Source organism: Paramormyrops kingsleyae, chromosome 24 (genome assembly GCF_048594095.1).
Source record: "Paramormyrops kingsleyae isolate MSU_618 chromosome 24, PKINGS_0.4, whole genome shotgun sequence".
NCBI lineage: Eukaryota > Metazoa > Chordata > Actinopteri > Osteoglossiformes > Mormyridae > Paramormyrops > Paramormyrops kingsleyae.
In genome coordinates, this window is record NC_132820.1 from 9700339 (window position 1) to 9814611 (window position 114273).

Below are 114273 nucleotides of genomic sequence, written 5' to 3' on the forward strand. Positions count from 1 at the left end.
ATGCACTATATAATACCTATATACGTAGAACACAGAGTGACCAGAACATGCAGGGGTTTCCACAACAATCTCAAGGCTCCAAACCGTCCCTCACAACTGATACAGGACAATTTTGTCATCATTGCATTTTATTTTTTGTGAGGAGGGTGGATCAGTTTTCAATCCATACCTCCAGTGTCACCCTCTGAACTTATTAATCAAAGGGCAGCTACGGAACCTATGACCTTTTCCTTGGCTCTGCCCTCTAGTGGTGGGGCAGGTTTCCTGCACCAGTACCAACAGTCATACCCGAAGGCACAGAACTCTTTGTTCATTTCAAAGCACTTGAATACTCTTTAAATGATCGTACCTAATATCTGAACTCTTTCGTCTCAGCACATTGGACATCCTTGTGGCACCAAGGATGTTTTGGTAAATATTTCCTCTCATGATTAACTTTCTTATAAACTGACTTGATTGTTGGATCGTATTCTATATGCTGTGCAAACAGCAAGACACAAGATTACCTCATTGGTACAGCTGAGTGTTTCATCTTGCCTGTAAGACACAGTGGAATTTGCCTATTTAATGAATGAATTAGAAAACCAAAATTCTATATAAATTACCTTCCAACTCAATGGATACCAACCGTAATCCTGCTTAAAAAAAAACCACACATAATCCCACATAACTCCAAAAATTTAATTCTGTGGACGCCTCAAGTAAAGGAAAATGGCTCTACGGGTTGCCTTTAGTTACCAAAATCCCTCCCACACCAGACAGAGATGAAAGGTGAGAGGGAATTTGGACTGAGGAAATCATGAACCATCACAAAAAAAAAAGAAAAAAAAAATCACCGGCAAATAATTAAATGCAAACCGGTAAAACGAAAGCCTGAATGATATCCGTGCTTTTATTTAATAAGAGGCCATATCTGAGTTTTTCAAAAGAGGACAGACAAATGGACGCGACTTCTCGCCTGCCCTCCCTTTTGCCGAGATGAGTTCATAGCCCATGGGCATTCGCCATTTAAAAAGAGAACTGAATTCTCAAACTTTGCAGAAGTCGTACGGCGGGGGAGCCGGCGACAGAGGAAGGACAGCGAGAGGTGAGGCAGACACACTGTGCTGGCTGAAGGCTGCCGTAGGGGCTGCTCGCTCTATCGGCACGGCGCTGACTTCTCTGCCCGTGAGAGAAATGAGGTTGTTTATTAATCGTGGCAGTACTGATGCAGAGCTGCCTCAGGATCCAAGGCCGATGTGCTGGGGAAGTACAAGTTGAGGCTGTGGGAGGGGGGGGCATGTAAGATTCTATTTCCTTTTCAGGCTTGCTCTAGCTAAGGGAAAACTATTTCTTTTCTCTCTCTCTCTCTCTCTCTCGTTCTCCCTCGCTCTCTCTCCCTGCGAGTAGGGTGTCCGCAAATCATATGCAGACTTTTCGTATCGAGTGTCACTCGCGAGAGGCATTCCTCACCGCGTGCGTTTTTCACGAGGACCGATGCACGGCGGTCGTCTGCGCGGACGCCTGATGCCGGGATCTGCGGGGACCTCGGCGGGAATATGGCCCACACGGTAAAAGCCCCGCTGAGAAGGTCCTTCAGCGAGCATGTGAAGAACTCCACCAACAGGGCCTGGGACGTGTTCTGGAAGAGCGCGCGGGAGAAGAGGCTATCAGGTGAGCTGGTGACACTTTCTTAAGGCCGTGACACTTTGCCATGTCCTGGTCACCCTGGTTACTGGTGATCACTTTCGCCACACTGGGGATTCTGCATCTGTAGCTGTTGCGTTTCCATGATCTGTTTACAAATGCAGTGGAAAGCTTTGGACTGTTCCAAAAAGAGCATGCAACAGTGTTTAGTTTCAGATTTTCTTCCAAACTTAAATGATGTCAGGATTTTCGTAATTCGACGTTGAATTTTTCTGAATGACGATAATATATATTCTTTCTGTCAAGGAACTCAACTCAGTGGATTAAATACGGATGGTGAATTTGGATTTTGGTCTCTCTGCAGGTTGTTTCCAGCTAGTTCGTTGTGTAGTGCGATGACATCGCACTCGTTCAGAGTCCGCGTACGGGCGAGCCAGCGAATGACGTCCCGTCATCGCTAGAATGCACTAGAATGCGAGCCCAAGGCGCTCATGCCAAGTTGTGAGTTTGACAGCGGCAGTTAAAGGCCTAGGGGGTGACCTCGCTGACAGCTGTGTGGTCCTGGTAGGAGTGAAAAATAAGCGTCACTTTAAAGCTAATGAAAAAATATGAACTCAACACTACTTCAGTATTTACAGTTCCGCTGAGTTACACACAGCTAAGGCAGGGGGGGTGGGGGTCGAGCTTTTTAGGGGGGGCAAAACCAGGAAGTGGAGTCTTGCCAGCAGTAACAGGAAACTGATGTCCCAGAGCAGCAGGGGGGTCAGGGGGGGGGGGGCAAGACACGAAGAGGCACAGGGTAGTATCTCCCTTAAGCATTTCATCTGCACCTCTTTCTGACCCTCTCTGCAGCTTCCCATAGCTAATTTTCGACTGGGAGGAGTTTACTGGCCAGCATACATCAGGAACCTGTCTCAATATTTACTCCCAGGCCGAGAGTTGGCGTATCTGGGGCCGAATCTGGCCCCGGGACCGAACAGACGTCCAAAGCACGTCATCGGCCTGGATTGGTATATAAAACTGCGGCAGATTTCCCAGCAGTCCTGAACCCTACGGGAGATGGGAGAGGAGCCTCGCATGCTAAAATAATATCAATCAAGCTGGCGGTGTGGAGTCTGTAGCTGATAGCTAACATTCAAATAGACTTATATAGCTTAGGTGGTGGATTTAAGCTAATGTTTGACAAACTTAGATGCACAGACTGATTATGGTCTTTAGGAATGTGAGAGGAAGACTCTGAGATCCTGAGCCCAGATCAGCTCAAATCTCTCAGTGCGTGAAATCAAGGAGTCTGAGGGGGGTCTCTCAGCGTGATCGACACTGACGCACATCCTCGGACGCTAGTGTGGCAGGGGGACATAGCCCAGGTGGGGGGAGGGGGCTTTAAAGCTGGCCTCTGAGTTTTTTTTTTTTCGTTTTTACAACGCGCAGGGAGACTCCCATCGCTGGTTTCAATTTTCCCTCCCGGATCGCCTGCATTCTGGTGGTATTACCTCATCCCGGGTACTGGGCAGTGTGTTCCTCCATGCCTGTCATTGCTTAAGTGCATTTCACTCTGGTGGGGGGGCGTGCGGGGTGGGGGGGGTGTATTCTGGGGGGAAAAAAGGCCAGCAGAGCCCCATGCTGATTAGGGGGAGAAGCACTACCAGATGCCGTGTTCGGGATCGGCGTGAAAGAAAGCGGGAAGCGGGCTCGGATTACAAAGATTTTCTTGGCTGTCACGGCAGCGAGGGGCGATGTTACGAAAACCCGGCCCCCTCAGGGACAGAGTCCCACCATGTTTATACACACCCCACAAAATGAAGAAAATTAGATTTCATATTCTGCAGAATTAGCTAAGAATTCAGGAAGCCTGCCTTTAATCCCATTTAGCTGCACGATCCACTAAAATGTCCCAAAACACTGACTAAACACATCGTTAAACAAACACATTATTTTGGTGAAAACATCCCCAACCACAAGCCAAGCCATCCATCTAAATGGCATCCATACACAGGTACACAGTGGCATGAAATAGTGCCCCCCCCCCCCCAGGACTATGGTGTGACATAAAACAGCTGTGACAGGAGTACTTCACAGGACTTAATGTGCAAAAACACAGGACAGTGCAAATATGGCAGGGTAGTGGACACAGGACTTTATGTACATAGTGCAATGTGTATGTAAGTGTAACTGAATAAATAGATAAATATTAAGTTAAAGTGACCAGTGCCAGACCGGGGGGGTATTCTCAAGATAGGGGCTAAGATGGGCAGGTTTTTCAAGTATGTAGTGTCCTCACTTAGATAATTATCCGTTCCCCAAATTAAACTTTAAGGAGTCATCAAACACTCATGGGAGTTTTACTTATACAAAAATGTTCTGAGTGCAGAAGGAAAAATGATTGGTTAAGAGATATAACCAATCAGATTTTATAGGAGGAGAGTCCAAGCAACCAGAGGAGGCAGGACCAACCAATCAGGGTCACGGTCAACCCAGTTGGCTGGGAGCTGTTTTTGGAAAGTTTATAAAATATTCCCTAAATGAGATTCACATCTTTAAGGACCTCCTAGTATACAGATCCAACCAATCAGATGTCTTGGACCCTCCTCCTCTATTTGCCTGGACCCATCTGATTGGGCAGAAGGAAAAATGATTGATTCCGAGAGATCCCAAAGAACATTTTTGTGTAAGTAAAACTCTCACGAGCCTGTAATACATTTTCCTCATTAGCAGCCTCCCTTGAACATTACACCGTCTGCACTGCCGCTGCACCGGAGTTAAAGTTCTCTCAGGAACAGGCAGGAATTCTATGATCTATGATCATTCGATGCACAGAAAAGTTGCGTTTGTTTTTCGGGCTGAAGCATCCCGGGGCAGGTGACAGGGTGAAGGACTACGGCTGTGCCAAGAGCTCCAGGCCTCAAATAGACAACCTACTACTCAACGCTGGATCATAAAGCAAACCGGCGTCCCTGTAATCATCTGCAAACGCGTCCCAGGAGGGAATTAATCCCCCCAACTCAAAGAACTATCGCTAACTAATAAAACCAGGCCCATTGCCATATTGCCACACTCACATCTCCCATCCAACACACATCACTCACCGAAACACCCCCAGCCGATCCTATATAAGCTTAATGAAGCAATTAGCCTAAATGGGGCCAGCTGGGTTTCGTTAATGGGTTACCGTGGGTACGGGGCCGGTGATTGCTTACCGTGGAAATGCAAAGGAGCCTCTATTGTCAGCCATTGCTGTGCCTGATGCCGGAGCCCGATTCCAAGAACGTTCTCGTTAAAAGATGCATATTGAACGGCCAACTTACATCGCGTGCTAGACTGTTAATTATAAAGCACCGTTTTCCTTTTTCTTTGTGGATTCGCTCGACCAACATTTGAGTCCTTTTTGGCAGTAATAATTAACCCACTAAAGTGTAACTGAATTTTGACAGGAGGGATATGAAAACTACGGGACATTTAGTGAGAATTGGTTTATGTATTAGAACTTCTCTGAGTATCTTGCTTAGTGGCTGCAGCTTCCCTGACTTATAAAGCGAGACATTAGCCTCGTCTGAGAAGCCGACGTCAAGGTGACGCCCCCCCACCCCCCATGCAGTTACTCTCCCATTGTGTGTCCCGCTTCCGCATTTGAACCTGCCACTTCATTATACTTCCACATTATTCATGCTGCTGTGAGGTTCTCCAATCTCGGGTAAAAATAGCACTGGCTCGTGTTATAATATGTTGATATACAATATAGAAAATATTGCTGTTACCCAGTGCTGGACAAGGGTTTGGAAGGAGACGGCTGTCAGGTGACTTCCTGCAGCATACGGCATAAGGCAGGGGTAACGATAATAATAAGAATAAGAATAATCTTTATTTATGTAGCACTTTTTAGACAGAAAATGCAGCCCAAAGTGGTTCACATATATGACTGTAAAATGTCAAAAAATAAGCAAAATAAAATAATTCAGGGCCGTCCCCCGGGGGGGGTGAAGCTGGTATGTTTGGCCGGGCCCTGCATTGGAGGGGACCTGAGGGGATTCCATGCCCCCCGCTGTTCTGAGGGCAGAATGAAAATTTATTGGTTCAGAGAGATAACCAGTGAGATTGTAGAGGAAGTGGGTCCAAGCAACCAGAGGAGGCGGGATAACCAATCAGATGTCCTCTAGTTGCTTGGACACTCTACAACCTGATTGGTTATCTCTCTGAACCAATAAATTTTCATCCTGCCATTTTTGTGTGAGTAAAACTCCCACGAGCTATGGGACCTACCTCATTATGCCAGATGTTTGATCTGCTGGGGTAACTGTAGTACGCTGTGTGCTGTGTCAGCAGCAGCGATATCTGCCGGAGATGAGTTGTTGGGTATTAAAGCCATTTAACAGCTGTCCTCAGATGAAATGCGCTCTTAAACGTGCCGGGGATGGATGAACGCTTCTCCATCGGAATCACCTAACCTGTGAGGTTTCGCGAGCGGGTTGCAGGACATGAGGTGATCACGGGTCAGGCGTGTCTGCCATCAGCAGGCCTGTAATCAGCACCGAGCGTGTGCTGCCTTTATTTCCCGACCCCCGGTAATCCGAGCACACAGAGCAGTGAAGAGCAGCACGGCGCCGATGTCCTTCCAGTCTGGGAACGTCGGGATACACGCAGGGGTTGAACTCACATAGATACAATGCCAGTTTAATCTCCGCCTCCCACATGCGTTTCTAATGTAATTTTATGGTCTGTCACGCTGGGGAGGGCGCGACCCCCGCCCCCCTCATCCCATCGGCATCCAGATCTCACGCCTATATTTCAGCAAAGCCCCCTCAAACAGCGTGTTTATGAAATGTACTAAAAATCACATACCTAAAACCATTTTCACATTCCTGGTGCCTCTAAGTAGACCCACCCGCTAGGGAACTGGGCAATGAGAAACGGTTCTGTCACCTCCACCCTAAAAAAGGGGTTTGAACCCAAAAAAAACACTTAAAAAAATGTCCTTTCTTTAAAAGCATTACCTTTCTGATAGAACGCTGGATGGACTGGAGACATTTTTGTCTCTCATCTCCCAGCTTAATATACCGGTAGATTTATTACAGACATTTAAATAATTCAGAAGTTCTGATCTTTTCATGTGAACTGGCAGAAACCGGGGCTTGTGACATTCGCCCATTTCAGATATGGGTGTGGGGCTGCAATCCTCCAGTGCACGTGTATCAGGTGGAATACGGTAGATTTCAATCCTTTCATTGTCATTACTGATAATTATGAATTCGGCAGACATCCAGAGCAATTCGTACAGTAATATGGTTAAATGTCGCGGTGGGGCAGCCTATACACACTTCTTATGGCTGCCTATGTTCGCTCGGTGGTAGTAAATTATGCATCCTTCCTCTTAGACAAACCTTATTTCATTCCAGAAGGGCCACCCCGACTAGCTTCCAGAAAGGTCTGAGTTCACTATTACCTCTTTACTCCAGCCAAATGCCGGCAATGTATCGCTTTGGGACTCTAAAGAGGAAGATAATTGGAATCTGTCCTCCCCCCTCCCCATCCAGTTCGGCGTCGCACTATTAACGTGTTTCTCTGCCATTACTAACAAAACAAGCAGCTCGTAACAATGGAAACACTAATATGCATCTTACGATTTGTATGCGATACATGTTCAGCCCTGTCGATACAGAGACAACTTCTTCTGGAGCTCAGATATAGATTAGTTTTATACAGTGTAGATAGTTGTCCAACGCCTGGCAAATTGCCTATGTTAGCTGCTCGTGGTTTTACCTCAGATAATAATATTGTACCATAAAATATTAATTGGTTGTATCAAGGGGGCAAATTGAGTTCACGCCTCATTGTGTTATTTGACAAACAGTGCTTTGAGGTGGAAAAAAAAGGGAAAATCCGTTCCTCTTCTAACGGCACGGATTGACCGGGCCGGGAGCCAATCCCAGGCAGCACATAACCGGGGTAAACCAAGGATGGGATGCCGGTCCAACTCAGGTCACGCACAGCAAGAGATTTAGGCACTCCAGTTGGCCTAAGGAACTGCTGCAAGAGGATCTGTCTGCAGAACACTGGGGGATCTCCACTAGGGGGTCTTCACTGAGAAGCCAGAAATCACATGACCTCCACAGCAAGGCCCGGATGTGATGTCATGCAAACTTCAGGAGCGGAGGCGGTACCACTGCTAGGAGACTCAAAATCACATGACCTCCACAATACCGCTGGATATGACGTTAATTCGACATCAGGTACTGACTTTAATCATCTCTTTTAAAATATATATTTGCTTTTTCAGTTATATTAGTGCAATATCGGGAACGATATATAATAATCTCATTTAAATCTACGAGAAAGGACATTAATGGTCTAGTTCAAATTTGCTATTTTGGTGTGAAATTCTCACATCTACACAGTTTAATAATTATGAAAAATATCCGTCTTCATAATTTTAAAGCAAACATGTGCTCAGCCTACTGAGTTCTCTTAGCATCATGACCGGGTCAGATGTGTAGGTCATATGATTGCTGGCCCCACGGTGGAGATCCTGCTAGTGGATTCACCCAATGTTCTGAAGCCAGATCCTCAACTACTGCTAATCACTGAAGCACCGCGGCTTCAGGCCCAGGGCTCTCCATCACCGTTCAAAATTCATAAGCTTTATTGTCATTTCTGCAAGTACAATGACGTACTTGCTTGTGTACCTCCCTGCACACCAAAATGATAAAGAACAATAAACAGCAAATAACAGAGTAGCAAGAATGACAACGTACATACAATATACATACAATGTATAATACACATACAATATATAATATACAATGGGACAGGTTACTAGTACTTTAGCAACCAAGTAGCTAGTGAGTGACCAGCTGCGATGAGTAGTACGAATTGTATCGTATGGTAGGTGTCCTCTTTAGTACTTCGCAATGTTTCATTAAAATCGGTGCCTTCCAAGACGGAAATGTATCATAACACCACTGATTACACAACAGTGGGTTGTCAAGTGAGGCAGGCGGCCGAAGCTGTCAGGCGATTGTGAACATTCCACGTGACTCATTCCAAAATCCACAGGGTTCTGCCCAGAAAACAACTGTGAATCTGCGTCGTTCCTTCTTCTCAGACCTTCTCGTGCCCTCGGAAGCCTTGGCCTTCGGCGGACAGAGCACCGAGTCTGACAGGAACCGCTGTCGAAGTCGAGGTGGGAGACGCCCCCGTCGTTTGGCTGACGGAAGCCGAATGCTTGGCTCACGCTGCTTTTTGTCATCAGCCTTCATCAAGACCGAGATGCCGGGAAGAGCGTAAATTACCTCAGATCCACGGACGGCAAGCTATCCACCGGCCTACTGTAATTACGGATTTACGCGCAGTCAATTAAGAAGACATCGGGAGGTCAGAGTACGGTGGTGACAGCATTTGCATTGTCAATAACCATATATAATTCCATTAATGGCCATTTATTGCCAAACAGCTTATTTATTCAGCAAAGGCGTTTATTTAAAGCGAAGGACGACAGAGATAGCTTAGTGTCACTCAGCATTCCTGGAGCAGCTGGGATTAAGGGCCTCGCTCAAGGGTCCAACAGTGATATGATATGGAATTTGAGCCCATGAGTTTCCGGACAGGAGCATAGGTTCTGCTGAGTCATACACCCACCCATGCTGGAAACCCATTGGCTCTCTGGATCGTTTAAAGAAACTTGGCATTAATGAACCGTTCGCTGCACCTCTGAAGTGCCTCGTCCTCCAGTATCGTGAGGTCATCAGGACCCCCAACTGGAAAACACAGGGACAGGCCTCCAGAAACTCCCTTTCCCCAACGCATGTTGGTGCACGATGAGTGTGCATGTAATTATCCAGTAATTACTGTAGTGCTACGCCTTTTCTGTAGGACCGTCTAACGTACACGCGCAGTCATCAGCATCACGCACATGCCATAAAGCTAGGTGTTAGCTATTATAAATTAACTGAATTTATGTAAACTCGGGTCACCTAATTAGCCCAGGACAAGGTGCAACAAGACCGTCATGACGTACTTAGACAAGCATCGCGTCGCCGTTACCCACGCGCGATCGCAGAGGTCGTTCATCAGCCTGACGTGAAGCGGCGAATCCCTCGTCGCAGGCCACGCTCTCTGGTGTAGCGACTCGTGGAACATTTACATTTACACATTTAGCAGATGCTTTCGTCCGACGTGACGTGCGATTCAGGCGGATAGCATACTACAAAGATGTGGCTGTCGAGCAGGCCTGAAGGCCTAAGTGCAGCTAGGCTGACCTTCCAGTGCATGATAAGCAGCACTGGAGCAGGAGCTACACACACAGCTACACAAAGCAATCAAAGTAAGAACCTAATTAGACTATTAAATGGCCTGAAATGCAACATTAAGAACATTTGGAGAACGTCAAGAGGCTTCAGGCTACTACAGGAATTCCTGGAATAGATGGGCCTTGAGGCAACATCGATGGACCACCTGCAAACCACACGCCGTTTCCCTTAAGCCAAAGATCACCCAACCAAGCTCGACGCCTTGCCAGCTCTGGAATACAAGCAGCCCCCCCCCCCCCATTCCAAAATATGCTCAAGCTAGCCCCTGCCCTCCTGCCTTGGTGCTGAGGACTTCAAAACGCAAAAACAAAGCAGCAACCAAAAAAAAAAAAGTTCTCACACAAATATTTACTCATCCACCAACGCAGGCAGGAATCCGCGGGCTTATTCTGCAGAATTAAGTGGTCGCTCTTCCATCCTTCCTTTTTAATTCTAGTCATGATCGCTCTCCAGCAGAATGAAATCCCTTCTTGACTACTTTTGTGGCCTATCTGCAGAGTGGGTTGATTAATGATGTGCTTTCTCACTGTCATGGTAACGTTTAGGTGCTCTCTGCCAAGATTTCCCGGCACCGAGCTCTTCTGTTATTCATAATCCTACTCAGGGACTTGATTCTTCCTCACCCAGCTTTTCCATTATAAGCTACAATTAACGCACAAGCTCACGGGTGCATGGATAATGTCACATGCGCGGAGTGACACACTCCTTCTTGTAGATTTATTTATTTAGTTGACACTCTCATCCAAAGTGGGGTACATTTTGGAGAAAGCAGGGTCAGAAAATACCTAAAGCGGTTGGGGGTCAAGGGTCTTGTTCAAGAGCCCAGCAGTGAAATCACTCTGCAGATCAGGGGTAGGCAACCCTGCCCCTTGCATGCCGGTACCCTGCAGGTTTTCCACCCTATCTGGTGGGTTACTATCTGCCTGAGATCAGGTGTGGATGGAGAACCTGCTGGTCACCGGCACTCCAGGATCAGGGATGCAAACTGCTGCTGCAGACCCTGGGATTCGAACTGGCACCCTGTAACAATGCATTATGTAATAACTCGCAGAATGTAGCTATTTAAATGATGATAATATTAACAATGATAATGATGATGGTAATAATAATAATAGGGTAATATTGCAATACAAAATTATAATGTAGTCTATAAATTTGTAACATTTTGTCAAGTTATTACACAATGCGGTATTATTACATAATGCATGGTTAGATGGTGTGTGACAACACATTATGTAAAAACATCGCATTATTACACGCTGCAGCATTATCATATAATGCGCCGTAACACACCCTTCTGATCACATGCACAGACTCCTATCTCATTTATTACTTATGGATTTAGAATGATGTAATGGTCTTATTTCACTCCTTGCCTGAAAGGAAGCCCCCCCCCCCATCTCTTTTGATTATGCCCGCCCATCGCCCTAGTCAGACTGCTCCCCAGCTGATTAAATCAAACTCTTCATTAGGGCTTTAGTCTCACACTTCTCTGCTTCACAGTGGCTGTGAGGCCAGCCTACAGATGGGCAATCTCTCCCGTAGGGTTACCCTAAACAGCTGCAGATCCGCCCGTCCCACCACCCTAAACAACTGTAAATTAACCTCTGTACACCCCGGTGAAGCTCTCGTGTTTTTTTCCCATTCACATCAATCACATGAATGTAGGGCAGAGCAAAGAGAGTGGCTCAGACTCCCGGCCCTCTTACGGCTGAAGCGTGAGCAGCGTTTGAGATTATCCAGAGCTGGGCTGAAGTATCTCCCCTTGTTCTATCAAGTGCTCACAGGTACCTCCTTGTCTGGGCCAGGAGAGGAGGCTCATCTTCCCAGCAAGCTGTCTGGGTAACTCAAGATTCAGGTTTTAGGGGTTGCTTGTGTTCAAAGAAACACAGTGAAAGTCTTATGCCAGGGTTGCAGGGAAGGGGACTGGTGCGTGGGGGCACTACAGGGCAGACAGCAGTGCGACACAGGACAGACAAGCAGCAAGATACAGGAAAGACAGCAGTGTGATACAGGACAGACAGCAATGCAATACACAACAGATGGTAGCGTGGTACAGCACAGAGAGCAATGTGATACAGGACAGACAGCAGGGAGATACAGGACAGACAGCAGGGAGATACAGGACAGACAGCAGCGTGATACAGGACAGACAGCAGTGTGATACAGGACAGACAGCAGTGTGATATAGGACAGACAGCAGCAAGATACAGGACAGACAGCAGTGTGATACAGGACAGACAGCAGGGAGATACAGGACAGACAGCAGCGTGATATAGGACAGACAGCAGCGTGATATAGGACAGACAGCAGCGTGATACAGGACAGACAGCAGCATGATACAGGACAGACAGCAGTGTGATATAGGACAGACAGCAGGGAGATACAGGACAGACAGCAGTGTGATATAGGACAGATAGCAGCGTGATACAGGACAGACAGCAGGGAGATACAGGACAGACAGCAGGGAGATACAGGACAGACAGCAGCGTGATACAGGACAGACAGCAGGGAGATACAGGACAGACAGCAGGGAGATACAGGACAGACAGCAGTGTGATATAGGACAGACAGGAGCGTGATATAGGACAGACAGCAGGGAGATACAGGACAGACAGCAGTGTGATATAGGACAGACAGCAGGGAGATACAGGACAGACAGCAGCGTGATACAGGAAACACAGCAATGTGATACAGGACAGACAGCAGCATGATACAGGACAGACAGCAGCATGATACAGGACAGACATCAGTGTGATATAGGACAGGCAGCAGTGTGATACAGGACAGACAGCAGCGTGATACAGGAAACACAGCAATGTGATACAGGACAGACAGCAGCATGATACAGGACAGACAGCAGTGTGATATAGGACAGGCAGCAGTGTGATACAAGACAGACAGCAGTGTGATACAGGAAACACAGCAATGTGATACAGGACAGACAGCAGCGAGATACAGGACAGACAGCAGTGTGATACAGGACAGACAGCAGTGTGATATAGGACAGGCAGAAGCAAGATTCAGAACAGAGATCAGTGCAATAAGAGACAAGACGGTAATATAAGAACAAGTGGACAATAAATATGAAATGCATAAGTCAATAAATAAGCAATAAATATGTGATGCAATGGGGATAAGGATGTGCAAATAAATACAAAAGTACTAAAGTTTTGATAATGTGCAGAGGTGGGATGTTAACAACATAGTGGGGGGAACAGACTCAGCTCGCTGCTTGTTTACTGACCTGATGCCTTGGGGATAGAAGCTGTTCACAAACCAACATACTGAGTGTAAAACCCCTCAGACACGCGTTTGCTAACGAGAGTAAATATTAAAGATACAAGCCAATAACCTGCAGCAAATAGGAGATATTGTAATCAGGACAGCTGGAGATCTCGCGACGGTTTCTCGTAAACGAAAGGCAACATGCTGATTAAACAAAGTGTGAGGTTACCCTCGATTTCTCAATATCAGAAATAAAAACAGGAAGTAGCCACGCTCTGCGGAGAAAGGGTAGAAGTGCAAATAGGCACCCTGACCACGTGGAGGACGGGCCTTCTTCTGCGAGCAGGCCTCGCAAGGCAAAGCCGTACGGTCTGGAATGTCATTAAAGATCAGGCCGTCGCATACCTCTGTGAAGATACTCCTTGCATCCAGCTAGATGGAAAAAAATAATACATTACATACTCATAAGGGCACATCTACGCTAAAAGACCATTAGGCGCTCTACAGACACTACAGATGAGTGTGTTGGCTACATGCTCTGGGGCTGTCTGCTTCATACGGCCTACCTCTACTCGTTAGGCTGTCTCAAAATAATGATTTATATGTCTGTAACCTGTTGGTCATCAGTGCCTATTAGAGGCATCTTGTGGATATCTTTGCGCTAACAGTGAAATATGCCCATTTTGTTCAATATTGTTCATTTTGTGACACTCTACCAAGCAGGGCTAATTAGTATCGAGCTAACTGATCTAATCAAATTCATCCTTAACTCTTCAAGGGAAAAAAATGTTATAATGATGTTTTTTTTTGTCAGGGTCAATAAAAAGGGAAAATCCACACTTCTCACCCTTAAATTCCTTCCTCTTTTTGTTCTGTTTGTCCACAAAAGCCATTTGGCTAGTTTATAAGGCAGATGTGATGAGAAGTGAAGCCTTCAAACTGCTCTCTGTAGCAAACTCATTCACTTCCCCTAGCAACAGAACATAAAAACACAGGCATTAAGCCACTTGTTGCAGATTCTCCGTGAAGCATGAATTAAGCCTCATATCACAGGGGCTTGACAGACAAATGCTCCACTATCCAGTCATTCCACTTCCCGAACACGCCTTCTCTGGTACAACACGGATCATTCCTGATTTTCTCCGCTATCTCTCTAAGGTTCAGTGGTCAGCCCATCCAGCTTTAAGACACACCGATTTTTATTTTTTTTATTGCTTTTGCTGAATTTCTTTCAGGTTCTCATGGTCCAAATCTTCTTGCTTGATTACAGACCTGTGAAAATATACCCAGGAAAAAAACAGGACACATTGTATTGAAATTCAGCTCTTTCTGCATCTTTGCCCAGTTCACATTGTTACCACCAGGGGGCGGTGAAAAATGCAGTATGTCACCAACAACCGCAGGTGACAAATTCAGTAAAACACCATTGTCTGAGTCAATATTTCACCTGCAAACACCAAAACATAAAAATTCATCTATAGCATTGCTAATGCAGAGATGCGTAGTTTTTCTGCGCACATAAAATTAAAATATTTACTTACATAAACTAATTGCTGAATAAGCTACATCATCCTCCACTGTATATGCCCAGACTGAGAAGTCCTGCAATGAATGGTATGTCAGTGGGAACCATTATTTTGTTATTGCAAACATGGGCACAGATGTGTGCAGCTGTTGAAGAAAAACATTTTAGCCAATGAACCACAAACGCAAAACCACACACCGTTGCCTCTTTCCACAAATATTTAACCTGTCACTAAACAATCCAGTCTTTAATTTCATGGTTGATTAGGCCTTGAGCAGCTGCGTAGAAAATTAAAACCAAATGCTGCATGAGAGGCGATCTTGCCGGTCACAGCGAACCAACGCGCGCTGTTCCGACAAAGCATCGCTCGGTCTGGAAGAACTGTTGACTAACAACATGGCACGCATCATCTAACACCTTGTTCTCACCAAGCTGAGCATTCTGCCAAATAGACCTGCAAACTGTGTGCTTATGTCCCATTCTGCATGAACACCTGTTTACACATAATTTAACCAGTCACCTCCTGGCATCAGAGGCTAGCTTGCTAAATTAACGAATGAGGCAGTGAACATAGTAGATTCCCAAATATTTGTTATTAAAAGTGTGTTGTTTTTTTTTTGGCTCCTCCACTGGGGCACCTCAGCAAACCGAACGGTCCTGCACTGCCAATGTGTTGAATTCCAAAACAGCAGATGGTCTGAGTCGGCATCCTGGATCTGCCGAGAGCCTGGCAGGGATTGGATGGCCGGCCCGCGGCTTGTAAAGACCTCCGTGTCGTTTCGCTGCTGCTGTCGATGTTCGACGCTTCCCAACTGCGGGGCCCCGAAGTCCCAAGTACTCTGAGGCACCTTCCGCCGAACAACCGGCCATGATAATCGGCTGCCGTAACTCAAGGGGACGTCTGCGCGGTCAGCCAAGACAACTCTTGGCCTTAAACAGGCGAGATAACACCTGTTTGTTTAGCTATATAAACAAAAAAAATGAGCTCAGCCTAGTGTTACCTTACTGAATAATAACTAACCTTCCGCACTACAGTCCTGATAAAATGTGATGGAAAGCAGAACGGAAGCGAGCACAGGCCAGTTTTAAGGCAGGAGAATGATCCCGGTGACTGTAAAACTAATTTCTCTACATAAAAAGCTAAAGGCTCCTCCACACACTTGTGCTCTCGAAGAACTTACAGCTGGCCAGTTGCACCTGCCCTCCCCATTTCAACAGTAGGTAGTTGGTTAAAAAGGCAACTCAGAGTTAGCTACACAACCCACCAGTTGGGTAGAAAGGCACGTGAATGGGTAAGGGGCGGGGACTTGAAGCCAGTCGGCACTGAGGTTCTCCATGAATCTTGGAGGGGTTATGACGCGCGTGGTAAAGCCTATCCTGATTGTTGAAGATCAGGATTCCACTCTCACCCCGTTCCTGGCAGTCTTTCCTCGTAATTTCGCGATAACGTAATTCCACTGTAGTTATTTCAACTCCGTTCACAGGCCATGTGCATTGATACATCTGTTTCCAAGAACTGTCGCTACACAGTCATTCCATTTGACTGTAGTCCCTTAAAAGAATGCAACGGATAAAACATCCAGAGACAAATGGGGTACCCGCTGTATTAACGGCGCGTCATTAGCTGCAGTTAAAGCGCTCTTTTCACAGCAACGGATAGACGAAGATAAAATGGCCGGATGGCAGATGTGCGGATGGATCGATGAGCTAATTCGGTTTACTAATGTTTGCTTCTTAAGACCACTCAAGGCCTCATAACAGATGGAATACCATTTCAATTAGATGTGAGCAATACTGCCCGGGATTGGAAATTGAACTTTCTCCTGAACTTTGACGATAAAATAGAAGTCGATAAAGTGTTCGGCTGCAATGGGAGGAACCAGTGCCAGAAAGCTATTCCGTGCCATTACCATGCAAATGACACTGTCACCTCCATAGCCCAAGTCATCGAGGCTGATAAATGGCTTCTCCACATTTACCCCACTTGACTACATTAGAATAAAAATGCTTTTGTCCTTCTGCTTATCAAGTCGTGGCACAAAAGCATATATATCCATACAGTACTTTTACTCGCATACTCTGGAAGAAAACTTATTTTTGAATTGCAAATAAACAACAATAACTTCATTTCCAGTCCTTCCTATCCATCTGTCCATCTTCTAACCAGACTGGGCCACAGGGTAATTGCTAATTAGCATAAATGAATTTTGTTTGATTATCCTCTGTTTGATGTAAACAAGGTTTGAGGCTTTAAGGCTCTTTAACTGTCATTCACTTCCTACAAAGCAGACAAGACAACACATGTAAGACAATAAATACAGTAGACAACCATAAATAAATACAAAAAAAGACACCGCTGTAGACAAACACTTAGCGCTGACACAAAAAGACATGTAGCGTTTATAGCCTGGGGACGCCGTGCCTTTAATTTTTCAGTTAATCCTGGATTTGTAAAAGCAGGAACATAACCCGACTGCATATGAGCTCTTTCCCTCTGTAGCTGTGCACTAAGGCCTTCAGTTGGTCAGTCTGGCAGGCCTCAGCAAGGCTTCAAACAAACAAAGGAAGAGTGTCCCAATCATGCCTTAGAAACAGGCAGAGTCTGAGCTCCGGGGGTGTTTTTATTGACCGCTCACCAGAGAGCGTGCAACCCATCGGTGATCGTTGCTTTCATTACCACGAGCGTGGCCGGGAAGCCGCTACATTCATCACCATGACAGTGGCAGTGCAGGCCTGTATGACGCCCTTTCATCTACGCCCTGGGTCAGGTTTGAGTTTCAGCCCTGAAAATGCAAAACTAACATTATGCCACCTGTTATATCACCCCAGAGAGGCTGTAGTCGGGAAAATATATATCTAAAATTACACTGATTTATTAAAATTACAAAACGCTGAGGAAATTATGGAGGACCCAGTAAACAAAAGAACACGTTAAAATTCTTCAGTAAAACCCGGCTGATTGAAATGGCTGACATGTTCACTCTGAAACTATAATTAACATTCATTTTCAGGATACTGTCCTTCTGTCATGCACATATAGCTAAACCCTTCCTGCCATCTGCCAGTTTTATTACATTGTTGTTGTTTTTTCCTGCACATTATACATTCAGTATAACTCAGACATTCTCCTTCAAGAATTTCTTTCTAACATTCCCCAGCAAAGACAACATTATTCCTCTTCAGCGACGCTTCAGTCAGCCGTATTCGGTAGCACCGCTCTGCCCTTTGACCCTCTTATCCTGAGGTATTTGGATCTCATCTGCCCCAGAACTAAAGAATTTTCCCAAAGCCAGGAGCTAGTTATCTTAAAGGAAGTAATCCTATAAACCGGGCAGCACCAGGACCCGGAAAAGTGTCACGCTTCAGCTTGGGGAACGAAGGCGAATTGCATAATGGGGAAATAGCGATTTCCAGATAAGCCCGCATAGGGTGCAGCATTTACCCTCTGCAGGGGCGGGTGGGAGAGGACAGCAGAGTGTCGAGGTGGAATCTTAGTGAGTCCCTCAAAGACATTCAAGGTCATTTGACAGTCTTGACTAAGTAAAATCCCTCTGAATTCCAGGGTCTGGTTTCCGCATTGAAATTAACCCTCTGCTTCCAGTTACAGATGGGGATAGGGTCCCATGGATTGAAATGGATTGAAAGCGTTGCTTGCTTTGGATAAAAGTGGTCATAGGCTCGCATCTGCTGAACTAGCCTTGCTGATGCTGTCTTAAGAGAGAAAGTCGTCCTTCTTGGTGTGTGTGTGTGTGTGTGTGTGTGTGTGTGTAACTGCGGCCTGGACGTTACAGCGTGTCTGAGAGCTTTTTAGCAACCTGCATTGGTACAGCAGGCAGGGAATAGCCAATAGTGGCAGCAGGGGGTCCCAGGAGGATGGTTAACCCAAAGTGCAACGTTCGGCTGTAAAAATGAAGCAAAACGACCTAAACCATCAACTAGATAGTTTAATAATCACGTTGTCATTATTATTCAGTACTACTTCATGCCAGCAGTGGAGAAACTTCCTAAGTGCAGGACGCAGCAGGAAGGACAGGCTTGTAGCAGAAATCATTAGCATATTTCCCATAATCCTCAGTAAATGTGGGAGTGCATTGGGACCACGGTGTCCAGCCACATCTGCTCTACTGTTACAGGACGGGGACAAGTGTCTCAGAGACACCCCAAAGAGAACGGAAAATCGGGGCTCATTGGCGCATCTGCTCCTGGGAAACTGGACAATTTAGCATCATCAATTAAAAATAAATAAATATGAAATTATGGGGGCGCACTCAGCAATTTTCTCTGAATTAAAAAAGTTCTTGTTCTCTTTCTCTCCTTGGGCGTCTTCTTGAAATACCTGCTGTTTGATTAAGGAAGTGCTCTGCTCAGCAGCACTAAAGATAAATGTCTGTGTTCATCCTTCCCGATGCTAAACGTCCCCAACAGATTAAAAAATCGTCCCTAATTACAGAGGCAGCGCTATATTTTTTCACACTTTGCATAAAATAATTGCACATTATGGGGAAAATTCTTGTCGAAATAGGCATTTTTTTAATACTAGAAGTTAATTATCATGTGACATTCCCAGCCAATTAGGAGGAGATCACATGAAGAATATTTGTATATGGAATACAAAATGTCAGCCGTGTCTGAGCGTTGCTGTGATGGGCGACCCGGCAGAATGGCCAGCAGTGGAAGTTAATGCACTTCTGCAGCGTTTGGATCAAGGGCCATTGTTTGCGCAGGACTTGCGGCTTGAGGCATTACGAGGACACGCATGAATTATTCCGATTATTACGATGCTTCGTAAAGCCAATCTGTGAAGACGGCGGTACCCCCGTCAACACCAGCGTCAATAGATAGACAGATCGACAAGAACTCCATCTCGCTCCATCTTATCGGCTCACGAACACGGGCGTCCGCAACCGTCTAGGAGAAAGACTCCAATCTCATTATTTACAGACGGCCAATCAGAAGACATCTGCTGTGTGCCGTTAGATGGACGTGATATTAAGCATGAGATGGCATGTCTTTTTTCAAGCGGCGCGTCCCTGGCGACACGCGTCTCCTCCCCGGTGACGAATGGGCCCCGCCGACGGTGACATTTGCCGGCGGAACCAACGAAAGCCCAGACTGTCGGATCAAAACAATTTGGGGGAGTCCTGCCGAAAACCCTTTGTTTGCCCATCTCCTGTTTATACCCTCATCCTTTAATGCCGTGATCTTTAGTAGGTAATGATTTTCGATATTTTTTAAAAACGTATGACATTTTCATCAAAAGTGCCTCACCTTACTGACTAGCAGGGAACCCTTGGGGAGACGAGAGAAAGCTATTGGCTTCCTGTCCTGTAGGTCTCTTTATCATCTGGCACCAAAAGCGGAACTAGAACCCTTTTATCAACATCCCCGAAACATTTGGGAAGGCCGTAAAATGACATACAAATCCTTTACATCCTTAAAGTTGTATGATCATTTCCTTCATGCGGGTTACATTTGTACAGACAGGCGGGAACACCGGCCCTTTAAATAACATGGTGACTGCAGCCCAGAAATCCCAAACGATCTTTTCAGGCCTGCTAGTAACTAGCTATGGAGCAAAGAGTGACACCCCCTCGCCCAGCACCGGAGGGCTTGCCTGCATCATAAGCAGCTGAGGACCTGGGGGGGGGGGGGCTCCATGAAGTGCCCGTCCAGAATTTCCTCGCCAACTTGCCCACACCAGAGGCTGTCCCCCATGGCAGCAGCCAAGAGCCAGAGGCAAAGTGTCTTTGATTTGGCTGCTTTTAAAGGGCGAGGGGAGTAGAAATCTGGGTGGGATGAGCGTGACGAGGGGGGAGAGGGGAGTGTGACGCTGGAACTCCTCCACCAGGACACAAGTCGAAAATCGAATATCAGCTTAACATATTAATAACCTCTGCACAACTAGACACACTGACTGGCCCGCACACCTAACTGACTTTAAATTAGGCCATACATCTGCATATTAATACCAGGCTAAACGTGTAATAATCATTGCCGAAAATAACATGTACAAGAATATATATAAGAACATTACTACTCTGAAGAATCTATTGGGAATTAAAGAATTAACATTTAGTCTTTAAGCCTGTCTGAAGATATCCAAGTCAGTACAGTGGTGATAGGTTATTAGCTGTAGATGGCACTGTGAAACTAGTGGGAAAGATTTTAATATTAAAACCTTGTATTAAAGTGGTGTTTAATTTGATTAACTTTTTCAATAGGATCTTTTGTACCTGGGAGTAAGAAATAAAAACTTGCTAGATGGTGCAAAAATCCTGTGTAATATCCATCCATCATTCCTCTCATCTTTTCTGCCCCGTACTGCTTCATTTTTTCCCCCCACTTCATTACTAAACAGGAAAGGATTCCGAATGTGTGCTGAAAATATGATGAAGCCAATCAGACAGGGTGTGGAATTTCCTACTGGGACATGTTGTCCATAAAAGGTCATTTTGCAGACTGTGCAGTTGGTGAGAACTTCCCCTAGACGTGGCAATTAATGAGTTACGCTGTCTCCTCGGAAGGCATCCAAACAGACAAGTAATCAAACTCCCAGATGATGAATGATGATACCATCCTACGTGATTCTGTGAGACTTGACGAGTCTTACACATTTCCTCAGAGGTTTCGCCGTAAGTAGTTTCGGTGAAGTTACACTGCCAGTGAAAAATCTGGACACACCTACTGAAAAATCATTTGTTTTTCAACAATAATGGCCCTCAGCACGTCTTGAGGTTATGTAAGTACTGTATTATCTTGTGAACAAAGAAAGAGATGGAGTTCTGCGGCAGATGACCTTGACCCCCCCCCCCCCCCCCCAACCTAAAACCTATAGAGCTGGTTTGGGGTGAGTTGGCTTAAAAAGTAAGAACAAAGTAGACAAGTTGTACCCAGAACTTGTGGAAATTCCTTCAGGACTGTTACATCTGGAAGCAGTTTCAAAGAATGCCAAGAGTCCGCAATGCCATCATCGAAGCAAATGCGGGCTGTTTTGAAGAGTCTAAAATTTTGAAATGTTGAACACTTCGCTTAGTCGTTACAGTATTTGATATGTATTACTTCACTGCATCAGAGCCTTTTACAATAAAGTAAATAACCGAGCTAAAATGGAGACAAATGAATAAAATGCAGGTGTGTCCCGACTTTTGACTGGTACTATATATGAAAAACAATACTGTTCTAACACTGCATTTTCATTACATTAGATAACCAGAACACCAATAACTTATACGATGAACACTACATTTGATTAGTTTTGTTTGAGGTGTATTATAGCAAGCTTAATCATATTTCATTCTATTTATTTGAGTTATTGAGGAGTAGATTTGTTGTACTTCTGGCTTCTTAAAGTTTCTATGTTAAGAAGTACTTCATAAAACTTGGATTTGGATTCTTATTAACTTAAAGCACTGTTGTTACAAGATATATGATGATATTTCTGTTGGGGTTGGGCTTTTCTGGTATACCTAATAAGGTTCTCATTGAACTTCTTCATATGATGGCTGCCATGAATCCTGGGAGGAAATGTAGCTTGAGATTGGAAAGTCATTCAGCAGCATGGGATGATGGCTCTGTGGGCGTGGCCTCATCGGGGGGGGGGGGGGGGCTCCAGGCTTCTACTACATTCTGTCACATTCACAGAGCTGCACGCACACACCATAGTTGGAGCCAAACCTGACTTCACCTGTCCTTCTCCACCACACCAAGGTTACTCATGTCTTATGTACCCTTTCAAACAAAACACAGGAAGCTGACTGCCAGTCGCCACTAATCCGTCGACTCCCAGTTTATTCAAAATGCTCACATTTTATTCAGCTCATCAAAATGTAAACAGTCTCATTCCCAACAGGAGTTCATATCTACGATGAGAAAATCTGCCGTTGTGATGTAATTATTGTAAAAGCGTTGCAATTATTACATCACAGGTCTTTGTACATAAACTAAATATGCTTATAATATGCTTAGCTGTTGGCTAATTTCAATAATTCTGTTATGGAAAGATGTCCGTCAACATCAGAGGGACAGTATCGCTTCGCACTGCTTCCGTTCGGCCTCAACACGGGGCCCCATTCCTATTGGCTCCCGCTGTTCTGGCTGATGCAGGTCTATTGGCTGGCAGTGGGGAGAGGGACACAGATGCTGCAAGGTTCATTGAAAAACAAATGAAGGGGTTCCACCAAGCACTCCCCCTGGGCCTGGCAACAAAGCAAACTGCAGTCCGAGGCATCATGCCCAGCAGACAACACACATTTAACCAGCCAGGTATGCATAGCAAGCATTCATGGCTGCATCATAAACATCTCCCCAGCACCTGCATGCACGTGTGACAGAGGGAAAGCACATCACTGTCAGTGTCTGGTGTAACTGTGTTATAAACATATTAATTTTCTATAATCATTGATTGCATTCATACCATGGTAATGTGCATTGTACAGTTGTAATTTACTGCACCGCACTGGCAGTGAGGTATTTTGTATGTAAGCAGTGTTATACCTGGGATTTTTGTCAGGATACAGAAAAATAGGAGATATAGGAGGTTGCCTTCATCCCTGGCTGTTTCATACATGTAAAGCAAAAGTGCTCAGCTGGTTGGTTGAAACAAAATGCTGGTCTGGATTTTTACTTTCCTGACTTGAACTATCCACCTCTGCTTTACATGAATGAACCTCTGATCCAAAGCTTATTTGTTTGCGTTTGTCTCTCATCGCTAAGTTCACTGCAGTTTATCAGACTGAAAATAATATCAATGAGACATTTTATTCATGGAGCAAATAAAATATATGTTTATCAGTGCTTATATTATGACTTGTATAGCTGAGTCTGTGTAAGAGTAGATAAATCTGCATCCCATTGCTTGCAGCTAGCAAATAAAAGCAGTGTTTGCGAATAAATATTTCTTGTATCTACAGGAGAAATGATATTTATCAGTTAGCCACATACTATAATTCAATTGATAGTGACTTGTCTACCTGCCAATTTTCAACTCACACACACGGCACACTCAATATATCATTCTTCACAATACTCTTATACACTTTAACTGGCTATTGGCAGTTGAAAGGTCACTCTGCTTCACCTTTAGAGTCTAGCGCATCCTCAGTCAACAAGAATAAATACAATCGGTTATGAGCATTAAAAACATTGACTTCGTTGTTCGAAATAAACAATGAGGTTGAGACGAGATAGTTGGTGGAATTCTGAGGTAAACATCCGTAAAGGGCAGCTGATTGGTGTGATCTCCGTGCTGACATTTCCTTTAGATTAGTGGCAGCATCCTGTCAGAATGTCATGCCACTCGTATCAGGGACCATTTCCCATCCAGTAGGAGGCGCTGTGACCCCTAGGCAATGTGCACTTACAGTATAACACCTTTCTCACAGTCTTGTTGCAGAAAGTATCAGGCTTGGAATTAGCATTTCAATAGTTATCTGAACTGAGAGAAATGCTTTGGTCAAACCATGTTGGCACGTGAGTGTATGATTTGTCATTAGCTCTGGAATTCCTATAACATGTCATTTATTTTTTCCTATACGTGGACAGGCTATTGAGGATTCTCCACTGCAATTAGCAATTAGACACAATTAAGATACAAATGTCTAGAAATATCTCGAAGGTCATCTCCTTCACTTGATACTGCATGGACCCAATTTGAAGAGGGTGATGTTGAGGGGCTCGAACCCCAAATTTCGCTGCACGGTGTACTGGTTGAATTGGGGCGGGCCTGTTTCGCAATGGAATTCCTGGGTGCCGGTTTCCCACAGATTCTGGAATTGGACCCCCACGTACACAAAGCACAATGCATTTCACGTTGCATATTTCAAATGCCCCAGGGGAGAGAGTGTAAGTGTGTGTGTGTGTGTGTGTGTGTGTGTGTGTGTGTATGGGAGGTTGAAGCCAATTCAAAAACAATTCCCTCATGTACATTCTTCTCTAGAATTCCCTCCATACAGTAAGGCAAATGCCTCAAATGGGGAATGATCTGTACTCGTCAGCTTGTTTAGGAGTTCGGGATTGTTGGCTCGCAGTCCGTCAAGCATGCACAGGGGTATACGCGCAGTTCTGGGATCAGATAACTTCCCATACAATCGGAAATGCCAGTCTTTAGAATAAGGGCTAGGCTGGTGAGTGATTGCACTGTCATACGGACACAAAAACACGCAGGAATTGGTAAACATCCAGCATTACCTCCCTGGAAGGAGCTTCTCTTTATCCCAGAGTCTTTCACACTAGAATCAAAGCGGGAGCCTGTAGCATTCAAGAAAGCTAATTGGGGTTGACGTCTATGGGTGTGATGTACACTACAAACACATTGCATTTACATTTAGCTACTTTGCAGACGCCATTTTGCTAAGTGACTTTCCATTTACACAGCTAGCTATTCTCCTTGAGCAGCTCTGGTTAAACACAAACACTTAGATTTCGTTTCTTAAATAGGGTGATCCATGTCACGGAGGATATACAAAGTCCGAAAACCTGTAAAGGCTCCTGTACTTGGCTAAAAAGTTCAGTTGTTCTTGTGCTTTGACTGGTTCGTTTCCTTGATTGAAAGACTCAACTGGCTATTTCACTTTAACGTCAGTCACATATGCCTGGTTACAGGAGACTGGCTAATCAACACACAGCAAGAACTCAGTGCTTAAGTGAAATCTAGGTCGTTTTAATTGAAAAAGAAGTTTACAAATCCTGTCATAGCTCAAAGTGTCCTCCCTGACATGGATGATCTGGTCACCCTATTCTTAACGGAATTCTTATAACAAAAACAACATTCAAAGGGTTGCATAAAACCAGTGGGAACAGCTCTGGAATCTGGCTAATTTGGAGAAAGAGATGTAAATAGCCCAGCAAACTGCTGTGTTCAGTCAGAGGGCAAGACGCCTGCGAGCCCGTGGGACGTGTCGTTCCGTTGCACTGCTGATGTCTGATCTCCAGGCTAGCTTTGCTCCTATTCCCCGGGCGCCTCAGTCCTCTTGAAGTGCCGCACAGTTAGCTGACAAATCCTGACGTGCCGAAACGCAGCCGAATAACAGGAACGCACGCTAAAGCGGCCTGTAATCACCCTAGAGGCCTCAGCGCAGTTCGTGAAAAATTTAACGGAGCTCCTGAGGTAAACACTGGCAGCTTGGGAGTCATCCTTTCTGATACAGTACAACTAGCCCATCTATCTATACATCCTGCCATAAATCACTTGAGGTCTATTCTCTATTATAAGAAATGGCAGAAGATTTGAAGCATGCTCAATTTTACATTTGTTTTATACCTATCAGGTCATATTACGCTCTTTAGAGATTTAAGCTTGGTTTTTGACTTTAAAGTGAACTTTAATAAAGCACTTCCAGCACATTTCAGTAAACCAGTAACTTGTGAGTGACAGTTTTTTAGCAAGGAGACCGCTCACTGTCTGTAAACATTATACAATTCATTTTTTCATACTTTTATGCATTTGTGTAGTGTGCATTAGTGACAGTTTAATCTTACATGAAGCAGAAAAGTAACTTTTTCGACAGGAGGAAAGCATAATGTGTAACCTTAAAAGATTATATAATCTTCTTAATCCCTTTTTTATATAACATAAAAGTAAATAGAAAGCAACCAGAGTTCTGGTTTGTCTTGTTCTGCTGCCATTTTCTACCTCATGACTTCATGAAGGAGGCGGACCAATCAGAACCAAGATATGAATCCCGCCATTGTAAGAAAACAAAGACAGGTAGGCTTGTGTATGTGTGGCAGACATCAAATCGACATGATTAAATGAGTGGAATGCTCGCTTTTTCTTTCCGTGTGGCACAGTTATTCCTGTCATTAAGTCTGAGTCACACCAAAGAGTTATGCCTGGATAGCATCCAGGCCTGTGTATCTGCAGACTGGATGTGTGAGGTCACTCTACTACCAAGAGGGCAGCATTGTGGGACGTACCATAAATTTCAACACTAGGGGTTTCCCCTCTCAGCGTTTTTACTCTAAGCTGTGCGTTTTTTGAGAAAAAGTTTACGGTCATTATAGGGAGATTTCTCAAAATAGCATACCCAAGTTTGCCAACATGGACGCTTGTTAGTTTTCAGGATAGGGGGGATTTCAAGAAACACCCCCCCTCCCTGTGAAGACAGGTTACAGGTGGTATGGTCCAGTACAGGGAGAAGGGGATGTTTCTGCATTGACTTCATTTAGATGCCAAATATGCTTAAGAAGACAAGTTTGGTGCTTTATTTTGAAAATAGACTTGATTTTTTTGGATACTATTTCCAATTTTTTAATTAATTAAAATCATTTTGATTTATTTTCTATGAAGTGCATGGTCTTGAGTGCTCTTGAGACGTAACTCCAATATAATGATTATAACAAGTAAGTAACAGGATTTTGTTGCTGTAGAATTTCAATCTACCTTTAGCATCAAAGCTGATTAAGTGCATTGGGTTTAATTAATATGCCAAACATTTCTAATAAAAATCTAAGATATTTTATTATAAAGTCGTTCATAACAAAAAAAAAAAGTTAACTTAAATGATTGATGATAATATAACAACGAAAGAAAATGAGGGTTTGAAATTATTAAGATGTTCAGTATAAGTTTGGGAACTTGAAAGAAACTTGTGTTCCTTCTAGAGGACATGAAACTACAATTTTTATTATTATTTATTTACTTTTATTAATAATAAAAGTGTTTATTATTATTATGTATTATTCACTGGATTATGTCTTGTGTTGAACATTAAATAGAGTTAGCCATGAAATCATAACTGTCTTAAAGTATGAGCTGGAATGTAAATTGTATTTGATGTATATTACTGCAGATGCTGTAATCCAATGGACAAACAAACACTTTAATGAGTTTGAAGATATTAGTGTTCCGCATAACAGCACGGATGTCTGTTCCACTGAGATTTACATACGGTAGCTTTAAAGACCTGACAGCGTGCTGATATGTGGCAAGATGGTACCCGATATCGTGGCTTCGGAGCACCTGAAAAGCTCAGAGTCAGTAGCGGCCAAAAATCTGCTGTCTTCATGTATGTCTGTCTTAATAGTGCGAACAAGTTGAAATGGGATTTACAGGCATATGAGCACTTGGAGGATGACTTAATCTGGCTTAGCTAGGTGCACCGTATGGCTGAACCTTGGCAGACGTTATAGCTGAGCATGATTTCAGGGTGCATGCAGCAGCTAAGGCTGAGGGGAGGTCGTTAGCAACCGCGGCTAAGAGCCCAGCATGCCAGTATTTGTGTATGTGATTTCAGGCCGCACGCTCATGCCAACTCTGGCTGGGGAAGAAATGAAACAGTTCCCCCAGGCTGGGCTCATTCCATATGGGATGTCGGATACCGACTGGGTGTAGCAGCATGGTTGGAAGGGGTCCCCGCAAGCTGTGTGGGTACACCCCCCCCCCCGACAACCCCCCCATTTTTCCCTCATGAGCAGCTGTGTCAGTCTCCAAGATGCAGTTTGAGGTTTAATGATGCAATTTGGCAGTGGCAGACCCTGCCGCTTAGGCTCACCATGATATACCACGAGATAATGTACCCCCACGTGTTTCACTGCAATGGGGGCCCTAATCAAAACTAAGCAGGAGAAGATGCAGACCGCCGTTTATTTCCTCTGGCCTTATTTCAGCCAAATTCAGTTCACGAGTCTGTGTTTGGCGTCATTTATAATAAATTCAGGTAGTCCGTGGAAGAGGTCATGTGGTCTGCCCACAGCCAATGATGGTCACATAATCAATGTGTCCCTCTTCATTCAGACCAATATTGGTAATCGTTGTATTAGTATGTTTTATTGAAAATACTTTCACGGCTAGATGCAACCTCAAAACTCGAAACTACACCTCCTTTCATAATCCGCGAGATGACATGCTCGCGTTAACAGCACAAAAGATTTTTGGGGGGTGGGGGGGCAGATCTGCCTGTAACCATTTCGCCGGCTCATTCTCCATGATTTCAAGGCGACCAATCCTGTAGTGAGTCTGTCACGCCTGCGCGTCTGCACACTGGCCCCCAGGGGCTAGCAAAACGGGCGCACACGGCTCACGCCGCACGTAGCACCCCTGGTCGAGCCACGCTCAGGGGGTCCGCCTCTCTCCCACATCCTCCATTCACTAAGGAGGGGCTGCGATAAACATGCCGCAGATCTGCTATCTCCCCGCCGGAGCCAAAGGCACGACTTCCTCTGGGGCGGCCTGGGGTGTTTTTAAAAGGAAGTGCCCTTCCCTGGCCGGCCAATCAAAATCCATGGCCCACAGATACACATCATTCTTACATAAGAACAGCAATCTGCTCCCAGCGATAAGAGCTTAATACCCCATTAGAGTAGTAACTACATTAATGTCCCATTTTTCAATGGTGCGCTACTCTCAAACTCGTACTCTGTTGATGTCTCACCCAAGCCACCTCCCATACTTGTGTAAACATACAGAAGCCCATCATTCACATCAAGGCCCAGGCACCCTCCCTAAAGAGAAGAACTGCAAAAGTAACGCACGAAGCCCACTCCGTGTTGTCCGAAAGCTCGTACAGTGAATAAGAGACGTGCTTGATTTCTTAGCTGCTGCAGCCCAGATGTTTAACGGGGAAATAGAAAAGCCACGCGGTGGACCAAAATGGCGTGCTTAGCGAAAGGGCGAGCGCATTCACATCTAATGGGACTTCAGCATGTGTCCTCCCCCTGCGTGAGTGCTCTGTGATGTGATGACTTGACGGGTACAAAAATAACCCTGTTTACATTTCTTAACCATCTGTTTCTGTGTTGCCGAGGCCCAGCTGACTTGCTCTGACCCCTGTCTGTCTATGGGAAAAGCTGAACTGGCCAGGCCTGGCGTTCTGTGGATCACCCGCCAATCCAAAAAAAAACAGAAAGCCCACCATCTGCCTTATGCAGTTTATTTAATCGGAATATTGCAAAGGGATAACTGGAACTGAGAAAAGCTGCGCTATAGATGAGCAGAGTCTTAGCTTCATACCTGGCCAGGGTTTGGCCGTTCGACTCCAGCCCTGAATCCATGTGTGGAGTTTGCATGTTCTCCAGTCCATCTCATACTCCCACCTTATGCGTCATAAGATTTGTTCCACAGCAAACCTGCCCTGGATAAGTGGCTATGATGGATGAAATATAGTAACATTGATTAAACATTGATGCTCATACCTCTCAACTGCTATACTGATGAGGTGTTGCAGATATGCAAAGCAAAATGCATCTACGCCATTTTATTCTGTATAAACTCTTACCACAGAAACATTTCCCAAGCCTGTTCTGTGTTTGCCATTTTGTTTACAGAGATTGAAGCGAAGGAGGCCTGTGATTGGCTCAGGGCAGCTGGTTTCCCCCAGTACGTGCAGCTGTTCAAAGGTAAATATTCATATCTACAACGAATCAATAAACTAAGTTCACTCTGAGAATCAGAGGCAAACAGTTGTTTGCTGCAAACTAACCTGCAGCGTTTTCTGTCAGATTGCAGATTCCCTATTGACACGGTCTGGGTGAAGAGCGACCATGAGTTCCTCGATGAGGACGCGATTGATTCTCTGTGCAGGTAAGGGGTCCCATCGGCAGCTGTTCCGCTAATTTACCTCTCATTCTTTCATGTAATCAAAAGACAGGAGCTGTTGCTGCAAGAAGGCTTATGGCCTAATTATTTGTTGTGCCATGCTAATACTTCCAGGAGGCTCGCCACTTTGAACAAGTGTGTTGAAATGAAGCTGGAGGTGAAGCGATCGAGGAGGAGGGTGAGTTAACCCAGAGGGTATGGCGCTAGAGAGAGTGCCGAAGAAGCAGTGTTGGGCTGTCAGGTTTTCTGGTCGTTTAGTTGAAATGAACAGTTGATATCTACTGCTGGCCTAGAGTGAAGACTCGGAAGAAGAGGAACCATGTGCCATTAGCAATAAGTGGTCGTTCGAGAGACAGAATGAGCACTGGTATCGCCAGGAAGGCCTGGACTTCCTGCCAGCCCCTCGTAGAACTTCAAAAGAGGCCCGGAATGAGGATCACAGCGAGAAGCAGGAGGCCTGCTCCGTGGACAGCTCCTGCAGCTCAGACAGTGATAGCCATGGACCGGGCCTGCCTGCCAATAAGCTGGGAGTGAGCCGGAGCACCTCCCACGATTCTTCCCATGGGTCGTCTCCGCACAAGCTCACGTCACTGGAGAGCTCATTCAGCGGGCCGCCATCGCCGAGTGAAACGTCCAGCTTCATCGGCGAGGAGTGCTTCCGAGATAAGCCTCCCCGAAACCGTGGGAAGAGCCTTCTGAGGAGGATGGAGAAGCTCAAGATCGGGGGTAACACCCTCAGAACCAAGTCCCGCCACAGACCCCGGCTGACGATTGGCGGACCAGTGCCACTGGAAGGCTTCAACGAGGAGAAGCTCAGGCAGCTCCGCTGCGTGGACATCGCCACGCTCCAAGACAAACCAGAGAGCCAGCTGTCCTCCACAGCAACATCCAGCAGTGGCAGCAGCAGCAGTAGCCCATCTGAGAGCAACAGCACAATCAGTACCCCCAGCCCTGTCACCCGGATCCGTGGCCACCGTCGACGGGACGGACCCCCGAAACACGATTGCACCTGTGACCAGGGCATCACCCGAGAACAAGAGCAGAGGAATGAGAAAAACCAGCAAGGGGACCCGGTGTTCCGGATCTCCCAGGAACACAAGCCAGGCACCTTCCCCATGCCCATCAACCATGGTGCCGATAATACCTCCGTCAACTGGAGGACAGGTAGCTTCCACGGATACCGGGGCAGGCCGTGCCACAGCAACTCATCCGGTGAGCAGCCCTGCAGCCCACTGGCTGCACCTGACCACCGTGCCAGCGTCTACGACAATGTCCCGGGCGAGTCCGAGCACACTCACGGTACAGAGGAGGAGGATGATGAGGAGGAGGAGACAGAGGATGACGACGTCTTCTCTGCACTAGACAATGTTATGGAGCGCATCAACGGCCTCCAGCAGCTGGTGTCCACGTGGGCCGAGAAGCTTTCAGATGAGGGCGACCTGGACTCAGCTAATGACTCTGCATCTCCCTGCCCGTCCTCTCCAACAGACATACACCTGGAAATTAAGAAACATGGGCCAGTAGATCCCATAGAGTCAGAGGAAAATGCAGAGAACTTTGACAAAGAGACAGATGACTTGGAATCTGCGTACGCTGATTACTCAAGTGAGCAGACATCCCTCCAGCACAAAAGGTAAATGTGCTATGGTACCTAGAAGGAGTCCTTGTAGAAACAATGTTTTATTCACAAATGACAGAGGATGTTAGCGTGCTAACAAACCTTTAGAGGCTCAGAGTGACTGCTAAATTGTTTGCCTAACCTTGCGGATCTCTTGAACTTAACCTATCTGTAATGCAAGTTTTTGTTTAAGCAATTCAGGCTAATCGTTTCATCCTCTAGGGGAAATGTTTCCCAACCCGGTCCTTGTGGAGCCACAGACGGCCCACATCTTTGCTCCCTCCCAGCTCACTGCTCTAGGGTCTATTAGCCTCAGCTCATACCGGACCCCTAGCCAGACCACGACAATTTGTTTCATTGGTCTGCTGTCCAGTATTGTGCTATTCCCTGAGAGATGGGAGACAGCAAAAACATGGACTGGCTCAGGGGTCCCTGAGGACTGGCTTGAGAAACACTGATTTAAACTATTGGAAATATCAGTGGAATTCGTGAGTCACAGAAAGGAACAGAATATCCCAAAGTATGTGTTGTAAAAAAATAAGGGCTTATTCTGGAATGGTTAGAATGATAGGGGATTTGAGAACTTGGGATTTCCTCAGTAAGGGCCATGATCGCAGCTGTGGACCGAGGCAGACAGAGAGCGACTCCTTGGGCCATGACCGCGTAGATGAGTTTTTTGGTGCGACACCCAGCAGGTAGAAGGACCCTAACAAATCTGTGCCAAATTTATGTCTTAGGTGCCTTCACTGGTCCAGTGAGCAGAGTCTCCACCCAGAACTCTCCACATCAGTGGGGGTGGAGGGTCTGTCCGCCTCCCACGTCAACCTGCTACGGAAGATGTCTTTGCTCAAGCTCACCACCCTCATGGACAAATACTCTCCCGCCAGCAAGCAGGGCTGGAACTGGTGAGAGGGGGTTGGGTGGAACAGCCTAGCTTCTGGCAGCCTTTCAGTATGGGGGTGGGGGAGAGGGGGGGGGGGGTGGTCTCCCGAGACAGAATAGAGGATGTTATGAAATCAAAAAACAGAGCAGGGAGCCGTTTTCACAGGCAGGGAGAAAAAGAGCAGCCTTCAGCGGAAATGGCAGGGGAGATGATGTAGGGACCCTTATCCAACTGCGGACAAAAGCCTTCCAGCGAGTCCGCGAAGCGAGGTGGGTGTTTATAGCTAAGCTGATATTATGGGGAGACATCAGTGGCTGGCTTTATGGCCTGTGCTGGGGGGAGGGGATTAGGCCGTGAAAGCCTGGCTGCACCATAAAACAGACAGGCAATTAGGCATGGAAAGTGACCTGCTGCCACAAGCATTTTTTTGGCACCACGACCGGGTCCTGTAGTTCGGGGTGGGGGGGGGGGGAACAAACATCCATCAAGCACTGGGCTACTTCGAAATACCATATCAACATTTTTTAAACCGTTATTTTCCTTTTCCACTGCAGCCTGCATAACACGGTCTACCCATAATGGTCCGACATGACCGAGAAGTGCCAAGGTCTCACTGGAAATCAGTTGCCACTCATGTTAGCTGAATGCATTCCTTGTTGTTTATAATGACGTGTCGGGCCGCCGGCTCAAAACTCCAGCGTCCCTGTGGAATAATTATCGCCATGTTGGACATCATGCATTTCAGCCACAGACTGGGGCAAAAAGAAAAGAAAAATACATCTCCGAGAGCGAGCGGCCTGCAAAATTGACTTTCTGTGGGGAGCAATTGGGCTATTTGTTTTAGCAATCATTGAACTAACTACAAAAGAAATACAACTCCACTCCCTGTCCACATCTTCATTGATCGCTCGCTTCGGTATTCTGCTCCGTCCTCGTGCTCTGCGTCGTCTAATTTCAGTAAAGCAACGAGCCGTATGTGATGTAGTGAGAGCCTCGCCACAACTTGCTTCCCTAAATGAAAATAATCTGAAGCCCCAAAAATCTGGTTATTAACAGGCCGGGGAAAATCTCGATAGACAAGCGAGTCACATCGGATCATCCCTGGCACATTATTAAGCTATAGGAACGGGGTGAAAGTGGAGTTTTAACTGAACAGCCTAGCGCGATTTTCAGAATGGAAGCTTCGGGGCGAAATTGAAAAACTTCTGGATGGCGGTGTGATGGGAGAGAGGATGTGTCGCGTGAGGCTCTCGTGTCCTTTTCCGGGGGATTCGTTGATATCTCAGATCGGACGCCAGATCGTCGGCACAATATTCGCTGGATGTCAGCACACTTGATTCGGAGGAAAGATAATAGGAACAAGGGAGAGAAAATGGCTTTGAAGTTTCTGTGCCTCGAAATTTTAAGATAGAGACGGGGACTAATGGCTGCCCGCTTTTCAACATGTAAATGAGCAATTTTTTTAAGCTAACATTTAATTTAAAAGGTCCCTGAGGCCAAAAAAAACTGCCTCTTAACGAAGTGTTTGTGCTTTGATTTAGATTCAGTGGTTAAAGAGGGAAAAATAATATTCCCACAGTTATTTTCTTTCTACTTTCAGGACTGTCCCTAAGGTGATAAGAAAATCAAAGGCGACGGACCACAAGGAACGGAGGGTGTTCGGGGTGCCCCTGCTGGCGAGCGTGCAACGGGGTGGGGGCCCCCTCCCTTGGAGCATTCTCAAGGCCATGCAGTACCTGAGGACCCAGTGCCTCGACCAGGTGCCTTTCGCCCGGGTTTTCTCACTCGAGATTCTTGGGGAACCATTTTATCCTGAGAACGCGGTCGTCAGTGGAAAAATGATGTTTTCTGAAAGTTTGAGATTTCCCTGTCGAGCCCCGGAGCAAGTCCTTTAACCCCCATTTGTTCCCGGGACTGGCCGATACTGCTTTCTCAAAAAATTATGTGGCTTTATATAAAAGCACCTGCCCAATAAATAAAAGCTAAATGCAAATCGTATCTGGCCTTTCTTGTAACCATTATGGCACAAAGAGTCACTAACCCAACGAAGGCCACATTTCTCTGGCTTCATTTTCTCCTAAATCCGCTTTCCCCAGGTTGGTTTGTTCCGCAAGTCCGGAGTGAAGTCTCGGATCCAGTTCCTGCGGGAGATGGTGGAGGCAGACCCCGACGGCGTGAGCTACGAGGGCCAGTCCGCCTTCGACGTGGCGGACATGGTGAAGCAGTACTTCCGCGATCTCCCGGAGTCCATCTTCTCCAGCAAGCTCTGCGAGTCCTTCCTCCACATCTACCAGTGTAAGCGTGGAGAAGAGTCCAGGTGTCCCTTGCTAGATCTAACAAATGAATCTGATGTACTTCTTTGAGCCGGCGTCAAGCTCCTTTGCCTCTCGCACAAACAGATTTTCCCAAAGACCGACAGCTAGCCGCAACGCAGGCGGCCATCTTCCTCCTGCCGGATGAAAACAGGGAAGCCTTGCAGACTCTGCTCCTACTCCTCAGAGATGTAGTGGACTGGGTGGAGGAGAACCAGATGACCCCCACCAACATCGCTGTGTGTCTGGCTCCATCCCTGTTCCACCTTAACACTTTGAGGAGAGAGAATCCTACAAGCAGGTACCCAGGACTTAGTTATTATAGATTCTACATTTATTTGTCCAAAGTGACATATAAATGAGAAATGCTTGGGGTCAGTGAAGAAAGTCACCAATCATCCAACGATCCTGGAGCAGTTGGCCAATAGGGTCTTGCTCAAAGGCCCGGTTTTGATATAATAGCTCAGTCAGCCATGGGATTTGAACTCATTAGCCTTGCAGACATGATGACAGATACCACACCCATTGAGCGACACGACGCCACAGTTTGCGATAAAAGTTATTATAAATATGAATTACAGATACATAAACTTACATACTACCTAGTAAAGGTCACTCTTACATCGAACTTTTTGTATCTCATTACATATTTTACTGGTTTACATTAAATAAAATGTCAGCACCTTCTTCACAACAAAGAGGACCTTATCAAATAAAAAGTGAGTGAATTTCTTTCTAAGCTTTTGGGCATGGTTATTGGGTTAGCAGCTTATGTAAGGAAACAATTTTACATATGGCTTTAATTTCACACAGATAGTTTAATTTCACACAGGCAGAGATATTCTATCTATAATTAATTTCAGCTGGTTACAGAAAAACTGGAGTGAGTGGGGCGGGGGGGGAGGGGGGTGCTTCTTGACAGTGAGAATTTGTTCAATTTTTCAGAAGGTGTTCTTTGAACTTTGTTTTGAAGAGATAAAGAGTTCCGAGGGCCCAGGCTGGAGCCTCCTCTGGCTTCAAAGGCAGATCTATCCGAATGGCTTGGCCATGCCGTTTGTGGAACGTGCAAGCACTTATCTCCCCCGCTTCGTGTACCTTCACCAGGAGCGTCCTCTGATTCCCAAACGCCGGGCAGTGGCAGTACGATGAGGTCATGTGGAAGTGGACAGGGACACGTCGTATTCCGGCAAAGAGTACCCGCTAAAGCTTCCGGTTCACGGATAGAAAACAGTGTCAATCCAAAATGGAGGGGGTGCGGAGGGAGCAGAGGCAGGAAGTGACATCATATACACAAACATTTCCTCTGCATTGGTGGCATACTTGCAGATATAAATAGTGATTATTAATAGTTTTCATAATTACATAGACTTAATAGATTCGATATTTGTTACAGACAAGATTGTTTTAGCATTGGAGATATGTGACTCTTGCTATCATTTAATAGAGGTGAAAACAAACTGTCACACATCCTGTTTCAAGTTAGCATGTTATCCCGGTGTCAGCATGGCTAGATGTATCTGGATGGATGGATGGATGGATGGATGGATGGATGGGGTGCAGTGTATGGAATACATGCATGGGGGCTTGTCTGTGGATGACAGACGGGAAATGCAAAAACTGCATGGATCAATGGATGGAACTTCTGGATGGGTTTGCACTATTGTTGTACGTAAAGGGGGCAGTGTGTGGCTGAGTGGGTTAGGACACTGTACATTTGATCAGAGGGTTGTCAGTTCAAATCCCAGGGTTGGCAGAGTGACTTCATAGCTGGGTCCTGGAGCAAGGAGCTTCATCCCCAATTGCTGAAAAATGTAATAAATGGAACCTCTAGGTGTCGATACCAACAGAGGAGCAGCTTACGATCATTCTCATTTCTTGCGTTTTTTTCCCCCCACAGCAAGCTCAGTCACAGGAAATACAGTCTGGGTCGGCCAGACCAGAGGGACCTCAGCGAGAACCTGGCAGCCACGCAGGGTCTGGCACACATGATCTCGGAGTCACCACGCCTCTTCCAGGTACCAGGTGCCACCCAGCCAAGCACAACCATATACTGCAGAGCGTTTGACTTAATCCCTAGAATACGAGGCACTATATCTCATGTTCCAATGGATTGCTTATATTCTCTACCTTCTCCACAATACAGGTGCCAAAATGCTGGATGACACAGAATCAAGGCATGAGAGACGAGGACGGCGTACATCTGGACTGGGGCCTGAACTTCCCGGCCTTTTCCAGCGAGGAGGATGAGGACAAACGGGCCCAGCTGGACCTGTCCATCCAGAACGCGCTGAGGGAAGCCAGGGAGAGGTTCAGAAGCTGGACGCCGTGCTCGACCTCGGACCACGTGGACGTGGCTTTTAAAAAGGTGCGGATAGATCCTCCACCATTTCGTACCTGAAGGTAACTCCCCTGTAGGAGGACAAACAGACCATTAAAAACAAAGTGGTTTAAATTTAATACAACTAATTTCTGCACAACTGTATTTTTACCTAGTCTCCATGCCTGTGGGTTAACTGTGCTGTTTGGCTGAACAGAGCAGGAATTACAGGACAGCACAAGACCAGTCAGTTTCCTGTGTTGTACGCAGAGAGAGATACATATACACAGTATAGTGGGCGGGACCCAAAAAAATGAGGAACATAATTGGATTGGTCTGGGTTGGGGGCCCACAATCCCTAGCAGCCCCCCTGATAACGTGCAGCTTGGGTGTAGTTTTGGGAGGACATGGATGGGCGGGATGGGTGGGAGATGCAGCCTTTCATGCTCAGAGGCTGTTTGGTTATGTGCGAGTGGGGACCACTGGAGGTGCTGTACTCATCCCAGTCACCTATAGTATTTCACTGCTTTATGTGGCCCCCGAGGGTTAAATGTTGAATGTAATACTTGCTGCAACGGCCCTATTTTGTATAATTTCTAAAATAATATTATTAGGAGTGTAGATACATGACTAGGATTGTGTCATAGCCACTAAAGAGGGGCCGACCTTATAATTAGCCAATGATATGTATTGACTTGTGAGTGACAGAGGCGGGGCACTCTGTGGGCCAATCAGCTTTCAACACAGGCCATTGTACATACTCATGCCTGTTAATAAGCAAATGCAAACGTGCCATGCTGGCAGGTGAAGGACGGCCACGCCCTGCGGCTCTGGAAGGCCTCGGCGGAAGTGGATGCCCTCCCGGCTGAGGTCTCACAGCGGCTGCTCCGCCGACGCGAGCTCTGGGACAGGGATCTGCACAGCTCGCGGGTGGTGGAGGCACTGGGGACCAGCGCTGAGGTGTACCACTACGTCCAATATGGCGTGGGACGGCGGCCCCTACAAGAGCACCTGCTGCTCAGGTAAAACGTAGCCCAACGGGACTTAACGAGGCTCGTTAGTGCACAGCGGCTGCATGGCAACGGGTTAATTTCTCCGCGGTCACGGAATGACACAGTGGCGTGGGCGTCTGGAAGGCATCGCGCCGAACACAGCGCCTGCAAGCCAGCGGGAAGCGTCGGCAAAACCGGGCCCCCCCCGACAGCCTGTCACCGCAGAGAATATGGCGCCTTTAAGATAATTATCTCCACAGCACAATAAAACTGCAAACTGGCGACAGATGGCACTGACAGGCAGGAAATTTAATGGAACATGAAAAGATGTTCATGTGGACGGCGACGGTAGCTGGATGAGATGCTTTATGGGTTACATTGCGGCTCAGACATAAAGTTCTACATTTAGGAAAAGCTTTGTTGGGCATGTTCTCCATGGTAATAAACCACACGCGTGTCATGTGTGTCACAGCTGGTGACCCCCCCCCCCCCACCCTCATCTTTAATGAGCAGGGCATTACAAACCTTTCTAATTTCTGTCCCAGGACCTGGCACCACGAGTCCACCACGGGGACTTTCATCCTGGCCGCCGTTTCCACCGAGCGCCCGGACGTCCCCATCGATGCCGTGAGGGCCGAGGTGTTCAGCTGCGTCCACCTGCTGGAACCCGTGGGGGCCAAGAGGACACGGCTGACCCACGTTTGCCGAGAGGACACCCGGTGAGCAGAAGGGGCCGCCACGGCATTAGCCATTAGCCGTTAGCCTCATGAGAGAGAGCCCCTACAGCATTAGCCATCGGCTACACGAGTGGAGAAAGCCACCACGGCATTAGCTGTTAGCCTCATGAGCGGAGAGGGCCATCACGGTGTTAGCCATTAGCCTAATGATCGGAGAGGGCCACCAAGGGGTTAGCCATTAGCCACATTATCAGAGAGGGCCATCACAGTGTTAGCCATTAGCTTCATGAGCAGAGAGATCCACCATGGCATTAGCCATTAGCCTCATTATCGGAGAGGGCCACCATAGTGTTAGCCGTTAGCCTAATGAATGGATAGGGCCACCAAGAGGTTACCAATGCCGTTACCATTATCACCTAGAATATGTCCTGCAAACAACTCCACGCATAAAGCGTGATCCCCAACTTGTTCTGCGTGTTGATGAGGGTTTAGCTCCACAAAGATGTATGCACCTGCGATAAACAGGCATCCAGAATCACAGCAGCCATCTACTGAATGTCGGATGGATGGAGAATAGAATGAAGACCAGATCCCTCACTCTAGTAAAGCTGAAGCCGTTTCCTTTCTTTATTCATTTGGAACTTTCCTTGTCATAAGCATGAAAGGGAAGATTTATGGTGTTTTTGTTTTCTGACTTCAGTTGATTCTGGCTTATATGCTGAAGTACTGAGTAGTTTCTTATTTACATATAATGTTTTTTGTTTAGTTGGAAGTTATTATAAATGCGTTTTGGCTGCCCAAACAGGAGTATTTTACATGTGCTCAGCTGGGCTCACCGACTGTCCTTTTTCCGTTCACCGTTAAAGTGTCATTTCCTGTTACACATAGGGGGCGCTCGCCGGAATGGCACAACAAAGTGTGGGGACACCGGTTGTCGTCCGAGATTACGGCCATAAGGGACTCTTTCAAGGACGACTCAGCCAACACCAAGACATGAGCAAGGCCCCGACCCTCCCCAGTGCCGCCCCGACCCTCCCCAGTGCCGCCCCATCCCACCCCGTGTTCCCCACTTACGGATCTTCCCAGCGTATTTGCATGAAGAGAGAAAAATGGAAATTCAACGTTTTCCCAAGACCTGCAACTGAAGCTATTTATGTAACTTTTAAAGACAAGGTACAATTTTGCCTGTGGACAAAAATGGAGCCTTTTGGGGGCGCCAGAGGGCTTGCTGCTGGCAGAGGCTGAGTACCGACGTGTGTCACCCCATTTAAATTCCTCCTCCAAAGACCTTCTGCGGTGGTGCGTTGCCTTTAATGTCAGCTTCAAAAACGGCTCGCGTGAGTCCCTGCTGGGCCCTTTACATCCAAACTTACCTCTCTGAGGTCTTTACACCCGGGAAGGTCTTCGCACATGGCTTTAACAAAGGATACGTCCTAAAACAAAGCCAGCTCTTTTATGTAGCTGGAAGGTTCGTTTTGTATGATAGCACTCATAATGTAACACTTGATACATCTGCATTGGTAGGAACGTTCGGGAGCAGAATGCGTATGACTGGAAGGTTGTGTTTTCGAATCCCAAGGTCAGGAGAGCGATTTTTCAGTCGAGCCCCTGAGAAAGGCCCTTAAACCCCAATTGCTCCAGGGCCTATCTGACCCTGCTTCCTCAGAAATGTGCCACTGTGGATAAAAGCATCTGCCAAACAAATGTAGATATTCTACTTTGAGTTCTAAAACCTACCATTTCCTGTCTATCTTGATATGCCAAAACAAATGTGTTCCTCTGAACAAAATATTAATAAATTCATTTATATTTCTGTATATATATTTCAAAATGCAGTCTATTGTTATAAATGTCCTATTAAATGCCTTTTGAAGATAACTTAACAAATATATTAAAATACAATTAAGAGTTTTATTAAAATATTATACAGCAATCAGAAAGGTTTAACATTTTTTATATTAAAGATGTACTGAAAATTATGCTGCCTGGTTTGTCATTTTATAATCATCATCATAACCTTCTTGTTGCTTCAGACAAATGAAAAATGTCCATTGATCTCATGGCCATCTATGAATTAAAAAAATCCTGACCTCCGGTGGAAGATCAGACCTACACAAGCCATCAGAGCACTTCATTATCGATGCTGCAGGCTTCCAGCTACCGTCGCATAGCTCAGCTCAACACCTGACTGCCTAGTGCTTAACATAAAGGCCTTAACGCATCAACGCTCCAAATATTTGGCAAAGACAAACGGCCCATGACAAATCCACAGCTCATTTACAGGAGCTGGACTCCCTCAGTCGTGCCAGGACTCCACACTGCACACTACACTGCACAGGACCTACTCCTAAGGTATTTAGTGTAAATGCCAAAATGTGGCAGTCCCGAGGGGTGGGGGGGCTGGAAATGTTATTGACATTGTTAGACACAAATGTCCATGAACACACTACTTCAGTGATGTTTTGTTTTATGGTAGAATTACATAAAATTCTGCCCTCAGAGCCACGTCCGCACCAGGCTTAGAGGGTGGACACTTGTGACTTTTGTTCCAATACGTAGTGCCACGGTATTCGTGTGTGTGTGTGTGTGTGTGTGTCGAGTGTGGCTCAGTGGGTTGGAATAGTGTGTCTGTGCTCCGAAGGTCACCGGTCAAAATCCCGTGGCCAGCAGAGCGATTCTACCGTTGGACCCTTGAACAAGGCCCTTAAACACTAATTACTCCAGGGACAGGCTGACCCTCAAAAAGTACATTCGCTTTGGATAAAGCCATCTATTAAACAAACATAAAGTAACACACGGATATGAGTGATCAAGAGCAGGTACAAAGCTTTTTTTTATATAAATATGGCAAAATAACCATAATGATTTAAAAAATTATATTGTAGAAGACACACAAGGAAGGAAAACAAAAACAACTGTGAATCAGAGACCAGGGGAGAAATACGGAATGCTGGCATCTGTTCCTTAAACTGGATTCATCCTGACCACCAGATATGAGGTTTCAAATCTCCACCCTTGACGTAAACCCCTGAACACACACTAACTGCACCTCCCACTAAACTCTCTGTCTCCCAGTAACCGATCCACTCAGGTGAGCTCGTGTTGCCCAGGAGTCAGTGGATGAAAATGGGCCATTTGGCTCGGCCCGTCTTTCTGAAAACTGCCGTCACCCCTGGTGTTGACTGTGGCTCACCGTCCATGTCACCTAAACCAAAGAAGCGGAAATAAAAACCGCACCGAGCGAGACACTTGTACTCGGGGCAGCCAGTGGCTTAAATTCATTTGCAGGGCAGTCCCCCTTCTCCCCAATCTCTAATTTACTTCTCCAGACCAATAACAGCATCTCCCAGCCTGCAGTTAATCATGCATCGGTAAAATACGCAGTGGCCCGTTAAGTGACATTAATCTATTAATCATCCCGCTGATTGCCAGCCGAGACCTCTATTACTCACTGCCGGCCAGTTCACCCCGGAGTCCTTGGGTTTAAGCAAAGAGCAATCGATGAAAATAAAAACCCCCTTCACTCCCCCCTCATCCTCCACCACTTCTGAGTAACTGGGAGAAATGGTGGAGCAAACATGGCGACGCCCTGTGGTGTAAAGAGCAAACAAACAATCAAGCCGAAAGAAATTCTTTCACAAGACGAAATTTGGCCGAAGGCCGGAGTAACGACGGAATGCATCAAGGTTGAAATTCGGTTAAAATAATATTATCAATAAGTCAAGAACTTTCATCTTTAAAGGGCTTTTAAACTCCCTTCCACAGTCATGGGGAGCGGAAAGCTCCCCCAACTGACTCGCGTCAAGCCGAAATAAAGTCCGACGTAAAACGTAAAGGTCGTCTCAGCCGCGCTGCAAACCTGGAAAGAACCGTGACGTTTATATGGCGAATGAGGAGCGGGGAGTCAAGGTTTTCTTTTGTATTTATATATTTTTTTACAGCCAGTCCCATTTATTTGGTTTTTGACGGTAAGACACGAGGCGACCCGCAGGGGGGGTGGTCACATCCTCTGGACGGGCGTGAGCCCGAGTATGTCGAAGCCCTTGGCCATGACGGCAGCCGTGGCCTCACACAGCAGCATCCTCCACATGTTGACTTTGACGACCTCCCCTGGACAGAGGAACATGGAACGGGTCAACACACGGGACACCTGCAAAGCTGAGTTAACCAACCACTTAGGAGACGCTTCATCAGGTTACCACTTCATTGGCTTCCTTGGCTCATTAGCCAACCACAACGCAGCTAGTTAATTCTTCAAGGGTCTGATGTTATGACGCCAAGCCATTACCCCACACAGGGGGAGGACACTGTTCATTAACATTTTTAACGTTTAAACTCAAAGATTCCTTGTTGAAACCTTAACTGGTGTCATTAATCAATCAATCAATCATTACCTTGTTAACCTGAAAAACCAAAAGCATTAAACAGCATTCTCTCCCATTCCTAATTACACAGAAACACTCACAAACTGTAAGGGTAAAGTATCAAAGCCCACATGTAAGGCACCAAGCCCAAAAACCTGGAACAGTAACAGGTACTTCAGTATCACAATGAAATTTTATAGGCTTATAATACATTTAAGGCACTTAGTCGGCTTCTGTGTTTAACAGAACCAGTGATTCAACGCACGAGTGAGAAGTAGGGCATCTGGCCAAGACCCACGTTTTAGGCTGCGCTGTTTATTAAAACCCATACTGGAGACCCAACTTATGAAGAGTAATGCTTGTAAGCAAAGTAAATAAATAGCCAAGAGCATCAAACATGGCTGTACCTCATGGTAGAGCATAGCTGCCCTCGGCGGTGGTACAGTTACTGACTGTGCCTCATAGACCATGTTTTGCAGACATACGGACATCATTCCTTTTAAATAGGAAATGTGTAATATCGTAAATTATTCTGATTAAAAGCTTATTTAAGAACCTTCTGATGGTATTCAAGAATCACTGCAGTGTGTCTAATGAATCTGCAGGGTTCCTGGGCGATGTGCCGCATTCATGAAGGCGGATTCACTCCAGGGGAGTGCTGACGACTTGCGGAAAGCCTCCGACGCGTCCCTATGGGGACGAGACTGCCGTATGTCATCTTGTCGGTATATCGATAACTTTTAAACAGTCCGGGACGGGAATTGTTACACTGTCAGAAAGAAATACAGCCGTAGACATTGCCACTGCCAGTTCCCAGGACAAAAATCATCTCCAGAGATTACGCAACAGACGAGTACGGGATAGAGAACTGCCTGAAGGACAGTGAGTAAGTGAACAGTGTAAGACTCTAGCCTTGGGCTATAGCTGAACATGGCTGCAAGACCCCTGAGCAGTTCCGCTCAGGCCGTAGCAGTACTAAACGCACCTGTCTGCCGGTCCTTCTCCACGCAGTAACAGCTGTCGTAGAACTCCGTGAAGGTGGTGGCCAGCTCGTATAGGTAGTCGCACAACGTGTGCAGCAACAGGTCTTCCAGGATCTTGCGCAGGATCTCCGGGAAGCGCAGGATGCACTTGCCCAGCTTCCACTCCTTCTCGTGGTCCAGCAGCACCTGCGTGGTCTCCGCTGCCCGCCGAAGTGCCTCTTCGTCGATGTTGGCCAGGCGCGTGATGGACCTGGTTGGGCGGTAAGAGGAAAAAAGCCGTTAACTGCTAGCACTCATGGGTGATAGAGGCACTCGCAATATGGGGCAGGGAATCGACAAGGAGCTCGTAAAGGACGGTCTTCTCTCATATTTTCAGCCTTCCTGACACTCCCTCCACCCCTTACCTGAACCCCAGCCCAGGGGAGTCATCGACAGCCGAGATTCATGTGGGAAAACAGCGAGGAAACCTGCTGGGAGCGTTATTGACCAAGAGCAGGTCACTTGTCTGAGACCCGGTTTCAGACATCCCCCACGTTTGCACCCCCGCTGGAGCGATCGATGGCAGCTGGGCGCGGTTGTTTTCATGCCATGCCCAAATCGATGCAGATGCCGGGCGACTCACCTGATCCGGGTATAGGCGTACAGCAGGTATGCGGCCGTGTTGCCCCGGTCGTCCAGCATTTTGTCGAAGGAGAACACGTAGTCGTTGATGCGGTTGTGTGACAGGTCGGCATACTTGATGCAGCCGAAGGCCACCGATCGCTGCGCCTTCGTCAGCTCGTCGGGGGTCAGAACCTGCGGCAAACGAGTGTCACGCGCATGCAGGGGACAACCTCAGAAGGGACAAAATCCACCAGAGGCCCAGACAGAGGACATTATTCACCCCAAGCACGAAGCAGAAACCTCTAAACATCTCAAAGACACAAGAAACCAAGATTCAACAGACACCTTTCAAAATAACCCAAAATCTCCTCAAATCCCCCTTTTCCCTTCCTACCAGGGGGAAGATTACTACTGTCAGCTCTCTTTAGACTTATCATCTTTGCTTGCACCTTCACTGAAAGCCACCTTGACCACAACCTGGTCGTCCTTCTCCCGGGGTTTAAACCAGATAGCCACCACATTGCAGCCTGCCTGCTTCACCCTGGAGACCACCATAATTCTGACCTGGGCCCAAGGCCAGTGTAAACTACTCCCTGTGTTGACCCAGCTAAGAGCGGTAAGTCACCCAGCTTGTTTCACTCATAAGGTTCTGCCGTTTCGCTCTATTCATTAATCCTTATTGCCGGACTGGTTGTTTTTCTGACCCAGGTGACACGTGCCGGGGCTCCAACCAGCTGCAACACCACTGTTTGGAAGAAAGCAAGAAAACATTTAAGACTAAGCCTAAAAGTGGCTCCACGCGACAACACTAGTTAAAGTGATTATCCAGCGGGTAGCGGCGTGATTACACGCCCGCTAACTTTTCTGCATAATTTAATGCAACACGTGTAACTTCCAATATCCTTGACGATGACAGGCTTAGCGGGCCGAGCTTGCTGCCCCAGCTGCAAGCCTCTCTGCTCCGCCCTGGCGGCGAGCGAGATCTCGGGAAGAATCGAGGAAGGATGGTTTGGAGCTCCTGAGGAGGCTAAATCCCCGTCGGACGTCGGAGCCTCTGAACGAAAATGGCTTCAGGCGGCCCAGCTGCAAACAGCAGGCATTGATGAGATGTGGCCCCAACATAATCTACTCAATCTGCACCTCATGCGGATGGGGGGGGGGGGGGGGGGGCCAGCAGGAGAGCTTACCCCCGTTTTCCATACTTGCTGCCAAACTAACATATCACCATTATTCAGGGGATAATAGTTATTAATGAGCTCATTAAATCAGTTATACCAAATAAATCAGCTGTTACAAATAATATATACAAATATAATTATACAGAGCTCCAGACCAGACAAAATCTTCTGTCGGTGGATATTACGCTAATTACAAATTAGCTGTAAGCTATGGTTATTGACTGAAGAACATCACACAGTTGAAGAATCACTCAATTTTCGGGTCTTTCGCAGCACGGAACGTAAATAAGCATCGGACTGGAGACTGGCTGGGAAGTGGGCTTGTCTGAGAAAATGCTTCTGCAAAGTTCATTCTTATCCTCCTACGCAAAAGCAAATATCAAGCTTAAAGTCGGGCACAGAGCTGAAATACTGACCGCTGGACTCACTGAGATTGGGAGGATGGTCATTAACGCAAAACGGAAACAAACTAGGAGCGTGGAGAGACGCGAGAGTAAATATGGCGGACCGCCAATACCGAGCCCCGTCGCTATAGTAATCGCTTAGGACTCATGAGAGTTCATGACACGGTAGGCCAAACGAAGGCCTTCGTCTGCACACCCGCTCCTTCCGAGAGGTGCGTTTCGGTTTGGGTCTCGGCTAACGCTAATCTCCTTCCCGTGATCACTCTATTTGCTGAAGATTTTCAGGGTGCACCCATCACGCTGAATGAGAACGCACTCGGGGCGCTCCTGAATCTTTAAAACTGTATTTACAGCCAAATTAACATTTTAATTTTTCAAGTTCGTGTATAAATAATACCACTGTGAGCCATCTGCAGAAGCAGATTCCGTTGTTAAAAGCTATTACTCTATTCCTCTTCTCCTCCGTGGCTCTATTCTTCCTCGTTCCATGACATTCAAAGCTTGGGGCATCTAATGTGAAAAATGGTTGAGTCTAACATGGACGCCGGGCCAGTCAATCCAATAGCCAAGACAGGTGGCCACTAAGGGCACTATCTTCTGGCGGGGGGGGGGGGTGAATCAAGAAACCAACTTCACACTTTGCCTGAGACAGGAAGAGCCATCGCTACTGCATGGGCGAGTAGGACGTGTCGTTCACAGGCATCCCAAACCAACCTTGTCCCTCTCTTTCTCCTTCAGCTTGTCCATGGACCTCCTCAGGCCTTCATCCAGCAGGTCCATCAGCCTCACTGTGTCGCCAGACCGCGTCTTGAACTTCTTCCTGGAGGAAGAAGACCGTTAGCACGTTAGCACGTTAGCAAGGCGTGGGATGGGAGCCTCCTGGATGTCTGCATACTCACTTGTCCTCTCCCAGCACCACCCCGAAGCCAGCATGCTCCACCCGGGTCACCTTGGGGTCGTACCAGCCTATCATCTGGCCGGCAGCAAAGATGACCTGGAAGTGGCCCGCCTGAAAGGCAACACACACACTGTCTATCACCACAATAAGTCCTTTGTATAAGCTGATCTTCCTCACAGTCTTAACAATGCGAATAGACACATAAACACACAAAAGTAGCCAACGTCCCCCCTCCCCCAATCAGAATTATAAAGCTTAAATTATAAGGACAGGGTTGTTTTTTTCTGGTTTTTCATATCAATGACATTATGCAGTCTGGATTGTGTCACTGTGAAATTCACTCAATTACACAGAGGCTGTCCCAGCCAGATGGGTTATGGACTTTACCATCCCTGATGCACGTCCTCCAGAGAAAAGAAAAAAAAAAACACACAGTAAGAAGCTCTAATGATTTTTCACACTGCCGGCTCACTCAGCAAAGCCCAGTTACACCTCTGCTCCTAAATGTCAAGGAGGCGCGTTAAATCCACAACGATCTGCATTTCAGGAGGACGTGGGCCCCCCGAGTCCCTGCAGGCCGATCGTCACCTGGCCGCTGTCGGTGACGTAGATGATGATGTCAGCCTTCTCGCCGAACAGCCTCTGCTTCAAAGCCGCCAGGTCCGAGGTGTCGTAGGTGTACCCGCCGTCCGACTTCACCACCGTCAGGGGGATGGACTGACCCGGTGGGAACACAATCTTACGCCCTTCGTCGAGCTGCACCAGCCCTGCGGGCGAGAGGGGAGAGCCATTTCTTAAGCAACACTGCCCCCTGCTGGCCCCCCTTTGTAAATCAGGCTTATTCTAACACAAAAAGTCTTGAAGCGCTTGCTTGATTCCGTAAAAAACTGCTACTTATTTGGCTTTATAACAAAAACAATTACTTTATTTGGTCACAAAAATATATCACATTAGAAACAACCAGTAGTTTTAAGAAAAACATTAGCTTCAAGTAGTAAGAAACAAACCCAAATTACAGCTCTGAATGAGCGGTTCCGAGTTAAAAAGTTAAATCGACAAGCAGTCACATTGGGTGCTTTTTAATTAGTAACACCTTCGCAATAACATAAAACACCAAACATTTGTATCCCTTTGGGAGCCAATGACTACGATAGCAATTAACAGAACTAAATGAGTCAGTCAAAAAAAATTATGACACTTAAAAGGAAAATGTCTGTGCAGAAGATGTGTAGATGTTACACATCGCTTGTCAATGGGCTTTTGTTATGAGACCAATAAATTCGCAACATTGTTGCAGACCCACACTTCCCCAGACTTTCAGTGAGCGCTGTAATGCTTGATGTGTAACGGTTTCACATCAAAGAATTTGTGACTCAGTAGAGAGTAAATACCATGATAACCATGATAATATTACTGATAAACAAACCTCGCTCTTCAAATTCTTTGACTACATCTGTCATCCTATCCTGGTAATACGATTCCCCTCGCTCGATTATCTTAATGTCCAAACAGTCGTAGATCTTCTGAAATTCTGTGAAAGGGAGAGAGAATGATAAACTTAAAGGAAGAGAGTCACACTCTTACTTATACCAATAAGCTACGTGGCTTAAAACAAACTTGTGTGCATAAAGTGATACTGAGTCATCAGTTAATAACACTGGGGTAAAGCCCCCCCCCCCCCCCCCCGACCCCACCCAGCTGCTCACCCATCCTGGATACGTCGCAAATGAGGTTCCAGGCCTTGATGAACTCCGGCTCCTTGCTCTGCAGCCTCACCACACACTGATAAGCCTTCTTCTTGAATTCCTCATCCTCGTCGAATCGCTTCTTGGATTCCTGCGTGCAGGACAGGGGAATTAAAAACAAACAAACAAACAATATCACTATGGGTTCAACTCCAGGTCTCCCAGTAACACCCTGAACCCCTGTGGCTCTTCCTCTATGCCAGCACTAACTACCAATATATCCCAGCAAATATACACTGTTCACCAAAACACACTGCCGCTCACTACTCACTATCGCCCCCTAGTGAATACATGAATAACTCCTTGAATTAGTTCATTCTGAATATAGCCAGCACGGATTACGTTTCCGTACTTAGCTGGCCAGGGTTGGGTGGGGGGTGGTGTTCAGGATAAAGGCCACTCACTTTGTAGAAGGCCTGGAGGTCGCCGATGGGGGGGGACACCGTGAGGTAATTGGGGAACTTGTCCTGCAGGTGTGCGATGAGCATGCCGAACTGGGTCCCCCAGTCACCCACGTGGTTCAACCTGACACACAAAACAAACCATGTGACAATGAGCCCTTCTGTACACGCCTAGGCAGGAGTTTCACATCTGCTCCCAGCTTTTAGAGCTAACAATGGTTAAGGGACTGCACGTCTGAGGTTGTTGGTTCGAATCCTGGGGGCTCCTGTCATGCCCTCAGCTAAGATCCTGAACCTCAGTTTATTTAACGAAGTGTCCAGTGGCATAAGCCTATAAACTGCACAAATCAATACAAGCAGTCCCCGAGATAAAAACGTCTGAATTACGGACAACTTGCTATTACGAATGGAATACCATAAAGTCTATTATATTGAAAATTTGGGTTAAACACAATGGTTCGTGATAAGCACACAGAGGACTTTCTGATGCTCGTGAAAAAATAGCACAGCTTCAGCAGCTTGCCGACTTAAGGTACAATAATTAATGTAGTTACCTTCATTACTGTACAATAATAATTATTATTATCCAACAATTTTCTGAAACCGCTTCAGGGTCATGGGGGGTCCAAAACCTATCCCAAAGTCTACTGCCGCAAGGCAGGGAATAACCCTGGATGGGGCGCCAACCCATCGCAGGGCACATTCACACACCATTCACTCACCCACGCACACCTACCGTGGTGTAGGTGTGAGTGAATTTGGCAACTCCAATTAATCTCAGTATGTTTTTGAGCTGTGGACGGAAACCGGAGTACCCGGAGGAAACCCCACTATGACACAGGGAGAACGTGCAAACTCCATACACATGGAGCTGGGCCAGAGGCTTCTGGTCCCAGATGCGTGAGGCAACAGTGCTAACCACTGCGCACTGCTAACCACTGCGCACTGCTAACCACTGCGCACTGCTAACCACTGCGCACTGCTAACAACTGCGCACTGCTAACAACTGCGCAGCCTTTTATTATTATGCACTGTATTATTTTTCCAACCCATCGACAAATATGACTTAAAGATTTACTTATGGAGCCGATCTCGTGCATAACCCAGGGACTGCCTGTACTTAAGATGAAATTCAATGAGCCACTTTAATACTAGATAAACCGATCAAAAACATCAAATCTTTCTCATGTCTCTGTTCACAGTGTACTCCTCATAACAATATATTCTGGACCCTAAAAGTCATTTAAAGAGACCAACCAGTCTCATAAAGGATGTCATAGATCTTGCAGTCATATTGGGTATGACTTTGGGTAGACGGGAGCCAATCCTGACATACTGACCTCAAAACATCATACCCCAGGAACTCAAAGAGCCGACACATGCTGTCTCCAATGATGGTGGAGCGAAGGTGACCGACGTGCATCTCTTTAGCTATGTTGGGTGACGAGAAGTCCACCACCACCTAGGAACAGCACCCAAGGAGTCTTCCATCCATTAACCAAATCACATTGATCAGTAGTTGGTAACAGTTAAAGGAGGTTTACAGTACCCTCTTCCTGGACTGCAGCGGCGGAGGCTGGACGCCATTGATCAGCAGGTTTGTCAATAACTTTGACACAAAGGGCTTCTTGAGGTGAACGTTGATGAATCCTTCAATTAAAATGCATTTTCAGAATATTTTTTTAACCTTCCACTGGGCACAATTCCACAGTCAAGGTTCATATTTCTCTTAAGACTCCATACAAGTATCTATACAATTATAAGCAACAGATTAAAACAAACCTGGTCCAGCAATCTCTGTCTTCTGGATCATTTCATTGTCTGGAATGTTTTGAACAATTCTCTCGGCGATCTCCCTCGGGCTGACCTTCAGTCCCCTGGACTTCATCATCTGTACCAAGGCATCTCTGTTAACACCCATCCCAATCTTTCAAGCCAATCTTAATGTGTAAATATACTGTATATAGAATTGAGTTTATAAAAACAAGCAAATTCACAATAGATTTGGTAAGCAACATGTGGCCATATAAGATGGGCCATAATTAGCCAATGGTACGTTTTGGATCTGTCAGTGACAGAGGAGGGGGGCGCTCCAGCCAATCAGCTTTCAGTTGTGGTCATTGCCCCTGTGACCCCACCCATGTCACATTCCTCCAGCCCCTCTCCTAGCCCCGCCCACTCTGACCTGAGCCATAGCCATGGCACTGTTACACTGGTAATCCCCAAATTTGGCCTGCTGATTGGGTGTGACAGACAGCGGAGGGCTCTCCAGGTCTGGGTAGGCAGCTTGGATGGCGTCCCCAAAGATCTCCTGCAGACGCTGGTTGATGTTGGTCATGTTTTTGCTGCACTGGCTCCTCTCCTCCCGTAGGCTCTGCCCAATGTAACACACAGGTCAACCCATCATAACACTGTTCACACACCTCCCCAACACACCCTGATTCACTACCCACTTACAGAGCTAGATATTTAAATATGAGCATAAACATCTACAGCTGTGAATCAGTTTGTTACAGGCGGGTGCTTAAATGTATTAGGCTGAGCAGTGAGATTAAAGATGGAAGAATCATGCACTTTTTCCATCTAAACCCCAAACGATTCTAGATGGGGGGGGGGGGGGGTCAGTAGTGTCAGCCTGAGTGACAGCAAAGTCACGTGATCGCCACACGTCTCCCCCTCTAAGGGCCGAATGCCTGCGCATCCTGCCGTGAACAATGGTTTCGCTTTTCGGGGCGTCGGGAAAGCAGGTGAAGGTCTCCTACTCTCTTGAGGATATTCAGGCGATACTTCAGCTTCGCGTTTTCCTCCCTCAGCTCATCAAGCTGCGACGAGGTGACCAGAGCCTCCGGGTTCTTCAGTTTCTCTATTTCGTCCGACAGACATTTTATTTCCCTTTCCTGGGAAAACACGGACGTTGTATATAAAATCTAAAACTAGCTCACGGTCGTATAAGTACTTGCAAACTTCCATGCATAATGTTTGAATAGCCTACAGTCAGTCTATCAGCTTCTGCACGTAACTTACGCTTTAAAGGGAATAGGACATACATATTTCAGTACCATTTGTTTATGGATGAACAGTTTACTGTAAATAAAAAGACAACTTTCCAGTAAAGTTGCCTGTACAAAATCCTCATTAATATACATGTCTGTGTCCGCAAAGGCTATGAATATCGAATAATTTTCGCCAACTGAGATTAGTTTTACTGGCGACATCTTAACTTTAGAGGAAGAATGCGAGGGGACTGAGGGATTTTAACGCGTTGCATCAGCACATAGAAACACATGGAGCAGCAAGGCGTCGGGCACACGGAGCCGGCCCAGCTTTATCATCACCGGTAAAAATAAACCTACCTGTCTCTGGATCCGAGACGTGTACTCAGCCACCGGGTCTCCCATTTTCCTCTAAAATAACCGCACTTAGTTCTGCCACAAAGTGTAAAGAAGCGTCACCTGACCAGCCGCTTTACTTTCTCTTTCCCCTGAACCGGCCGTCAAGGAAACAGGAATAAAGAGGCGCAACCCGCACCTGCTGCCTCACTGATTATTTGTACCGCGCCCCCTGGAGGCAGGAGTACAAAATGTGTCACTGTACAAAATATGCTGGCTTCAAATGTACAATTCAAGAAAGATGTTTTACATTAAATTGTTTTGATTGCATTTAAATTAATTAATGAATTAATTAAATTATCGAATTATAATTGGCCACAGAATTGTAATGTCAAAGTCTGTGCCGATCCATGAGGGATGATCCGAGCCACAAGTCACCTTTACAATGAATCACGCAGGGCGCAATAAATGACGACACTTGCACACCAGATTGCGTTGAAGAAAAACTATGTATTTGTTGCGAAACTAGAAAAAAAAGTTATTGTGCTGATGAAGTATTTACAATGCTGGTCGACATAATCAGTATTAAAATTCACAGTTTTCAGAAGTTTCATACGGGAAAATAAACAGTAACACCCTATTCACAAAGTGCGGCGAAAAGAAGAAAGTGTATGTTACAGAAAAAAGAAAAATCACAATTCTAATTTGGTAGATTAAAAATCAAACAAAACGTGACTTGCCTTAACAAAACAAACATTAATTAAAATCCTACACGAAAACAAATTATCAGACACCAGGGGGGATTACATTGGTTTAACTGAATCCATGGCGTGTAATTTCTTAGTATGTATCTCTGCATCTTAACAGCCTAGTGTATTTCAGCATTAAATTGTGTGTAAAAAGCACCTAGTCAGTCAATTGCATATTTCCAAAAATCCGATTTAATCCAAACACTGAATATCTTAACATAAAACTTCCTTTATAAATTCCAGTTCCAGCACCAACTGAATAAAAAAAATAATCATTTTGCCAAAAGAACAGGTCAGATCTAAACAGACATAAACAGTGTGTTCTGCTGACGAGCGAAATAAGCGTTACTTGTATACCGCTCACTTTTCTGTTCTGCAAAACTAACCAGTTTGTCCTCTTAACATGCGCAAAATACATTGCCAGCAATTTCTCATGCCGAGGGAATGTTTGCGGTTAATTTGGTAATCGGTTTAATATGATAAAGCAGGATAAATTCTTTCATATTAATCACTTAAAGCTGGTGCGAAGGTGTCTTAGTCAATCGCATTCAAGACACATTTTATAAACTCGATCCTGGAAATGATGATGAACAAAAACTGAAGAAACAACTTCCTCCCCCTGCCCCCCGAACACTAACAGGCGTCTAAGGAAAACAACCCGATGTTGAAATCATGGGTAAAATAGCGATTACTATGGAGCCAACATCTCATTCACGACTTTTAAGTTTACCTTCATCAAAAACATTTTACACAACGGAGACTCGATACAGGAGACATACGGAGATTTACAGCAGGACCTTTAAACCTAAAATGGCCAGTATTTTAAGGACGAAATATGTAGTACATAAATCCAATTTCAAAAATAAAATAGAAACTTAACAATGGTTTCTTTGTGCATTTTTCCATTGGATCGGGAATCTTTACACTTCGAAATGCCTCGATTTTCCAGGTGCCAGCGCACGAGCCTTTAAGGTAAACAGCAGTTTCTGCACTGGATCCGTGCAAGACTCAAATCATGGGGCTTTTTAAAGGTAACAGTAAAAGACAATATACTGTGTTTGTCTATTTTGCATTTGAATCATATGGATTTATAACATCGGCACTGGTTCTATGACATCTTTCAGCGTTGTTATAATCATTCTGGAAATGTACAACCCATGTCAGTTTTTATTGATGTAAATCACCATAGAGACAGACGGCCACAGAAAGTCACTTAGAAACATAAAATGGGACACTGACAGCAAGATAATCAGCGTATTGTTAAAGGTGTACCTGTATTCTTAGTAAACATACTTGAAATGGGCCACATATATACACGAACACATTGACGGATGTCCTGTAGGTGTCGCTGCAAGAGTACAGACACACCCTACTTGGGAATAATGGGGGGAAAAAACAGACCCGGCGTTAGTCAATCAGCTACGAGAACATGGACGTAGGAAACCAGTTTCCTATAGGAACGGTGCCAGGAGACAAACACACGTCTGTGACAGAGGTTTAAAGAACGTGACGTGAACTGTGTTCCACACCAAGTCTTAATACCTGTGTACACAAACTTACATCTGCTGAACTCCAGTAAAATGTGCATTAGGCATGGAGTTCTTTCAAAACACTCCCGTCATGAACCGACCAGCAATAGTCTTTCTGGGTACTTTAACAACTTTAAATCAGTTTAATGGAAAACCAAAGGTAGGTCACAAACAGTATTAGAAATGTGCTGTTGTTTCCGGATCCTATAAAAAATAAAATTATAAAATATATATATATATACCAGTGAATCCTAATCATTCTCGTGCGTTAGAATTAAGTGCATTGGCTAAAATACTCGACCGCTGGTTATACACTTGTTTGAAGTCTACCAATGAAATGTTTCCACCATTATCCGCTTACAAAAAAAATACAAAATTGAGACACCAGGAAGATTCATTACATGAGCTTGTGACTGTCATGCATTATTAAATGTTTATCCATCGTTCCCCGTAGTTCAGACGTCCTAATTTAGCGTTTCAGTTTCAATCCCTGGCCCTTGATCCAGTTACATATTAAAATCATCAGAAACGCCGCCGATTATACGACACGGTAAAACATAAGTGCAACACGTTTAGCTAAGTCTACACATTGTTGTGTTTGTGAGGCTGTTGAGAGCTCTAATATCCAGATCCATTTTTTTACACTTGTCAAATTCACTTTGTGAGGACATATTATCTCGTTATCCGTGTCTTTCCTGAAAACACTGTTCTTCTCAGACTCCTTGGAAACCCTCGATCGTTGGGTTTATTACGTAGCCTATTAGATTTGGACTCCAGGGACCGCACTACAGTAACCTGAATCCTCATCGATCTCATAGCAAGAGGATCCATAGTGTCTAGTTTCCAGTTTTTGGTGTAACATTTTCTGGTTAACTCATTACACTTCATTCAAAAATAATATGCGGGTATTTAAATAGCTAAATATTCCTGGTACAGGGCAAATATTCCCTAAAAATATTGAATCACTTAAACAGATTCAAGATTCAGATCCAAAATAAGGTTTAGATTATATTTCAGGAATGACCTTGTGCATGACACAGAGTTTCGTTCTTTCACGGTTATAATTTACTTGCCCGAGTGCGTGAAGAATGTGGAGAAACGGACGTTTTCCGGATTACATCGGAGCCACTATTTCCAAGCTAGCTTTTAAAGTGCACGAGCGTCTCTATGTGTTACCTGAGAGTTAGCCACGCTAAGTGCTGCGCCTCCGTAATGCTACCAGCCCGACCGCGTGCACCGGTGCTGTTCCGGGGAGTTGTCTCTCTCGGCCGGCTAGTCCCCCCCCCCCCCAACCCGATCCCCAAATGACTCCACGTAGAGGAGTTCCAAAGCCTGGTCCTCCGCGTGCCAAAAGTACCTTGTACGTTCGTATTCACATCTTCGAAGGAAGAGTTTCCTTCCTGTTAAAAACAGCAACAGTTCGTACTTCCAATTCAAATCACTGCCTGTGAATATGCTAATACATAATATACCTAAAATAATACATTAATCAGTAACAGAAAAATAATGCTACAATGAGCAAAAAAAAAGGGCTCCAGTTGCTATCAATGACAAAACTATACAGATTATCAACTAAAAAAATCTACAGCCCAGTGTTTAAAAATGTGACGTTTTCCATATTTTTTTTTTTTTTAAACATTTCTTCATAACACCACCAGAAGTCAGTCTCATCTCCTTGGAAACAGCAGTTCAGACTTCAGAATACTTAAGACGTTCTAGACGTCGTCCGCCGGGAGATCAGGGATGTGGATCTTCGCTCGAGTGAAGAAAGCCATCTTCTCTCTTCATGACAGATTCACAGAGAGAATATGGTATCACAAGGCGGAACAGAGACGCCGGTGGCACTAATAGGCGCGCGACGGCAGTGTCAGGCTTTTGAAAGGCTTGTGGACCAGATCATAGGAAAGGACAAGTAGACACTATGGTTCTGCACACGCTGATACATTAGTGTGTAGAAGTCTCAGGTCACCAAAGAAAATTGTGTAAGGTGCTATTTATATGGCTAGTAGATTCAGGGGTGGTGACGGCCAAATGAAGCTTCATGAACCATTTGCTGTAATTTCTGACCCCACTAGATGGTGCTCTCTGTTCAAAACAGGGCTAAAAGCATGTCCCAAGAGCACCATCTAGTGAGGAAAAAAAATACAGCAAGTGGTTCGTGAAGCTTCATTTGGCCATTATAGGGGCATACCTAGAAATTCTGGGCCCCCTGACAAAATGTCATCTTGAACCCCTGTCTATAAAACTGAACATTTTCAGGAGCCCCCGTCATGTGCCTGGCCCCCGGAGTCAGCTTGATTCTCCTGCTGGAGGACATGGGGTGGGATCTCACCCCCTCTCTGACCTACAGTACCTGAAGGACTGTGTCTCAGGCACCTCCTTGCAACTCTGGCTGCGGATCTTGCTGACGTCCTTCACAGCTGTCCGCATCATCCTGTCCACCCTCTGCTCCTGCTGCTGCTCTTCCTGGGTCTGTGGGGAGGAAAACAGGCATGGGCCACTTCTCCTGGGTCCCGCGGGAGAGCAGAACCTCTGGCGCACACACACACGACCTTGGCGGCTCGTCCGCGGTAATTACTGGCTGAACCGTGGTATTTTTAATTGTTGCTTATCCATTTGTTTAAAGGTTAGTGGACGGGGGACTCCGTTCAGGGACCTGAACCAACAACACGTTGGGATTTAAAGCAACCACAGCTTGGTGCCACCTTGTCTATTGACATCAGCATCAGCGAGGGATTGTCATGAGGGCTTTCCTTTCATGCGGTCAGGAAAATCAGTCTCCATTTGCCACTCCGCGGCTTTGGCAGGACATCATGTACAAACACATCCAATAAACCGGATGCGACTGCTGGGTCAGACCGGACTTCAATGACCTGAATAAGTGAATCATTATATGATGGATAGATCTACTGACTGACCACTGATTGGAATTACAAGACTGGATAACAGATGACTTAACGCAGTGATAGCCACATTTAATTATCAGCTTTAAAATCAGTACAGTAGTTGAATCACATTTGTTAGTCATTCAGCAGATAATCTGGACTAGTTGTGAGTATGATCTGTCAAGGTGAGGTTTGGAATCCAGTGGATTAATGCAGAGATGGATGTTCGGTGATACACCGAACGAATGATCCCTCAACAAATAGACAGATGCTCTTGTTAACTATATCATTATATGGCGGATCTACTGACTGACCAATAGAATGATAAACAGACTGAAAAATAGATGACTTAACTGGAGAACTTGCTATAGTCAACCATCAGATAATCTGGACTAGTTGTGGTTTTGAAACTATTGGATAAATGGATGTAAGCATGTACCAATGCATGCATGCATGTATAGATAGCCAGCAGAGACATGCACGCATGCCTGTATGCAAGAATGCCTGGCAGATGGATGGATGGATGGATGGATGGATGGATGGAGATACTCTGAGAAAGAGCGATTCCTTGGTGAACAGATGGACAGATGGAGCTCATTCTCACCTGCTTCTCCACCTGCTTCAGCAGCAGCTGCAGACGCTCATCCTCCTGCACCCAGGCAGGCAGCCGACTGCAGCCACGCATGCGCGCGTCCTCCAGCTGCATGCTCAGCTGCCGCAGCACACGCAGCTCCTGACCCAGGCGGGAGTGGCGGGTCCGAGACGCCTGCAGGTCCAGTTCCAGGTCCAGGGAAGTGCGAAGCAGCCCATCCAAACCCTTCACCGGCAGGGGAGGCTGCATGGATGGATGGATGGACAGATAAGTGAACGGATGGGTAGATGGATGGGTGGATTGAAGGATAAAGGAATGATGGATGGATGGATGGACAGACAGGGACAGAGTGACAGCATAAGTGAATAAACGCATGGATGGATGAAGGCATGGATGGACAGACAGGGACAGAGTGACAACATAAGTGAATGACCGGATGGATGGATGGATGGATGGATGGATGGACAGACAGGGACAGAGCAACAGCATAAGTGAATGACCGGATGGATGGATGAATGCATGGATGGATGGATGGATGGATGGACAGAGTGACAGCATAAGTGAATGACCGGATGGATGGATGGATGAATGCATGGGTAGATGGATGATTGCAACCAGTGCATATACAGATGGGCAAATGAATACATGAATTAATAAACTAACGTGTTGATGGAAAGATAGTGGGGAAAGTAAAGACCTTCGACTGTCCTGTTATAATAAATAAAATTTCCACCGAACTCCTGCTGACTGATGAATTACGCGGCAGCGATCAGCATGTAATCGCACAGGCTGTCGCGGTGCAGGGCGTCCGTGGGATGGCCTACCTTCTTCAGCCGCACACTGCGCCTCTCCGCCGAGTTCCGGACGAAGGGGGACTTCTTGGACAGGGTGGAGCTGTCGCTGTCGCTGCGGTTAATCTGCGCGGGACGGGCGATACCGTCACAAATTCAGCAGACGTGTTCTTATTACCGAGACCGGAACGCGATGCGTTTTGCCATTTCTCCACACTCCAAATTTACATCATGGCGGCGATTCCGGAAAGAGGAGAGATTTCTGCTTTTCTTCGCCAACACAGAAAAGTAGGTCAGGAACCGCTCGCTAATTGGGTTGAATGGAGGGAATGGAAATTCCTCTAAGTCAGCAGACTGTGCGTGCGGTTCCGTGTGCGAGTGTGTGTGCGCTGCGCTGTACCCACCCTGCAGATGTACTGGCTCTGTGGCCCGGGGGAGAAGGTCTTCGAGCGGATGATCGTGTTCCCCCTCACGAAGGCGGCTTGCCGCGGTACCGCAAGTCGCCGCTCCTTGGGCCGCACCACCGAGGCCGAATTAAACAGACCCTCTGTACTCGTTTCCTTATTAACCTGTTATGTCAAAACACAAACCATCTCTGACCTAAATATCACCCATATCCACGGGTAATGATTATTAACACTGAAGAGATGCTACATGGAGAAGCTATAAGCTATAATCAACGAGTTTAACAGATCAAGCATCCGGATTGTATGTGCTGAAATGTATAACAGCAAAGTTAATGCCGTGTATCCTGCTGTCACTTATCGATTTATATTCCATTTGCATTTATTTAGCAGGGAAATTTTTGCGAAAGCAGGGTGACAGTTCCTGGAGCAATTGAGAGTTAGGGGCCTCGCTCACTGTGCTGACCCTGGGATTTGGACCAATGACCATCCAATCACAGGCCCAGCGTCCTACGATTCTCAGGATGCACAACACAGGACTTGGCTTATACAGTTTTTCTGTATTTACCCGTTCTGTCTTTGCTCCCGCCTGAAACTGGTTTGCCGCCTCCCCCTCTGCCTCCCATTGGCTGGATTCGGGGTATAGCTCCTCCTCTTCCTCCAGCAGCACCTCCTCATCCTGCTCCAGTCCTTCCTCTCCTTCGTCCACATCGCTCGTTTCTGGTTCCTCAAAAACATCGCCTTCCAGGGAGATGCCATGCCTGCATGGTGGACAAGCTCTCAGATTACGAGGTGAAAGCAGCTAGAAATGAGTACGGTGACCCGACAAGGACAAAATACCACAGGATGTTTTGAGAAGCAAAGGGCACACTGACCAGTTTAGCTTCAGCGAGCCCTCAACATTGTTCCAGGTTCCTTCTGTGGTGCTGGGCTCCGTGGCTGAGGGACAGCTCTGGAATATGGGGAGCTTTATTTCAGAAGTTTATTATTGAAACTACTAATTTATTTTAATAATAGCTTTCTCTATGTTCCAGACTATAAGCATTATAGCATTTGTGTCTGGTGTCAATATGGGCCTTGGGCCATTAACTTCCAGAATGAGGTTAGATGGAGTAGATAAATCTTGTGGCTTAAAGCTTCGCATTAGAATGGTCTGAGGAGTAGCAGGGGTGAAAAAGTCCCTTCTTACCCTCCCCTCCCCGACGGCAAACTCCGTCTCCTGGTGCTTGGTGTCGATCTCTGCCAGGTAACTGTAGTTGAGAAGGTTGTACCACTTTGTGGCGAGTTCCCCAGAGCTGCTGATTTCAGCCAAACTTATCTGAGCCCCAGCCTGACAAGAAGTAAAGAGGACACGGTCAACCACGGCTCGGTTAGCTCATGACCGGAAACAGGCCACGCTGACCTTGTTAGCTAGCTCTGGACTAGTTTCTTGAACTGAAGACTATCAAAGATTTTCAGTAGTGTGTTAAGCAGAAGCTGAGACGGGTGCGTTGGGGAGTGTAAAATTCATTAGTCAACTCAGACCGTTACACGTAACATTGAAAGTCGACAGATCGTCTCTATAGAGTCCACGGTGACACACCCTGATGCCACTGACTACCAGATAATTACTAGATACTAGACAGTTTCTCTGGTGGTGGGGGTGGGGGGCGGTTTTGCGTTGCTAAAGGCAGCCAATCAGGGGAGCGGCGCTCACCAGGCACTCCTCCCTGCCGGATGTGTTCATGAAGCAGACGTCAACGCGTAGCGTCTTCTGCCTCAAAGCACCATGGGAGCCCTGCACACTGAACACTTCGTTCAGCTCCGCCGCATCCTGCGGCTGCACCCCCCGGGTGCGGAAGAGGCACCTGGTGGTCTCCGAGCAGGGCAGCACGGCCACGCGGACGTACCTGGGCAGAGGTTTGCGGAATCATCACCCGAGGCACCATGCAGGAGGAGCTTCCATAGGAAACACAACAATAGCAACAGTACTGCACAAATAAAGGGTTAAATGATTCCTTGGATATGAAAAGCCACAGTGTAAGAGAGGAAAACAAACTTGTAACCACTGCTAATTAAGTTGGGAAGCATATATTTTTATGTTGACTGAGCCATCAGTTTTACTCATTAGGTTACAATTATCAGGTAAGGATATCAATAATGGAGCCCTAAGTGCCACTCCACCTGCTGGCCAATTAATAAATATTTCTCATTATATTAAACAGAATTAATTAAGCATGATTTATTGTAATCTGTCACCCCCCCCCACACACACACACACACACACACACACACCAGTAACATGAAAGAGGGCCCAAAGCTCACATGTTGCATTCGGCCGGCGGAGCCAGGGCCCCGCAGTTGGCCAGCTGCATGACGGCCACCGTGAAGCTCCGCTCTTTCGCCTCATACCTAAGGCCCAGCCTGACCTGTGCTGAGCCCGGGTGTCCTGCCTCATCGTAGGTGGGCAGCTCGACCAGATGGCCGGGCCTGGGAGAGAGAGAGGAGTGTCATTTAGCGACACACACACACACACAAACACACACACCCTGAGGCAGTCATGCTGGCTCAGGTTCTGCTCCTGTTTACACAAACAACACGCTTAACAACATGCTGGGCCAAGAATTTTCCAGAACCACCTCAGATGTTCTATTGCACAGCATCAGGTTACCATATTCACACATAAATTTAAATAATGAGAATTTCTCTAATGGAAATAAATAGTTGTAAATAATATGGGGTCAATGTTTCTGTTACGACTGTACGGTTTGATCTTTTTCGGGGGGGAGCTTTGATATGAATGAGTCTGGCTAATTCAGCCCCGCCCTCCGCTGACGTACCTCTTCTCGGTTGGCTCGTAAACGCCACTGTCCCCTGCCACCGATTCGTCAGAGACGGCGGACGACACGCCGGCGTTCCTCAGCCCGGCCATGCCCCCCCTTGTCTGCGTAACTGAATCTGAAGATGGAGTAGAAGATGGGGGGTAGGAACACAATGTCCTGTCAGCGTGCTCATGTCGTCGGAGGAGTCGGGTTTCGGGGGGAGGGGTCACATTAACCCGACCCGCCTTCCGGCTGCCTCTGCATCTCTATGCTAAATTATCCACTCATGGGGAACCGGCCATGAGGACGTTGCAGAAGGTGGCTCTCGTCGTCCCATGTGACCGCGGCGGCCATCTTTGGCCACCGTCTTTAAGGCGGCATTGTGAAACTTTATACTCTGCCGGAGCACCTGTTAGTCCCAGGGCTGCGGTTACCTGAAACACTCCAGCTCTGTACTCAGTATAATTATATCACAGACACATTCACAGCATTCAGGAATGTGTCGGACGCAAAAGGCGCCACCAGGATTCCCAGAAGTAAAATGAAAGATAGGAAACCCAGCCAACGATATATGTTAGTTTGTTTACGCTCCACTCAAACTATCAATATAATGTGACAGGTCAAATACTTCGTGTTACATTGTGCATTTGGATGCTCAATGGAAAGAGACTGTGTACGAAACAAATAGATGCTGGTAAAAGGCTAGGCAATGTAAAAGGTCACCTGGTCACATGGGAGAGTAGCCAGGTCACATGGTTCAAAGAGAAAGTAGCCAGATGACACGGTTTGCAAAATGTCTGCTCTACCTTTAGAGGTCTCAGCACCAGCAGCTGCCACGTCCCGCTTGGCCCCGGCGGGGCGCTGGCGCGAAGCGTCCCCATCGTCAGTTCCCAGGGCAAGCTCCGTCAGCCGGCTCTGTAACTCGGTGTCCAGACCGGTCCCAGCTAGGCCCAGGAAGGCGTCCCCAGACAGGAAGCTGGAGTCAGCGACCAGCGGGGAGCAGGGGGGCGACAGCGAGGACAGCGAGGACCGGGGAGAGAGCGAGCCTGAGGAGCGCGGCGTCTCCGACAGCCGGAGGGCCTGCAGCCGCTGGGCTCCGCCACCGCCTCCGCCTGCCGCCCCCACCACCTCGTTCTCATGGATGGTGGGGATGGAACTGGATGGTCGGTACCCTCCGGCCACACTGTCCTGCAGAAGAGTGTCCAGCTTCTGCCGGAGGTCTGGGTCCCCCAGCTCGGGCGGGTCCAGGTAGAGGTCAGTCAGGCTGGGTGACGACGACCCCAGACTGGAGGCAGCCAGAGAGCCCCGACTAGACGTCAAGGAGCCCCGGCTGCTGCCGGAGGAGCAGGAGAGCGTGCTGGCAGACAGGCTGCAGGCAAAGACATGAAGAACGAGACTTCAGCACCAGGGCACTTCATTCCAGCTTCCTATATCTATTTCCGTCTGAGCAGCGAACCCCAGCCCCCCCCCCCCCTTTTGCCTTCCAAAACCTCGACTGCACTTCCCTCAGAAACAGACTAATTAAAGCACCGCGCCTCGTTAGCAACGGCACAGGGGAAATGCAGTCGGGTCTTTGATGTTCATCGTTCGAGAAAACGGGAACATCAAGCATTCAGAATGGAATCAGAAGGCGGGCCAGTATCACCGGTCTGTCTTATTTGAAGTACGTTGACGTATCCGATTGCCCTTTTGATAACTTTCAAAGGAAACACGCCGACTTAGTAGACAAAAACCCATCCCACTTACACTATATTTACATCATCCTATAACTAGGGACGGTGTTGTCCTCCACGTAATGGGAGTCTTGTGAAAGGAGTGCTAAACGTCCATAGATACCGAGACGTGAAGCCATGAACTGTCAAGGTTGCTCAAACAAACATGTCAAAGCAGGCTGGTGGTTTCAGACAGGGAGGAATTTGGGATCTTTGCCAAAACATAATGGGATGGTCTGACCTGGGGCGTCCCTGTGACGTTCGGCTGGACCGGGCTGCACCGCTACAAGGTCAATAAGCACAGGCTGTCTCATGGACACGGCAACATCGAATGACAAAATGGGAGGAATCCAGAACAGCCAAGGGCTCCTCCAGCACAGCTTGCACGCAATTGACCACAAAAGCCAACATTAGAGCCATCTGAGCAGTGCAAGGCAAGGGGAGACCCTTTAACACGTCTATGACTGGAAGCTCATCGAGCTCACGTTAAATTTGGTGGAACATAGCCTTTCAGCCACTTGCTGAGTAGACCTTCCTCGTGACACGTCCTCTCAACATCAATACCTCCAAGCCAAAAGGATCTCCAGGTTTCCTCTCAACAGACTCTTTCATCACTTGCGTCTACTTATGACCAACCAAGGACAGGCGCCATAGCAACACCCATAGCTATTCCCCAGACATTCTTCACCGTTAGGAGACTTTCAGGCCAACGCCAACAGAACTCACCGACCTCACCTTTTCAGCTGGCTATGTAGGGAAGAGGCAACCCGAACCATTTCTTCCAGCTCTCGGACTAGTTTGTTTCTCCGGGAGTGTAACCGTAACCTGACGGGAAGAACGAGAGAGAAGAGCGAAAGTCATGTGCCGCACTTCAGAGAGACATTATGCACAGGATTCCGCCTGGCTTGTTTACATGTTTACACGGCATCCTGCCCTCAGAGGTGGGATGTAATAACAGAGCTTTTCTTTAGATATTATTATTTTTTTTTTAATGACAGTGAGGCAGAATAGAAAGAGGCATCCTTTGTGGGCAACCTAGATCCCCACTTTCAGGAGGTCGGGTTACAGAAGGCAGGTAGATGCAGGGGGTGCGGAGAACAAGGGCCCTATTTATCAGCGGGGGACCGCCGAGCCCTGACTGGCATCCGCACAAGGGAAACCTGAGCCATGGAAGCAGGTGTCTGCGCAAAGGCAGCGAAGCAAGCAGCCCACCACCGATCCCAGCCCGCCTACGGAAAAAAAGCTGACGTCTCTTCAGACCAGAGCTCACTTGCACCAGCCCCGTATCTCATGCTTACATTGTCTAAGTTGGGGTTCTGACTGATACCAATCAGGGAACAGGTTATTCCTGGGAACATCACAGATTGAAATCCCAAGAGGTCAAGGAAGACAACGAACATCAGACTGCATGCAGCCCTGACACCAGCTATGATCTTTAACCAGCTCAAGCATATTAGACGGCTAATTAAGCAGTTAAAGTGGGTTTTTTTTTGTCTTGTTCAATTCCACTACCTGTTTATATATTCAACCACGAACCATTTTAAGGTTTGTCAACAGGATCACCACTAGGGACCCAGATTAGCACCCTGCTAGCTTCAAGTTAATACTCTTTACAGGTAAGCTAACCTTGCAAGGGGGGACAGGTAGCTGAGTGGCTGAGCACGGTAGCCCAGGGAGGTACTTAACCTGAAACGAATCAGCACAACTTCCAGCTGCCCTGCCTAAGCTATACAATATTAAAATCTCTTAGTTCTGTTACCTAAGAAAAGTGAGTAGAAGACAGGTGGCTAGATAGTTCTGTTAATTAATGTGTCGGTCCACAAGGGGGCAGTAATAGTCATCTGACGCTGACCTCTCAGTTAGGGCCTTGCTCTGGCTGTCCCGGGCCACCTGCAGATCCTGCTCCAGCCTCTTCTTCTCCGTCTCTATCTTCTCGGCATCTCCCGGGACCCGCTTCCTGGGCTTGGCGTACTCCAGCTCCCTCAAGAGCTCCTCCTTCTCGTTGATTAGGATCAGCCGATCCCGCTCCGGGTCCAGGAGACCTGGCCACGCCTCGCTGTCCAGCTTGGCGATCTGCACCTCGATGTTGGCAATCCTGCAGACACGTCGGCGCGATCAGAGTGACTCACTCAACGCGGCAAGGTGCCCCGAGACCTGCGACCGCGGCTCGCCACCAAAATAAGTCAACCAGCGGTCAACGTCAGGCGCCCACAGGTTTTATCATGGGGTCGTCCAGAAGCTGGGAAAGTTTACCGTCTCTTGGCCTCTTCATACTTCAGACTCAGACGAACTTTCTCTGCCAGCGTGTTGCTGCTGTTCATAGCAAACTGGAGGGAACCAACAGATTAAATCTCTCAGGGTCAAGTGCTCCTTTTTAACCCAGTGAGTATACAACAAAATGTAAATTAAAGAAAAAAAAAATCACATTATTTGAATGTCATAAATTTAAATGTACCTTTTAGTAATATTAAGAAAATGTCACTAAATGCAGCACCACTCAACCCAAGACATAAATGGTTGCTTTGGGTGCCAACGTAGCAACCCAACTTCAGAAGGGGCGACAGTGGTGAAGCCTACCAGTACTAACCAAATCCCAGAAGAGAAACTACAGATGGAAAACCCTGTAGAGACCCAGCCCAACTGATCTCAATGCACAGTGAGTCCCCTGATTACTCTCATGTGGTGGTCGCTCACCTCTGCAGGCAGGTCGGTCTGGGATTCGGCATCCGAGTAAAGACGGGGGATGGAGAGGTTGGAGTCGGCCAAGGAGCTACTGGCCCACAAGTCCATCTGGGACCCCGAGTCGAACAGGAAGCCATCCTTCAGAACAGCCAGTTTCTGCATGAAAAGTCAAATCGAGAAATGAACAAAGTTTCACTTAAGGTAAATCAACTATCTATCATGCCCCAGACAGGAGCATTCTGGAAGCCAGCTGAAATACCGTACTGGTGAGATGCCAGTTTCCACAGGGAAAAAACAAAATGTAAGCAAAACGCAAATTGGTAGCTGGTTGGCCGGCAGGGTGTGAGAGCTACACTCTTAGCACGCCCCCTTGTGGCAGGAGGCCTGAAAACTGCACCTACCATCAAGATGCAGGAGACAAGCTTCAGTACAACACTTGGGATAATAAGACAGCAGATTATTTCAGTAGCTTAAAGAAATAAGTGATTTTAGATGCGTATTTTTAGGATTTTTCGACCCGAAGGCATGGAGAGTTGCTTGCTCATGTGGAATTATGAAAATGCACTACATGTGGGCCCGGCGGGGATGGGCTGTCTCCCGTGCGTCACATGACCACGCTCGCACCGCGGCGCCGTTTACCTCCTGAGCCCCCTTGTGCTCTTCACGAGAGCGAAGGAGAAACACATGCAAGTATCACTATCGGGGGGAGGGAGAATGATTAAACAGATGCATTCCCATAATTCAGTGGGGCACATCCACCTCCTCTCACCGCATGGAACCAGGTCACCGGGTTCCCAGTACTGCCCTCCAGCAGCATCTGAGCTGGGCCAATCTGCTGGCATCTGCGCGGCGTTCGGACGGGATCCCGTCAGCCGCAGGGGGGCGGGGCCTGTCTGCATCACCTTGGAGACGACATGCTGGGTGCTGAGGCAGCAGCTGGCTGACCTCTCACATCCTCTCACGCCATGGCGACTGTTGTCTAGGACGGATTCTGCCCCCCCTCCCCCACGCGCCCACAAGCAGGCACACGGTTCTCGCACCTCTTGCCCCCCCCCTCGCCTCCCCCAAGGCAACCCACCTGCATCAGCTCCCGTTTCTCCTTCTCGCCTGCGCTGATGGCGTCTTTGATGGACTTCACCTCGCTCAGAATGGCCTGGGCCTCGTGCAGCTTGTAGCCATAGGGGGCGCTGGACACCTTGTGGTCAATCCTGTCGAGGAGGGGAAGGTGCGAGGAGCGAAATGAGGGGGGGGGGGGGGTCGACAGGATATGAGTGTGCCGGCTGAACGGAGGCTGCTGTGCGGGAGGGGGGGTGGGGCAAACACACCAAAACCTGACGGCGGCTGCGGCTGCGGAAGGTGACTCATGGATTAGCCGCGAGCGACTCCGGCTCGGCCGGTCCGACCGCATTCCTCGCCGCGAGCTGAGGGTAGAGCCACGGGGGCGGCGGCAGCGAGGCCCTGGCTGAACACTGAAGCCCTGAACACGCCGGCTCTTATCATAATCCGCGGACCTCTGTCCTAACACTTTGCCGCTAATCCTGACACTAGGGTGGGCACTAGTGGTTAGCTTAACCCGCGTTCTCTTCCCACAGCGCCTAAAATGTCAGGATGCGGCTCCCAGAGATGGTAAGACGTCAAGGATGACACCTCTAGAGAGACGGGTAGAAGGAAACGGGAACCAAACAGGGAACCAAACGAGACAAATACGATTCTGTTTTGAGCCGAGGGCAGGCGAGGACATGTCGCGGAGGGCCCCGCGGGCTTCTTCCTTTCGGACACACTTACTCTCGGAGCGTCTCGAAACCCTGTTCCTTATAACGCAGCTCTTGCTTCATAAAGGCGAGATCCCGCTTCAGCTTATTTACCTAAAAAGTGAGAAATGAAGATACGGGGTTAGTCCACAGGATTGGGTTTACAAAAATAGATGAGACCGATCGACCACATCCGGCCCGAGTCTTTGGACAGAGTTCAGCAAGCGCTGAGCCATCGTGGTCCTGCAGCGCCGTGTTTTGCCCCGAAATACGGAATTAAGCCCGACGATCACCCCCCCAATTCGCAGAAACGATGGGCCGGCCCTATCGCCGGCTCAGCCAAACGTTCCAGCCAAACAGCAACTACGCGAAACAATCGGCAAGACTTTCAGCCCACTTTCCGAGAGGGACTTTCTAACCTGCGAGGCTAATGACGAACATTGCATATGAGGAGGCAAAGGTGCGAGCATCTGGCTTGGAGGCTTTGTGTCTCATCACATCATTACATATTTAATTACATTTTATTTATTTTAGCAGATGCTAAAAACGACATGCAGAAAGCAAGGTCAGCCAGAGCCTGAAGAAAGTGGGAGTTAAGGGTCTCGCTCAAGGGCGTGAAATCACTCACTCAACCCTAAGATTCGAACCCGTGAACTTGCCATCACAGACTGAAGACTCCATGTGGCCAAACCTTAACCCACTGAGCCATGTACCACTGAATGGTGACAAGCCCTTTGTGGAAGCAGAGTCTGGGGGGGGGGGGGTCCTTTACCCGGCTAATTTCTACACAGATGCACTGTGGGAAATGATGGCATTCCAGACAAGAAATCAACTAATTAACTTTGTTGTTTTTGTCATGCAGCAGAACTCACCCGGCTCTTGGCGGTCACGATCTCTGCCTTGAGTATCTCTGGGTCATACTTGCTGCTGGACGAGGACCTGGAGTTCACTGCGGGAGATGGAGACAGACGCACGATTCATTTCATGTTTAAGGCGCCGGCGGCTTCCTGCTCCGCCGGGCCACACGATCCTCCGGCATCTCAGCCTCGAATAGAGATGAGAGGGGATGCGCTTATCGTGCAGGATTTTCTTCAGGATTCCCCCCCCCCCCCACAAGCCGGCGGTCTTACAGCTGCTCTGGGAGGCGGACCTGCCCCGCCACACATCGCTCAGCTGCCGGTACTCTTGCTGGGCCAGCTGGAGGCGCTGTTCCTTGACCTGGCATGTCTCCCGCTGTGTGGTCAGCGCCTGCTGCGCAACCCCCAGGTACTCCCTGAGCATGCGCTCCTGCTCCCGCTGCCACTGCACACGGGGGTCCTCCACCTGCGTGCGCTCTGGGGGCGTCACAAACCGCTCGTTACTGCCCAGCAGCCCCCAAACCCACGTATCAGGGGGCTTAAAGGGACACCAGACCGTTTCAGTTTTTCTCAAACTTTACGGATTTTCTCTTCTTGTGGACACGACAGGAGCTTCCTGCCAGGACCTGGAACGTTACAGCTTCACATCTGCTCTCAAACCCCTCGGTTACCTCATTTGAATTTTAATCTATCATTATTCTGTAATATAAAAACAAATCGGGCACACTCCAGCCTTCACTGTTTAAAGCTTTATTGTGCTTTTTTCCATTAAGGGCACGATAAAGTTATTCTCTCAAACCACACTTAATTACGTCAATCGCACCTGAATGTTCACAGAGCCAATATTTGGTTGATAATTCAGCTTTTATATCATACCTAACTAACACCAAAACAGACTTGATTCTTATACAGAATTTTACTTTCCCCAATATTACAAATATTACAACCAAAGCAGAAAACTCACAAAAGAGGAAACCATTAAGGACTGCAGAGCATTTTAGGGTTGAGGATAAATTCAGCACTTACTGGTGTTATGATCCACATAGTAGGGGCCGATGTGGGGGTCAAAGGCCTCCTCCCAGCCGATGGGGAGCTCATCCCCGATGCAGTCAGCAAACGTCAAAGGCTTGGTCTGCCTGGGGGGGGGGGGGGAGGAGACAGAACATTCTGGGAACTCCTTTAATGGGACCTAAAGCTCCGGCATTAAAACGGCGCGTCCATCTCGCGGGGTTTCACCTTTGACCGCTGCAAAGCCAAGTGGGAGTGTTCATGGGCAACTAATTTCTGCACAGATGCATTGTGGGAAATGGCCTTGGCTTGCCAGACAGAAAATCTGCCAATTGATTTAGTTCAGTTTTGTTACGTATCAGCCTTTGCAATCGCCGCAGCGGCATGTCTGGCCACAACGGGAACGCGGCACTGCACCAGACCGCCGGCGCAGGAGACCGGGCCCTGCCATTCCTGGGGCCTCTACGACTCCGGTGCCAGAACGTTTCTGAGGCAACCCTGCTGCCGCCGTCCAAGACCAGAGTCCAGGAACACAAGAAACCCAAAGGGTGACCCCCCCCCCCCACTGAGACCCCAGCAGAACAATAAAACAAAACAGACAGACCTTTCTCACTAAAGGGCTCATTCACCACAAATATGAAGATATACTCTGTTTGCCGGAATGTTACTCAGTGTTGCTCGATTTCTCCGATCACTCTTCCGCTTTTCTGATTAAACAAACTGCAGTATCTTTTGATTTCGCCGTTTGCCGGCCTCTCAGCTATTATCAGCAGAACTTGCATATATACCTTCACGGACTCTGGTTCCCATTTGCAGGGAACGAAGTTCCGCAGCACAGCCCCAGATAGCGGACCATGGGAGATGTTTTCTAGACATAGCGACCTTTAGTTTGACAGGCATATATCTGTCAACAGCCATCAGCTGTTAATGACAAGGAACGCGGGTGAAAGCTTAACGGCGAAGAGTCATAATGGTTTTCCGCAGTCGGCTAAATGACAAAAAAAAAAAAATGCAATAAACATATACTTCGAGTGCTAATATTATATTTAGCACTCGATATACTTTATATGTGTCTTATATAAGATTAATTATGTGCAGTATAATGGAAATATGGTATACAGCAGTATTTTAAAATATTGGAAACAAAATTAACCAAGGTGGGTGGGGGGGGAGGTGGTGGTGGTGCTGAATTTGCTGAATTATATTATGGGGAAACCCTCCTCCCCCCATTCCAGCAAATTATATCAAGATTTTATCATAAGATTTCAAAATGCTGAAATAATGCTTTTCAAAATACTGTCAAAATACCACAGTAAGGCAGCGCAATGTCTGGACAGTGTTCCAGTATGAAAAATTAGATACTGCCCAAGATTAGATTAGATTACACATCTTTATTGATCCCGGGGGGACATCAGTTACCAATGGTAACAAAATGAGGACAGTCGGAGGGGCAGAAAAACCCCCCCACAGTGTGGCTGAATCTCAGACGGGAGACGTCATAAACAATGTGAGGAAGACCACTGTGGGCCATCTGAGTCCCAGCATAGGGAAGGGGACACGGCCGCAGAGGGGATCTTTCAGATGAGATGCCAAACAGAGACTCTTAGTCACCGCTGTCGTGAAAGGGCTAATCACTCATCAAACGAACCAGGGTGTTAACTTTCTTAGAAACTGTCTAATTATCCCAATGTGTGTGCAGGGTAATAATGCTTACCGTCATTAACAAACCCTAGAGCATTGATTACTCTGGGAAAACAACATTGAAGTTCTTCCAGTAAAACAATCTATCATAATTACTATAACTATTTAAGAGAAAACACGACCGACTAAATTATTATGCATTATGAAGAATTCATGTCGATAATGTTTTTAATGCTAATTTCAGCAAATTGTTTTATATATTGCGAATTAAGCTATTACCCCAGAATGATTCAGGAGTGGATTTTTTCTTATTTAAAACACCAACTATTCTGTGACCACCTGGATGCATTCTGGTTCTTAAGATTACGTTCATTGCCTTCACCCCCAACAAAGCAGCATGTAGGCTTGGTTCTTGAAGGCCACAGGTCCACCTCAGGTTCTGCTCACCCTTAACTGACATGTTGAAGAGCTTACCTGGACAATATGTCACATGACATGGTGCTTCTGGTAACTATCCAGCACTAATTATAAAGGTGTTAGAACCAATAATGGTATTCACTGGCAGGTTTAGCTGTCAGCAATCCTAAATACCACCACTATTTAAAATTACATAATGATATATAAAGGATGATGTGAACAATGTCTGACCTGCAGTGGTCCAGATACCAGTTTTTAACATCATTTTCAACGGGTCACAGGTAGTAAATGGACCACCGGAGAACATTCGCTGCAACACCCGCCGTGTTCCGACCACATGACGACGTGGGCCCGGTCAATTTTTAATGGCCACCTGTAACCTGATCGGTGCCACATCCAAAAACCTCTATTGCCAGGGATGGGGGCTACGGTTTGTTATTTTTCTGCTCACGGGTTTTTGAAGGAAAGGAATTTTAACCAGTTCACTTTTCGGTGTATGAATAATGGAAAAACCAGAGGAGAGAGCATCAACCCATTCCTGAATTTAAAACTGTGACAGAGATTGGACAGGGCGTATGATTTCCTCTTCATGGCGCAACCCTCCACCCTCCCAGGGAAACTCTATTTCTAAGTCTCCAAAATAATAATTCAGAGTCCTGATGTGGCAGGCCTCATCCTACTGCTCACTCCTTTAGAGAGGGTAGGACAAATCAGACTTAAATGTAGTAAAAGAGCTCCACTGCATCTAGCACGTAAGCAAGTCTTGCTGTAAAGTCAAGGATTAGTGGAATGTTTTGTGGCCCATTATATGACAGTAATGTGATTACACGATTGTCTTCTTCGTCACACCTGCTTATTATGAAAAAGATTCGCCATTTGGGGTTATCCTGCCCGACAAAGCGTTCTATACGCACTTCCACGAAAGTGCACAGCTCCTGGCTAAATCGACAGTTTATATTCGTGTGCAAAGCAACGGTGAGTCCGGGTGTGAGGCACGAGCAAACATCACACGGGGCTCGTGTCACACGCACGGGGCGAATTCCTCGAGTGTTTCAGGCGGCGCGGGCCTCGCCTCTCATCAACGCTCAAGGTCCAACAATGAAAGGAGGCTTCACCCCCACCGCGAGGAACGGTACGGTTATATCTGAAAGATAGCATTCCATTTCCCTGACGGGATTCCTGCTCGGTGCGTCACGCCGGGCAAAGTCAACAAAGGCCGCCGTTGGAGCGGCCGAACGCGGCAGCGGCGTGCTTGGCCACCGCATCACGCTAAGCTCCGAGTTCCTGTTACGGGCAGGATATAGGTTAGCCCTAATCTGGCATTCTTCACATACCGCGCTTACTGGGTTGGAGAGCCAGAGTGGATAATATACTTAGCGTACGGGAGATCAAATTCAAATTCATTATTTACGCACGCCGACAAAATTAAAGGAACAGTGAGCGCAGGCTTCTCCACCAGAATGCAGAAATCTACACTAAAACGGGAGTTAGAAACGGTTATCTAACCAAATCATACAAATTGTGTCTGGGGACTTTAGGATGCAAATTGTTTTACATTTTCAAACAGTACTACCTTCACCCGCAAAGCAAGCTTAATCGCTATGATTTAAAAAAAACCAGTTTAATTGGATTTTTACTAAATGAGTGATTAAACTTTCAAAATATAATCAGCATACTCCTATTATAATAAAACAATTTCTTCAGCTGTGATTGGACAGGGTTTTTTTCCACCCCGTGTCCTTGTGTTTTGCTTTACATTACATAACAGATGCCCCTAAAGCAGGTCATCTAAAATACTACATTTTCAGCAGCCATGTTCATAATCAAAACGGATCATGAAGCCGAGAATTAATTTTCCCTTAACAATACAGTAATCCATTTTTATGCGATTATAGTTTATGGGTCATTTAAATAGCTAAACTGCTTCACGCTAACACTCACAGGGGGATTAGAGTATAACTGTTTAAAACTTTTCAAACATGCTGTACACGCACAAGGCAGGGAAGCTAATGCCGGTAAGTGGTGTTTGTTAGGTGGGAATCTTCCCACCTTAGGGAACGGCAGACGAAACGGGGATTCATTAAGATACAGCACTACAGGTAATCTTTGTTACCTATCAACTGTTGCTTGGCAATAGAAGGGGGGGGGGGGGGGTGAGACGCTACTGGGATGTAAATCCATTGACTGTTCAGGGTTAGTCCTTGTCTTGTAATCGAATACGGCTTTTTTTTCCCCACAGGTGAGGCGATGAGGTCCCAACCGCTCGCAGCTGGCTCCGCAATCCAGCCACGCGTACCGCCGCAACCGCTTGCTTGGTGTTTTCAATAGAATAAAATAACACATCAGAGGCCCTACAGCTCGGGACACGATTTAATGAAACACGTGTTCCACACACACGCTCCTATCTTTCTCCGCATTCGCTTTCCTAAGGTCTTGTAATACACTAGCTCCGACCTCACCGGAAAACAAGGGGAAAATATATGCAATATATTTCATTTCGACTCTTTAGCTAGGATGTAGCCTATAACCTCATGTTTGTATGTATGCATGTGTGTGAGAGACCATAATGGCACGTAGAGACAAAAAAAGAATGAGTATCATTGCAGTTCTCTTACTCATACTTAATGTCTGTCTTTATTTTCGCAAGGAATTTTATTTTAAACCACAGAACCAGGATCGAAATATTTCCCGATACGAACTATCAAGCAGATTTTTTTTCATCTTGAGGTTCCGGGATGTGACTACCTCTATTTTTTAACTGCTGCAACACTGTGTCTCAGTAGACGTAAACATCTACAGATGTTTCAGAATAACGACAGTTTTATTTGAGATTTGATACAAGTAAAAATGGGGGTCTGTGTATCAACTCACTGCCGCTAAATGCAGCGCATTACAGTCCGTTTATAATTTACTCATAAAGTCAGATGCCTGGAATAATTACAGGGAAATATGCTGTATACGATCATTGTTCCCTTTGACATACTTTCAGCATGACTGTTTTTTACAGCTTGAATAAAGGGAACAGGATCAACTTCTTTAAAGCTGAGATTCTCTAAATAAAACGTACAGTTTCTCCATCACACGTGGACGCTTTAGTTACCAGCGAATATAATTCCATGGTTATACGTTTGAATTTTATATCACACATTAAGCAGCTACTTATTAAACTGATTTACAAAGCAGGTTCAATGTTAATTTAGTGACATAACCGGAATTTCAGATCCAACCCAATCGTATGTCACATGGATGGGAAAACACCGCTGTATTTTTTAATCAGACGAGTACCGTACCTGTCCCTCGGGTCAATCCAGCTTGTAGTATGATTGACGTGATCAATGTAATACACTTTCCCATCAAAATCACGGGCTTCTTCCCAACCCTCTGGCAATGGTAACTCCTTCCTTGGCATGTCAGGCAAGTCCCCATGTAATGAAAGTCTTCTAAGGGCTATTATGGTTGAATGGCGTGCAATTTGGTATCCCTATAATAACTATGAGGTCCTTTAAAAATCTTTACGTTATGCGTGCCATCAACACCGGATCCGTTTCCTTTTAACTCGATACTTCATGTTTCGGTCACCATCCACGTTTCCAGCGTCGGTTTCCCTAATGTGGTTAAGAAATGTGGCAGTTTACGTGTAACGAGCAACATTTTTTGGAAAATCTTTGTGATTTCGCTACATCGTGTGCTTCTCGGCTACTCGTCGGGTCTGCAGCGGCTATTGCCATTCATAACACACCGGCAACAAGTTAACGATCGTGCTGCGGGGCTCCGGAGCGGCGTGCTGGAGAGGGCGATCCGGGTTCCGAAGCGTCTCTGTTGGCATTCTTCATTCAGCCGCGGCGCTCGTTTATCCTCAATGCGGCGATCCTCGAATCCAGTCGCCGTGCTGCTTCGGAGGAGAAGAAAAAACTTGGATTTTCAACTTTCTAAGCGGGATGGACGTATTGCTTCTGAGCTGATTAACACATGACCTGCAAAAAAAAATAAAATCTACGATCCCATTCCCACGGCGCAGGTCTCCGATGCCCGTACCGGCAGTTGCAGCATTTCCCTTCAAAGCGAAAACGGCTTTTCTTAAATATTTTAAAACCCTCTTTTAGTTTTCGTCCACAGCGGCCACCATGTTTAACCAGCAGAAGCTCCCTATTCCTGTTCTTTTCAATAAGAAAATTTGTCTAACTTCTTTTCAGTACGCACCATTTGCATCCATGGTTCCGAAACGGTATATTTCCGTTAATTCTCCAAGAAATCCATTAAGTTGGTTGTTTTATTTGTACAACGCGTCCCTTTTCTTAAAGGGGCAATATCTCCCTCCCAGTGTACTGGTTGTTTCGGTCGTGATGCTGTTGGTTGAATTACGTCATCCAGGTGATTACCGTATTTCTCGTAACAAACGCCTTTATTGTAATAACTTTAAAACTGGGCAGTTAAAGTTTTGGTAGGTTATTTTTCACGTGACTCGCGGAAACACAAAGTCTTGTTCACCGAATGCAATTGTTTTTTTAAGATTATTAATGCTTTTAACACATGTCAAACATTTAATTTTAATATACATGCTCAGAAAACCTTGAGCATAATATTAATGACTTTAAGTATTTTACATTCACATCAACCACTCAGGCGGTGTTTTAGGATTTAAAAAAGACTAACTTAAAGGATTTTTACATAAGCGTAGGCTATATAAACCTAGGGACGGTCGCCAGTTTATGGCACAGAATGAACCCAGAAAGCAACTGAATGTGAGGCAACTGTATGGTGTCGTCGCGTAAGACGAATCACTCACAGTTACTGACAGGTATCTACCGTTAAACTTTCGACTTTTTTTCTCGGAAGTTTATTTCGACTGTAATCTCAACATTATACATACATACATTACACACACACACCTACACACACGCCCTAATAATCTTCCTTGGGTTTTTTGGGAAAGTCTCATTAAGACGCTTAGTTATAGTTTATTTTAATATAAAGGCCTTCCCTCTACAGCTGCAAAAAGTGCCAAATAACTAACTAAATAAACAAACAAAAATATAAATAAATAAATAAATACTAGGACGAAATATATGAACCCGACTTATTTTTTAAAAAGCGACATTTTTTTAACTATACCGAAAATAATAAATTCTTACTATATTCTACGTAAGCAACATCTTTATAGCTAATTATATTGCTGTGTTTATATACCTCTTTACAGAGACATTTGTCACTATGCTATCACGTGGTCTGTCAGGCCACTTTATTCTCGTGCTGCCAGACGAAAAAGGCTTCCTCTTTATTTTTATATAGTTCCTTTCCGTCGCTGTCAAGGTTGCTTCAAGTCAGGCTCACACAACTGAAAAAACATTACATCTTGGAGATATAAACATCTGGTTATAGTTTCCGGCCAAACACTCTCCTAGTTTACCCAAACATGTCAGAATTACTATTGATATAGGCCTAGTTCTTTTCCAAAAGACCTCAATTGACATTTTTCTTGCAGTTCAGTCATTTCTACAGTATAGAAATAATATACTATATAACATTGCAGAATAAGCTGCTTTAGTTTAAAGACATGATTTGTATAATATTCATGTTTAATAATTAGCAGCACCGTAATGATGTGATATGATGATATGATGTGGTATGATTCTACAAAACGAATCCCTTTAATGGTAATTTATTGTCATACAATTCATTTAATGAATCTAAATACAACATTCAGTAGCTTTCCTTGGTTAGGCCTTACTAGAAGTATTGATCTGTTTCACACCCGTTCTGCTAAGTATCTTGCTCTTTTTTGCGCTATTTAAAGCTAACAGTGTTTAAGTAATTTGTTGAGTATTTTATAGAACTGATGCTCTACCCCGTTAAATACTGATGACATATAGTTGCATATTTATCACTATACTTTATCCTTTACTCGCTGGAAGTTGGTTTATTATCCTCTAGCTTTGGTTGGTATAAAGGGCATGTTTTGGTAGTTTTTAAAATAATGTCTACATATTTACGGTAACGTTCCAGTTCTTTTTCAAACACTGTAACCAGGGGCGGATGAGGGATCTCAAAGCAGCGGTGGGACGAAAAGGGGGTCCCCCTCTATTTACCAAGGGCCCCCTGCCGTGATGGGCCCGGGGGTAAACGTCCCTCCGCACACCCCCGCCTCCTCCGCTATACTGACTGTAACCTTGTACCATGTGACAAAAAAACATTAATAGTTCCTCATTATACCTAACAACCAAAAGCTACCACTTTCAGAATAGTACACAACATTTCGTTACAAGTTACTGGGTATGTAGAGTATCGTTTTGAAGACGGTAAAGATAAGAGGAAGACGCTTCAGTTGTAAATGTTAATATCTGATGTTGGAAAAGGAAGAACAAGGCATGCATATCACTGCAGTAAAAAAAATCGGAATCGAAACACGGAATAAAATAAGCACCTTGAACAATATTACTAACGCGATATACAAAAGAAGGGTTAAAATGCACACTTTCCTTTTTCAACGTGATTAAATTTCAACTCGTGTCTGCAGGCTAGTGTCTGTAACGCCCTGGTGGCGTCAGCCACAGCACCGGCGACATAAACTGGGCGGGGAGGCGCAGGACTGCCGTCCCATCGCAAGCTTACTAAGGGCCGGTCATATGAAACGGCTGTGCCTCACGGATACTGAGATCAGAACCGTGTCGGTTCGGCGTTCCAGCGGACACACATGGTTCTGCTCCGCCACATATCCATTGCTTTAACCGCCGCGGTGGCCGCTCTAGGATCGGCGCTGTTCATCGCCTGGAGTTACTTCTACAGAAGGCGAATATGGTCACCTGAGATGGACTACTGCGTGTTCAAAGAGGTGAGGTCTTATCTCTGCTCTTCAAGCCTTTCCTTCGAAACGCTTCAACTTCGTATAAATGTAATTTTTAACGTTGCGATCCATGCCTAAGTTAATGTCAGATGGTGCAGGTTGCTGCAAGTGAAAAGTCTAGACGTGGCCATAACTTGCGATGGGGAAGTACACTCCATTTTGCAAGACTGCGTGTAGGGTAAACATTTTCAAAGTGGCTGTTTTAACGCCAGCTGTCATGCACCGCGAAGCGAAACAACGGCTAGAAAAATACACCTGCCGAGTATTAATTAATATACCCGAATGAGCGGGGAAAGAGTGAGTTTATTTTGCATGGTATCTACGCAATCATGCAAATGCCGCAAAATCTCCGCTCCCAAATTTAAATTCTGCAGTATGTGTAAAAACACAGTATATAAGAAATCATATACAAAGCATATTTAATTATTGGGTACTGAGCAAAAATGGAGTGGATAACTGAAGGTTTGTACTGAGTATCCTACTGTAATTTACAATTTTCATATCGCATGTAATATGACTTTGAGCATATCCGTTTTCCTGTTTGTATGAGCAAAATCAATGGTCAGACTTTGAACTATTACCAGCTGTAGGTTTTTTCATAATCTGCGGTCTGCTTAACGTATGACCTCCTTGTGAATCCAAACTCACGTGCAGCACTGTTAGAGATAATCGATTTAATAAAGCACGCCAATACCATCACCTTTCTCTCCGACCAAACAAATAAGCACGGAATATGATTTTGTAGCTTCCATGTGGGCGCTTAAACACGATTGTTTCAGTGGATATTGACCACCCCTTTTACTTACTGTAAGACATTAAATCAGTGTGCTCCTTTTCAAATGGGAACATAACATTCTGCTTCTCTGCCTCCTACAGTAACAAAAGGGCCACTTTCACACGTTGAAAAGCAGTCAGCCTAAAAAGAGCCAAGTAGGATTTAATCACCTTTGTTCACCCTTATTATTCTAAAAATGAACACAAATTAAATCTGCAGTCTTGAAAAGAATAGATCCTTTGTTTTCTCCTGGATCCAAGGTAGGAATCCCGCACCCCTCGCTTTCTGTGTAGGTAATGTTAGGGTTTATCTTTGTTAAGGATGAACAGTGTAATAACCTTACTGTACCTTAGCTTGTCAAATAAGTCAAAGTCCTTGTCTGTATACATAGGACGTATTAATTTTCTTTAATTATCACCACTCTGCTTTAAGTAAGTAACCGAAATCAATAGAAGTGATACTTTCCCACAAACATTCGTTTCATTGATGTTTTCATTCAGAGAAGTCGGTTTGTTTTCTGTCCGTCATGGGACTGAAACCTAAACCTAAACTGCCTAGTCAGGTCCCGCTCTTTTCCCTACTGATCGCCAGTACAAGCAGTGATTCCGCCGAGGAGCGCAGCTGGTGCTTGTCGGCCAACAAAAAACCCGCTCAGAGTTTCACGAATCTTCACACGTGTGGCCAACAGGAGCAGGAGAAGGAGCAGCGCAATGAAAAGCAGGTGCTTGTCCTGGGCCTGGACGGAGCCGGCAAAAGCAGGGTTCTGCAGGTGCTCAACGGGACGAGGGGCACGAGGGGCTGCCGCCCCACCAGAGGCTTCAACTTCATGAGCATCAGCACTCCGGGGTGCCAGCTGGACTTCCTGGAGAGTGAGTGCTGTGCCCATGACTGCTTATGGTTAATCCTGGCTGGTTGGCAGATTCCAGTCTTTGAAAACCACTCATCAAACAAATGGTTACTGGTAAACCTGCAGACCATTAACGTAGGTTAAGCATCCTTCTTAGGGACTTTGATCACTAAATTACCTAGTATAAAGATACCATTACACCGAAGACAGAAATTTATAGGAGCAATCACTATACTTTTTGTGCGATTGGTTCATATACCAAACTATTTCTTTTTCTTTTGGCAACTGTCAACTTTAATTGAGAAATCGTGAGTGAGAGCGTCCCCTAGTCATCTTCCAGATAATTCCGAATAATGAAAATGTCGATAATGGCACCTCTGATAAATTCATAATCCATTAAATGAATAATTAAATGGGAAAAAATGACAAAAACTAAAATGACTAATGACAAACATTTCTTCAAATGCAGTATTTAATAAAATCTAGAAGGGTCTTTTGGCACAAAGTGTTTTTAATCTGATGTCGACGGAACCTTTTCGCTGAAGTATTGCTTCGCGACTTAATTCATACCCCTCCTGCGCCAGTTGGTGGTGGTGAAGACCTGCGGATGTACTGGACAGAGTACCTGAGGAAAACCCATATCTTGGTGTATGTGGTCGACTCCTCTGACCGCCAGCGCCTCCCACTGGCGAAAGAGGAACTGCACAGGCTGCTGCAGGCTGACAAGCAGCTCCCTGTGGTGGTGCTGGGGAACAAACAGGTAAATATTGGTGGCTTGGTAGGTGACATGTAGCTAGATTTCATACTACAATGCAGTGGGGGCGGGGGGAGGGGGTGGGTTCATTATAAAAGATTTTAAGTTTGAGTAGCAGTTTCAGAAAGCTGCAGAAATATTGCTTGGAATAAAGCAGTTTTAGTCGTCAGCAGCCACAGATCATTTACAGCTGTGGAAAAATTGAGAGACCACTCTATATTTTTAAACAAATCTGCATTTTGAAATCCTGGTTTAATCCTGGTTCTGTTGGCAGAAGGCTACACTGAGCAGCAGGCTGCTTCCAGGTTCAAAATTTCAAAGACAGCAGTACACAAGAATAATGTGAAGCAGGAGACACTGGGAACGACCAAAAACCAGCCAGATTGAGGGCTGAAGTGACTTTCTGATGCCCGAGATAACCATCAACTTATCCGACAGTTTCTCATGAATCGGAGGATGACCTCAAGTGACCTTCGATAGGAATGGGAAACATTAAGTGCAGGTGTGAAGTGCACTGCTAGGACAGTTCATAACAGGGTCCTAGAAGCAGGAATGAAGACCCATAAAGCAAGAAAGAATCCCTTCATTAACATTATTCAGAGATGCAGAGCCATAAATTGAGAAATGAGTGAAACAAAAAAAATGTTCTGTGGTCTCTTAATTATTTCCATGGCTGTAGGTTTCTGTGTTCCTACCTCAGCCCTTACAAGTATTCTTTGAGTACATATTTATTTAATAACTGTCAGCTGAATACCAGCAACCAATGAAAATGTGGAAAAGACTTGGGTCTTGGGGTCACTCACCTATCTCGTGCTGTTCTCTCAGGACAAGCCCGGCGCCGTTAGCGTCTCGGAGCTCCACGACGCGCTCTCCCTGGGAACAATCAGGGACGAGAGGAAGGTCTTCCTGCTGACTGCACAGCTGGGCTCTGAGGACCCGAGTGAGTCGGGTGGGCTGCGGGCCTTCCAGGACCTGCTGCTGCAGCTGGCTTGACCCGGGGCCCCATCTGAGCAGCCGGTTGGGTAGGAGGAAGAAAGTAAACCCTGAGCATGTCAATTCAGCTCCATCCATCGAGAGTATGAACCCATTCTGCTCCACCAATCAGAATCTGGGTCAATTCTGCTCCACCAATCAGAATATCAGTCAATTCTATGCCACCAATTAGAATATGGGCCAATTCTGCTCCACCAATTAGAATATGGGCCAATTAAGCTCCACCTATCTGAATATAGACCAGTTCTGGTCCACCAATCAGAATATGGGCCAGTTAAGCTTCACCTATCAGAATATGGATCAGTTAACCTCCACCTATCAAAATAGGCGCTAATTCAGCTCCACCAATGAAATAATGGTGCCAGAACTTCACTTCTTACAGGTGATTTGGTATAAACCTGTCTGAAGGGTTCATGAGCCCAATATCAAAGTAAAGCACAAATCTGTTGTGGCGTACGCGTTTTGTACATCGCCTAGGCCAGAAAATGAAATTAATCCAAGGCGATGGGTACAGTTAACACTCCTATTTCTTCTAAACATTTAGTGATCGAGGTAATTCTGTGAAACCAGAGATTAGGCTTCTGCCGTGCCAAGGATGACGTCCAATGATAACCGGAAAATACTTGGATAATTACAAAGCTATCTCTGATGTAGAAACGGTCAAAAATGTCAGCATTTCGAAGTCAACGTGGATCTTCCCTCTTTCGATACAATTATTGTGCAAATACCACTCACTTACTGGAAGTTCCGTCCAACACAAGAACTTAAGCTGTGGCCTCAGCCAAATACGCTGTGGTCAAACAAATCATGTTTACACACCATGTATATGAAGGTTGATAATTGCTTTGATTTGTGAATAGGTTAATAAGTTAACAGTTTTGGTGGCAGGAGGAACACCTTCAAAAAGATTATTTTAAAATGGCTCATTCGCACAAGTCACTGGATTTTTATTTTATTGCTATCTCGTGTTTAATTTAGCTTGTGCCACATATGCCACTTATACTGCAGAATTTTTAAAGCATGCTTGTTCCGCCATTAACAGTGTGATGTGGCACTCAGTGTTTTTTATAGTTAAGTAGCTGCAAGCAGTAGAAGTGGAATTACCGCAAATAAGACGCAAATGTTTCACGCACAAAGTGCACTAAACGGGAATGTGGCAACGGCCATTTTTTGCACATGACCTCCATATATAGAAGGCCAAAAGTACAAGGTATTTTTCAATTCAAATAGCTATTTATTTATGAGCGTGACATATATTTTTTTTTCCCACTCATGCTGCTATACCTGTAATTGCACCATAATGGGCTGGGTAGTACTACCTAAACATCACAAAAGTATTCTTGAAAACCTTTTTAAAAACATGTAGCATAGCATTTTAGCTCCTGGCAAACCTTAATAGCATGCATATTTAAGTGTGTAAATAAAGGTGATAGAGACATTAATGCAGTGGTTCTCAGTCCTGTTCCTGGTGCCCCGCCTCCCTTGCCGGAATGTTTTCATTCCAGCCCTGCCTTAATCAGGCTTATATGGTCCTTTATAGGCCAACATTTCTGGCAGGGAGCGTGGGAGGGAGGATTGACAACTACTGCAGTAATGGAATCAGTTGCTGGAAAAACGTTACTAATATTCAACTTCGAATTGCACAGAAAATCCAAGCCTGCCAGAGACCCAGCTGCTCTGCTGCTATTGCTAACTGTTATGACCGATACTGATCGTCAAAAGTTTTCCTGCCTTTCAAATCGAGAAGCTAGTGATTGTACTTGTTCTGCATGGTCCTATTGCCCAGCCCTCTTCCGAAAACACTCCTACCATGTGACTGATTGTACAATACTTTAAACCAAGCTGTGAGGAAATGAGTAACTATTACAAGAGTACTGGCGTATTTATTCATTGTGAAAATTAACAGGATGCATTCTCATTAAGCATATATACATATTTCTCATGTAGGACACAAAGACAAAATGTAGATCTGTCATATTCTGGTTTTAAATGGTGCTGTGTTTGTCAAATTAATGATTATACAGAGTATATGAAAGTCCTTTTAGCTTGATTCAAATAAAAATGTTTGGGGCACAAAGCACTGACTCATCTTTTACATACAATTAAACCAGATAGTTTCAAAATTAAGGTATTCTCATTGTGTATACTTAAGATTCAAAACCGCCATCAAAGGCTTGGATATGCCAGTTTTTCCCACACTCATAAACACTAACGGCTTAATTATAGAATTCTGTTGACACTGGTCACCTCCCATGCAGAAATCCCATATCTATTTTGTGTCCATTTGTTCAGTCTTCAACAATTCCAGAAAGGCAGCATATTCTTCTGGGTGACACTGCTTGTACAGCTCTATTTTCCTTTTTATTTGTTTTGGTGTATCCTGGTAGTAGTTCTTTTCATCTCTGGCCATAGCCTGGGAAGAACAAGTGACATAAGCAAGCCCAAGAGTTACAGTTATTGTGTTTCAAATGTAACACCAAAATGAGAGCACATGTAGATCTTCTACCCACCTTATAATCCTCCTTGTGTTCTCGGATCATGTGCTGCACATACTCGATCATGTCTGTGGACACTGTCCTCGTGTCCTGCTTTGGCAATTTTGCCTGAGCTTCCATTTCTTGCGGGAAGGCAAACAAAAAGTTAGATAATACAAGTGTGCTTGTGGTAAATTACAACTCAGTATGAACACTGGAACAAAATAGCCATACCTTTGATCACGTACGGTTTCCTCACAATTTGGGCGACTTCGTCTACGTCCATCCCAGATGCCTACGGAATTTAACAAGGTCCTTTTTAACACAAGCCACGATTTACTATCAGAGTTATATACATGAATGTATCAGTATTATTACCTTGTAATACAATAATGCTTCTGATATAGCCAATTTAGGTTAATAATTGAATAATATAGATTTGCCGTGAGAGTCTGAAAGCGTGTCACGAAAGATACGTGAGAGCTGGCAACCCTGTTTGCTGCAAACCTTGTTCTTCCGGAGAGGCACAGCGACGTTGGGGTCGAAAGCCAGACCCATGTCGCTCAGGTTCTTGGCGACGGTCGAATGCTCATTCCACGCATTTCTCATCTGTGAGCTTCAGGATGTGCACAAACCAAGATCTCGATTATGGCTCTGGCCCCATCCGACAAGCCCAAATACACGTTGCCATCAGATGTAATCACTATTTACTAAATATTAGATAATTAGTGCTGACTCGTTACATACATCAAACCGCGCACAACACATACAGAGCTACTCAAACATGACCGGAAAAACAAACTATTCTCAGGATGTAATCGTAACTCACCATGCTATTCTCGGAGCCATCTTTTTCTTAACCTTCCGCTTGAGTTTTTTCCTATCTTTGTTATAATCGAACTTCTTTTTCCTACCAGCCTTCTTAGCCTTCGGCATTGTGGTCTTAGTTAGATAGCTAACAACTGGTTCTCCACATGGAAGTTAGCGAACGTACAACGTGCAGCACCACGTGACCGCTAGTGGCACACACTGTTCTGCGCATGCGGAGAACACATCTTATCATAACTTTTCCATCTATCAAAAATGTGCAAAGGCGGTAAAGGATCCACGAGCTTTACATTTCCCTCATAATGTGTTCCTATCAGGAGTAATTTCTCGACGACTTTGGCATTTCACGAGAATTATATTTTTTCATTTGTCTCCTATTCACGCACGTTGAAACATGGTCAGTCCAAGAATATAAAAGAAGAAATAAATTTAACACGTAGTGTAAAATATTATTTACACGATAAAAGGTTGAAATAGCGTTAAAATATATTAAACGTGTATTTTCCACAGTTGCCACCAGATGGCACTGCACACCGAAAAACGCAGGCACATAATTTCCGAACGTGATAATAGCACGTTCACAACAATCGTCAACAATATTTTCCCTTTAAATTTAATAACATCCATAACTAGAAATGTGTTCGGTATAGTCACGCCCTAAAAATATTTCTGAAATTTTAATACAAAATAAGGTACATGTTATTCAACTTACAGAAATAAATTGCCAATAATGACTTACAGCCTTGACTACCATCTGAATTCCTATTTACATTTGTTTGTTTCTTTCTTTCTTTGGCTCGGTCTTCTATGCCATTACACCTACTAATCGCAATGGTAATCATTTTTACGTTTAATATTTCGATGATACGGACGACGAGGTCGAATCTGGCCATATAGGGCATTATTTGAGGCGTGGCCGCCAACGAACCATCCAATAGAAGAAGGAATACATGTCGCGTAAATTTCATATTCGCACCAATGGATTGAGGTGTGGGTGGGGTCCACGGATAAACACAAGGGCTCAGGCAAGGAGCTCCGGGGCGGAGACCCAGCGAAGAGCGACAGGACGAGGAGTCATTCGGGGTTAGAATATTCCGCTTGGGGGGGTGGGGGAAGGACATATTCACTGCCAACCCGGCGACGAGGCTGGGCCTGAGGCTGCCCACAACCCAGGAAAACATGGAGCTGGAGAATATCGTGGCCAACACCGTCCTGCTGAAAGCCAGGGAAGGTAAGCAGGCGGGGGGGACCCGGCGGCTACGGGGTGCTGCCCGGGTTGACAGCTCCGAGAGCGCAGCTTCGGATGGCACCGAAAGCCCGGGGATTCCCCGAGGAAGTCTAGGCCACTCAGAAATGGGAAGCTGCCGGGTCGATCGCTCTCCCTTGTCTTTCTACCCCCTGTTGTGCTGCATTTAATGCTTTGATTGTTTGTTTCACGACTCGGCGTCCGAGTTTCTGCGACCAGGAGCGTTTTTATCGGCGTGTAACCTTGTGGAAACAGACACGGAATCTCAGGAAAAAATGGTAAACTGTCAGGATGCATTTGCACCCCAGCGGAGCATTTCGTTTCCCGGAACGCATCCCGTTTAAGCAATAATTTCTGCAATGTTTTTAGCATACCTAAAAAGGGCTCATTAACGATACCTATAGTATAATTAAGAAAAGCATTTGTGGAAACACCTGCGATTGCGTGGTAATCTAAAAACCGGGATCCCGTCGTTTTTGTCACGCACCTTCAGTCGGTTTTATGGCATTGACGGATTTTAGCACGCTTCGGCGCATTTTCCCACAAGTATTTATCAGTCTGCGGAAAAGTGTTCGTGTCTGTCGTACAGTTCACTGATTCCCCTTCCTGTCAGTGGTAACTAAAATGGCAACAAAATTACCTGCTACACAAGTTTAGTTTCCTTCAAAGTGCACGTTGTATGCAGGTATCTTTGCTCCAGACACCTGTTACAGTAAGCATACTTCTTTTCTTGCAGAAACACGTTTTTCTCTAATAGAAAATAACCACACTCTGGTGTATATATGCATGTATGTGTGTGTGTGGTCATGATAGTGAAACTATGTTGAAATACAGCCTATTTAAGGGCTGGAATTTCGCAAATACTAATACGGCATTTCTTAAAAAGACACCGTAATTACATTTTACTAAAAATTTACATTTGCATCTGTAGATTTTATGCGTTTCGGAAAAAGCCCGACCATTTACGAGCAGCTGTAAGCCATGTGAAAGTTTCTGCAATATTATTTTGGTAAATTTCGGTGATGGTCCTCTAGTTGTGGTTCTAATCAAGATGAATTTTGGGGGGGAAACAAACTGTATTGTACTAATCAGTGCCCCTGGTTTTTTATATGCACAGATGCACGATAAAACGTCTACCTGCATGCGGGTTACTCCGGTCTGCAGAGGCAGCTGCAGTTGTGCTTATGCTAGCCAGCATGAATAACCAATGCACCCCTCCTTAAATTGGCATCTTACTTTGCCCAAATATGCACACTCCTCCGTCTTGATACTGCCTCAAACACGAAGCAATCGCCAGCTTGTTTGTTCACTTAGGTTATGATTAATCGTTTGACTTTTCCATAACATGACATCGAGCAGACGGAACATCCTACAATAGTACATTTCCGAAAGTCCTTTGGAGTTGATGGATGTTTATTCCAACCACATTACGGTTGGAATAATGGGATCAGGTAGCGCTGAAATGTTAGCTAATATCGCCGAAACGTAAAGCACGGAAATTCGATTTATTTATGAATGATGGAAATGGCGCATCCATAAAATGCACTTGCACACAGAACCACAGACTTCACGTTAAAAGCGTGATGGGGGAAACCAGGATTCATACAGGGAGCGTTTTTTTTTCCTGTATAAGTATGTTTCATTTGTTTGAACTCGTTTTTTTGCACGGCAGTCATCCCGATGGGTGTTTGCACCCGGCTCAGTATTAGAATCGCATATGCTCCTCCCGTCTACACTGGCCCTGGCACAACATTGTGCTGCCGTCTAACATTGAGTCTGCAAGACGTGCAAGTACCAGTGAACATGCTGCGTTACCCTGCTGCTAGTGTGCTTTGAGCAGGAAATGTTGAGGAAAGGAGCCTCTCACGTGACACTTTTTGAACAAGTACATTTCCCACCTTAATTCTTTTAGAAAATACAACCTCATAAAAAATAATCGCTTCTATATATTCCATTTTATAATTCATAATTGGTTTCTTAAAATGCATATTTTTATATGGGGAAAATATGCAACACTGCAGGTGGGGGAAATTTGTGTGGTAATTATCAAGCCCTTGAATGGACATGATAAACGCTATAGTAAATGTCAGATCAGACTTAAAGTAATAAACACCTTCTTATCATAACTATTCATAGGACAACTTCTAAAACAAGTCTGGCTGATACTCAAGTCAGTTTTTTTTTTTTTTTTTTAAATGTTGTCGCTCTTCCTCTGCAACAAGTGTTTATCTTCCTGTGAACTTTTTCTGAAGAGCACACGATGCTGATGCATTTTTTTTTTTCTTAATTTAAAAAAGGCTAGAATTTGCCACCGGAACGACAGTAGCTCTTGTGGGAAGTTTGTGCTCTCAAATGAATGGATGAATGTAGAGACTGAGTGAGGTCGGCCAAGCTTTATGTTGTTTCTATATCGTCTCTGCAGTGGGTCCACGTGACTCGTTTCCTACGCAGCGTGTGGTCACACCGCAGGTCGTCTCCCCCCCCCCCCCACCCCGTTCCCCTATCGCAAACTATGCAAATCTCTATACATTTTATTTGTACCCCTTATTCTGATTGACGTCATCGTCACAGAAAGCCATTTGGCTTGCAAATATTGCATTTCCTACGGCAAGCTGCAAGCAGAGTTCACTGTTCAAGGTTGAAAGTACTCTCTAATACTCTGTAGTATGCTGCAGGTACTCTGTAGGCTGTAGTACTTTGGACCCATCTGGAAAATGCCCCCCAGCCATACCAAAATTTCACCGCCTCTTTCCTGTCGTCATTTGCTGTCTGCACTGGGCTGTCGACCGCATTCGTGTTGTGAAAAGCGGTTAAGCCTCCTAAAGACACTCAGATATGCCCCCCCCCCCCCCCCCGTCATACTGTAGTTCTCACAGGCGAGCTGACCTTTTTTCTTTTTTTTTCGTACTGGCAAGCTGCCAGAAGGCTATTCGTGATGGCAAGGCCACGGGGGCCTTCCACCTGGACCGGTCATTCCAGTGGGACTGTAGGTATTCAGTGACGATGGAGGGTGTCCACGTGCCAGTGGAGTGGTTCTTCTGAAGCTGCCGTGGTGTCCGGCGTCGTATAGCTCTGGAAGTCAGAAGACCATTTTAAAAAAGAGGCAAGGGGGGGGGGGCGGTGTTTGGCTGTACAGTTAAATCTGTAAAAGCTAGGGATGGAAATAAAGACAGGAAAATATTGATTTTAATGGCAAGTAAGCATCATTTTGTTTTGCAGTGGGTAGAATGACAATAGAGTCGTCTTTGATTTGGAGAGTTGCCCTTGGTCTCTGACTCATCCCAGGAGGAGAGGGGATCCCCCCTTATTTATTTTTTTTGTTTGAGGGGGGACCGGGAGTCTGTGCCCTTGTGCATTGTGTTGGACAGAACCACTCTTCTGATTCTGCTCTTTGGTCCTCCCGGCAACAGGGGGCGGTGGCAACCGGAAGGGAAAGAGTAAGAAATGGAAGCAGATGCTGCAGTTTCCCCACATAACCCAGTGCGAGGAGCTACGCCAGAGCACAGGTAAGCCCCTCCGTATCCCAGGTAGCACTGGGCACAAGCATGGGGTTATACCTTGGCAGGGATGCCAGTCCATCACTGGGCACATTATTTTTCTCTTTGTTTAATAAGGCACAGAAACACTGTTACTTTTTTCCTTCATTCATATGCTGCTCCGAGTGGTTTATAGCTAGCTAGCCGGAGGTCAGTACCACCATTGAGTTTAACCACTGTGATTCCCCCAACCCCCCCCCCCCCCCCCCCCCCCCAAATTACGTCTGTTTCTGCTATGACTTGGCAAGTGACAAATCAGTCTGTGACCTAAAGCCAGGCAGCCGTCACAAGCAGCTTCCTGGCTGGGACCATGTGGTATTGGAGCGACTCTGGGGGCGAGGTAGAAGTCAGAAACCGGGTGAAATAGGGGCTCATGTCTGGCAGAACGGTAGAGGCTTCAAGGCCTGGGCTGGGTTCTGCTTCGTCGCAGCAAGGTACAGACCCTGTGGCTGTGATCAGAAGGTTGTTGGTTCAAATCCCGGGGTCGGCAGAGTGATGTCATCATCGGCAAGGCCCTTAAGTCCCTATTGCCCCAGAGACTGTCTGAGCTGCTTCCTCAAAAAACATTTCTTTGGTTAAGCATCTGCTAAATTTGAATAAATCGCTGGACACTGGCAGAGGGATGCCTGGTCGAGGGTCTTAGTGTTTAACGTAACAAGGGATATGACTTTGTTCTCTGGTGTTTCCACCATTGCTGCTGCATGTTCCGCCTTCTCGCTGTTTGATAACCCCATAGCTTCACACTGTGATCCCTGACGCATGGCCACTTGCATCGGAGAGGAACTTCTCCATTCGGCCCGTGCTACCCGTGCCCCACCCCCCCCGGGGTTTCCGAAGTCCAGATCCGCTGGGTTCCCGGGTTCCTGCGGGTTCGATCTCCGCCTTCTGACCCAGATCTCGGTTCTGGGGGAGAAAGCCGCGGGTCCCTCGGTGGGGTGGAATTTGCGGGGTGCTCTCGTGTCGTTTTTGGGTCAGCTGCTTGCAGCTGTCACCCGAGAGAGGAAACGGTGGGAAAGAGAGGAAGCTGAAGCTTTTGGCCTTTAAGCAGACATCGGGTTTTTGCATGTCGATTTAGGTCACAGAACATCTAGCGTGAGCATTGAGCAGCAGTAAGTTAGCATGGTTAGCTTAGCTGTATATAAAGTTAGTGAGTGTGACATGAGTAGTGAGTACTGCCGCCCTGAGGATTCCAGTTAGCATGGTTAGCTTAGCTGTATGTAAAGTTAGCGAGTGTGACATGAGTAGCGAGTACTACTGCCCTGAGGATTCCAGTTAGCATGGTTAGCTAGCGAGTGAGCTATGAGTAGTGAGTACTTAATCTGCCATTATCAGAGGCCTGAGGAGTCCTTTTAGTACAGTAAGACTAGCTGTATATAAAGTTAGCGAGCAAGTAATGTGTAGTGAGTACTTAATCTGCAGGCCTGAGGATTCTGGTTAGCGTGGTTAGCCTAGCTGTGTATATAGTTAGAGATTGTTTAGTGAGCACTTAAATCTGTCACCATCAGAAGAGGCCTGATGCCATCAGGAAAGGGCTGAGAGATGTGCAGTTGCTTTTCCAGGAAAAAAAGGGGTAGTTTTGTGTAAATTGTTTAAACAAGCTTTCAGATTGACAGCGCTGCCTCAGCCCCAAGCTTCTGCTGGTCCGTGGTAAACCAGAGGAATTGTGCGAATTTGCACAACACTGTCTGTTGGAGGAAACCTGCGTCAAAAATTGAATAATCGTGAAATCTTTGCTTCCTGTGTGTCGAATATAGTGTCACCCTTAAGTTGTGCAATGAAACGACAGCTACTGAAAATTGCTTATATAAAAGTCGTTCAGTATAAAACTAAATGCATCAGTCCGTCTTGCAAATTTGCTTAAGGGACATTTTTGGGAGAGAATCTCAGTTTCTGTTTATGCTGTTCGCTTGTAACCATCAGTAAAGAAAACGGGAAACATCCTGTCACCAGAAGGAATTGAAAAAACTGCACTATGAAGCGTTTTCTGATTGGGTGCCGAGCCGTCTTTCTGAACTCCTGGCCAGGCCTCGTTTTATTATTAAATGTCGGAGTTATCAGTTTTCTGCCATGGATTTTATTGTAAATGTATCATATTGCTTGCTTGCACAGAAGTGTGCAAACTGCTGCCATTTGTGGGGTGTTAATAAAACTGTGGGCCGGACCATTTGAGGAGCCGGATTCTACGATGCTGATATGCTGAGCACTGCTTTCGCTTTTCTCATTTTTCGAGTTAATTCCAAAACTCTGTCAATTCTTAACCATTGTTCTCTGCGTGGGGGGTGCGTGTTCTTCCGGTGTCACACTGCGGCCCTCTTGAGCGCCAGAGACATTAAGTTAGGTTGAATGGCCTTTGAATCGCCCGTAGTGTGTGACTGTGCTAGTGTTACAGGTCACAAGATAGGCGATGGGTTGCCTGGGATGATAGAGAGGCACGTGCATGCGTGTCTGTGTGTGCATGCGTGTGTGTCTGTGCGTGTCTGTGCATGCATGCATGTCGGTGCGTTCATGTTTGTGGTCATGGCGTATATTACTTTGTGAGGACCAAATTGCCCCCACAATGTGATTAAAAACCTATTATGACCTTTTTGGCGACCTTTTTTTTTTTATTTTTATCCCCACAAGGGTTTACTCATTTTATAGGAAATCCGAGAATGCAGTCAAAAAACTAAAAATGTCAAAACTCTCAGATTTTGTTTGGTTACTTATGGTTAAGGTTAGGATCGGGTAGGTCGTCATTGCTGGGGCTAGGGATTTGTTCCATAGAAGTGGATGAGTGGTCCCCACAAAGTTATGAATACAAACGTGTGTGTGTGTGTGTGTGTGTGTGTGTGTGTGTGTGTTTGTTATACACGCGCAAATGAAACACGGATGACAGAATTCAGCAGCTACAACCCTGTGATTCTCTATGGCTGTGAACGCCGCTTACGGTGGAAGGTACGGGGACACACGGGGAAAGGGGCCGGGGGGGCCTGTAACGGCCTGTATCAGGAGCGCGAGCTGAATGTCTGATGCACATCCGCCCATCTCCCGGCCGCAGGGTGACCTGGAGCGCGTCGCACGCAGCACAGGTCTGGGCTCGTCCATCGCTCCGACCCACATGCTGGCTGGACGGCGCTCGCAGGCGCGACATCACCGCTCATTTATACCGCTTTGAATAGAATTCAGGATTTTTCATGGCTGGCCTAGAAGTACCGTACTTGTGCGGCTGGCTCACCGCGTCGAGGCGGTGTTTGGGCAGTAAAGACGCGGCTCCTCTTGGGGTTAATGTCCAATCCCCGGATTAAACCTCGAATGCGACGTGTCACCTTGACCATTCCTCTCTCTCCTCTTCACTGTTTTGTGGTTCATGCTTTCTGCCCCCCCCCCCCCCCCCTCCCCAGCTCTTTTCTTCCTTAAGTCCAGTAACCCTGGAGATGCGGGGGGGGGGGGGTCATGTGACTTCGACCTTATTTATTCTGGATCCAGTTTACAAGCCTCTGTCCATTACGGCCCTAATTACACGCCTCTCACTGCTACCCTACACAAAGATTTACGGGACGCGTCGCCATTTTGCAATGAGTCATTACAAGAATCTCAGGCTCCTCTGTGACCATTTTTAAAGTTTTGATTTTAAATTCCTATGATTCCTCTTCTCATGCTTTTCGTGTAATTTTTACAAAAAGAAATCAAAAGCATAAATAACTTAACAATCATAAATCATGGCTTATGTCGGTAATATTTAAATTAACATATCTCAGAACATACCTCAAAATATGACGTTTATGAACATCATTAAAAAAATATTTTCCCCACCTGGCACGTTAATGAAACTTGCGTAAAACAGAATAGAGTGATTAAAGCAGTGCATCTCCATGCATCAGTGAGTTGGGAAACGCAATCTCATGCGTAAAGTGCAGCTGTTCTTTCGGATGACGTCGGGCACGGCCTCTGCGGGGCCGCAGAAACTCCCTGCGAGGCGACTTGTTCTCGTCGTGTTGTTTCTTGTTCGAATGGAATCTGGCCCGCTTCGGATTATGTAAGCAGGCTGTCGCTTGAACCGCACAACGGCCATTTATCGGTTGTCGCACCGATAGGCTCGATAGGCTTCCGTCCTTTGTGACATGTACACTGTCACTGCAGCTGTAACTGTCACTGGACTTCCTGCTGGAATCAACTTCTTATCTTTTGTTGGCATTAAGTCTGGTTTTCAAGATTTTTTTTTTTGTTTCTTCTTCAGTTGTGAAGGTTGTGATTGCTGTGTATATTTGTGAAACAGAATTCATGACCAGGCGTTATGTCTGTCTTTTAGCATGCGTGCATGAGTGTGTATTTATGGTTCTCGCACTCATTTCTTTAGTAGCTGCTTCTTAACCCGTGATCTGTGTATGACGGCATGAGCGTTTGCAGTTTGATGCTTGCCTCGCTTCTACGTCCTTTGGGACGAAAGCATCTGCTCAACATGTAAATGTGTATAGTTGGGGGCGTGGCGTAGAGATTTCTCCTTTTGCGGTGTTCCTCCTGTACTATTGCTGTGGCTCAACAAGTAGAGAATTGCGCTTGCGATGCAAAGGTTGTAAGTTCAAACCCTCGGGAGTGCAAGCAAATTGTATCCCTTCCCTCTGCAGTGAGCTGCTTTGGGTAAAGGAGTGAAACGTGTTGTGGAAACTTTGCCTAAATAGCAGTGAGTTGGTGCAGCTCCGAGTTCCTGCAGCGTTTGCAAAACTCCTGGCCCCGGAAGGACGGTGGCAGAGGCCGTAGTTATGAATCAGGCTGTGCGTGTTTCAAGTCGCTGCACGCTCAGCCTCGGTTTTGTAACCGTGCCGTTCCGTCCCCTCCCCCTCGCCCAACGGGGCTGTCAGAGCGTATCTGCAGCCGCATACCATCATGGGGGGGCCCCTCTCTGCCACTAAGCTGCTCGCCGGATCAGACCGCGACGGAGGGCGCTCCAACGCCGACCTTCCTTTTTTCCTTCATTGCATGCAGGCGCGCGGCTGCCCTAGCGATGGCGGGCCAGAGTGGCGTGGTTTTTCTGAGACTGTGCCAGGTGTGGCGCGATGGCTGGGGCTGCTTGACATGTCCCGCGCACACACGTCTGTCCATACTCAGAACAAGCCACTTCCTGTAGCTGCTGCCTTGTACCAGAAGATCAGCAGCTGAAAATGCATTATAAATTGCGACGGCTTGGCCGCAATACTGCATTTGGTGTGAATGGTGTGTGCGCCCTGTGATGGGTTGGTGCTCCATGCTGGGTAATTCCCTGCCTTGTGCTTCTAGGATTGGCTCCGGACCTCCGCGATGCTATATCGGACAAGTGAGGATGGATGGATGGATGGATGGGGCGCAGTGCATTTTCCGCAGTTGCCTTTCACTTTAATACTCCCCCGAACATAATGCCCTCCCATGCAGTCACTCCCATCTTGGGTAACATCATTGCCCTCCTGTTGTGACAGACAGGCAGTGTATTTCAGAACATCTGAAACTCATAGTGGGGGGGTGGGTCGGGGTGAGAGTGGGGCGTTGGCAGATGGTGCTTGGCTCAGTTTACTTATGCCCACAGGTGAGAGTCAATCATGTTCGATCTCCGCTGCACGTTTGGGCGTGCCTGCATGCGCGTGTGCTAATCCACTGCAGGACATTCAGGATTCTCTGACCTGCAGTGGGCTGCCGGTAACCATGGCTGGAAATGAACGAGAGGAGACGCATGGCTTTCCTTTGTGACTCGAACCTTTTCATGTGAAATTTCTGGTTGGATGTGGGAGTCAAGCAAGCCTGAGGCCATCTGGGGGTGCCGTGGAGGTCCTTTTTTGCAGATGGGGGGGGGCTTTGATGTATGGATAAAAGCAGGATGATGTTTGTGTGTTTTGAAGTAATGCAGTGAACTAAATGGGGATTTACAAGGGGTTTTCTGATTCACATTTTCTGAAGGTCAGGTGGTTTTAAACTTGTGCCACCAAGGATGATGAAGACATTGAACCCAAAACCTCAGCACTGACTGAGATGATCTTGGAAAGTCAGTATTCTCAGTCGATCTCCGAATCTGTTTTGATCGTCGTTCATTATCAGCAGAGTTGTTGTGTCAGTTTACGGTCTTCTGTAAAACCCTGAGCAGCTGCAGATCCTGTGGTTTCCTTCGGAATTAATAAAGTGATAAGTAATTAAGTATGTATCACCCTGTGCTAAACGCCAGCTGAAATCCTGCGGGGAAAAACTCGCGGCAAATGAAACGCAGCTGATTTTCAGCTCTCCGTCTCAAACCGGGGGAATTCGGGCTTCGGAAATGATGGTGATTGATGCCGCTTCGGTGGGGCTCTGTAAACGTCACCCCCTGTACGCCGCACCCCTTTCCCCAAAACATGGAATCCTGTAGGGAGTCATTAACGTTGTGAACAGCATGTTGCTTTTATTTAACCACTTCCCGTCCAAAGAAAATCAAGCTGCGGAACATCAAGTGACCTCTTTAGAAGATTTGCAGATATCAAAGGCAGTGTCCTTGCCCCCTAAACCAGTCTGGGGGCATCCCTGGTAAGGCCTGACTTATTACTGGGAGGCGACGACCTGTGTTCCTTCTCACTAGACTCCGCCCTCCACCCTTACCCATAATCCTCCTGGATAACCATGCCTCTGCTTAGCTTCTGCTCTCCTCTGATTGGCTGATTGGCTTTGAGGAACACCACCAGTAATTTACCTACCATGCACCCTTGCCCAATAATTCCGTACAGGTATATATACATAGTGGTCCCGTTTGTTTTTTTGCTTCTTCTATCCGCTCATCCCTCGTTCTTCTCGTATTCCTCCTCCTCCCGATGTTCAGAGAGGGACTACCACAGCCTGTGTGAGCGCCAGCCCATCGGACGGACCCTCTTCCGGCAGTTCTGTGACACCCGGCCCGAGCTGAAGCGCTGTGTCCAGTTCCTGGACGCCGTGGTGAGAACCCGAGGGGGGGGATTTGGGGGGGTGGGATTTCTGCCTACCTTCAGCGAGACTCTAGAGAAGCGACATCACACGTCTGTGAGTGACAATAAGGGCTGAAATCACAGACGGGAAGTCTGAAAGTCAAAAGCTCGCTCTCTGCGTCACTGTCCCCGCCCCCTCTCCCCTACACCCCTGCCCCCCGGCCTTTCTCACCCCCGGCCACGTTCCCACCCCATCTCTGGGGGCTCCTCTCATTATCCCCCCTCCCAATAGTAAACCTTCTGCCATCGCCCGTCCCATGCCGGCCCCCGTGTGATACCACAGCAGTCTGTTGTGATATTGCTTCCCCCCCCCCCCCTCTTTAAACACACACACATTGACGTCGATGCCCCCGCAGTTGTATGTGTTGTGATGTGTATTTGCATATTTTTTCCCCCCCGTCACCCCAGTGAACGTGTCCGTGCCTCTGTTTGCGATGGCAGCCCGCAAATTGGCCCGCGATCCCCGCTTAAGCCAGTGACGTAGCGCCGCCGAGCGAGAGAGAGAGAGCCTGCAACCTCGGGGGAATGTTAACATGTCGGATTAAAAAAAAGAAATTGCCGGCGATTTTTCTAAAGGACGAGAGGAGGACTTCGCTATTTCTTGAGCCGCTAAGCAACCTCATGCGTATGGAAAGGTGTGTGTTTGCTAATGGCCCCCCCCCCCCCTTTCCAGGCAGAGTACGAAGTCACCCCAGACGAAGAACGAAGGGAACGAGGACAGGAGTTGATTGACCGATACTTCAGCTTGACGGTATGGTCCAAAATGAGGTACCACTTAGAGTAGGCAGCCAAGGCCCTAAACCGGCCAGCAGTGTGTGTTTACTTTGTGGCCGGTTCTGAAAGCCCATCCGAAGTGCTGATGTCGCCCCTCCCACAGTCAGACGACCATGTCCCCGAGATACCGAACGAGCTGGTGACCAAGTGCATGGAGGGCCTTCAGAATGAGGCCTGTAAGGACCTTTTCAAGGAGTGTACCAAGTAAGCCGCTCCCCCTCCTTTCTCCCCCCGGCCACCACCTGCCACTTGGTACGCCCCGCAAGGCTGAGCTCTCATGCCCTGTCCACTGCCCACCGCAGGCTCATCCATGGCTGCCTGAGCGAGGCTCCCTTCTCCGACTACCAGGAGAGCATGTACTTCAACCGGTTCCTGCAGTGGAAGTGGCTGGAGAGGTAGGGGCGGGGCTTTGCGTCGTTGCGGGGGGAGGGGCAGATCCACACAGCTCTCCCTAATCACACCCTTCTCGCTGCTGAATGACATCTGGCTGACTAGCTGTTGGTTTTATTAGTCGCTGTTTGCTGGACGACTTCCTTTATTTGTTTAATTAAGGTGACGTAATGGGACAGGCTAACCTCGGCGTGCAGCCCTTCGTTTATGTATTATGAGTCATTCTTCATTCAATTCATTCTAATTCAGCCGTCATCCCCCTGACGCTGAGCTGCTGTTAGTATCGCTATTAGGGTGAAGGAATGTGAGGACGGGGGGGGGGGGGGGTGTTGTGGTTGTGATGGGGGTGTGGCTTAAAGACACGGGAGGTCACATGACCTTAGACCAGCGATCTGGGATGCGCGCGCACGTTTGTCACATTGTTACCGTTGCAGCAAGATTGCTGTTGTCGTTATATACGATTAATTGTAAAGTCTACGAACACAGAGGTTATTATATGAGGCCCTGGTAGGTAGTAATCTGACTTAATCGTGTTCATAGCGTTGTAAAATTTTCGTTAAATTTTATTTTTGCATAACGTCAGAGCACTTAATGTGTGCCGGTTTAGCAAGCAGGCTGATAAACAAATTAACGTATTTAATAGCATTTAATTAGTGACTGCATTATGAGCGTTTTGGAAGGAAACCAGCGTTCTACAATTACACGGGTGAGTGTGGAGGTAAATTAGTTTAATTGGATATGAAGTGGTGGATGTGGCTCATTTTGCCGGGCTAGAACAGGGACGGGTTTCTTGTTCTTAGGTGCCCAGTCTGTGTCACCCCCAGTGTAGTGACTGTTTGTGGCCAGCAGGGGGCGCCGTGCAAATGTGGGGTTTGACTGGTGGTGCAAGTCATCAGTGGTAGTGGAAATCTGTGTTTGGGTTATGGCTGCTAACGCTAATTTCCCTCTGCTCTCCAGACAGCCCGTGACGAAGAACACCTTCCGGCAGTACCGGGTCCTGGGAAAGGGAGGCTTCGGAGAGGTATGGCCCTCAAACCCGTAACCGTTAACCCCTTCAGGCCATTAGCTGCAAGGATAAATTGCTCCTGGTTGGATATGAGTGGGGAGTCCCGTCCCGTCCCCCCTGTCATATTTACAGGGCAGTCATGAGCATGATGGTATTTCTTGCATGTTACAATCTTTGAGTTACATAAATCTCACCGTCAGGGTGTTGGACACCTCTGGAAAAACAAGGACTGCACGATTAGCTTTGGGTTATAAAAGGCTCCTTAGAGAGGCGCTTAAGATATTAAACCTGACATCCAATCCCAGGAGTTTCATGGTTTTTATTTCAGAGAAGAGTTTGTCCCCTGTACCTGCAGTGATGATATCTGCGTGTATAACGTGACCTAACCACCATCACGATTATATTGTAAATTATTTAGCCAAAATTTGGATGAAACTGAGCGCATGTAAGCTCATAAAGGCCTTCTGTTCAGCTTGTTTGTTTAGTGATGTTGCCACAGTTCTCTCTCTCTATCTCTGAGAGATAATTAAATCCAGGAATTTGCACGATGTCGCGGTATCTTTCGGCCCGCGTGCGTCCTGGGCTTCACCGCGACACGCCGCGGTGTGAAAGGCGAGTTTCCCCGGCCCTGCGCACTGACCTCACGCCCCAGTCTGTGTCGCCGCCGTGCAGGTGTGCGCGTGCCAGGTGCGAGCCACGGGGAAGATGTACGCCTGCAAGAAGCTGGAGAAGAAGAGGATCAAAAAGAGGAAAGGAGAATCCATGGCGCTCAACGAGAAGCAGATTCTGGAGAAGGTCAACAGTCGGTTTGTAGTGAGTACAGCTCCCCCTTAAGGATGGTTCTACTTACTGCAGACGTGCCTCTGCATGCACCTTAGCGCTGGACCGTCCGCGTTGCGCCGGGGAGCTGGGTACTACCGCGCCGGGGAGCTGGGTACTACCGCGCCGGGGAGCTGCGTGTTACCGCGCCGGGGAGCTGCGTGTTACCGCGCCGGGGAGCTGCGTGTTACCGCGCCGGGGAGCTGCGTATTACCGCGCCAGGTCTGGGGTGGCGCTGTAGAGCAAGGCTGCTCTTAAGTCGTGCTGAAGTGTGGTATGGACGTTATATTAAAAATAAGTATTTTATTTCCTACTTTCCATGCATTATTTACTTGCAGTATGCAGGTACAGGTATCCGTTAATTGACATCATATTGAGTAACGTCCAATCACATTTATGGCTCATGGGAGTTTTACTTACACAATGTTCTGAGGGCAGAACGATAAAAAAATAATTGGTTCAGAGAGAGAACCAATCAGATTGTAGAGGAGGTGGGTCCAAGCAGCTAGATGAGGCAGGACCAACCAATCAGATTGTAGTGGAGGTGGGAGTCTTTATAACACCTTTATAACCTCCCTCATCCTGCCTTTCTTCGAATCCGCTTGCCGTTTTTGTCTTCACTCTGATCGGAGAGGGTAGCGAAGGTTTTCACGTGCAGCCTTTTGGTTCGGTCTCCTTTCTGACTTCCGGCTACTTTTCCCCTGGCCAATGAACGATCGAGTCGCTTTCGTGTCACTGTACGGACCAAAACCCAGCAGTGCGCAGTGGTGTGTCCGCAGTAGGTGTGAACCCCCTTAGACATCCAAAACTGCGTATACACATCACCTAGGCTCATCTGTCCACATTTATGTGTATGTACAAGTATTTTTCTAGTTCCTACATCAATCTTCTACACAAAGAGAAACCTGTGGGGTTTTTTTTACCTTTCAGTGTTCATGAATATTTTTGCATTTTGAAATGTAGTGCAGTGTGTGAGTGTGGCACTGTTTTATCAGCAGGATGAACTGCGATCTGAATACAATACTGCTTCAGTCTGTTATTATCTGTATAAACCTTAGATAAGACGTGACAAAACATAGGTGTCATAGGTGTCTGGGTGAGTTAATCCTACCAGAATAGTTAGGCCGTGCCTCAGTGTCTCTATCGCCCCCTGGAGGTGAGCCTGGCATACGCCTATGAGACGAAGGACGCCCTATGCCTGGTGCTGACCCTCATGAACGGCGGCGACCTGAAGTTCCACATCTATCACATGGGCGAGGCCGGGTTCGAGGAGAAGAGGGCCGTCTTCTATTCCGCTGAGCTGTGTTGTGGCCTGGAAGATCTCCACCGGGAGAGGATAGTGTACAGGTGAACCTCAGGCATCTGGCAAAGCCGCACCACGGACTGTTTACATTGTGGTGGTTTTTTTTTTTTCTTACTATGTATTTTTCCTTCGTCACAGAGACCTGAAGCCTGAAAATATCCTATTAGATGACTATGGTGAGTGACACTTGTTATTTAAGTCTTACAAAAACATCGTAGAATATCCCCATGGTGCTCAGAGACGTTTGTGGTATGTAGGGAGCGGTGCTGTTACAGATTTTAGCCACTAGGGGGAGTGGAGCATGCAAAAATAGTAGGGTCGATAGTGTATTCTCCCTGTTAGATAACATCACCGATGCAAAGAAGAAGCCAAAATGAGTATGAAAGCCATGTAAATTATGTAAATAAGAGGAAGCGGACATCTCTATATAGATAAAGTCTTTACTGATGAAGCACTAACCTCTGCCATTGAGGTTTTACTTAATATCAAGAGCATCTCTGTTTAATCCGCTTACGTGTCCGTCGTGTTCGTGGAGAAGGGCTCTCCTGGAGTGTCTCCGTCTGTCTGCTTCCTCTGCAGGCCACATTCGCATCTCGGACCTCGGGCTGGCCGTTTACGTGCCGGAGGGCCAGACCATCAAAGGTCGGGTGGGCACCGTGGGCTACATGGGTGAGTCTCTTGGTTTCTGCTAGTGAAATTGCACACAGGCAGAGGTGGATAGTCCAGGTCCAAAGAATAAAAATCCAGACCAAGATTTTGCTTCAACCAACCAGTTGATTATTAAGAGTCATAGTCACAGTATTCAACTGGTTGGTTGAAACAAAATCTTGGTCTGGATTTTTATTTTCTGGATCTGGACTATCCACCTCTGCAGACAGGATTCTCACGGTTCTGGATGCCCCCTAGTTCTGTTGCGGTTACTGTCTTTGTTTCTCATTCTCTCTGCACAGGCAGTGCTCTCTTTTTAATGTCTTAGATTCTTTTTGTCTGATTATGATGTGCACAGGTAGTGTCAATCAGGGTAATTTATATGTGTGTAAATCTATGTGTTAAAAAAAAAAAAACTTGGCAGGGGGGAAATGACCTCACACTCTTAGGGTCAGCTGTGCTGTAAATGTGCTGAGCTGTGCTGTAAATGTGCTGTATAAGAATAAATTGTATTAGAAAATACATTTTAAAGATCAGAACCAGTTTCTCACAGGATATTATGTATACAAAGTGCAGAATGGTTCAAATAATTCCATTGGGTTTGCCGAATGTTCACCCAGACACACAAGGATGCATCTAAGTTTGCCTGTTTTTCTGGGTTTTGTGGACAAGCCGATTGGTGATTGGCTGCTCTGTTGATATGCTCAGTTCATATTTAAGCGGAGAAACCCAGCAACGTGGGAGGTCCTCTCACAATGTTATGGCTGGTTGAGGTGCAGGGTCTTCGGAGTGTCTGTTTTTAGCACACGCTGGTGATTTTTGTGCTGTGTGCAGTGACCCTCCCCTGCCTGTCTGTGTGCCTCCCCTAACCCCCTCTCTCCACTCCAAAGCCCCAGAGGTGGTAAAGAACGAACGCTACACCTTCAGCCCAGACTGGTGGGCGCTGGGCTGCCTGCTCTATGAGATGATCGAGGGCCAGTCGCCCTTCCAGCAGCGCAAGAAGAAGATCAAGCGTGAGGAGGTGGAGCGGTTGGTGCGGGAGGTGGAAGAGGAATACTCAAACAAGTTCTCTGAGGATGCCAAGTCCCTCTGCAGGATGGTGAGCATGCGACTGCATCATCGACAGGCAGACGTGTGGCGTTCCTCAACGCTAGCATGTTCCTGCAGTTGACAACCTCAAGTTTGGATACATCCAGAATCGCATACTTGTTTACTATCCAGTAGGCAAAATGTAGTATGCAAAGTGAACAGTATGTCTGAATCCGTAGTATGGATGAGTCAATAGGCAAACAAATTATATTCTGTGAAATTCCAGTGTGTGCTACTGATGGATGCTATGCTATCGCAAAAGGCTGCTGGAGCTGCAACTAGAGACAAAGAATGTTCTTTGTGAAGATGGCGGAGGCAGTGCAGTCTGTGTACAAATTTAAGTAGAAAATACAACCGAGATACATAAGATGATTTAATTATGTATTTTTTCGTAGATTTTTTTTGTTGAAAATTGTTAAAACCAAGTTTCAATGTCATTGTTCAACATCCGGGTCTGGTAATATGCAGGATGGTGGTGGCAGTACGTATGCCTAAGTGCATGCATAATGTTCTTATGCATATATACAGTATATACTACATACAGTCAAGTAGTAGGTTTATAGTAAAATTCAGTGCCTACTGTGCTAAGTGTGTGATTTCGGAAACAAACTTTGATTTTCATTTAGATAATTGCTGTTAAGACAAATGTGGCTTCGAAAGTTGCAGTGGGGTGGAATTAACCTGCCTGTCAGTCATCGACTGACATAAACCAATGGAAATAAAGTGGAGGATTGTGGCTTACAGCGCCCTGATTGGCTGCAGCTGATTAATCCCAGCTCCCCCTCCCTTGATTTCCAAACCTAATTTCTCCCATTACTATTACTCCTAAACAGTTGCTGGCCAAGGACCCCAATGTCAGGCTTGGCTGTCAAGGTGGTGGGGCCGCGGAGGTCAAAGCCCACCCTCTCTTCCGGTCCATGAATTTCAAGCGTTTGGAGGCAGGCATGCTTCAAGCCCCCTTCATCCCCGACGTGAGTCGCTTTCTGAATCCATCCTGGCTGTGGGCGGGGTATCTAAGGGGGTTTGTGACTGAGTCTCCTATATGCATCGTCGCTTTTTTGGTCCATGTTGTCTGTGGGGGGTGTCTGAGGGGCTTTGTGACTGCTTTGAAGACCTACACCAAATGTTTCCCACAACTAAAGGAATAAATTCCCTCCTTTGTGTGTGTGTGGGCATACATAGCCGCAGGCCATCTACTGTAAGGATGTGCTGGACATAGAACAGTTCTCCACCGTCAAGGGGGTGGAGCTGGAACCCAAGGACAGCTCCTTCTACCACAAGGTCTCCACGGGCAGTGTCTCGATCCCCTGGCAAAATGAGGTATGAACATCCCCCAGCCCCCCGAACCAAGAATTTCCAGTCCCTGCGGTTCGTCTAAACACTTGGATGTTTCGATATTTGAACTCCTTTATAAAACGAGCTGTTGCCCCGAGCTGAAGACTGTAGGTTACTTTATGTAAGATTTAGTGATCTGGTCTCATAGCTTCTAATGGAGATCCTTGAAAATCTTTGCCACCTCCTGCAATCCATTTCAAAGGAGATAGTGGAAATTGTGGCAGCTCCCAGTAATTCCAGACAAGAGGGCAGGTGTACGTATCAGCCCGTGATTCATTTCCTTCGAGGGCGTTCTGTGGATGTGGTCCAGGAAGTTCCAGCTTTATAAGGTAGAATGAGGTGGATCAAACTGGATAGTGGCAATTCACATAAACACATTAAGAATGTGGGTGGATATCGCTGATGCTGTCTGCGTGGGCGTCCCCCCCCCCCTCCCAAACACTCCCTCGTCCTACTTACCGTTGAGTATTTTCTCAAGAAACAGGATACATTGTAGACATTTTGATTTCTATTTTCGTACTCGTCTAACTATGATTCATAACGGCATTAAGTACTGACTTGTCAGCCCTTTTTTTTAGGTAATTAGTTTTAGGAAAAGCCAGAATTTTAAAGTTTCAATATGCTGATCTCAACAGTGGAGGTTGTTCGACATTAAAGATTTGCGTTAAAGTGTTCTGATACTAAAACTCCTTTTTAATAAACTCTTCATGTGAAAGATTCAGGATAGAAAGCTTAGTCAGTGTGTGGTACTTCCTGTCGGTTTCGAGAAGAAACAGGAAGTGTGCTGTGATTGGGCTTGTAATATCACTCCTGGCTAACGAAACACCCCACACACCAAAAGTGGGCCAGTTGCTCTGGAGGAACTTTTATTTTGCACAAATGTTCTCTCACACCTTGTATGGGGGTGAGTACACTTTCCGAGTCCACGAGTCCATATTACAGTAATGACACCAGTGTTGTGGATATTCATTCAGTGGTTGATATGTCCTCCTCACAGATGATCGAGACTGAGTGCTTTAAAGAGCTCAACATGTTACCTATGGATGGGTCAGTACCTCCTGATATGGACTGGAGGAACCAGCCTTCCCCCCCACCCAAAAAGGGGCTGCTTCAGAGGCTCTTTGGGCAACAAGTAAGAACCCCCCCTCCCATCCCTCCTCACCATTCTTTACTTTATGGGAAAACAAATTCTCATTTCCTGCTAACTTGCCAATATGTATTTGAAACTAACCGGTGCTCTCTGCTGCCCCTTAAGGGATGCTGTGGGGACTGCAGTGACAGCGAGGATGAGCCCACAAGACTGTGAGATCCAATTTCACCATGAGCTGCCCTGCCCCCTCAGAGAATCCAATATGTTTACAAATTTTGCACATTTGTATTTTTAAAATAGAACTATCTAAATATGGGAATGTATATTTTCAGTATATAGCCATACAGTATATGTTATTTAAAAACTAAAAATACGGCAAAAAAAAAATTATACCGTCCATCTACCTAGGGTTTGGCAAACAACCTGTAGGTCAGCGATGCTAAACGTCGTCTCGTCTCAAGTACCCTCTTTGTGAGTAGTCAGTTCTGCAGGCTTTTAAAGATTTGTTCTTTTTTTTTATGACCATTTTTGCAAAGCAAAGTGATTCGTATGCTCAAAACTGCAATGCTTCTGCACTTCACAGGAGGGGAGTGCTGTTTAACGCCATTTATTTTTCTGTTACAGTAAGATTTCAGTTTAATGTGAGGAATGGATGACTGGGTATTTGCTGTAGGCCTTTGTCATTTTCATATTATTTTATTCTTTTATTTGGGTAAATTTGTTTGCTCATTCATCCTAAGCTAGTGTGCCATAATTACCGTAACCACGACTCGGTCCCTGCCTAGCTGAGTGCCAAATCACCGCTTGCTCACTGTTGGTTTAGCCAGTTGTTGTAAAACCGCATCTTCCCCATTTAATTTTAGTTGTTATCATCCGTGCACTATAATAATGGTGATTAGCATTTGCAGGAAGTGTGATTTTTTTTTTTTTTTATTTTTTTTTTTTTTCTAAAGTCTGTCTGCATACTGATTATTATCAGTGTATGAAGATTAGAAAAGAAGCATACAGTTTGATGTCTGTCCAAACACAGCCAATATATATTTGTACCTGTTGTACAATTCAAGGCGCGTGTGGTGCTGACAGGCTTTCCTTCTGACCAATTATCCCACCTCAACATTGCAAGCAAATAAGTTCCCTGTGTCTTTAAGACTGTGTAAGACCTTTACCGTTATGATCTATACTCACACTCTTCAGGTAACTCACCCCTACCTCTGCTTGCCTCTGGGTCCTCAGAAGCACATTCCTCAATTGGTCTTCTGTTGTAGTCCTTCACTCTTTGGTGAGTCACTTTTAGGTAATTCAGGGCCTAGTTCTTTTATGTGCAGGAGGAATATCTTAGGATGGTTGATAGCGTATGTTTTTAGGTCACGCGGGACTGAGTTTGCATGTCTTGGCGCAACACTTTGTGTGACACTTTCCCAACTTCATGCCTACTTTGTTTGGTCGATTTACTCGATGTCCTGTTTTATTTCATTCACCCTCGAGGGCCATGAAACATGGAACTTCTGACTCGACACCTTTTATGTCCCTATTTTTCCACTTCTTCCATTTGCAGTATGGTGTGGTTTTCACCGGTGAAAGAATCTCCTTGTCACTAGTGTTTTTTTTTTTTTTTTTTCTTTTTTTTTTTTTTTTTTTTTTTTGGAAACTGTCTCATCTCACATTCTAGTTGGGAAATGCCTTAATGTCATCAACGACGTATTAATGATGCCAAATATGTGCCAGCATTCTCCCCTGGAAGATGCAGGGCCATTAAAATCCTAGGACACTGTGGCCTGAGGTTGTCCCAGCCGGACATTTTGGCGCCGCATTTCCTTGTTTTAAACGCGTCATGTTGAATTCGTTATTTACATATTTACTTTCTGGCCATCGGCAGGTTCTGCTTTAGAAGTAGTGGAGTGGTATAACTTATTCCACGATGGACTTAAGAGAGCTATTTGGCTCTCTCTGCAACTATCTGGACCATCCACATTGATTTAGACCCTCGATTTATTTTTCATTTCCTTTAGTGTCTTCATCTGAGTAAGACTGGAGTGCTTTGTCATCAAGTACCTGCAACCTTGAGTTTTTGAACTGCAGAAGCTCTTATGGGTTTAGAGAGAGGTTGCCAGCCCACTTGAACCTGTCAGCTTCTGGCCTTTCCAGCAGCCTCGTGCCACGTTTTGTATGAGTACTTATCACAGCCAGCATCTGAGGACTGTCTGTCCTTCTTTGGACAAAGCCTCAATGTTTAATTCATGTCCGGGCAGCGGTGACTAACCCTCTTTGCGTCCGCAAGAGTCCGAAATTGTCGGTGCCATCAACGGTTGCCCGTCTGGCCTCACTCCATCTTGACAGAAGTTGGATCCACGCACAAAACGGTCTTTGTCCAGCTTCTTCAGAAGGCCTGGTAAAGAGCTGGACTGTGGGGTTAGGATTCCCACCCAACACCACAGATGAAACACATTTCTGGGGGGTGATGGTCTAAGCCCAGAAACCCGCCATCAAAGTTCAGTGAATGCTTAGTTTTGTTCTGAATCTTAAATCGGTTTAGTGTTACCTTGGGAGTCTCACATCTAACATTACTCCAGTCCTTTAATTTTGTGAAAATCTGAGATATAATTTTTGGAGTCTGCTTAAGCTATGACCGCTAATCAAGTAGGAATATCACACGATTTAACCGGCCAATATTCGCTAGTTCGGGCAGCTTTCACCAAACTTTCATTGAGTGGCTTCTCATTGCCCAAGAACTCATCCTAAATACATAACTTGTAACCTCCTCTTGTCCACTTTGATGGCTCAATTTGGAAGCAACCGAACACTGTCTTAGGCTTCAGTAACCATACAACTGCCTATCCAGTCAACTACGGGTTATAAGCCTATACTGTTAGGAGTACTAACTTGTACCTTTGCTTGTCACTAGGGCTGTACCCTCAAGGGGTCTGCCAATTGTACCCTGTACGTGTATGTAATGGTACTTTTTAAGGTACAGGAATGGACTCTGAGGAACATCCCCAAGGTACAAACAGCATTAATGTATCCCCAATGATACAAATATGTTCATCATAGTCCATTTCTGGATCTTAAAAGGTACAAGCACCTACAGCTGAGGGTACAATTGGCAGATCCTTGAGGGTACAGCCCCAGTGACAAGCAAAGGTCCAAATGAGTACTTTTTTCTGAATGTACTGATATTAATATTATTCGGCTATTTCAACTTCTTTCTGCCTCCCTTGACTGCTGCTTCATGAAATCGCACAATCTTTGTGCCCGTTTAGTACACTGGTTTCCACCTGGTAAAACCAGACCTTTCCCTGGGATTCCTTGTTCCCAGATCATTGCCCAGTACACTAGAGACGTCCAGGATGTCAAAATCTGTTAGTGTGGGACTCTTGTGGGTGCCGTTGTCTCAATTCTGTTGCCAAAACTTAAAATGGTGCCCTGATTTCAACTTCTAATTGATGGGACGTTTAATGACATAACATTCCAGTGAAGTGATGAAATATGACGACTGGACTCGTTACAACCTTGTCTGAATGTTAATTCAGGAGAAACTGAACTCCACACATTGAACAGCTTGAAGGATTTTACTCCTAAAAGTACATATCTCATTGTAAGCTAGTTTGTTGCAGTATTCAAACAGCCTGGGACCAACCTCCCGGCTCAGTCATACAAGGACATCGACCATATATGGTGTAAGCACCATGATAGGCATATCAGTACTTTAAGTTGACCAGTAAGCATCAGTCTACCTCTTATTTCTATGATTGATCACTCATCTTCCAAGAGCATCAACTTTGTGGGATATCGGAGCCAGCAGACAATCAAAACAACATGATGATTATAACAAAAAACACTATAGTATACAGCTTTCAAGCAATAATATAGTTTTCTTATCCCATGCGCCATCCTCCTTGCAGTTATATGTAGCTAGATTGTTTTGCGAATAATGGCAAACCGTCAAAAAAAAAAATGCACAGCAGATCTATGAAAGTGTTGAGCATCCTGGCACTTAGCTTTGCAAAAAGAAAGAGGAACGTAATCAGTTTGTATTTCGAGAAGCACAGACACTGTTTAACACTACTGCTTTAGCAGTAACATAGTATACCAGAAAGAACAGGCGGGAATAGATTTTAAGATTGCATTTTTTTTATCCAAGTTTGTGGTTTCACTCCCGTCGATCTGATGCCAAAATTCAGTAATGTGTCAAAGTAACTCTCGTTCTAGAATTTTCAATTATTCATTAACTTAGTCTCTTTTTAACAGTGTCCAATTGCATTTAAAGCCAGTCCCTTGTTTCTAAACATTGTTTCAGTTGTCTGTTTTAAACTGTTAATGTACTTTTTAGACCTTTCATTGTAGACTTGTTATTCATTGACGGACTTGGGGAAGTGAGGTTTGGTTTTGGTTTGGTGAGGGTTGATTTGGCGAAAGTAATTGGGTATAACCCCCCCCCCCCCCCCCCATTTCTTTTGTAATAATTAATTTCCCTAATTGGGTTATATTAGCAAAATAAGACCTGTCAAATTTTGCATGTAAAAATGTATTTCATAATTGCAGCCATGTAGATATTTTTTTTGAAAATTATAAGGCTTTTTTTTAATTTATTCATTAGGAAGAGTATGAAAGAGCACGTTTATTTTCTGCTTAACTTCAGGCGTTCATTTTCTAAGTATACCTTCATTTACACCTTTCAATGTGCCTTTTTTCTTTTTAAGGAATCATTTAATTAGTGTTTCAGTTTCACTGCAGGGTTGGGGGAATTGCCAGCTGTAGAAAGCGATTCTGCTTGGCGCCCGGGTTCCCCCCCGACGCCTGACTGAGCTGTGATTACATGTGCGTTACGTCCCGATGTCAGGATAGCGTGAGACTTCTTGCCTTGTTTTTCTTTTCTCCTTTTTTTAATTTTTTTTTTTTTTTAATTATACATGACTGAGCCAGTAAGACGATAATGCTGGGGAGACTGGGACAAATTCCGGAATTCTGGAAGTTATCAATCCTCAAAAGAGGGGAAAAAGAAAAAAAAAGCGAGTCGATCTGTCAGTCACATTTCCCATCTCGGATTTTAACTTGACTACATTCCAATTTTTGCGGTACTGTACAGTGTGTAAATGATTCTAATTTTATTTAGCAATAATGGTTTTTAAATGTGTATATATATATATATATATAAAAAAAACTAAATACTAGACTGAAATGATTTCTCCCTTTGCTGTGTGTTGCTACTCCTGAGTCGGGCTTCAACACTGTGAAGTATGTACGAGGTCATGCGTGTGTCCTGTCACGCCTGTGCGCAGATCACTCTGCTATGCACTGATTTAGCACGCGTGTCTGTGTGTGGTGTACATGCGTGTTTGCCCTGCTGTGTAATAAGCGTGCTTGTTGTGTTCATGACCATTTAGGAGAGCCCTGTCTGTGTTCCCGTGAATTGAAACGACTGCACACGCATAGGTGGACCCCCCCCCCCTCCAAAAAAACAATTAAATATTCAAAAATGAGACCTTAAGCACAAAGACACAAGTTTTGGGTTTGGTACTGTTTCAGGAGTATCGCATCACAAAACCCCTCCCTTTTACCTCACTTTAGGGGAGCAGTTACCCCATAATGACCATTGGGGGGCAGCATGCTTGATACATGAATAGAGTTTGCTTTCTGTTTCACCCGAGTAACTTCCTATATGTATCAAGCGTCCGTTACTTGTCGTAGGAGAGCATATCCTCTCGCTAGAATTTTATGTTCTGTTTCAGGAGTCTTTCAATATTCGTTATGTTAGAATAACTGAATTGTACCACTTTTTGTTTCATTTCAGTGTTACTTTCATATGTGATGCTCTTTTCATTGACTTTTCCTTTTAATATGTAATAAAAATATCCGCCGGCCAATTACACGGTCCGTAGGCTACAAGAAAGTATTTTCCTAATAAAACTTTGGGCCTCTTATTAATGTGACTGTGAGTCAGATATATATTGTAGGTGTATATGAATCTAATATAGATTTTTATAGTTGCCAGGTTACACGTTAAAAATATGTATAATCTAAGCGAAAAATGTTTTTTATGTGGAGAATTTTAGTGATTGTTTGCCAACATGTTCTTGTCCGTGCTGTCTGCCGTAATTTTGCCAAGCTTTTTGCGCGTCCTCTCTCTCTGGAAGCAGATACTTAAAAAGATAACGCGTACGGAGAGCGGAGCCGTAAAGTGTGAATGGCAGTGTGCTGAGCCTAATACTGATTAAAAGGAGACTTAATAATCTGGAGATAGCTATTTAATAATTATCTGAGGCTAGCTACTCGCACATCCCAGGTTTCTGCTGGTTGGTGAGGTGCTGTTGAGGTACCGGCACAAATATTTTGTCGACTGGGGGTAGGAGTTTCGGTGGTAGAACTTCTCACCGGCTAATTTTACTGCCGCAGATTTCCGGGACATTGTGCGTCATTTTCAGGTGTCGGGGAGCTGCCATGAATTTGCGGGAGACTCCCGGAACTTCCAGTGGAGGTGGGATGTCTGGCTAGCTATTTAATCTGAAGCTAGCACGCTCGGTTCACAGGGTAATCTACTCTGCCTGCGTTTTGCGAGCAATGGCCGTGATAGTACTGCGTTCACTTTATATGGCAAACATACAGTGCGTGATGTCAATGAAGTGATGCCGTCGAGGTTGGGTCTAGGGGCATGATGTCGGCTCAGATCTGTTTTATGACGAGTGCTACTCGATCTTTCTGTTTTTTTGTTTTTTTTTTTCTTTCTTTCACCTCCCCAATGTAAATGTAACATTTCAGCCAGGACGACTCTGTGTTATAGAAGAGGCTGCCCATAGAACTGCCCATATCGGGGGTGGGGGGGGGGGGGGGGGGGACACTCATGCATAAGATGTCTTGAATCCAGCCCCCCTGAGGCCTCTGCTAATAGGGGGTTTCTGCATCTAAATGAACTTTGGGAAAGCCCGTATCGTGCCAAATGTTTCTTCACTCACATGAACCGCTGGTGTTTATTTAATACTTTTAGCTCATGGCTAAAAGCCTTTTGCAAATGTTTTTTTTTTTTTTTTTTGGTTTCTTTTTTGCCTTTGAAATGGAGACCGAACTCCTTTATTGGGAATCCGGTTTCTCTCCGTGTGTGTACAGTGCGCACCTGTGTTCCCTAAATGGAGATGACATCAGCAGCGAACAATAAAGGAGGCCGGCGCTATATTGTTCGCCGAACGTCTTAGCATTCCAGTGTCAGAGCTTTGCGGCCGTAACGTGGGACACACGAGACGTGTCTGCCCCCGGATAAGGAAGCAACATTATCCTTTAAAAATTAGTTCCTACCACCGACTAATGACACCATTAGTGACCACCACTGACCATGACCTCATGACCATGACCTCATGACCATGACTCGCTGAACCATGAACGTGTGGTGTGGCATTTAGCTTGTCGTCCTTCTCCGTTTCCTTTGGTTTAATGGAAACCTACTGAAACGACAATAATAAAGACACTTATACTGTTTTTCTGCATGTTTAAGTGCCACTTTGGCATGTCTTGTGCCTTCTGTTGGTTATGCTTTTGGTCCAAATGAGAAAGCGCAAGAACAGCGTTGAGTATTTTTCTTTTTGGCTTAGAGCGGCAGTTCGTGTCCGCTCGTTTCTTCTGGATGGTTCCACCGTCCATATTCTGCTAGCAGTCCGAGGAAGGGAAATATGCCAGTCAACTGAGTGCTCAGCTCTTCTGTAGGAGTCAGTAAACCTTTCCCTTGGAGAGCCGCTGAGGACGATGGCTGGTCTGGTGACCATGTTGACGACAGCGCTCATCTGATACACGTGTCCATCTCTACCGCTCATCTACTGGGTACCACAGATGTCGACAGATACCTTGTCGGTGCCTCTGACTGAACATTTGTCATT

At 46.1% G+C, this 114273-nt stretch overlaps 6 protein-coding genes across 10 annotated transcripts; 3 read left to right on the forward strand and 3 right to left on the reverse strand.

The window, feature by feature from the left end:
- The first annotated feature begins 986 nt into the window (after nt 1-986).
- LOC111860787 (rho GTPase-activating protein 7) lies at nt 987-40989 on the forward strand. 2 transcript variants are annotated; one of them, XM_023844792.2, is made up of 15 exons: nt 987-1087; nt 1390-1653; nt 29941-30012; nt 30115-30196; nt 30326-30389; nt 30505-31844; nt 32567-32734; nt 34313-34472; nt 34809-35007; nt 35112-35325; nt 36922-37039; nt 37168-37389; nt 38146-38363; nt 38879-39052; nt 39899-40989. In XM_023844792.2, exons 1-15 carry the CDS (start codon nt 994-996, stop codon nt 40005-40007), a joined length of 3498 nt encoding a protein of 1165 aa, XP_023700560.2. In that variant the 5' UTR covers nt 987-993; the 3' UTR covers nt 40008-40989. The 2 variants fall into 2 exon arrangements, with proteins under 2 accessions (XP_023700560.2, XP_023700562.2); XM_023844794.2 differs by lacking the exons at nt 987-1087; nt 1390-1653 and adding an exon at nt 26830-27018.
- Nucleotides 40990-42920: 1931 nt separating this feature from the next.
- Nucleotides 42921-53097, reverse strand: rars1 (arginyl-tRNA synthetase 1). Of its 2 annotated transcripts, XM_023844795.2 has the most exons (15): nt 52940-53097; nt 52349-52483; nt 51772-51960; nt 51369-51477; nt 51136-51236; nt 50927-51048; nt 49590-49710; nt 49147-49276; nt 48867-48971; nt 48029-48207; nt 47442-47551; nt 47257-47362; nt 44980-45152; nt 44360-44607; nt 42921-43120 (listed from the first exon to the last, which is right to left on the reverse strand). In XM_023844795.2, the coding sequence occupies exons 1-15, from the start codon at nt 52982-52984 to the stop codon at nt 43011-43013; spliced, it is 1983 nt and encodes a 660-aa protein (XP_023700563.1). In that variant the 5' UTR covers nt 52985-53097; the 3' UTR covers nt 42921-43010. The 2 variants fall into 2 exon arrangements, with proteins under 2 accessions (XP_023700563.1, XP_023700564.1); XM_023844796.2 differs by lacking the exon at nt 52349-52483.
- A 308-nt stretch (nt 53098-53405) lies between these two features.
- wwc1 (WW and C2 domain containing 1) lies at nt 53406-77128 on the reverse strand. 3 transcript variants are annotated; one of them, XM_023845038.2, is made up of 23 exons: nt 76935-77128; nt 76025-76623; nt 70695-70804; nt 69942-70145; nt 69684-69760; nt 68846-68925; nt 68139-68268; nt 67073-67216; nt 66632-66705; nt 66231-66473; nt 65114-65203; nt 63473-64035; nt 62685-62802; nt 62170-62334; nt 61562-61754; nt 61055-61195; nt 60741-60817; nt 60434-60626; nt 59866-60030; nt 59495-59587; nt 58683-58913; nt 57547-57665; nt 53406-56975 (listed from the first exon to the last, which is right to left on the reverse strand). In XM_023845038.2, the coding sequence occupies exons 2-23, from the start codon at nt 76141-76143 to the stop codon at nt 56909-56911; spliced, it is 3396 nt and encodes a 1131-aa protein (XP_023700806.1). In that variant the 5' UTR covers nt 76144-76623; nt 76935-77128; the 3' UTR covers nt 53406-56908. The 3 variants fall into 3 exon arrangements, with proteins under 3 accessions (XP_023700806.1, XP_023700807.1, XP_023700804.1); XM_023845039.2 differs by having other exon boundaries at nt 76474-77128; XM_023845036.2 differs by having other exon boundaries at nt 76025-77128.
- Nucleotides 77129-78779: 1651 nt separating this feature from the next.
- Nucleotides 78780-85021, forward strand: arl10 (ADP-ribosylation factor-like 10). The gene is made up of 4 exons (XM_023844783.2): nt 78780-79563; nt 81039-81219; nt 81782-81957; nt 82777-85021. The coding sequence occupies exons 1-4, from the start codon at nt 79426-79428 to the stop codon at nt 82942-82944; spliced, it is 663 nt and encodes a 220-aa protein (XP_023700551.1). The 5' UTR covers nt 78780-79425; the 3' UTR covers nt 82945-85021.
- On the reverse strand, nt 84808-86448 carry nop16 (NOP16 nucleolar protein homolog (yeast)). The gene is made up of 5 exons (XM_023844784.2): nt 86248-86448; nt 85926-86034; nt 85653-85713; nt 85455-85561; nt 84808-85357 (listed from the first exon to the last, which is right to left on the reverse strand). Exons 1-5 carry the CDS (start codon nt 86352-86354, stop codon nt 85214-85216), a joined length of 528 nt encoding a protein of 175 aa, XP_023700552.1. The 5' UTR covers nt 86355-86448; the 3' UTR covers nt 84808-85213.
- An 826-nt stretch (nt 86449-87274) lies between these two features.
- Nucleotides 87275-112332, forward strand: grk6 (G protein-coupled receptor kinase 6). The gene is made up of 16 exons (XM_023844782.2): nt 87275-87477; nt 90903-90998; nt 97819-97931; nt 98634-98711; nt 98838-98938; nt 99037-99129; nt 100082-100145; nt 100803-100943; nt 102106-102296; nt 102391-102428; nt 102832-102921; nt 103791-103999; nt 104823-104960; nt 105172-105309; nt 106322-106456; nt 106580-112332. The coding sequence occupies exons 1-16, from the start codon at nt 87426-87428 to the stop codon at nt 106628-106630; spliced, it is 1728 nt and encodes a 575-aa protein (XP_023700550.1). The 5' UTR covers nt 87275-87425; the 3' UTR covers nt 106631-112332.
- The last annotated feature ends 1941 nt before the right edge of the window (nt 112333-114273 follow it).

Bases quoted from the DNA above. Each gene is read 5' to 3' on its own strand.
- LOC111860787 (XM_023844792.2), top strand. From the start codon at position 994: ATGGGCATTCGCCATTTAAAAAGAGAACTGAATTCTCAAACTTTGCAG. The intron at 35,008-35,111 runs GTAAGCGTGGAG...TCGCACAAACAG, and splicing joins CTTCCTCCACATCTACCAGT to ATTTTCCCAAAGACCGACAG. The intron at 35,326-36,921 runs GTACCCAGGACT...TTCCCCCCACAG, and splicing joins AGAGAGAATCCTACAAGCAG to CAAGCTCAGTCACAGGAAAT.
- rars1 (XM_023844795.2), bottom strand. From the start codon at position 52,984: ATGGGAGACCCGGTGGCTGAGTACACGTCTCGGATCCAGAGACAG. The intron at 51,049-51,135 runs GTACTGTAAACC...TGCTGTTCCTAG, and splicing joins CGCTGCAGTCCAGGAAGAGG to GTGGTGGTGGACTTCTCGTC. The intron at 48,208-48,866 runs GTTTGTTTATCA...TCTCGCCCGCAG, and splicing joins CAAAGAATTTGAAGAGCGAG to GGCTGGTGCAGCTCGACGAA.
- wwc1 (XM_023845038.2), bottom strand. From the start codon at position 76,143: ATGCCAAGGAAGGAGTTACCATTGCCAGAGGGTTGGGAAGAAGCCCGT. The intron at 68,269-68,845 runs GTAAGTGTGTCC...CCTCCTCGACAG, and splicing joins GGTTTCGAGACGCTCCGAGA to GATTGACCACAAGGTGTCCA. The intron at 58,914-59,494 runs GTAGGCCATCCC...CCATCCATGCAG, and splicing joins GCAGTGTGCGGCTGAAGAAG to CCTCCCCTGCCGGTGAAGGG.
- arl10 (XM_023844783.2), top strand. From the start codon at position 79,426: ATGGTTCTGCTCCGCCACATATCCATTGCTTTAACCGCCGCGGTGGCC. The intron at 81,220-81,781 runs GTGAGTGCTGTG...CTCCTGCGCCAG, and splicing joins CCAGCTGGACTTCCTGGAGA to TTGGTGGTGGTGAAGACCTG. The intron at 81,958-82,776 runs GTAAATATTGGT...CTGTTCTCTCAG, and splicing joins TGGTGCTGGGGAACAAACAG to GACAAGCCCGGCGCCGTTAG.
- nop16 (XM_023844784.2), bottom strand. From the start codon at position 86,354: ATGCCGAAGGCTAAGAAGGCTGGTAGGAAAAAGAAGTTCGATTATAAC. The intron at 85,562-85,652 runs GTATGGCTATTT...CCTTCCCGCAAG, and splicing joins GAAACCGTACGTGATCAAAG to AAATGGAAGCTCAGGCAAAA. The intron at 85,358-85,454 runs GTGGGTAGAAGA...TGTTCTTCCCAG, and splicing joins AACACAAGGAGGATTATAAG to GCTATGGCCAGAGATGAAAA.
- grk6 (XM_023844782.2), top strand. From the start codon at position 87,426: ATGGAGCTGGAGAATATCGTGGCCAACACCGTCCTGCTGAAAGCCAGG. The intron at 100,146-100,802 runs GTATGGCCCTCA...GCCGCCGTGCAG, and splicing joins GAAAGGGAGGCTTCGGAGAG to GTGTGCGCGTGCCAGGTGCG. The intron at 102,297-102,390 runs GTGAACCTCAGG...CCTTCGTCACAG, and splicing joins CGGGAGAGGATAGTGTACAG to AGACCTGAAGCCTGAAAATA.